At 44.3% G+C, this 108353-nt stretch overlaps 2 protein-coding genes and 1 non-coding gene across 6 annotated transcripts; 2 read left to right on the top strand and 1 right to left on the bottom strand.

Annotated features, from left to right (window-relative positions):
• Positions 1-4699: 4699 nt before the first annotated feature.
• CTU1 (cytosolic thiouridylase subunit 1) lies at positions 4700-13904 on the bottom strand. Of its 3 annotated transcripts, none has more exons than XM_074386026.1 (3): positions 13692-13904; positions 10744-11272; positions 4700-6203 (listed from the first exon to the last, which is right to left on the bottom strand). In XM_074386026.1, the coding sequence occupies exons 2-3, from the start codon at positions 11249-11251 to the stop codon at positions 5665-5667; spliced, it is 1047 nt and encodes a 348-aa protein (XP_074242127.1). In that variant the 5' UTR covers positions 11252-11272; positions 13692-13904; the 3' UTR covers positions 4700-5664. The 3 variants fall into 3 exon arrangements, with proteins under 3 accessions (XP_074242127.1, XP_039323093.2, XP_074242128.1); XM_039467159.2 differs by lacking the exon at positions 13692-13904 and adding an exon at positions 13582-13684; XM_074386027.1 differs by lacking the exon at positions 13692-13904 and adding an exon at positions 13118-13556.
• A 51-nt stretch (positions 13905-13955) lies between these two features.
• Positions 13956-104046, top strand: LOC101049057 (myeloid cell surface antigen CD33-like). Of its 2 annotated transcripts, none has more exons than XM_074386024.1 (10): positions 13956-14004; positions 52776-52846; positions 93810-93927; positions 97033-97105; positions 97173-97553; positions 97758-98036; positions 98268-98315; positions 101019-101112; positions 101464-101544; positions 101908-104046. In XM_074386024.1, the coding sequence occupies exons 3-9, from the start codon at positions 93841-93843 to the stop codon at positions 101534-101536; spliced, it is 1035 nt and encodes a 344-aa protein (XP_074242125.1). In that variant the 5' UTR covers positions 13956-14004; positions 52776-52846; positions 93810-93840; the 3' UTR covers positions 101537-101544; positions 101908-104046. The 2 variants fall into 2 exon arrangements, with proteins under 2 accessions (XP_074242125.1, XP_039322918.2); XM_039466984.2 differs by having other exon boundaries at positions 101903-104046.
• On the top strand, positions 36550-36658 carry LOC120362867 (U6 spliceosomal RNA). Its single transcript, XR_005578662.1, has one exon. It is a non-coding gene; the product is annotated as a U6 spliceosomal RNA (small nuclear RNA).
• Positions 104047-108353: the final 4307 nt, after the last annotated feature.

The following is a 108353-nucleotide window of genomic DNA, read 5'->3' as shown; positions in this document are numbered from 1 at the left end:
ATCCTGCCTCAGCCTCCAGAGTAGTTGGGATTATAGGTGTGCGCCACCACGCCTGGCTAATTTTTCCTATTTTTAATAGAGACGGGGTTTCGCCATGTTGGCCAGGCTGGTCTCAAACTCCTGACCTCATGATCTGCCCGCCTCGGCCTCCCAAAGTGCTGGGATTACAGGCGTGAGCCACTGTGCCAGGCCTACATCTTTATTTTTGTTCTGTCTGCTTGGGAGAAACTTCTCTAGGATTTACACCACCTTTGAATAAATGTAGGGCTCTTCACTTTTAGGAAACACACCCTCAGCTTTGAGTAGGGTTCCCAGCTCTCGGTGAAAACGTCTTAAATAGCCCTCACGTCTGCTGTCACCATCCTGACACCCTTGCCATGGCCCCAGTTTTGGCTACCAGATCCATTCCGGGACCTCTGTCCCAGCCTCTCCCTGGGCTCCTGGCTCAGAATCCTCCCTACTCCAGTCTTTCCTGGACACGGCCCCAGAGGCATCTTTCTGACATTTAGAGCTGCCCCTGTGGGCTCTAACCCTCCGTAGCACCCCATCACACCAGAAGAATTCCAGTGCCTTAGGGAGGGCGTCCTGCACAAGGAGGAGCGGCAAAGCTCGCAGGGGCTCGGGGCTCCCATGCCTGCAGGCCTCTGAGCCTCACACATTTGTCCCCATCTCACCCTGTCCTGTGCTCATTCTTACTCATCTCCAGCTCCCAGTTTAAACATTACCTCCTTCAGGAAGCATTCCATGACGCAGCGTGCTGACTTAGAAGCCCCACCTCGGGCCTCCCCTGTGTCCCTCCTAGGCCCCACGGTGGCACGTATCCCTCTGGGTCTTGACTTGCCAGTGTCCCTGCCTGCCTCTGCCATCAGACAGGGAGCCCATTGAGGGCAGGGACCGGGGCTGACTCAGCCGCATTGCCCCACCGCCCTGCGCAGGACCTGTCAGCTCCAAGGAGGTGTCAGGAAATGTTTGCTGCATGAATAAAGGGGTGATCAGTATCCCTCCTTTGCTCAAATATCCTCCATGGCTTCCGCAGTGCTCAGAACCAAAGACAAGCCGAAGTCGCCTCTCCCTCTCACCTCTCTCCACTTGCCCGCTCTGCTTTCTCCCTCAGTCTCAGAGTTTGCACCGCTGTTTCCTGCCAGGAGCACTTTCCCCTGTTTGCCACCTCTCCTCACCCACCCCCTGCCCCATCCCACCCTGTGCTCTCTGCCTCACCCTGCACCTTTCCCAGAGTATCTCCTCCTTGAAGGCTTCCCTGTCTCTCCTACGTACATATATGCCATTAGCAGCATCTGACATTCTATACAATTGACTTATTTTTCTGGTTTTTTGTTTTGTTTGTTGTCTCTCTGGAGGGCAAGCTTCTGTTCCGTCCACCACTGTCACCAATCATGTGCTCCAAAAGTATTTGTTGAGTGGCTGAATGAACATAGGGACCTAGAGGTCAAGGAGTGTCCAGTGTTTATACGGGGCCTTAAGATCTCTTCTGACCTGTGTCTCACCCTTGAGGAATGGTTCAGAGACCGGCGGGTAGGTGGGCAGAGACAGCTGAGCTCCCGGTCTGGGCCGGGGAAGGGGAGACCTGGTTTTGCTGTCGATGACAACCTGATGCACAGGTGAGGTCACAGCGACCACTTGTGTCCAGAGCTGAAAAGAGCACCTTCCCCCAGGGTTCTTGTTTTGTTTTGTTGAGATGGAGCCTGGCTCTGTCGCCCAGGCTGGAGTGCAGTGGCCAAATCCTGAGATCTCCGCTCACTGCAATATCTGCTTCCCTGGTTCAAGCCTCAGCCTCCTGGGTAGCTGGGATTACAGGCACCTGCCACCCCACCTGGCTAATTTTTGTATTTTTAGTAGAGATGGGGTTCCGTCTCAAACTCCTGACCTCAAGTGATCTGCCTGCCTTGGCCTCCCAAAGTGCTGGGATTTCAGGCGTGAGCCACTGCGCCTGGCACCCCCAGCTCTTCAGAGGCCCCCGTGAGGAAGGCTGCAAGCCCAGGCTGAGAGGGATGGCAAGCACTCACTCAATGCCAGGCGCTCTTCTAAGCACTGATACGTATTTATTAACAATAATCACCGGGTGGAAGTCGCATTCCTTCCCACACTGTACAGCCGAGGAGTCTGCTCAAGGTCACACAGCTCGCCGAGCAGAGCTTGGTTCTGACCCTCGGGCAGTCTGGGTCTAGGAAGCACCTTTGCAAATCTGCCAGGTCCAGTAGAGTGCCTGCAAATCCCGAGTGGCGGCTGAAGTGTGGGGAGTCTGGATCAAGATGGGCTGGAAGTATAACACACACACTGAAATTTGAAAACTTCGTACGAAAAAAAAAAACCAGGTACAAAATATCTGGCTTAAGTTTTAACATACTGATTACATATTAAAATGCTAATATTTTATGTAAGTGGGTCAAATACATTTATTAAAATGTCACTTGTGTCCCTTCTCTAGGAGCAAATGTTAAATTATACATACAGTTTGCATTTTCTGTTGGAGAGTGCCTTAAACCACAAAAGAAATGCAACCACTGGCCACTCCGCCACGCAGAGGGAGAAACTCCAATAAACAGAAGGGGAAAGGTCCCTTGCCCAACGCCACATGGTAAATCACTGGCACATTAGCAATAGGAACCTAGGCCCTCTGGCTTCCAACAGGCAGGGCAGCAAAAGGGTCGAGAGCCCCAGCTCCTTTCCTGATTGGCTGCAGTGTGGCCCCGGAAACTTTACCTCTCTGGGCTGCAAGTTTATCCTTCATAAAATTGGTGCTGAAGGAACCAACCCAAATGCTCATTGATCAACATGTGAATAAACTATGACATATATAAATTGTGATATATATACAGTGTATATATATTTATATATTATAATAAATACATATATTTTAATATATATTTATGTGTATATATACATATATATGTAATATATAAACTATTATATTATATATATATATTTATATATATATATATATATAAATATATATATATATATATATAGTGGAACACTACTCCGCCATAAAAAGGAATGAGTTAACAGCATTTGCAATGACCTGGATGAGATTGGAGACTATTATTCTAAGTGAAGTAACTCAGGAATGAAAACCAACCATCGTATGTTCTCACTGATATGTGGGAGCTGAGCTATGAGGTTGCAAAGGCTTATACGAATGATACAATGCACTTTGGGGACTTGTAGGAACGAGTGAGCGGCGAGTGAGGGATAAAAGACCACGAATATGGTGCAGTGTATATGCTCAGGTGATGGGTGCACCCAAATCTCACAAATCTCCACTAAAGAACTTACTCATGTGGCCGGGAGTGGTGGCTCAAGCCTGTAATCCCAGCACTTTGGGAGGCCGAGGCGGGTGGATCACGAGGTCAAGAGATCGAGACCATCCTGGTCAACATGGTGAAACCCCGTCTCTACTAAAAATACAAAAAATTAGCTGGGCATGGCGGCGCGTGCCTGTAATCCCAGCTACTTGGGAGGCTGAGGCAGCAGAATTGCTTGAACCCAGGAGGCGGAGGTTGCAGTGAGCCGAGACCGCGCCATTGCACTCCAGCCTGGGTAACAAGAGCGAAACTCCGTCTCAAAAAAAAAAAAAAAGAACTTATGTAACCAAATACCACCTGTACCCCAATAACTCAGGTAAAAATAATAAAAAAAAATAAACTTTTAGATCCTTCTATGTACCAATTTAAAAAACTCGGTGCTGAAAACCCAATCCTCATGTCATGAGCTAATGAGGAAGGCACACTTGGCACCGGGACAGGCACACAAGCATCATCCTGCACAACAGATCTCGGTCATCTTGCACCCCCTACAGCACATTCTCCTCACAGCAGCTGGAGCAACTTTTAGAAAATGGAAATTGGACCCACTGCTGGGTCCAAAGCCCTCCAAAGACCTACCATCACTCTTAACATACAAGTCTTTCTCACCAACACAAGGCCATGCGTGACCCACCTCTGCTTACTGGCTCATCTCGTCTCTTCCTCACCCACTCTGTTCCCACCACACTGTAGTTGCCGTTCCCTGCACTTGCAAGCTTATTCCTACCTCTGGGCTTTTGCACCGGCAGTTCCCTCCACCAGGAAAGCTCTTCCCCCAAATGGCCCCATGATTTGTTTTTGCTTCTGCAGGTCTGTGCATAACATCACTTCCTCCAAATCCCTTCCTTCCCTGACCCCTGTGGAAATGAGCTCTTCCTGCTTCTCTCATCATCTTTAATCTGTAGCCTTCATCACTACCTGACATGGTATACTGAGGTGCTACCTGTCCATTTCTCCCAGACTGAACTTCACGAGGGCAGGAGCCTTGTCTCCTGTTCACTGCCATGTTCCTAGAACCCAGACGAATGCCTGATGCAAAGGAGGTGCTCATAGATGTTTTCAGTGAATAATCTGGTCCTTGCCCTCCAGCCCACGTTTGGGTGGCCACAGGGTGAGGACGGGACTGAGAAGCTGGGGTTTGGGAGAATACTAAGCCCTGGGTTGAGTGGTGGGAGAACCCTGGAGGATCTGAGCTGGGCGATGGGAAGAAGGGGCATTTCTGACAAGAAGCCAGCCCAGCGAGTCCTGGAGGTGGGACTGAGAGCACCATCTCCCCAGGGAGCTTGAGACCCTTACAACCTCCCCGTACCTACAGGGCAGCAACCCTGAAACCCAGCGCCCCCTGGCGTGGCCAGACAGTAACATCAACAACCAGGTCTAAGCACTCACCATTTATTCAGCACCTTCTCCGATCTTCCATTTCCTCCCAGTGGTGCCTTAATTGGGGCGGGGGAGGGGACTGACTCCATTTTTAGAGAAATGAAAGCTCAGAGGCTAAGTCACTGACATAGGCTCACACAATCCTGCCTCCGGAGTCCAAGGTTTGGGAGCCCACCCAAACCCCTCCTCACCCATGACAGAGATACCAGGAGGGATTCCGGAGGGGATGGGTGGGGGACGGCCCATTCCACGACCTTCCATCTTTGAGAGCTCTGGAGGGAGCCCTCGATTTGACCCCTTCCGGCTGGGTGTCTTAGGGCCATTTGCCACCTCAGGCTACAAGCCAGTGAGGCCGTGGTGGAGACCAAATGAGAGGGTGCAGCGCGTGCTGCAGACGAAGCGCCGTAAGGGAGGCAGCGTGACGGGGGCTGTGAATGGCGTGTGTCCATCAATTCATGTCACTCTGCTTACCCCACTGCGGGCAAACAGGAAGCATCAGGAATCTGGTTTTCAAGGAGGGTCAGGATCACGCTGATCGCGCCCAGAACGAGCCAGGAGACAGGTGGTCCCCAACCTATCCCCACTGGCTCAGGAATCACGGGTTCAGCCCCCTCCCGTGAGACCCAGGAGTCCGCGACCCCAGGCCCTCCTTCCTCAGGTGCAGATGCCTGAGGACCCCAGCCCACTTCCTCTGGGCCTAGCCCTCCTCTCTCAGACCTAGGATGAGCCCCCAGTCCCCGCCGCCCTCAGAGCCAGAAAGCCAGCGTGAGACCCTTCCTCCCTGAGACCCCGAAGTCTGGGGTCCCAGTTTCTTCAGGATTTCAGGTCACCAGGGCCTCGTCCCCCTGCCAACCTCACATGGAAGGCCGGGCAAGGTAACGGGGGTTTATTCGCAGTTGTCATTTACAGGCAGTCCCCATCCTGGGGGATGTCAGATCCCGGCGGGAGGCCCCGGGAGTCGCTAGAAGGTGGGGACGGCCTTGGGGGTGGGGGTCTGGGCCGGGTCCCCGGGCGTCCCCGGCGTCGCCTCCTCGTCCAGCCCCCGGCGGCCCTTGCCGATGGCCAGGCGGGGCCGGCCGCGGTTCAGGCCGTCCAGGAGCGCGCAGGCCTGGCAGAGCGCGCGGCTGGCCAGAGCCCCGCAGCGGGAGCAGGCGCCGGGGCGCGGGGGCCGAGCGGACGCGGCCAGCGCCAGGCGCTCGGCGGAGTGCACGAGGTCCAGCACCGCCGACGGCCGCGCCGCCTCCAGGCGCTTGAGCAGGTCCCGGGCGTGGCCGCGGAAGGCCTCGGGCGCGTAGACGCACTCCTCGGAGAAGTAGTCGAGGCGGCGGAAGTGCGCGTACAGCACCACCTCCTTCTGCGAGGCCAGCTGCAGCGGGCGGCAGCGCGGCAGGGCGCTCCCCTCACCCGGGGAGCCCAGGCCCCCGCCCCGGGCCAGCCGCCCCGCGTCGCCCCGCAGGAAGTTCATGAGCACGGTCTCCGCCATGTCGTCTGCGTTGTGACCTGGTGGGGACAGACGGGAGCGGGTGAGCTGGGGCGCGGAGGGCGCTGCTGGTCAGGGAGCCCCCCCCCCCCGGGGGAACCAAGGGTCCACCAGGACCCAGACGGAGACTGGGAGGGAGACCCATGGGGACCCAGGGCACGGTGGGACCGCCAGGACCCAGAAGAGATGGCGAGGGGGAGAGTGAGCCATGGAGACCCCTGAAAAACGTGTGACAGCCAGGATCCAGAGACAGGGAGCGGGGAGAGAGCCATGGAGACCCCTGGGGAACCGAGAGGCAGCCAGGTACAGTCTGGAGGTGGACACAACAAAAAAAATCAAAGAGAAACATAAGCTCCCCTGGCGCAACTTGCCGGGGAGCCTCACGGACCACCCGCCTACTGCAGAGCAGACCTTACGCTAGTTGCCCTTTTCTATAGGGAGTAAAAGTGCATTATGCTGCTAATAACCTTATCATCCTCAGTTAAAACTGCAATTCAAACTGTACACAAAAATCAGAATGGTGTTTAACGCATTTAACAGAGATTCTCAACAGAGCTGGTGGGGTAGGCAGGCTGCTCTCTCCGCCACCGCCTAGGGTGTCCAGGGCCTAATCTTGGGAACCTATGGATGTGTTTGGCTGCCGGGCAAAGGGGAATTAAGGTCGCACGTTGAATTGGGGCTGCTAATCAAGCGGCTTTTCAATAGGGAAGAGTATGGCAGATTATCCAGGTGTGCTCCATGTAATCACGAAGACCCTTAGAGTGGAGGAGGGAGGCAGAAGAGGGAGAGAGAGGACCAGGGAGACCTTTGAACATAGCGGGCAGCCAGGACCCAGAGACAGATGGGGAAGGGGGAGCCTGAGCCATGGAGCTCCCCTGGGCACCATAGGGCACAAGGACCCGGAGTTCAGGAGAGGGAGACAGGGCCATGGAGCCCCCCTGGGCACTGTGGGACAGGCAGGTGGAGGCTGGAGGTGAACACAGCAGGAATCAAGAGGGTAACACACACAAGCTCTCTGGGGGACTTGGGGGTACCTCATTTGCCACCCGCCTACTGCATATGGGGGTTGTGAGGGCAGACGCAAACAGAGTAGGACTCAAACCTGCCATCCTTAGCCTTGAAAATGGATGAAGAGCTGGGCACAGTGGCTCACGCTTGTAATCCCAGCACTTTGGGAGGCCGAAGCGGGAGGATCACCTGAGGCCAGGAGTTTGAGACCAGCCTGGCCAACATGGCGAAACCCCATGTCTACTAAAAATCCAAAAATTAGCAGGGTGTGGTGGCACGCACCTGTAACCCCAGCTACTTGGGAGGCTGAGGCATGAGAATCTCTTGAGCCCAGGAGGCAGAGGTTGCAGTGAGCTGAGACTGCGCCACTGCACTCCAGCCTGGGCAACAAAGCAAGACTGTTTCAAAAGAAAATAAAAAAGACAAGAGAATGGAGGAAGAGGCCATGGGCCAGCATGAGCCAGGAATGTGGGCGGCCTCCAGAAGCTGGAAAAGGCAAGGAAATGGACCCCCCGGCCCAAGAGCCTCCAGGAGAAACTCGGCACTGTTGACACTTTGGTTTTAGCCTGGTGAGACTTGCCAGACTTCTAATCTCCAGAAATGCAAGATAATAAATCTGTGTTGTTTAAAGCTGTGAAATTTTAAGTAATTTGTTATAGCAGCCAGAAAAAACACATAGTTCTTGACACAGGGCCTCTGATAACACAGACCGTAGTTTATGTTTTTTTTTCTGTGTGTGTGTGTCTCGCTTTAGTGCCCAGGCTGGAGTACAGTGGCTTCATCTCAGCTCACTGCAACCTCTGTCTCCCAAGCTTAAGTGATCCCCGCCCCCTGCCCCACCTCAGCCTCCAGAGTAGCTTGGACCACAGGTACACACCACCATGCCCAGCTAATTTTTGCATTTCTGTACAGACGGAGTTTCTCCACAATGGCCAGGCTGGTCTTGAACTCCTGAGCTCAAGTGATCCATCTGCCTCCGCCTCCCAGAGTGGCTGGGATTACTGGCATGAACCACCACACCTGTAATCACTGCAGTGTTTTTGTTATCTTTGTTTAGAAGTAACAGTGAGAAAGATTTACACACTGGTCACCATGAAATTGAAGCTGTACTTGTTCTGTGTCTTGTCAAGTTATACTTGAGTCTGTATCAGTGCTTCTCAATCTGGGATGATTCTGCCCTCCTTCCCTCCCCCTGAGACATTTGGCAATGGCTGGAGACATTTCCGGTTGTCAGGCTAGGGGTGTGGTGCTACTATTAAATAGCATCTAGTGGGTAGAGGCCAGGGATGCTGCTAAAATCCTATAACGAAGAGGACTTCCCTAACAACTAACCATCTGGCCCCAAATGTCAATAGGGCCGAAGTTGAGACACCCTGGTCTATATGGTAAAAATCCTCCAAGAAGTTGGCTCTAATTGTGTTTGTAGTAATGGTTACCTTCCAAAGAACTGCCAAGCCCTGTGACCTTGAGATTACCATGTTTGCTACTGGAAATGACATCTGATTAAACGTTTACTATTGACTTAAAGTCGTAAACCACATCCATCAGGAGAGACTGGATTTGCTCCACGCCTTGTCATTACAAACTCACTTAGGAGCTCCCGATTTTGTGATAATTATTACAACAATCATTACTATGCCTTTGACAATAGAGTGTGTAAACAAAGGGAAAAATCACCTTCCAAGTTAGGGATTTTTCTGGAAGCCTTCATTACTTTTAGAAGTACAATTACTAAGTGATTCTATCAAATTAACTTTAAAACCCGAGGCAGCCTCTCATTCTTTTCTTTTCCCCCACTGAGACAGGGGTCTTGCTCTGTCGCGCAAGCTGGAGTTGCAGTGGCGTGATCTCGGCTCGCTGCAACCTCTGTCTCCTGGGTTCAAGCAGTCCTCCTGCCTCAGCCTCCCAAGTAGCTGGGATTACAGGGGCCTGCCACCATGCTCAGGTAATTTTCGTTTTCTTAGTAGAGATGGGGTTTCACCATGTTGGCCATGCTGGTCTCGAACTCTTGACCTCGTGATCCACCTGCCTCGGCCTCCCAAAGTGCTGGGATTACAGGCGTGAGCCACCATGCCTGACCCAAGCCTCTCATTCTTTTCATATACTGGTCTTGTATGGAAAGGATTATTGTTCCCATTTTCAATCAGAGATCTAGGGATTTCTCCAAAGTTATTCAGGAAGGAAAGGGCCACACCAGTGATTGAAGCTCAGGAAGCCTTCCCCAGAGCCGATGCCCTAGCACAGTGGCAGATGACAGACTCAGAACGACTTTTGCCTTCATACCCTTCGAATGTGCTGATTCTCTCCAACCACCACTCTCACCTCCATGACTGCAGTTGGCTCCCCACTGACTGGTCTCCTTGGCTTTGTCTCTGCCCCTCCAACCCAGGTTCCTCACCATGGCCTGGGTGAGCTTTTCAAAGTGAAACTCCCTTGTTGTCTCTTTTACTGGTTCCACCACAGCCTACAGGGTAAGGCCTGACCTCTTCCAGTTCTCCAGCCTCCCCTGCCCTTGCTTTCTGGGATCCAGCCACACTGGACTTCTTGGGGCAGCCCAAATTGGCTTTTGTACAGGCCAACAACCTCTCCCCAATTCTACCCCCTTTACCGCTTACTGTGAGCCTTCAGATTTCAAAATAGTTCCCTGACCCCACTCCTTCCACATCATAGGGTTCTCTGTGTGTACACATAGTCCTTAACATGTCCATACATGGTCAGTAACATGTATAGTGTTTATAATTTTGTACTTGATAACCATGCGGAGGTAGGAGCTTGTGTGTAACTGTATTCTCAGTCCTAGCCCGACAACGATGATGATAATATAGCACGTATAAAATGTGTCATCTATACTGTATCACACAGGTTATGTAACGTAACTATAAAATAGATATTATACTTCTACAAAATAGACTCATCTAATTGTAATAACAAGTTTATGAGCTGGGTACCATTCATATTCCTGTTTTAGGGATGGAGAGAAACAGAAGTACAGAGTAGTTAACAACTTTGGCCACATGGGATCCGGCATGTAGCAGAAACTCAGCATCTGTTTGTTGAAGGAATGGATGAAAGAGAGAGAATAAAAAACTTACAAAGAGAGGAGAGGCCAACAAAAAAAAGGAATTAAGAGGCAGAGATGCTTTTTAGAGACAGAGCCGGATTCTGAAAAGTGGACCATAAGAGATCAAGCATGTTAGAAACACTTAACCAGAAATCTAATCTCCAGAGACTTTCACCTCCCACCCGTTTGGCAATCTCTGCAGACCAAGACTGTGGCCAAGACCCCGAAAACTTTCATGAACCCTGCCTGGCCCCTCGGTCCAGCGTCTAGAACCTTCTTAGGGCACCAGCCCCAAACTGGAGCATGCGCACTTTCGTATCTCCTGACTGGGATCCTCCCCCAGTTAAGCCACGCCCAAGGTCTCCCCCACCTCCCCGCCGCTTCTGGAGCATGCGCATAAGTCCCCTATCAGGCCCCGCTCCCTGGCCCATGCATGCGCCCCACTGCCTCTGCGCATGCCGCTCCGCGCCTGCGCCTGCGCCTGCGCTCACCCGTCACGATGTGCGTGGCTCCCACGCGGCGTGCCCCTTCCTCCAGCGCCCGGCGACGCAGCACCCCGCAGAAGGTGCAGCAGGAGCGGCTGCGGCCGGACCCAGCTGTGCTGCGGGCCACCGCATCCATTGTCCAGCCCCCGAAGAGGTCTTCGTAGGCCACGACGGTGAGCGGCAGCTCCCAGCGCGCCGCCTGGCGCCGCACGGCCGCCAGCGCCGCGTCCCGGTAGCCGCCGATGCCCTCGTCGACGGCCACGAGCTGCAGTGAGATGCCCAGGCGCGGCGCCAGCTCGCGCAGCACGTGTGCCAGCACCGTGGAGTCCTTGCCGCCCGAGGCGCCCACAGCCACCACTGCACCAGGCGGCAGCAGGCGGCCCGCGAGCACCGTGTGCAGCACCTCGGCCTCAAAGGCTGTGCAGAAGCAGGCACCGCACAACGCTTGGCCGGAGCGAGGACGGCGGAGGGCAGCGCGTGCCGCGTGGCAGGAGGTACACGGTGGGGCGGGCATTGCGGGAGGCGTCGGCTTCTCCTAAACAGGGAGAGAGAGGAGGTGGGTTACGTGTGGATTCCGGATTGCAGGGTCCTTGCCTTCAGGGAGATTGTCAGGATTGCCCGTCTGGCCGGAATAGACCAGGGAAACTTGTGCGCGAGTGGAGTGACTTCTTCTAGCACTGGAGACAGGACGGTTATAAGTGGGTCCTGGTGTAAGAAAGCCACTGCCTTAGGGAAGGCTTCTTGGATTGCACCATTATGCACCAAGAAGATAAGTAGCTTAAGAAGCTGGCTTCAGGGCTAAAGATAGGGAGGACAAACAGGTTATACCCAAGATTAGGTTGTGTCTTGTCCAGAGGGATGGGGTGTATATTAAGGACCATTTGTGAAAACCTCCAGGGAGGCCACCAGGGCTGTTAAGTGAGCTTGGGAGGTGAGGAATTTATGACTCTAAGGTCAGAGGGAGGCCAGGGGATTGAAGCTGTGTTCAGGAGAAGGTGGAAAACAGGAAAGGCCAATTGATTTCACTCTGTAGGGTTTGATACGGTCTCCAGGAGTGGGTTCTGATTGTATCCTGTGAAAGGCAGGGTGATCACCTTCTCCAGGGAACACACAGGCAGCCTGGATCCCACCTCTCGGGAGACCAGCTGGGGTTGCACCCATTTTGGGGATGAAAGAATATGTGGGCCTCCAAGATTGAACTCAACCCTGCTCTGGTATCAGAATCCCCTACAAGTTAATGTGGCCTCATCAAGACATGGATCAGCCCATCTTTGACTTCCATCTGTTTTCTTTCCTACCTCATCCTTCTTCACCCAAACTCCAAGACTGCAAACCTCCAGTCAAATCTTGGTCCTCTCTGCCTGGTGAATCCACAAAAACTCTCCAGGCTCAGTTCCCCTCCCCAAGCCACCATCACCTTCGGCCTGGACTACTGCCTTTGTCTCCTTGCCATTCAGAGCAGGCAGGTCACATTCCACACAATGTGTGGAATTATTTTATGTGACTATATTTACCGTTTCTAACTTCTCTGAGGGCAGAGGCCAGTGCCACGCAGATGTCTAATAGGCATCTCCAAACCCAAATTCCTGATTCCTCTACCTCAACGGGCTTCTCCTGGAGCACAAGGCAGCTCCATCCATCTAGCTGCTCAGGCCAGAAGCTTTGGGGTTCAGGAAACTGGACTGCTCTTCCTCTCCTTACACTTGTCATGCTCCCAGTGAGTGGCACCAAACTGCAATGCCAACTCCGGACCTTCTCAAACTCCAGGTACCTAAATGAAATAGCAAATCCTATTTGAATATGGCTTCAAAACAGACACACCCTTCTGTCCATCTCCATGACAGCACCCTAGTCAGGTCTGTCTGTCTCCCAGATGGCTGCAGCACCCCTTGGAATCTTTCCTCCCCGCCGTTTTTGACTCACTCCTCCTCTGTGCTCCTGGACTTTCTGCTCAATTCTCTTCTGGGGAGGCCTTTTCATGTTTTCAGGGCTCCTGCCTAGCACCCAACTCTTTCCATTCTTTAAAAAATATTTTAAAATAAGTTTTAAATTTTTTGAGATGGAGTCTCACTCTGTCACCCAGGCTAAAGTGCAGTGGCACAATTTCGGGTCAGTGCAACCTCTGCCTCCCAGGGTCAAGCCGGGCAGATTGACTGGGGCAATGATGAGAGAAAGTGATGAAGGGTAACTTTGAGGTTCTGGCCTGAGCACTGGAGGGATGGTGGGGCCATTTTTTGAGGGGAGAAGACCAGGAATTCCATTTGGACATGTCAAGTTTGACGTGCATGTTAAACGTCTTCCCTCAAAGACTTTATGGACCCCAGTCACTGAGTCGGGCGCCTCCCCCAGGGCCCCCAGAGCTGCATGTGTGCCTCCATACCGGCCCTGATCCTGACTCGCTGTCACTGGTGACAGGTCTGTTTCTCTGCTTCTTCAAGGCAGGGGCAGGGTTGGTCTGCTGCCCGCCCCGCGCCCCCCGAACTTGCGCAGAGTCGGTGCTCAGTAAATATCTGTAGGATGAGGGAATAATAAATGCTCCCAGAAGAGAGATCGCGGACCCCGGGGTTGCCTCTGGATTGCAGCCTTGTCAAAACGACTCAGAGTGTGGCGTGGGGGCGGGGACAGGGAGATGGTAATGTCCTGTCTTGGGGAAGTGGGTGGCCCGGTAAGAGACAGGCCAGATCGCAGCGTCCAAAGTGGGAATCCTGGCTACAAGGCCTCAGGGACACCGCGCTGGGAAATCATAGAAGCGTCTCACGCTCGTAGAGACCTTCAACCCTCCCACGGCACCGCAACAAAGAGCCAGGGTCCACATGCCAACCCACTGCAGGAATAAATACTCACCCGGGCAGAACGCAGTGCTGGGACGTCCACACTGCCCACCACGCGGAAGCCTGGCACGGAAGTGACTACTCCGAGACTACCACTCCCACAAGGTCTTGGGACTTCCTTACCTACAGCTCCCAGCATCCCATGAAGCAGCTCCGCTGGATGAGCCAGTGGCTCCGGGGTTCCACTTAGCTTACGACTCCGAGAAACATTTGTATTGTGCTTTCTGCTGCCCCCGAAATGCACTGCCCCCTTTGCTTTCTGCGCCCGTGGCTCTGAGGTCCCGCTTGGCCTACAACTCCCAGAAACACTTCCCTTGCTCTTTCTGCTGCTTCCAAAATGCACTGCCCCTTTTATTTTCTGCGCCTGCGCACGGGCGCAGGGAGCCGCGGAGCTGTGTGTACTGTCGTTGCTATGGCGGCGCCCTGCCCGCGGCAGGTTCGTGTTGCTGGATAAGCGAAGTAGTTGTATTCTGATTAACTGGCTTGTGGGATTTTTACAGGATTTTAAGGGGATTATAGGGCATATGATTTCTGCCCTTTGAGGCGGGGTTGCGGGTGAGAATTGAAGGTGGGGTTGCTGGGGTTGGTCGCAAGTGTAAAAGGCTCAGACAGCGCATGCGCGGAACAGACTCCGAGGATGGGCGTGGTGTTCTGCGCGCACGCGGGGCAGTTGGTGATGCTCGTGCTCAGGTCGAATTGGGTGCAGCTGAGGGACCCCGCCTGTGCGTCAGATGTCAGCGATTGGGGGTGTGGTGTGTGCACGTACTGTTGGTTCTAGATAGTGGGTACAACTGAAGAAAGTAAATTTCTGGTCTGTTTTGAAGGTGGTTCCCATAGGACTTGTAAAACACTGACTGTGATGAGCACTGGGGCAATGACGAGAGAAAATGATCTGTTTTGAAGGTGGTTCCCATAGGACTTGTAAAAAAACACTGACTGTGGTGAGGACTGGGACAACGACGAGAGAAAATGATGAAAGGTAACGCAGACGCCGGGCAGTGAAATGGACAGCCACCCAGTACTTTCACGTGGAGTGGGAGGTGGAACTAGAGGACAGAGAACACGTTAGAGTGTTTTTGACTGGATCTGGAGACCCTGGGCACCCAAGAGGCCCTGAATTTCAAGACTGAGGGATCCAAAGGTTGAGGCTTCTGATCCCGTGGTCCGTGGACCCAGGGTCATGGAGACCCCAGACTCTCTAAATGGAAGGATCCAAAGACCCTTCTCACTGAACCCAGGAGCCCAGAGGCTCAGAGACTGAGGCCCTTGAGATGAAGGGGGTTAAAAACGCAGACTTCTGGCACCAAAGAAGCTGAGAGAACCAGTAGACTTGGAGACAACCATGTGTACCCTTGAAACACAGGGATCTGGAGGTCTCCACCCTCCCCACAAAGCCCAAGGGCCTTGGAGACCCCAGAGACTCAAATATGGGGGCACAAGGAGTCTAAGGACTCAGATACGTGAGACCTTTGAGACTCAGGTCCCCAAATGTGGGTCTTGGGTCTTCAAAAAACCAAGGCTCAGATTTCCTCTAGGTGGCATGGTGGCTCACGCCTGTAATTCCAGCACTTTGGGAGGCCTAAGCAGGCAGATCACAAGGTCAAGAGGTCAAGACCATCTGGCCAACATGGTGAAACCCCCTCTCTACTAAAAATAAAAAAATTAGCTGGGCGTGGTGGCATGCGCCTGTAGTCCCAGCTACTTGGGAGGCTGAGACAGGAGAATCCCTTGAACCTGGGAGGCGGAGGTTGCAGTGAGCCAAGATTCCGCCGGTGCACTCCAGCCTGGCAACAGAATGAGACTCTGTCTCAAGAAAAAAAAAATCCTTTAGCTCAAGGGACCAGAGCCTCATAAAGACAGATGTACAGAGAGCCCCAGGATGTGGAGGTCTATGGTGGGTGATGATGTGAGAAGAACCCCATGCACCCTGTAGCCCGATTCTTTCCCCATAACAGGAAACCATGGTGCCTTCGTTGCAGATTAGATGATGTTCATCTGTGTGTGTTGGTTCATTTGTTAAATTTCTTTCCTGAGGCCTCCTTGTGCCAGGTTGGCCCTGGACTCGGTTCAGGTAACACGAATGAATCAGACTTGCTTACTGTCCTCTGAGCATCTCCCACCCCCGACCCTGTCCTGCTGGTGGGGAGACAGGGACTTAGTGCAGGGCAGTAAAGCTTGACATGAAAGTGTTAAGGGCCTTGAAAGCTCAATTTCAATCATTGCCAGCCAGGGTGCCAGGAAAAGAAATTCAACAGGGGCTGCTGTGTGCCACGCATCGTCTCAGTTTGTTCATCTGTAAAGTGAGGGCAAGAATAGCAATGCCTGCCTCATAAGATTTATATGAAGTCAAATTGAATTAACAACACCCCAAAGAATTTAGAGCAGCTTCTTCATTCTGCTTAGTTGATGTCTATTTGCAGGGATGGCTTTAGTATGCAAAGCCAGCTTGATTTTCTGAGAAAAGGATGTAGTGATCATGGTCTGTAATCCTTCAAATATGTCTTAGTATCAAATTATGATGATTTTGTTAAGCATTATTTTATAATTAGGCTAGGCATTGATCTATGCCTTTCTGTTGTTGTGATTTCATTTCCTAGTGTAATTTAGTATTAAATTGGGGATGGGATTGCCTATAGGTTGGTTTGTATTTAGAGCATTAAGGGTTAGAAGTTTGGAGGATAAAATTTAGCAGAAATGGGACATACCTGAGGGATTGTGGGGAAGAGGTCAGGGTCAGTGAGGGTTTAGGGTTAGCAAGAGAGTGCCTGTAGCTTTCACCAACAGTAAAACTTTATCAGTCCTTTTAATCTTGCAAACCAGGCAGGCAAAGATACTTCAGTGTTTTAAATGGCACTTCGTTGAGTTCCTTGTTGAGGCTCAAACTCAGCAGGAGTACCTGGGAAGAAATTCGGCCACGGAAGTGAGAAGGTTGGAGTACCGCTTTGCGACAGTGCATCAGCCAGTGGCTGAGCTGCAGAGGTTCCCAACTGATTTCAAATTGTGATGAAAAATAACATGTTTTATACTGTTATCTCACAAAGAAACTGGACTTTTTCAAATTGATAGGGCTAATTTTATATATTTTGGGGTTAGAGACAATAATCTTCCAACTTTCCCTAGTATTTTCCCTCACATTTTGCCAGCCACCCCGAGTAAATGGCAACACACGGTGAAAACCACATTGGGAATATTTTAGCTGCCGGCTGTGTGGAAAATCACTTGCATCTCCAACTTTCACCTATAAAAAGACAAGCAATTAAACCTCCTGTGAGAGTCCTCTTGTGTTAAGCAATGTTGCAGAACATCGTATGTAGTAATCTCCTAGCGGATGAGCCGCATGGCTGCTGAGCACACATGCCCGCTTGCTGCTGTGAGCTCAGGCTCCCTCATCATTAGTCTTTTCTGTCTCTGGAGGGAATGATAAGGGCCGCTCAATAACCTGTAAGTCACAGAGAGTTAAAGATGTTTCCCCAAAACACTGAGGACAGAATGAAAGGTGAGGAGTGTTAGCCACCGCTCAGACGTGCAGGAAAGTCTCTCAGTGTAGGTTGTTGGAGAAATGCCGGTCTTTTTTCTTTTGGAAGTCTCCCTAGAATGAGGTTAAGGACTCTGCCCATTCTAGGATGAAAAATTGGGATATTAGACGCCCTCAGATATTTGTCCCAAGCCTTCATTTCGGGTTCTTAATGAGTTTGTTCAGCCATCACAGTCTCAAGTGCTAAGTAGGGCATTGGACTCTCTCCACAGTCCAAATTAGCACTGTCTTTTAACGTTGAGTTTCTCATCATTCTCATTTGATCTACCTTACTTATCCCACACTCACTCTAATAACACATCGTGCTTACTGTTACCTTTGCAACAAGACTTGAATTTTACTTAGCCTGGAGGAGTGCACTTCACACGTCCAGACCCAGTTCTGACTCATTCTTCAGCCCTGCATCAGTCAGTGGGAGCTAGGTTAAACCACGGTGACAAACCACGGCATCTCATCATGGGTCAGGTGAGTGGTCGCTCCGTGCTGTGTCGTCCTAACAGGAATCGAGACTGAAGGAGGTACCATCAATAAGATCCCCATTGCTATAGAAAAGACAGAAAGCATGTTGAATAGAACTCTGTTGGAGATTTCTCCTGAAAAAGTCACATGCTATTTCTTCTCTCCTCCAATGGCAAAAAAAAAAAAAAAAAAAAAAAAAAAAAAAGGTAATGTGGTCGTACAAAAATTTAAGTAGGTGGGATACAACAGTCAGAATGCATTCATAAAAAATGAACGGAAAATACTTGGAGAATAGCACCAGTGATTATCGTGAATGCCAGCATGCATTCCTAACAACCCAGTGCTGTTAACCTCCAGACTTCTGATGTCTTACAAAGTATTAGAACTTCTTATCTGAAGCCATACCACTCAGAGGGACTGCAGAATACGTAATGACATCTCCTTTAGGATGTCCTTAGAGAATTCAAGCAAAACAAGTTAAATAATCCAAAAGTGCTTTTGGGTACAGCGATATAGCACTAGAGGGTGAGATTAGAGATAGATTGTAAAGATAATAATAGGATTAGGGATAGAATTAGGGTCTGGGTAAGGGTCAGGGCTGGAAGTATGGTTAGAGGTGGGGTCATGGTCAGGGTCAAGATAAAAGTCAGGGTCAAAGTCAGGGTCAGAATTAGGGACCAGGGTATGAATCAGGGTTTAGGGTCAGAGTCAAAGCCTAGGGACAGGGTTAGGGTTAGAAGCGGAGCTTTGTTCTCCTCAGGACCCACCTGAGGAGAGGCCATGGCTTTGGAGCACGTGGTAGTGTGTCCACGGTGAAGGCCAAAGTTTCATTCTCCTCAAGTCTGACCTGGGGAGACGTGGCTGCAGGCCACGTGAGGAAGGGGAGGCAGAAGCTTCCTGTCTGCTCCCCGTGTGCAGAGGAAGGAGCTCCGACACTGGCTTTACTTCCACACATTGTGTTCTACAAGTCTTGTTTTCAGAAGCATCCCTTGCTTGAGGCTTTGGCTGCTCATCATCATAGCGTGCCCTAACATACTGTAAGATTTGGATTTGTTTCTGGAGTTTGATCTTCATATAGAGAAAGGAGAAATGCCTAGAGCCACCATCAGGACAGCTGGGATGAAAGCTGGGGATGGGCAGGTATCTTTCAAGTCACCCCAAGCCTGAGGCTGGAGGAAACATGTCCACCCCCGTAAACACTTTCATTCATGTTTTAATTACTCATTTTTCTTATAGCATTAAAGTAGTCAAAACAGTATTTAAAAAATGAAAAGTAGGCATGTTAAAACTTGCAACATTATTTAAGTTTAAATATATTATTTGTACCTCATCATTTTTTGTTTTGTTGAGAAAGTCTAAGGTTAATTGGCAGTACAGTTGTAATAGTAGATAGAATAATGTCTATTTTACAAACATTAACATCCTTCATTACATGTATGCACCCCAAAAATCTTAGGTCTCAGATTTTTAGGGAGTTTATTCTGCCAAGTTTGAGGATCCCTGCACCCGTGATGTATCCTCATGGGGTCCCGACAACATGTGCCCCAGGTGGTAGGAGCACAGCTTGGTTTTGTACATTTCAGGGAGACATGCGACATCAATCATCAGTGTATAAGATGTACCTTGGTTCAGTCCAGAAAGGTGAGACAACTTGAAGAGAAGGCCAAACGGGGGGCTTCTAGGTCATAGGTAGGTAAAGAGGAATGGTTTCAGTCTTTTGAGTTGCTGATTACCCTTTCCAAATGAGGCAATCAGATGGATATGAATTTGTCTCGGTGAGCAGCTGGGTGACTTTGGATAGAATGGGAGGCAGGTTTGCCCTAAGCAGTTCCCAGCTTGACTTCTCCCTTTAGCTTAGTAATTTAGGGTCCCCAAGATTTATTTTCCTTTCACAAGGTCTAACAGGTTTTCTTATGAGTGTTAATTATTCATTGTGTATTTTATTATGCAAATAAGGCACAGATTTTATTGAATAAGTCTCCTGAGATCTGATGGTTTTATAAGGGGTTTCCCCTTTTACTTGGCTTTATTCTCTCTTACCTGCCACCATGTGAGATGACCCTATCACCTTTGCCATGATCTTGAGTCTTCCCCAGCTACGTGGAACTGTGGATCCACTAAACCTCTTTTTCTTTAGAATTACCTATTCTTAATTAAAAAAAAATCATCAACTTCATGACTAGCTATATAGACACAATTACATAGGCGTTCAACTAAATTTGGAAACATTCCAGAGTCTGGGTTCCCAATAATTCTTTGTGATTCTTTAAAAGGTAAAGTGTTTTTTCCCCATAAGACATAGAAACATTTAAATCACCCATAGAATGTCCTGCCATTTTTGTTTCTCTGGTTTCCTCATTTTCTGCAAAACCTCCTTGAGGAAATTGACTTTGAATAGCCTTTTAAACTCTTCTGTGTTAGAAAGCATTGTGGTGAAACATCGAATCATCATGGTCACAAGTTCGGTTCACGTTCTTTCTTTCTTTGAATATTTTTTCCCAGTGGCCAGTATTTGATTCTGGTGTATTATGGCTAAAAGGTAGGCACTGGAACAAAACAAAGACGAGAAGTATTGGGAATAAGTGATCCACTCACAGTGAATCCGTTTGCCGTTGGAACATACTTTTACAAAGTCACTCTTTTGAAAATATTTGGCCATGAATTGAAACAGAGTCTGTAACATTATTTTTTTTTCCCGGTCTAAGGTGAACATCATTTTAGAGAAGGAACCCAGGACACAAGCACAGCACAAGGAAAAAAATATGATACATAAATTTACACATAGGTAAAGTCCAGACTCATGGAGTAGGGAGTTAGCTCCACCTTCTTGATGGCTCAGTGTCTACATCAATTATTTGGAATTCTTTTTCAAAGGAGACTTCTGTTCAACTCCATTTGCTTATTCACCTACATATACAAATACAGACACCTAGATAATTACTTGAAGCTTTAGTTAGTATTGAACACTACGGCATTATGTCGCACAGTTCATTTCTGTGTTGGCCATTGGTAGCTCTTTTTATTGGCTCCGATTTTTCTTTGACATATTTCAATTTTTTTTTTTTTAGTACTTACTTACTTTCTGATACTTCAAGATTATCCTGGCTCATATATTTACTGTCCCAGTTCTAGTATCAGACATTTCTTCAAAGAGCCTGATTCCTTTCAGCATGGTAGGAAAACTTCTATCTGGCTGCCGAATGAGCACGTGGTGTCTTGTCCCTCATTAGCAATGCTAGGAAGTACATGCGTGTATGTCACCTACCAATACACACCCAATTACAAAGGTTTCTCTGTGGAACTGTATGTATCTGCATTTAACTAAACATAAGTTTTCTTTGATGTCTTCACCTCTGATCTACTATCACATGTATCTTTCCACCCTTCTCCCCTTGCTAATTTGGAACCTCCCACTTCAACAGTGAGAAACCTGGTCCCTACCATCTGTGACTTAGGTAACTCATTGTGTTATTCCAGATACAGATACTGTGGTTTTACAATTGTTCACAATTACCCCTGTTGGAAAGAACTTTATAAAATGGAATCCAGTGATGAAATATAGTTCATTTGCCTTCAGCCTACAGATTCTGTTCATTTTTCAAAGAGACTTAGGTCAGCACCGTTTTCCCCACACCTTCAGTGAGTTTTTCCCACGTTTGTGTCTCAGTACATTTTGTGCTTCTGTGACACAATACCTGAGGCAGGGTAATTTGTAGGTAAAAAAGGTTCATTTGGCTCACAATGCTGGTGGCTGGAATGTCCGAGGTTGGGCAGTTGCGTCTGGTGGGGCCTCAGTCTTTTCACCTCCTGGTGGAAAGTGGAAGGGGAGCAAGAGGTGCACCAGAGATCACAGCAAGAGGGAAGCCAAGGAAGCCAGACTCTCTTTAACTACCTACTCCTGCAGGAATTAATCCATTCCTGTGAGAGCAGACAGAACTCACCGCCATGGGAGGGCAGTAATGTATTCATGACGGATCGATCTCCATAATCCAAACACCTTCCGCTAGGTCCTACCTCCCCACACTGCCACATCGGGGGTCAAATGCAACATGAGTGTTTGCAGGGACAAACCACATCCAAACCATTGTGATTTGTAGCATAGTTATTTTTCACACTGTGTATTCTGTGCGGGGATACTCCACATCCTGAATAATATTATTTAATTAGAATAGAGTTTGATTTCCCTATTTAGCTGTAAAATTCTGCGTGTTTTGACAAATGCATAGTGGCAGGTATCCACTATTAAAGTATCATATGGAATGCTTCAAACCCCGACCCCAGGCAGCCAAAGGCTTCCCATCTGTGTAGTTTCCCTGCTCCAGAATCTCATTAAGTGAGGTCACACTGTGGATTCTCTTAAGACTGTCTTCTTCCACTTAACAATGTGCATGAGCGATTCACCCGTGTCTTCGTGTGAGTTGATAGCGTGTTCCTTTCTATGGCTAAATAGTTTTCCATTGCTTGAATGTATCACAACTTGGTTATGCATTCTTGGGAGCAAAACCTTCGTCGTCTTAACTGTTCCAGGGTTGGAGGCCTTCAAATTAAGTGACAATAGATACATTAGTTGGGGAGACAATACTTGGCTTCTTGTTCCACAAGTATCATCGTGGGACAAAATTCATCAGATGGCAGGATCCAGTTTACAAAGAGGTAAAAATAGCCCAAAGACAAGAAACAAGGCTGGAACCTGATAACCCTCAAGGGCTATAATTTTCTTATTTAAAAAAATTTTTTGAGACAGGATCTGGCTCTGTCGCCGAGGCTGGAGTGCAATGGTACAGGCTCAGCTCTCTTCACCCTCCATCTCCTGGGTACAAGCAAGTCTCCCTCCTCAGCCTCCTGGTTAGCTGGGACTACAGGCACATACCATCATGCCCAGCTAATTTTTGTATTTTTAGTACAGACGGGGTTTCCTCATGTTGCCCAGGCTGGTCTTGAACTCCTGGCCTCCCAACGTGCTGGAATTATAGGCATGTGCCACCACGCCTAGCTGAGTTACAGTTTTTCATTGAAAACATAAAATTTCTCTCTGTAGTAACCATCATTTTTGATCATAGATCATCAAAGCCAGATTACTCTTTGTAATGAGTATTAATATTAATAAGAGTTTTGAAAATAAGTCGAGTTTTGTTAGATTTTGCTTGATTATGTAAGTGCAGCAAGAACAGGAGCTGACCACATAGGTGCTTTCAAGCTTCTTTGCTGCAAGTTTTCCTACAGAATCTCAGTTTGGATTTTTAAAGGCCTTACTGAGGCTAAAAGCCAAGTCCAGAACATACTGTCAAATTTCAGCTGCAGTCCTTATAGCTTTGGGTGAATTCTTCTCTTCTTGAGGCCCCCAAACAATCTCCAAATTCCTGGGCCTACAAGGAAATGACCTTTTTAACTAACCTGTAAGGCTGTAAACCCCCTGTAATCTAGGTATCAGGGCGGCTTTTCTCAGAGTGCTTTGTAAGGATGGGCTCCATAAAAGTCAACCTTAGTTCCTTAAAATTGCTGGTCATAACTGATCTTAGGTACACTATTCCTAAATATGATATTCCAGTAAAAGCCTTGATAATATAACCAAAGTTTCCTATTATGTCCTGTTCTAAGGTGAACAGATTCTTATTGGACTTCTGCTAACAACTATATTGTCGTGAAAATAAGAGTATTCAGTAAGAATTTCAAAATTCTGATTTGTCGAGGAAAAAGATAAATGCTTCATTTCTATTTAGAAAAGTATAATCTACTAAATTGTTATGAGTTATAGTTAGCTTAAGAGAAAGAGATTTCTTAAATCCAGAAACCCTACCATTAAAGAACCAGCGATGCTCAAAAAACACTATAAAATTATAATCAATTTTCATCAGTTCATTCAGTACCATGGAATCAATTCCAGTCTTGCTGAATCTTGGGTTAGCAGTTTCTTGAACCCATCAGTTTCTCAACTAGACTTCTGAAGAACTTCACTGAGTCCAGTGTATGGTCTTAAAGTTATTTACACAATATCATCAGGAGCTTATAACCAGAGTACCTGTCAGTGTTTTCTGTGAGTCTCAGAGGGAGTCCTGGGTTGGAGACAAACATTCTGACCCGCAGCTGATTTCAGGAGCTTTCAGGAAAGCATCAGGGCTAAATAATACCTAAATGACAAAGAGCATAAAATCGCTGCGATGAAAGATCTGATGAGAGTTCAGCATACCACAGCTGACAAGGATATTCAATGTTGTCTGTGGCATACAACATTAAAAATAATCATTGAAATGATGACTCATAACCCTATACTGGCACATAGCATGGATAGGGAGGATATTGACAAATGTCCAGGATTTTTATATAATTTCTGAAAATATAACATTTTACCCATGTAAATACAACCCAGGGAAGGTTCAGTATCTCTTATTTGTATATTTTGTGTAGTTTTTCTGATAAAAAATAAAACCTACTTCACTTGCAAAACTTACCCTATTTTTCTTGCATACCGTGCATAGTTTCTAGGTATTGTATTATTTCTAGTAATTTTATTTATATGTAGATTATATTTTTAATACTTAGTAATCTTTATTTTCCAGAGTAAACTAGGATTAAGTAGACAATTTTAAATTGCCATATATTAACATTCTATAGTAGATTAGAAAATGTATGAATATATGATCTCCCAACATCTAGAGGGATGTTTCCTCATAGTACAATTTCTCAGTGTGGTAGACAAAAAAATGTTTGTTAACAGGCCAAAATATCTTTAGTCTCTCCGTAAAAATAGGGGCCAAAAGTATATAAAGTTGAATTGGTTATGTTCAATAATTAATGTTTTAATATTATATCTTATTTATAAGTGATCTAGATATTTAATGCAAATGTCTTAGTTAGCTTAACTTTAAGGTTAAAAATTACCAAAAGTATTTTGGAAACTATTGTTAGGCAGATTTACTGTTAAAAATTATTATTGAAGTAATGGTTTTTATAAGAATAACAATTAGAATCAAATCTACAAGCTTTAAAAGTATCTAGTGAGTATGTTAGCTTATTTGACTAGAACTCAATCAGAATAGAAATTTGTTTTATATTAGAGATAGCTCTGAAGACATAGTTGTTTTACTACATCAAAAATATTAAATCAATCCTCTTTAATGATGTTTTATCTAAATTGTGTTAACTTGAAAAACATTTGTATCAGTTCCTACATTTCTAGCAGTTTGGGGAATATATATTTATAAATGCTTAATTTTTTTTCCAAGCCAAGTTAGGATAGAGCACTTTTAGAGGATTTTATAAATGAATTTTGCATTGCTATCTGGAATTAAGAAAATATCACATAACATACATTCATAGGCATAAAACACAAATAGGGATCTCATGCTAAATAGCTTTCGTGCTAAAATTTTAGCCATGAATCAGGCATACATATTCTCATGGTTAATTTTAGACATCTGCTTGATTGGATCTAGAGATACATAGCTGTTAAAGCACAATTTCAACATTCTACTCATTTGATTACAAGTCCTCAGGCATCTAAAATAATTAACAAAATGACAATTGATAGGACTTCTGTGGGAGAGTATGGAAGGTTGTTTGAACTTTGTAACACTGTCAACTGAAGAATGATGAAGTTCATAAATTTGGAAATGAGAGATTTCTTTATTTTTATTTACTTTTTTTTTTTTTTTTTTTGAGAAGGTGTTTCACTCTTGTTGCCCAGGCTGGAGTACAGTGATCTTGGTTCAGGGCAACCTCGCAACCTCTGCCTCCCGGGTTCAAGCAATTCTCCTGCCTCACCCTCCGAGTTAGCTGGGATTACAGATGTCCACCACCATGCCTGGCTAATTTTGAGTATTTTTAGTAGAGGCAGGGTTTCACCATGTTGGCCTGGCTGGTCTCAAACTCCTGAACCCACGTGATCCACCCACCTTGGCTTCCCAAATTGCTGGGATTACAGGCATGAGCCACTGCACCCAGTGAGAGATTTATTTCCTACAAAGGGTTGCAGCCTGCAGGGTAGTCCTTCTAACAGGCTCGGAAACATGGACTCCAGCCAAAAGCCAGAAGCAGACACTTCAAGGGAGAGGTAAAGGAAAGAGTAATTTATGCTGAGTGGCGTGGCCAAACACACGTATTTAATAAGCTCTAGGAGGAGTTATGAATATATTTGTGAAAAGAGATATGCGTGCAATTGCAGTTGAGTTTCTTACTCCTTCATGGGTCCCATGTACAAGAAATGGCAGTGTTGGCATGATCCCAGGTTGAAGTTTTGAGCCATCTGACATTAAAAGGTGAAGCAGAGGACATGAAAACTTGCTTTGTGCATGCTCTGTATACTGGCCAGAACCTCTGGGTCATGGGTGATCTCTTACCAGGCAAGAAAGGAGAGGCAGCTTGAGGCAGTTGGTTGATACCAGTCGTGGAGTCTTTTGAAAGGGCTGGTTTCTCTTAAATCCTTTGATGAGGTGTCTGTTCAGATTTGTGTACATCTTTAATTGGGCTGTTTTACTTAGTTTTAAGATTTTTTTGTATATGGAATACAAATTCTTTCTCAAATCTGTATTTTGTAAATATTTTCTTTCAGTATGTGGCTTGTCTTTTTATTCTCTTAACAAGGTCTTTTACAGAGTATACACTTTTAACATTTAAAAAAATCCGCTTAAGCGGATTTGTTCTGTGTGTATTGACACTTTGTGTTGTTTGTTAAAATTCATTACTGAACCCAAGGGCATATAGCTTTTATTCTGTGTTTTCTTCTAGAATTATACAGTTTTGCATTTTTAGTGTAAGGATGATTTTGAGTGATTATTTGTGTAAGTTGTAAAGTTTTCATCTACATTCATTTCATTTCCTGTGATTTCCAGTGAATCGTTCCTTCACTGCTTTTGGGAAAGACACAGGATAGTGGGCTCTGTTAGAGTAGGTAAATAGCTAGACATGAACGTGGTGGGAAGGCTCATCTGGAGGATCCATAAAAGATTTATATATTAATAGCATCTCTAATGCTGGAGTGGATGGGCGCTTGTCAGTTGTGGGTAGGAGGAAGAAGAGGTCCCTATGCAGAAAGAAACACCCTAGAACTCCTCTTAGGATGCCCCAATCATCATTCACTCTACAGCTAAAATGTCAGAAAATTGCTAGCTACGTGCTGATCAGAAGGACAAAGGGGATGTTCTTCAGAGAGACCTGGCACCGTAATTACAGACTACGGCAGAGAAGGACATTCAAAAGAGATAGGCACAGGAGGTACATACGTGACCACTGTAGGGCCTTCCTGGGAGGTGGGAAGGAGCCAGCCCCAATATTGGATTTGGATTGATCACCACACATGTGCCTTAACCAACAGTGAGGAGGTCCCACAAGCCTAAGACGGGCAAGTCGGGGACCTAAGGCAGGAGCAAAAAAAAAAAAAAACCAAACAAACCAACCCAAAGAAAACAGGTGGAGACTCGAGACAGAAGCGGGAATGTGAAGAAGTCCAAAATAAAATTCCCTGCACAGGGCTCTTAGGCTGTTTTCCTGCACTATCAGCCTGCTCCTCCCTTGGGGCCTATTTTTCCTACAATAACCTTTTTACACTGTTTATTTTCAGTGACGTTATCTGCCATCTTTGTACTGCCTCTTGATGAAAATCTTTCTTCCAAGTTAGACAAGAACTGGGACATCAGCTCTTAGCCTCATTTCAGTTCGAATTTCCAGAACTGTGGGTGCTGAATAATGGCACTCTGACTTTTAAATGGTGCAGAAGGAGGCCAGTAGGGGGCGCCAGCCATCACGTTGGGAAGAAGAGGGCCCTGCAGTGTCCCCAGCAGCCAGCAGGGGGCGTACGGCCACTACACTGTGAGCAAGATGGCCCTGCAGTGTCCCAGCTGCCAGCATGGGGTGGCTGCCACCACACTGAGAGCCAGAGGACCCTACAGTGCCCCACGCAGGCAGCAGGGGACACACGGGCACCACACCATGAGCAAGAGAGCCCTGCAGTGCCCTGGCCACCAGCAAGGGGCACCTGAGCCCGCCTTTTCAGGTGACGCACGCGCTTGCGTGCCTCGCATGGCGTCATGGTGCATGTGTGCATTGTGTTGCGTCACAGCACCATGTGTCTGCCATGTGAAAACGTGGGCTGGGGCGCCCCCTGCTGGCACCCGAGCAGTACAGGATCCTCATGCTCACGGTGCTGTGCCCGCGCCCACTGCTAGCAGCTAGGGCCACTGCAAGGCCCTCCTACAGTAAGACACCCCGCCCCAGGGTCTGTGCTGAGGACGCAGCTCCACCCTTGCAGTGCCCCCCAGGGCTGTGCTGAGGAGAGCGCAGCTCTGCAGACGGCTGTGACCCCAAAGCCTCAGGAATCTGAAAAGGCGGGCTTGGTCGCCCCCTGCTGGCCCCCCGGGACACCGCAGGGCCCTCGTGCTCACAGTGTAGTGGCAACACGCCCCCTGCTGGCAACCAGGGCAGTGCAGCCTCCTCTTGCTCTCAGTGTGGCGCCTGTGCTGCTGGGCCCTCTTCCTCGCAGTGTACGCCCCCCGCTGGCCACGGGGGCACTGCAAGACCCTCTTGCTCATGGTGTCGTGGCAACACCCACGTACTGGCAACCAGAGCACTGCAGGGTCCTCTTGCTCATGGTGTGGTGCCCACGTGTCCCCTGCTGGCTGCGTGGGGCACTGCAGGGTCCTCTGGCTCTCAGTGTGGTGGCGGCACACCCCATGCTGGCAGCTGGGACACCGCAGGGCCATCTTGCTCACAGTGTATTGGGACGCCCCCTGCGGGCAGCTGGGGACACTGCAGGGCCCTCTCCCCAGTGTGATGGCTGGCGCCCCCTACTGGCCTCCTTCTGCCACTTAAAGTCAGTGCCAGTTATTCAGCACCCACAGTTCTGGAAATTTGAACTGATACGGGGCTATTACTGGAAAGAGCTGATGTCCCAGTTCTTGTCTAACTTGGAAGAAAGATTTTCATCAAGAGGCAGTACAAAGATGGCAGATAACTTCATTGAAAATGCAGTGTAAAGAGCTTATTATAGAAAAAATAGGTAGGCCCCAAGGGAGGAGCAGGCTGATCCTGCAAAAAACCGCCCAAGAGTCCTGTGCAGGGAATTTTATTTTGGACTTTGTAACCCAATAAAATGTGAGTTTTGTGATTCTGCTCTCTTACTATAGCAATGGTTTTATAAACAAAAAAATGAATAATTCAGGATTTCAGAGGTGGTAAACTATTAAAAATAGTTTGGGTATTAAATTATTGTGAAATAATTGTGTATTAAATAATTGTAAATCAAACAGTTGTGACGGAACAGATCTGTAGGCATATGTAAGTGCTGAGGTGCAGGTTTCAACCAAAGCAGTTATGTTGAACGTTTGTGTCTAGAGATAATCAATAGAGGAACTGGCTGTGGGCCATCACCTTTGCATCACCTTTGTTTTGTGCTGTAGCTGAGTATCAAAAACAAAAGAAAACAAAATCACCGTTTATTTCTCAGAGAGAGAGAAAGACTCTTTCCTTCAATTTAAGTATTCCAAAATTGCCGCTTGGTGGGCCCTGAGCTCTTGGAGGAGGCCAAGGCAGAGCAGACCCTCAGGTGGGCGGGCGATGCGCTTGACCCTAAGGACATCAGGTACGCGGGCCCCCATCCACCGCCGGCACCCGATCACCCCTGCAGCCCAGATGTGGCATGGGAGCAGCAAGTGGCTGGACACCCCACACGAGGCCCAGATCCGCAGCAGCAGGAATCCTGAGGCTGGGCACCCAGGCGGCAAAGTCAGGCAGTGAGCCCCACCAGCAGCCGCTCAGTCTTATCGGTGTGGATGCAGAGTGCCCAGCACAGGGGCCCAGGATCCAGAGAGGTGTCCATGAGGAGCGGACCCTCAGACCGGATGGGCTGTGCACTTGGCGATCCTGACGCCACCCAAGGGAAGCTCCGCCATCCTGCGCCAGTACCAGAGCTGCACCTGCTAACTGCCCATCCAGCATGGGCAGCAGTGGGGGCCGGTGGGGGAAGGAGCAACCCCTGACTTTCCACACGTCTCCGATCCCTGACACCTGCCAGGCAGACCCCAGGGCCAGAGACTTAGCGCTGAAGGCAGGCCATCCGCACCGCCGCTCCAGTGCTGCGGAGTGCCCATGCCAGACCCGATCTCCATTTGAGGATGAGTGGGGCAGCTGCAGGGTCAGACAGGCCGCCGCCTCCTCCACTATATGAGATATATGTAAGGACTGATAATGTTCCAAAGATAAGGAAAAAAAAAACATACAAAAGATAATGTTGCATCAGGATCTCATGTTTGTGATATAAAATGCGCGCCTGCGATCCTGTGCCTGTGGTCCTCTGGCAGCCTGGGCGAGCCCAGGAGAACCCGGAGCCCAGCGATTCCTCCGGAGCTGCAGCCCCACCTGCCTGCGCGCACCTGGGAGCGGCTTCCGGGAGCTGGGTGGCCACCGCGGCGCAGGCGCGCGCCTAAGGGCCTTGCGGGGCTCCCTGGGTCTGAGAGGTCGGAGGCTGCGCGTGTTGCTGCTGAAGGCTGTAGTGGACCCAGCTGGATCGCGGATTCTGGGCGGGAAAGCGGATCTGGGATGCAGATTGGGGATTGGCGCCAGGTGGTGGTGGGAGGAGCCGCGGCTCAGGAGCTGGTTGCTGGGGATCCGGGAAGTCACCACCTTAAAGCTCCTCGACTTCGGGAGCCAGGGGCCAAGGCAGAGCAGAACCTCAGGTTCTGACACCCCACACGAGGCCCAGACCCCCAGCTACACCGCTTCCGGGCACCAAATCCGTGTCGCGGAACCGCGGAGGATCCGCAGGGCGGCTGTCTGGGGCGACGCCGCGGAGGTGGAGCTGCCTGGCGCACGGGAGCGGAGGCCTGGACGCCCCGGACACGCCGCACAGGTAGCGGGGCTCAGCCCGGGTGGGAGGGTTCCCGAGGCCCGGCTTCCCCCCTGGCACCCGGCCTTGGAGGGCGCCGGGCACCCTCGGAGCAGCGGAGCCAAATGCGCGTCAGCTGCTTTATCCCTCCTGATTCCCCGGCTGGAGCGCTTGGTGGAGAATGTGAGTGATTTAACTCACAAAGTTAGGCGTATACGGTGTTGTTATTTTAACGTTCACGTTTAAAACGTGGTGTTTTATACATTGCAGGAGGTCCCTACTGAGAGAACTCATTCCCCTATCAAAAATACCGGGAGTCGTTTTCAGTAGGCGAAAATTTCTCAGATAAAACTGCCCGTTTTACATAGATCGGTTCTTTACTGAAGGGTCTTAGAGGGAAACTTGGAAGTGGGAGGTGGGGTTTGTGCTCTTAAATGAGAAGACATGTTTTTCTCAAAATGTGAGCTCTTTCTGTGTGTATCGATTTTACATAAACCGAATGAAAATATCAAGGTTTTAGCATTTTTGCACGACACCTGCTGTCTTTTACTATTGGGATGACATTTTAAATAATTTTATAACGGACTGAAAAAATAGTGGCTTCTTTAGATATTAAAATGTGCTATTAATTTTCATAATTATTGTTTACTAACAGCTGAAAATACAGATAAATGCATGGAGCAGAATAGGAAATCCAGAAACACTGAAATGATGTAAGATATATGTAAGGCTTCACAATGTTAACAGATACAAATAGGAAAGCATGAATTATTGATGAAAAAATGCCTGCTTTTTGAAGAAAACTAATGAAATTATGTATCACAAACATGAGTGCCTGATGGAACACAGACTGAAACTTTTACATATGCAAGTGAGAAAAGTATCAGAAGGAAACACAAATGCTTATTTTACAGGTATATTTTATGCTCACGAAGCCTTCCTAAGAATGACCTCAGAGGCAGGCATTCTGAAGGTTGATTTAGCAAACTGAAAATTAAAACTGCCTGTGTATCAGAAAAAAAGTGAGAAATTAAAGAAAGCATACCTGAAAAGTATTTATTACATATATATTCAGATGAGATGTGTGTTTTCATTTTCTAGGAAATTCATTTATAAATTTGATATAAATAAAAATTCTTTTGATTGAAAGAATTTCCATAGAAATAATTTAGTTTTGGCAGTCATATAAACTATTTGTGTAACAATCTGGGAAAATTATATACAAATAGATTGTAAATGAATACATGTTGGAAAAATTCTTGAAATGGGTATTATGAGTCTTAATAGCAATTTTTATTACATATGAGGACCTGATTTTTTAGTAAACCATAGGATACTAGAGAAAGAAAATACTTTCCATGCAAAAACTTGAATTATACGCAGCCATTTAGTTACACATTCATAGCAAACATAAAAGGGCTATATTCTAAATGTGCACAGATTTGTTTGCTTCTATTAATTGAGTCAACGTGTAAAATTTAGAAGACTTATGCAGAAATCTGGACTCCAGACTTGTCCTAAAAAATCAAGTATGGTGTCCTCTGGGTTTCTACAACTGTTGGCCTGCTGCGCAGAGGTAGCGCCTTTATAAAAGGCGTCTATTCTCCAGTTTGCTAGTGTGCCCATGTCAGTTCTTTCCTTACTCAGATCACCTTCCTTTGTCCTTTTAAGTATTTGAGTTTACAACTCTTATGTTGTAGTTTATTTTGATAAAGATTTCAAGGCTTTTAAGTCAGTGTGTATTTGTTTATAATATATAGTCTATAGATTATATAAATCCTTCAGTTATGGGGTTGGATTTTAGATTTTAGTTTAAAACTCTTTTTATCTATACCACAAATAATCACCTTCCAATACGAATGCCCAGAAGTTTTTTTTTCGGTTATTCCTGGTTGTGTTGGATAGTTTATGAATATTGCAGACATTTTTCTCCTCAGCAATCTTCCTTAGAAATGCAAGTGACTTACTTTCATTACGCTAGAAATAACCCATAGGGATCAGTACGAGAACTTTCATTGATAAGCCGTTGTATTTGTACTTGCTTTATATTTAGCCTGAAATAAAAAATAATTTTAAGTAGCCATTTAAATGGAAACCAATACAAATGGATTTAAAAAGTAGAGTTGCATTAGGGTCCCAGCATTACCATTACAATTGAGAATAGAATTTCTTGCTGAGCTTTGGGTTTGTTTTTTTTTTAATATTTATTTTTAAATTTTTAAACCTCTCTCTCTCTTACACAGAGCATAGTGAGCTTTATAGCAATTAAGATAAAAAATCTGTTCCCTTGTATTAAAAGAAACCCACAGACTGTTTAATAATATGGAAAATATGTACATTTGAAGCCAATCACTCTTAAGTCAGAGCTCATTTCCTTAGTGGCCTGTTTGGAGCAGGAGTGCCTGACATTGGCATCTGGGAGCCTAACATCATTGATAGAAGTGAGTCAAGCAAGTTTGTACCACGCAGAGGGAACCTCCAGCTGTATCGGGAAGCTCTGGAAACTGTATCTCTGAAACTCTTTTTTTTTTTTTTTTTTTTTTTTTTCTTTTTGAGACGGAGGACAGAGTTTCGCTCTTGTTACCCAGGCTGGAGTGCAATGGTGCGATCTCGGCTCACCGCAACCTCCGCCTCCTGGGTTCAGGCAATTCTCCTGCCTCAGCCTCCTGAGTAGCTGGGATTACAGGCACGCGCCTCCATGCCCAGCTAATTTTTGTATTTTTAGTAGAGACGGGGTTTCACCATGCTGACCAGGATGGTCTCGATCTCCTGACCTCTTGATCCACCCGCCTCGGCCTCCCGAAGTGCTGGGATTACAGGCTTGAGCCACCACGCCCGGCTCTCTGAAACTCTTAATTCCTTAAATGTTAATATTTGCCACAAAAACTATTGTCAGATGTGTATTAGGTACAGTTCCAGAGATTTCTTGATTGTCGGTTATAAAATACAGTTTTGTTATACTTCTCATATGCAGATTGTCATGGAGTCTTTCTCTTGGGGTACAACAAGCAAATATTCTTTGGAATGTAGTTTAAGAAACACTGCTCTAGAGATAATAATTTAGATCATTAATTTCTGTAAAAAAATTTGCTACAATGTTTTAGGTTTTTGGGGGCTGTAGAGATAAGAGATACAGGCCTGACCCTCAAGAAGCTCTTGTTTCAGTGGGAAACAATCAAGTGATTACAATATAACATGCTAAGTGCTGTGATCAAAGCAAGGATTCTTGGGACTGGTTTGTGTGAAGGCAATTCTGGCGATGACCACAGTTAATGTGGGGAGGCAGAGGAGGGGTGTTTGCAAGGCAGGGAGCAGCACGTCAGAAAGCACAGAGGAGTGAGAAGGAAGGGCCTGGTTTTCATTTACTTCCTTTCTATATTGTATGTTGAAGTTGAAACATCTTAGAGAAGATTTTTAGTTCATTTGAGGAATATGTAATTTTGTGAATTTGTTGTTGTTGTTGTTGCTGTTTTATGGGACGGAAACACACCACTTTTATTTGCTGTAATTTGCAAGAGACAGCAAATCGTGGAATTTTTAGTGAAAAACCAAGTGAATGTACGTGCTGTTGATAGGCTGAGAGAGTACAGTAGTTCTTGTTTAAAATAAAAACCTGAGTGTTGTAGAGTGGAGTCACTCAAATCAGAAACATTAATAAGATTAACATAATTATTGGCATATAGTGAGAAATATCAACACAAATAATCAGGTAGAAAAGCAAATATTTGGACTAAGCAACATCAAGAACATAGGGTAGGATTCGTTTTCTCTTACAGAGTGTTTGTTATTTGAAATCTGATGTTTTTGGTCTTGTAATCTTACATTAGCTAAAGATTTTTGTATTTGGTTTTTTTTTTTTGAGACGGAGTTTCGCTCTTGTTACCCAGGCTGGAGTGCAATGGCGCGATCTCGGCTCACCGCAACCTCCGCCTCCCGGGTTCAGGCAATTCTCCTGCCTCAGCCTCCTGAGTAGCTGGGATTACAGGCACGCGCCACCATGCCCAGCTAATTTTTTGTATTTTTATTAGAGACGGGGTTTCACCATGTTGACCAGGATGGTCTCGATCTCTCAACCTCATGATCCACCCGCCTTGGCCTCCCAAAGTGCTGGGATTACAGGCTTGAGCCACCGTGCCCGGCCTGTATTTGTTTTATTAATTTTTGAAATGTGGACTTTTAGTTTATGACTACTAGTATTGCCGTTATTATTATTATTATTATTATTATTATTATTATTATTTTTCAGGCTGTAGATAGCTCTTATGTGACCCCTAGCTGATGTGAATGACAACATATCAGACTAGGAAAGCAATGGGGAATCTTCATGTAAATCTTTGCCTACTTTAGATAAGTGACCTCAGCCCAGTTTCTTGGCCGTCAGGGGACTACAGGTTAGCAGCTTGTATTGTGTCATACCCCAGTGCAACAAGAGCCTTCCATGTTGTCCCTTTTCTTTTAGCCTTGGTGATAATTTACAAAGATGAACACTGAGCACCCAAGATGCTTACAGACACAAGCTGGTACATGTAAACGGTTATTATGTCTACATTGACAGGCAGGATATGAAATTGATAAAGCGTATCAAACTAGCTGCTTACTAGTGACTTTATTAAAGTTCTTGAATGGAGTTGTTTGTTATTTTAGAGCAGCCCTCATGCTTCCTGTAGATTTTGGCTCATCAGGTATTGTCAGTGTTTTTCTTCAGCAAGATATTAATGTCTTTACTCAAGATGTGTGTGTATGAGATGCAGAGGATTATGCTGTTTATCATGGTTTGACAAGGTGTTTGCATTAAATAATACAATCTGTTAATACTAAATTGATGTTTAAAATAATTGCAACCATTGAATCTTACACATTAGGTGAGAGTTCATAGTTTGGTTCAGGTCGTTTGAAATAGCAAGAGTTAGTCCACTTTTTAGCTAGAAATCAAGCAGAAGGCTGGATTAGTTAGAAGTAGAATGCAGGATTCTTTCAGGGCTTTTAAGACCTTTATCCCTAGGGATCTCAGTGTGGTTCATGTTATTCTAAGTATAATCCTCATGCATCAGATAAAAATAGAGACACATCTTTGACTTCTTTTTTCTTCCTTTTGTTTTTTTGTTTGTTTGTTTTTTAAGAGGCCAGGTCTCACTATGTTGCGTAGGCCGGTCTTGAACTCCTGAGCATAAGTGATCCTCCTGCCTCGGCCTGTCAAAGTGCCGTCCGCCATGCCTGGCCTGACTTTCCAATGAGTTACTGGGTCTTGAAAAGTTCAATTTAGCAGAAAATCTTGTACTGTCCCCTGGGGCTGTCTTCTGTATCTTCCTCTTTGAATTTTCCAGGAAACTAAGGTGTTTCCAAGTCCGGGGAAGGCAATCTTTCTTTACGAGTCAGAAGGAGGAACGGAGGCCATTCTAATTATTCTGTTGTTTCCACGGATTCACTTGCTGTATCGATGCCATTGTAACTGGTCCTGCAATCTGATAATGATTGACCTTTGCCACCAGGATGCATTCACTGATTCAGACCCCTCAGTTTTCATGGTGATTCATACATGGAGTTCAAAGCTACAGTGTTTATTAAATTATGTACATATGCTCAGCCATTGCTCCCAGCACCCTGCTCTGGGAGCCAGGCCTCCTAGCTTTACCCACACAAATAGTGAGCAGATTGATGCTTCCCCTACACTAAAAACTTTATTTGGAGCCCACATCTTAGCTAGACTTAGCCTAGACCTTCATGGTAAGTTATCCTTTGAGAGCCCTGTTGGTCTTTTCTCTGACAAATATTAGTTGAGATTGTTCCCACGAATATTTGAATTATTTGAATGTTCAAATAATGCTGTGGGAAGAGATGGGAGTTCCCCTTTCCCTTTTGCTATCAGATTTTATCCTGAGGCTTTTTTATATCCTGTGCAGCAGCTTTGGTTAGAGAGCAGAAGGTTCCATGTTACCTGTCCGCAAAGCAGTGGGAAGCGACTTGCAGTTGGCCCCTCAGGTAATCTCTTTCTACAAGAATGAAAGTCTCCCAGGCTATTTGCGTATCTTCCTCAAGTTTTAAGTATATTTTAAAGTTGCACCTCACGGGACGCCATTCAGTAAAATTCTCTGAATCTCAGGTAGGTGAGTTGGATTGAACAGAGCTAAGCTTCATCTATGACTCATGAGTATCCCTGTATAAAACAGGGTTTTGTACTCGCTTCAGCAGCACATACTTTAAAACTGGATCAGTAGCAGATAAGCATCAGCATGGCTGCTGCCTAAGGATGACACACAGATTCATAAAGCATTGCATATTGTGCATTGCCCCTGGGAGGTCATTTGACTATTTCTTGACCAGCTCCAAGGAAGCAGTGTGAGTCAAACCAAAACAGGAGATACCCGATATTAAAATTGTGATTTTCACTATAAAACTATTGCTGTACGGTGATGTATGAAAGGAGAACAGAGCTGAGTAACATACGGGGTGTTACATGCAAATATGTTATTAGTACATGTCTTGGAAATGGGAAAATGTCAACTTGCATTTCCTTCAGAAACCTGAAAAACAGTAAAAGCAGGGGTTTTTCTTCTCTGTTAGTTGCAGCGGACCATGGAGATCCAGCATCCTGGCACAGATGTGCCAGCTCAGAGTTTGAGGAGGTAGAGAAGGAGTGGTGTTTGTCCAAGCCAGGTTTTGACATCTGTTAATTTCCTGCTCTTTTGTAATTGATGAGCTCAGTAATAGGGACAATTATGTTGTCTATTTTAATGAGATAATAAAATATTTACATGTAAATTTAGTTATAAGTTATGAATTAGCTAAAATGCCCAGAATTACAAGCCACAATAAATACAACTAATAAATTAAAGTTCTAGTATTAGCGCTGATATTGCCTGAAATGGTTTAAGAATTTAATAGGTTTGGTAACTATTTTTTATTTCAGTATTAAAATAGCAATTTTATTTATTACTTTTTTATACATAGAATTTGACACCAAATTTTGGAACATAAAAAGTAGATACTTCAATGCAAGTAAGACTGCTGATAGTAAATTTCTCATTTATTTTGTTGGTCCTACTCTTGATAAAAGAAAGTAAGATGTAAGATTAAGGTAGTTTTAATGGAAAAAGACCAGTTTAAAAATGTGTAAACTGCAAATATATATATTTGTAAATTAATTTCCAAAATTTAACTTTTTTAGTTCGCAATTCAGTTATTTAAGAAGGTAGTTGTATCTAATTTGTAATCTGAAACAGTATCATCTGAAAAAAATCATTTACTTAATTACAATTCCTAAAATTCTATATAATATATTTTGCATAAATAAGAAAAAAGATTGTTGTTAGTATGCTGTATGTTTTCTCTATAGTCACATTATAACAAATTGAACTTGTTATACTTATGGATCTTCCATTTCATTTTTATAATAAATTGTTTGCATTTAGTAAGTAAATATAGTTGACCCATGAATAATGTGGGGGTTAGGGACTCTAATCCCTGTGCAGCTGAAAATGTGAGTATAACTTTTAATTTCCCCATCTTTGCTACTAATAACCCACCATTGACTGGGAGCCTTCCTGATAACAGAAACAGTCCATTAAAACCCATTTCATTTGTGCTGCATTGTTATATACTGTGTTCTTACAACAAAGTAAGCTAGGGCAACGAAACTGTTAGAAAAATCATCAGAAAAAACGTTGACTTCTTATAAAACATAAGAGGATCCTCACAAATCCTTCATCTTCATTATCTTCGGGTTGATTAGGCTGAGGAAGAAGAGGAGGGGTGGATCTTGCTGTCTGCGGCGTTCAGAGGCAGAAGAAAATCTGCATATAAGTAAATCCCTACAGTTGGAACCCTTGCTGTTCAAGGGTGAACTGTATTATGTATTAATATGTGTCACTAAGAAAGTAACTACCTTTAGAACTGGGAACTCACCAATCCGTTTCTCGTACCATAAGTAAATGGCAATAAGAACTGTAAAACTGAACCAGCGTGCACCCATACAAATTGGGGATTATGTTTTGGAGATATCTACTGAGTGCAGAAGACAGAAAAACAATTCCTTTGTGAGAAGTACAAGTTATGTTACATATTCTTACATAAGCAGAATGGTTTTATCTGTCATAGTTTACACACACACACACACACATACACATGCACATGCATATACACCTGCACCTATACATACACATATACACACACATGCACGTATACACACACGTGCACACATACACATGCACACATACACGTGCACATATACACATGCACATATACACTTGTGCACATATACACACGTACACATGCACACATGCACATATACCCACATGCATACACACGTGCATGTGCACATGTGCACATGTACACACGCACATATACACATACACATGCACATACACACACGTGCACATATACACACATACACATGCACACACACGGACATACACACGCACATATACACACACATATACACACTTGCACATAGGCACACACACACGTGCTCTTACACTTGCCTGTGTACACACTGATAATTAAGTCCTGCTGATTCTTTATGATCAAATCCACTATTTGTGGGGAGAGCGGATAACACGTCCTGCACTTTGGATGCAGTTCTTTGGACGTTTTGACTTGTTCTGTGATGAACTGCCTTTAATGGGTGAACCATGTTTCTAGTATTATAAGAAATAAAAAGATTACAAGCAAGTGAAAGGAACTGTATGATCAGTAGTAGGCTGGTATACTTTACTCAGTGTTCATGTGTTTTTCTCCAGGTATCCAGGTGACTTGAATGATGAGTCCTCCAGTTACACAAGTTACTTAAATTAATAATAATTATTACTACAAGAAATGGGGTCTCTATGTTGCCTAGGCTAGAATACAGTGTCTGTTCAGTGGTACAATTACAGCTTACTGTAACCTCGAACTTCTGGGTTTAATCAGTCCTCCTACCTCATCCTCCTGAGTAGCTGGGACCATAGTTATGTGTGGTTACATCTAGCTGGATACACAATTATTTATTGTTTGATTTATCTGTTTATTTTCGAAACAGTGTCTCCTTCTGTTGCCAGTACTTGAGTGTAGTGGTGCAGTCTTGGCTCCCTGCAACTTCTGCTTCCTGGCCTTAAATGATCCTTTCCTCAGCCTCCCAAATAGCTGGGACTGCAGGCATACACCACCGTGCTTAGCTATTTTTCTTTTTAAGGTATCTATGTATGTACATTTGTATGTCTGTATGTATTTTTTAGATGAGGTCTCACTATATTGTCCAGGCTGATCTGGAACTTCTGAGCTCAAGTAATCCTTCGGCATCAGCCTCCCAAAAATGCTAGGATTTTACAGGTGTGAGCTACTGCACGTGGCCTGCACAATTGTTATTAAAAGAAATTAAGCTCCACTTGAGTTGGAGAAGTTTGACTATCTTTTCATTTTTTTTTTTTTTAAGAAACATTTGTATTGTAGAACATACTGTCAATCATCAAGATTCTCTATTTTGTACTCTGGTTAAACTAGGATTGCTGCTTCACATTATTTTCTGAAATAATTGTTTCATTTATTCCTTTTATGGCTTTATTCAGTTAGATACAGAAATACAAGAATCTCTGTCAAATATCAAGGAGAAAAGAATAAACAGATTAGGGAAAGTTATTCTGTGAAGTTACCATCTGATGACAGTCACATATATCAACTTAGTAAAAATCTTCTATGATGCATTTGGGTCAAGGGTTTCCCAAGACCACTCCCAGGTTTGGTGATTCACTAGAATGTCTCACAGGACTCAGAAAATAGTCATACTCAGATCTTTAATTTACTACAATGAAAGGGTACAGGCAAAATTAGAGGGAAAAGGTGCATTTGGTCCAGTCTGGAGGAAACCGTGACAAGCTTCCAGGAGTCTCTCCTGTGGAGTTCCCAGGATCTGCTTAATTCTTCCAGCCTCACATTTTGGCAACACATGTGCAGTGAGGTCTACCAGTACCAGCATCTCATTAGAGACTCAGTACCGAGTTTTAAATGGAGGTTGCTCTCCCTCACATGTACTCAAATTCCAGACTCCAGAAGGAAAGCATCTGTTCAGAGGAAGCACGTTGTTTCTGTAAACGCTTTAGACACAGTGAGCCATTCTTCTCAGGGAATGGTGGGAACTCTCTCAATCTCTAAACACCTGCCAAGGGGCCAGCCTTGCATGTGGGCCTTTCTAAGCATGTCAGTCCTTTGCCTGCTATATGAAATCTTTTCTGCACAAAAGTTTTAACCCCAACTTAACTTTTGGTGTTGTTTTAAAATGTCATTTTAACAGCAAATAAGAAAAGGTAACTTGGTACTAGTTTCTGTTGTATGATCCATCCTTGGTTGCGATGCTGATTACTTTTTTGAGTTTTGGTGACTAACGCGTATTTATTTATTTTATTGCATTTTAGGTTTTGGGGTACATGTGAAGAACATACAAGATTGTTGCATAGGTACACACGTGGCAGTGTGGTTTGCTGCCTTCTTCCCCATCACCTCTATCTTGCATTTCTCCCCATGCTATCTCTCCTCAACTCCCTACCCCTCGCTATCCCTCCCCTATTTCCCCCCGACAGACCCCAGTGTGTAGTGCTCCCCTCCCTGTGTCCATGTGTTCTCATTGTTCAACACCCGCCTATGAATGAGAACATGTGGTGTTTGATTTTCTGCTCTTGTGTCAGTTTGGTGAGAATGATGGTTTCCAGGTTCATCCATGTCCCTACAAAGGACATGAACTCATTGTTTTTGATGGCTGCATAATATTCCATGGTGTATATGTGCCATATTTTCCTTGTCCAGTCTATCATTGATGGGCATTTGGGTTGGTTCCAGGTCTTTGCTATTGTAAACAGTGCTGCAATGAACATTCGTGTGCATGTGTCTTTATAGTAGAACGATGTATAATCCTTTGGATATATACTCAGTAATGGGATTGCTGGGTCAAATGGGATTTCTATTTTTAGGTCATTGAGGAATTGCCACACTGCCTTCCACAATGGTTGAACGAATTTACACTCCCACCAACAGTGTAAGAGTGTTCCTATTTCTCCACATCCTCTCCAGCATCTGTCGTCTCCAGATTTTTTAACAGTCGCCATTCTAACTGGTGTGAGATGGTATCTCAATGTAGTTTTGATTTACATTTCTCTAATGACCAGTGATGATGAGCACTTTTTTCATGTTTGTTGGCCTCATGTATGTCTTCTTTTGTAAAGTGTCTGTTCGTATCCTTTGCCCACTTTTGAATGGGCTTGTTTGTTTATTTCTTGTAAATCTGTTTTAGTTCTTTGTAAATTCTGGATATCAGCCCTTTGTCAGATGGATAGATTGCAAAAATTTTTTCCCATTCTGTTGGTTGCTGATTCACTCTAATGGCTGTTTCTTTTGCCGTGCAGAAGCTGTGGAGTTTGATTAGGTCCCATTAGTCTATTTTGGCTTTTGTTGCCAATGCTTTTGGTGTTTTGGTCATGAAGTCTTACCTACGCCTATGTCCTGAATGGTTTTGCCTAGATTTTCTTCTAGGGTTTTTATGGTGTTAGGTCTTATGTTTAAGTCTTTAATCCATCTGGAGTTAATTTTAGTGTAAGGTGTTAGGAAGGGGTCCAGTTTCTGCTTTCTGCACAAGGCTAGCCAGTTTTCCCAACAGCATTTATTGAACAGGGAATCCTTTCCCCATTGCTTGTTTTTATCGGGTTTGTCAAAGATCAGATGGTTGTAGATATGTTATGTTGCCTCCAAGGCTTCTGTCCTGTTCCATTGGTCTATATCTCTGTTTTGGTACCAGTACCATGCTGTTTTGATTACTGTAGCCTTGTAGTATAGTTTGAAGTCCAGTAGTGTGATGCCTCCTGCTTTGTTCTTTTTGCTTAGAATTGACTTGGCTATGCGGGCTCTCTTTTGGTTCCATATGAAGTTTAAGGTGTTTTTGTCCAGTTCTGTGAAGAAGGTCATTGGTAGCTTGATGGGGATAGCATTGAATCTGCAAATTACTTTGGGCAGTATGGCCATTTTCATGATATTGATTCTTCCTAACCATGAATGTGGAATGTTTCTCCATCTGTTTGTGTCCTCTCTTATTTCGTTGAGCAATGGCTTGTAGTTCTCCTTGAAGAGGTCCTTTATGTTCCTTGTTAGTTGTATTCCTAGGTATTTTATTCTCTTTGTGACAATTGTGAATGGCAGTTCGTTCTTGATTTGGCTCTCTTTAAGTCTTACTGGTGTATAGGAATGCTTGTGATTTTTGCACATTGATTTTGTATCCTGAGACTTTGCTGAAGTTGCTTATCAGTTTCAGGAGATTTTGGGCTGAGACGATGGGATCTTCTAGATATACAATCATGTCATCTGCAAATAGAGACAATTTGACTTCCTCCTTTCTTATTTGAATACCCTTTATTTCTTTTTTTTTTGCCTGATTGCTCTGGCTAGAACTTCCAGTACTATATTGAATAGGAGTGGTGAGAGAGGGCATCCTTGTCTAGTGCCAGATTTCAAAGGGAGTACTTCCAGTTTTTGCCCATTCAGTATGATATTGGCTGTTGGTTTGTCATAAATAGCTTTTATTATTTTGAGATATGTTCTGTCAATACCTAGTTTATTGAGGGTTTTTAGCCTAAAGGGCTGTTGAATTTTGTCAAAGGCTTTCTCTGCATCAGTTGAGATAATCATGTGGTTTTTGTCTTTGGTTCTGTTTATGTGGTGAATTATGTTTATAGACTTGTGTATGTTGAACCAGCCTTGCATCCCTGGGATGAAGCCTACTTGATCATGGTGGATAAGCTTTTTGATGTGCTGTTGCAATTGGCTTGCCAGTATTTTATTGAAGATTTTTGCATCTATGTTCATCATGGATATTGGCCTGAAGTTTTCTTTTCTTGTTGAGTCTCTGCTGGGTTTTGGTATCAGGATGATGTTTGTCTTATAAAATGATTTGGGAAGGATTCCCTCTTTTTGGATTATTTGGAATAGTTTCAGAAGGAATGGTACCAGCTCCTCTTTGTGTGTCTGGTAGAATTCGGCTGTGAACCCGTATGGACCTGGACTTTTTTTGGGTAATAGGCTCTTAATTGTTGCCTCAACTTTAGACCTTGTTATGGGTCTGGTTCAGGGTTTTGGCTTCTTCCTGATTTAGACTTGGGAGGAGGCAAGTGTCCAGGAATTTATCCATTTCTTCCAGGTTTACTAGTTTATGTGCATAGAGTTGTTTGTAATAATCTCTGATGATGGTTTGAATTTCTGTCGAGTCTGTGGTGAGATCCCCTTTATCATTTTTTATTGCATCAATTTGGTTATTCTCTCTTTTCTTTTTTATTAATCTGGCTAGTGGTCTATTTTGTTGTTCTTTTCAAAAAACCAGCTCCTGGATTTATTGATTTTTTTAAGGATTTTTTGTGTCTCTATCTCCTTCAGTTCTGCTCTGATATTAGTTATTTCCTGTCTTCTGCTAGGTTTTGAGTTTTTTTGATCTTGCTCCTCTAGCTCTTTCAATTTTGACGATAGGGTGTCAATTTTTGATCTCTCCTTGCTTCTCATGTGGGCACTTATTGCTATATATTTTCCTCTAGAGATTACTTTAAATGTGTCCCAGAGATTCTGGTATGTTGTGTCTTCATTCTCGTTGGTTTGGAAGAACATCTTTATTTCTGCCTTCATTTCATTGTTTATCCAGTCAACATTCAAGAGCAAGTTGTTCAGTTTCCATGAAGCTGTGTGGTTCCGAGTTAGTTTTTGAATTCTGAGTTCTAACTTGATTTCACTGTGGTCTGAGAGACTGTTTGTTATGATTTCCATTCTTTTTTTTTTTTTTTTTTTTTTTTTTTTTGAGACAGAGTTTCGCTCTTGTTACCCAGGCTGGAGTGCAATGGCGCGATCTCGGCTCACCGCAACCTCCGCCTCCTGGGTTCAGGCAATTCTCCTGCCTCAGCCTCCTGAGTAGCTGGGATTACAGGCACGCGCCACCATGCCCAGCTAATTTTTTGTATTTTTAGTAGAGACGGGGTTTCACCAGGTTGACCAGGATGGTCTTGATCTCTCAACCTTGTGATCCACCCGCCTCGGCCCCCCAAAGGGCTGGGATTACAGGCTTGAGCCACCGCACCTGGCCAATGATTTCCATTTTTTTGCATTTGCTGAGGAGTGATTTACTCCCAATTATGTGGTCAATTTTAGAGTAGGTGTGATGTGGTGCTGAGAAGAATGTATATTCTGTGCATTTGGGGTGGAGAGTTCTGTAGATGTCTATTAGGTTTGCTTGTTCCAGGTCTGAGTTCAAGTCCTGTGATATCCTTGTTAATTTTCTGTCTGGTTGATCTGTCTAATATTGACAATGGGGTGTTAAAGTCGCCCACTATTATTGTGTGGGAGTCTAAGTCTCTTTGTAAGTCATTAAGAACTTGCCCTTTTGTATCTGGGTGCTCCTGTATTGGGTGTGTATATATGTAGGATCGTTAACTCTTCTTGTTGCATTGATCCTTTTACCATTATGTAATGTCCTTCTTTGTCTCTTTTGATCTTTGTTGCTTTAAAGTCTATTTTATCAGAGATGAGAATTGCAACTCCTGCTTTGTTTTGCTCTACATTTGCTTGGTAGATCTCCCTCCATCCCTTTATTTTGAGCCTTTGTGTATCCTTGCATGTGAGATGGGTTTCCTGGATACAGCACACTGATGGGTTTTGGCTTTTTATCCAATTTGCCAGTCCGCGTCTTTTGATTGGGGTATTTAGTCCGTTTACATTTCGGGTTAATATTGTTATGTGTGAATTTGATACTGCCATTTTGGTGCCAGCCGGCTGTTTTGCCCATTAGTCAATGCAGATTCTTCATTGTGTTGATGCTCTTTACCATTTGGCACATTTTTGGAGTGGCTGGTACTGGTTGTTCCTTTCTGTGTGTAGAGCAGGCGTCCCCAAACTTTTTACACAGGGGGCCAGTTCACTGTCCCTCAGACCATTGGAGGGCCGCCACATACTGTGCTCCTCTCACTGACCACCCATGAAAGAGGTGCCCCTTCCTGAAGTGCGGCGGGGGGCTGGATAAATGGCCTCAGGGGGCCGCATGTGGCCCGCGGGCTGTAGTTTGGGGATGCCTGGTGTAGAGCCTCTTTCAGGGAGCTCTTGTAAAGCACGCCTGGTGGTGACGAAATCTCTGAGTACTTGCTTGTTCGCAAAGGATTTTATTTTTCCTTCACTTATGAAGCTTAGTTTGTCTAGATACGAAATTCTGGCTTAAAAGTTCTTTTCTTTAAGGATGTTGAATATTGGCCCCTACTCTTCTGGCTTGTAGGGTTTCTGCTGAGAGATCTGCTGTGGGTCTGATGGGCCTCCCTTTGTAGGTAACCTGACCTTTCTTTCTGGTTGCCCTTAGCATTTTCTCCTTCATTTCAGCCCTGGTGAATCTGATGATTATGTGCCTTAGGGTTGCTCTTCGTGAGGAATATCTTTGTGGTGTTCTCTGTATTTCCTGGACTTGAATATTGGCCTGCCTTGCTAGGTTGGGGAAGTTTTCCTGGATAATATTCTGAGGAGTATTTTCCAGCTTGGATTCATTCTCTTCGTCGCATTTAGGTACAGTTATCAAACATAGATTAGGTCTTTTCACATAGTCCTATATTTCTTGGAGACTTCATTCATTCCTTTTTACCCTTTTTTCTCTTAATCATGTCTTCTCGTTTTATTTCATTGAGTTGATCTTTGACCTCTGATATCCTTTCTTCTGCTTGGTCAATTTGGCTGTTGAAACTTGTGCATGCTTCATGAAGTTCTCGTGTTGTTTTTTTCAGCTCCATCAGTTCACTTATATTCCTTTCTAAGTTGTCCATTCTCATTAGCATTTCATCAGATCTTTTTTCAAGTTTCTTAGTTTCTTTGCATTGAGTTAGAACATGTTCTTTTAGCTCACAGAAGTTTCTTACTACCCACTGTCTGAAGTCTGATTCTGTCATTTCATCACACTCGTTCTCCATCCATCCTTGTTCCCTTGCTGGTGAGGAGTTGTGGTCCCTTGTAGGAGCAGAGGTGTTCTGGTTTTGGGTGTTTTCATCCTTTTTGCGCTGGTGTCTTCCCATCTTTATGGATTTATCTACCTGTCGTCTTTGTAGTTGCTGACTTTCAGATTGGGTCTCTGAGTGGACGTTCTGTTTGTTGATGACGCAGTTATTTCTCTTTCTTAGTTTTCCTTCTAGCAGTCTGGCCCCTCTGCTGTAGGACTGCTGAGGTCCACTCCAGGCCCTGCTTGCCTGGGGATCACCTGCAGTGGCTGCAGAACAGTAAGGGTTGCTACCAGTTTTTTCTTCTGCGATCTTTGTCCCAGAAGGATACCTGCCAAATGTCAGTCTGAGCTCTCCTTTATGAGGTGACTCTTTGGATATACAGGGGTCAGGGAGCTGCTTGAGGAGACAGTCTGTCCTTTATAGGAGCTCAAATGCTGAGCTGTGAGCTCCGTTGTTCATTCAGAGCTGCTGAGCAGGTACGTTTAGGTCTGTTGCAGCAGAACTCATAAACCACTTTTTGTTCCCAGGTGCTCTGTCCCAGGGAATTAGGGCTTTCTTTATGAGTTTCCGTTGTGCTGCTGCCCTTTTTTTTTTTTTTTTTTTTTCCAGGGCTGCCCTGCCCAGCAAGGAGGCAGCGTAGTCACTGTCTGCCTGCAGAGGCTTTGCAGAGCTGCTGTGGGCTCCACCCAGCTGCCATGTGAACTTCCCTGCAGTCCTGTTTATATGGGGGGTAGTTAGAACTGCCTTGGCAATGGTGGCCCACCTCTATTGGCAGACTGTCTCTGTAATGGCAGGTTGCCTTGGCAGCGGCGGGTTGCCTTGGCAACGGCAGGCAGCCGCAGCAATGGTGGGTTGCCTTGGCAATGGTAAGCTGCCTCAGCAATGGTGGACTACCTCTGTAGCAGTGAAGTGCTTGGGTAATGGCGGACGCCCCTCCCCCACAGAGCTGGACGGTCCTGGGTTCAGCTGCGCTTGCTGTGAAACTCTCAATCCAGAGAGTTTCTGATTGCTGTTTTTTTATGGGAGTGGGACAAGCCGAGCCTGATCACCTGGCTCCCTGCTTCAGAGCCATTTATTTCTTTTTTAGTTGAACAGTCGACCCTATCCCAGGAGTTCAGTCGCCTCTTGTCAAGGTGCCGAGATCTGTTGTGATTTCCCCTGCGGCGACTCACTGTGCGGCTTAAACAGCGGTGCTGAGATTTGTGGCACTTTTTTTGCCCAGGAATCTCCCGGCCTGGCTCCCTGTTCGATGTTCAGTCCCCTCTTCAATCAGATGAATGGGCGACTTCCCCGGTCTCTAAATTGCCAGCCAAAAGGGCGCCTGGACCAACGTATTTTGTATGGAGAACTGCCAGCTGGGGCGCCAACAAAGCAGCTGTGCGGGGCAAAGCAGCCGCGCCAACCAAAAGAACCGCGCCAGCCAAAACGGCCGTGCTGGCGACCCACGGGGCTCCTCCGCCTGGGAATCTCCTGGTCCGTGGGCAATAAAAATGCGACGTCCACTCACCCTCTGCGCTTTCACTGGGAGCTGCAACTCCGAGCTGTTCCTAAACGGCCATCTTCCTCTCTGCCCACAGGCATTTATTTGTAAGTTATCATAGCAGTGTTAGGTAATTACGATCTGTCCTCCTTATCTCATTAGCCTTTCAGTAAAATTGTTAAATAAGCCTAATAATTTCTAAGTTAAAATTAGAATAAAAATTCTTTTATTTTCATTACATGAATAATCTAGTTTTCCTATTGTGCTAAATCCCTGTTTAGAATTGTGAAGTAAAATATTCAATTATTTTATCAGTATTTTCTTGTCTGAGCATGCAATTAAATTTGTTTTGCGTATTTTATATCCTTCAATTTGAGAAATAATGCCTACATGCTATTGCTTTAATGATCTCCAGTTTTGGGGGTCACCATGTCTTGCTTCAATATATCTTAATAACAGGTTCAGTGAATATCTTTTATTTTTCATTTTAGTTTTTGTTCTGGAATTCCTGGGATGCATAGACAATGAGTATCTTTTTTAGATCAATAACTTTATTTCTTAGAGCAGTTTTAGGTTCACAGCAAAACTGAGAGAAAGGTACAGAGATTTCTCATTTTCCATGCCTCCCACCCATGCATGGCATTTCCTATTAGTATTTTCCACCCAAGTGGTGCATTTGTTACAACTGATGAACCTGCACTGACACAATATGATCATTCAGAGTCCATAGTTGACACCAGGCTTCATTCTTTTTTTTTTTTTTTTTTTTTTGAGATGGAGTTTCGCTCTTGTTACCCAGGCTGGAGTGCAATGGCGCGATCTCGGCTCACCGCAACCTCCGCCTCCTGAGTTCAGGCAATTCTCCTGCCTCAGCCTCCTGAGTAGCTGGGATTATAGGCACGCGCCACCATGCCCAGCTAATGTTTTGTATTTTTAGTAGAGACGGGGTTTCACCGTGTTGACCAGGATGGTCTCGATCTCTTGACCTCGTGATCCACCCGCCTCGGCCTCCCAAAGTGCTGGGATTACAGGCTTGAGCCACCGCGCCCGGCTGTCCAGGCTTCATTCTTAATATCATACATTCTGTGAATTTGGACAAATATATAATGACATGTATCTATGATTTTAATATTATAGACAGAACAGTTTCACTGCCCTAAAAATTCTCAATACTATGCCTGTTCATCTCCCCATTTCTTCCCAGCAACTCCAACCACTGATTTTTTCCATCTTCATAGTTTTACTTTTGTCAGAAGAGTCATAGGTGAAATAATACAGTGGATATATTTTTGACTAATTAAAAAATTAAAGTCCTATGGTAATTGAATGTAGTCATTTAAGATAAACTTTGTTCTGATTTTCTTCTGCTTTTTTATTGTAAGATCTGATGACATGTGCTTTACAGATTTAGAAAACATCATTTGTGTAGATATTTGCCACATAATGGAAAGGGCTGAGGAAAGTGACACCGTGCGTTACACACAGCGCATGCATTACACACAGCGCATGCATTACACACAGCCCATGCATTACACACAGCCCATGCATTACACGCAGCGCATGCATTACACGCAGCCCATGCATTACACGCAGCGCATGCATTACACGCAGCGTATGCATTACACGCAGCCCATGCATTACACGCAGCGCATGCATTACACACAGCCCATGCATTACACACAGCCCTTGCATTACACACAGCACCAACTGGAGCATCTTGGTTTATGGGGTGGGTTCCGATAGAATCTCTGTTCCTTGGAAGGGAACAAATTCAAGAGGTTGTACTTTATAATACTGGAATCACAAAGTCTTCATACGCACTTTCAGTTGGAAATAAGACCATGCAGTGAATGCTATAGGTAAATACCCAGGCTCCTCACTGATCCTCTTCCTTTGAGGGAAGAGTTTGAAAACAGTCTGTGTTATGACGACATGACTCACCTATGACTAGATTCTCTGTCATGAGGAATGGCAAGGAAATCACACAACTTTGCTTTATATGAGATAAAAAAGAATGTTTTTCTCTTACTAGGGAGAGGGGAAAGCATTGGCACATTCTGGTAGCAGGAGGGCATTGATAGTTTTCTTTTGATGTATTTTTCACATCAGATAGTACTGCCTGGCAGCCTGCCACACCTCCGCAGTGTTTCTTAAGCTTCTAGCTGAATGAGCTGTGATTCGGAGTGGATAAGCTCTTAAAGGAGTGATCTTTCCAGCAGTTCTTTCTGTGGGAGGTAAAATAGCAGGTGAATTTGGGCCTTGTTATAAGATGAGCTGAGCATATGTAGCCAGCACCTTCCCCAGAAGAGCGTTAGCCAGAGTAACAGACTGATCTCTCTTGAGCTCTTCTCCACTGGCAGCTGGAAAGTTTTTCCAAGGATCCTTGTTTCTAGTCTGATTCCTCTGTTTTGCTGGCTTCTGATGATAAGTTGTTTTATCCTAACCTGAACAGTTTTTAACTGCAGAGCTAGGGAGGCTGTGTTGTGTTCAACCAAATAAGTGCAGTCCTTCATCCTGAAATGTAGGAGATACATTTCAAGACTCCCAGTAAATGCCTGAAACCACAAATAGTACTGAATCACATGCCGTTTTTTCTACACATATACATCTATGATAGTATGTAATTTATAAGTTAGGCACAGTAAGAAATTAACAGTAACTCATAATAAAATATATTGTTATGGTTCTCATCCTTTTTCCTGTGATGATGTGAAGGGATACAATGCCTGTGTAATGAGAAGTGAGGTGAATGAGGCAGGCATTGTAACGCAGTGTTAGGCACCCCCTGAATCTAAGTCAGAAAAAAGATGATGAGCTGTGAGTGACCTCAGGTCTTGGGGCCTTCGTGATGTCGATGGCTGGCAACAGGAGACTGTGTTGGTGACTAATGGGTGCACACCATATGCAGTGTGGATGTACCGAACAAAGGGATAATTCACATCCCGGTCTGGATGGAGGGGGCTCAAGGTTTCATTCTCAGAATGGCACACTAAAACTTAGTTTATTTCTGAAGCTTTCCATGTGATATTTTGGGAATACAGTTGACTATTAGCTGCAACCACAGACATAAAAACTGTGAATGTAAAATCTGTGTTTGAACGTTGACTCAGTTCTTGGGTTGTACAATCCTTAAAATCGTTAGAGATTCCAAACTGATGTCTTTTTGTATGCTAATGATTGATGGCTGGAAGCCCCTACATAGATTCAGGATGGCAACTGGTCATTATCGTGAAGACATTGATTAGAGGGGTGAGATCTTCTGTCTCACTCTGCAAATTCTAGGGCGAAGAGAAAGCCTGAAGGTTTTCAGTCACCAACGGCCAGTGATTTACTTAATCAGTGGTGCATATGTAATAAGGCTTTCATAAAGACCCAGAGGGACTGGGCTGAGAGCTTCCAGTTCACTGAATACATAGAGGTTCCTGGAGGCTGGGGTGTCCTGGGAGGGCATGTAATCTTCGTCCCACTTCCCCCACACTTTGCACAGTGCGTCTCTTCATCTGTACCTTTTGTAATATCATTCACAGCAAACTGGTAAATGTGTTCCCCAAGTACTTTGAGCCATTCCAGCAATTCAATTTAACCCAAAGAGGGAGTCCTGGGAACCTCAATTGAAGCCCACGTTGAAGCCAACTGGTCAGAAGTTCTGGAGTTTCAGACTTAGGACTGATGTAGGGAGTTTCATGGGACTGAGCCCTTTACCTGTGGAATCGGATGCGATCTGCAGATGGAGTATGAGGACACCCAGCTTGTGTCATCTGCAGAAATGCTTGCCTGCTTGTTGGTGGGGAAAACCCTCCCCACGTTTCATCACCAAAGCCGCCTTTGTTGTTTCCGTGGTGTGAGAGCAGAGAAAAAAGTGGCAAGTGTGTCTTTTCAACACGTCATGGATAAGGGAACTACTGTACAGTCTGTTTTAACTGCCCTTCATATTTTGGTTCAGAATCGTGCTCTTGGACACTGGTCACTCATCACACCTGTTGTGGTAACAGTACCATTCTTAGTCAGTCTCATATGGTTTGTCTAAGATGACTTGTATACTGCAGTTCACTTGCAGATAATCAAATTTTGATAAATTTATTCTTTGCATTTAATACAAAGTAAGGGAAGTAAGAGTTCTTACGGCACTAATCACATACCAGTAGGTATAACTCACATGAATTCTAATAAGGTCTCAGGTGCGCTCCCAAAGGAATGCTCTGTAACAAAGCATCAGTCCTATAGTTTAAAGAAAAATGGTCTAAAGCATGTACACAAGTGTGCATAATTTTTTTTTACGAAAAGAGTCTTGCTGTATTTTCCAAACTGGTCTCAAACTTCTGGGTTTCTCAAGTGATCCTCCTGCCTCAGTCTCCCAAATAGTTGAGATTACAAATATAGCAGGGGATTCTCTGTACCCTTTGAGGACAAAGGAAAGCACTGGGAACTTATTAAGTGGTTTTCATGCTGAGGCATCAAGACTGCCATTTTGAAGGGACACAGATTAGTCTTTTAACCAGAGACAGATAATAGACAACAGACAGTGGATTTTTCTACCTTGTTTTAGGTCATAAGTTTCCTTCCAGTTTAGGTGACAAAAGTTAATGTAGTCTATTCATTGAATTTCATGTCCTGCTTCAGGACAGATAATTTGGGAGGGTAAATTATTGTCACGCACTGCCAATATATTGGCTGTCACTTTTTGTTATGGAGCTCAAGGTCAGTTTTCCTTGAATATTTTATAGATTTAGACAGCTGGAGGCAGAAATAGGTAACCAAAATCTATTTTTAGAACAGAGGCCATATTTTAATTGTATCAAGAAATGTTATTTAATATACAGATGGCTGACCTTTTCCGAGATTGTGTTTTTGTTTCTTGGAGGGGGAAACTGAATATGAACTGGCAGTTTAAAAATTTGTAAAAAACAAACAAACAAAAAAATCAACTTGCTCATTTTTATTGTATATTTTTGCTCTACAGCATTTTCCATGAACGTGTGTGTGGATTCGTGCCCTAAACCAGATGATGAAGACTTGACTGTTACTACCAAGGTAAAGTGGTATCTTGTAAAATTTTCTCTCAACTTTTGCATAGCATTTACTTTTGAAATTTAGCAGTGGTTTATTGTTTTATGATGGTTATGGGAAGTTGGTCAGAGAAAACGATAGACATCTGGCTAGTTGATTAAAAAAATTTATTTAACGTTAGTAACAAAAGATTGATCAGTACTGTGACAGGGTGGGGGCTGAACACAAATGAACTGGAAGATACACAGCAACAGAAAAATCACATTAGGAAATGCTTTCTCCATAATTGGACAAATATCAATACTTCGGCTTTTAAGTCATACTAGTGTGACATCTGTATTTTTGCCAGTATAAACCTTCAGTGGAACAAATTACTTGGGGTAATCATGGAATCTCCCTGGCACCTTTTAGTTGAAAATCTGTACAACAAATAGCATATAGCTGTTTTTCTTGGACACTTATTACTTGGGTATTATATACTTGGTAAGAGAGATTGTTCCTCTACTTACATTATTGGTTCTGTAGTGAGACTAATATTAAAAATTGTAGAAAAAAATAGCTGGGTGTGGTGATAGACACCCATATCCCAGCTACTTGGGAGTTGGAGCCCAGGAGTTTGAGAACCACCTGGGCAGCATAACAAGACCGCATCTGATTTATTTTTATTATACTAAGTTCTGGGGCACGTACACAGAATGTGCAGGTATATTCTATGGTGGTTTGCTGCATCCATCCCTGTCATCCACATTAGGTATTTCTCCTGTTGCCCTCCCCAATCCCTCAACCCCCTGTGCCATCCCTCCCTTACCCACCCTCCTCCTGACAGGCCCCAGTGTGTGATGTTCCCCTCCCTGTGTCCTGTGTTATTGTTCAACACCCACTTAGGAGTGAGAACAGGCAGTGTTTGGTTTTCTGTTCTTGTGTCAGTTTGCTGAGAATGACGGTTTCTAGTTTCATCCATGTCCCTGCAAAGGACATAAACTCATCCTTTTTTATGGCTGCGTAGTATTCCATGGTGTGTATGTGCCACATTTTCTTTGTGCAGTCTGTAATTGATGGGCATTTGGGTCGGTTCCAAGTCTTTGCTATTGTAAACAGGGCTACAATGAACATACATGTGCATGTGTCTTTATAATAGAATGATTTATAATCCTTTGAGTATATACCCAGTGATGGGATAGCTGGGTCAAATGGGATTTCTAGGTCTCTATCCTTGAGAACTGCCACCCTGTCTTCCACAGTGGCTGGACTAACTCACAATCCTGCCAACAGTGTACATGCGTTCCTATTCGTCCACATCCTCTCCAGCATCTGCCGTCTCCTGATTTAATGATCGTCATTCTAACTGACATGACATCTCAATGTGATTTTGATTTGCATTTCTCTGATGATCAGTGATGAGCTTTTTTTCATGTTTGTTGGCTGCATAAATGTCTGCTTTTGAGAAGCGTCTGTTCATATCCTTTGCCTACTTTTTGATGGGATTGTATTTTCTTGTAAATTTAATTTTTTTTCTAGATTCTGGATATTAGCCCTTTGTCAGATGGGTAGATTGCAAAAATTTTTTCCCATTCTGTTGGTTGCCAGTTCACTCTAACGATTGTTTCTTTTGCTGTGCAGAAGCTCTTTAGTTTAACTAGAGCCCATTTGTCTATTTTGGCTTTTGTTGCCATTGCTTTTGGTGTTTTAGTCATGAAGTTCTTGCCTATGCCTATGTCCTGAATGGTATTGCCTAGATTTTCTTCCAGGGTTTTTATGGTGTTAGGTCTTATGTTTAAATATTTAATCCATCTGGAGTTAGTCTGTGTATAAGGTGTAAGGAAGGAATGCAGTTTCAGCTTTCTGCAGATGGCTAGCCAGTTTTCCCAACACCATTTATTAAATAGAGAATCCTTTGCCCATTGCTTTTGTCAGGTTTGTGAAAGATCAGATGGTTGTAGATGTGTGGTGTTAACTTCTGAGGCCTCTCTTCTATTCCATTGGACAGAGCGAAAACCTGTCTCCAAAAAAACAAAAAGATGATGCATATTAGGGTGCAAGATTCTTCAAATAATTCCTAATTAGATGTTGACAATGGGCAGATAAAGATGTACAAAAAGAAAACCACTAGGTGGCTGGGCATGGTGGCTCACACCTGTAATCCCAGCACTTTGGGAGACTGATGTGGGTGGATCACCTGAGGTCAGGAGTTCAAGACCAGCCTAGCCAACATGGCAAAACCCTGTCTCTACTAAAAATACAAAAATTAGCCAGGTATAATGGCACACGCCTGTAATCCTAGCTACCTGGAAGACTGAAGCAGGAGAATAGCTTGAACCCAGGAGGCACAGGTTGTAGTGAGCTGAGATCGTGCCACTACACTCCAGCCTGGGAGAGAGAGTAAGACTCCATCTCAAAAAGAAAAGACCAGAAGGAGGCATACTAAAATGGTGACAGTGGTTGCCTCTGGGTGTTTCCTTACTACTAATCTGCACATGTTTTTTTAACCCACATTTCCTATGGTGAGACAGTATTAAAGAAAAGAAAAATTTTTTTTTGAGACGGAGTTTCGCTCTTTTTACCCAGGCTGGAGTGCAATGGCGCAATCTCGGCTCACCGTAACCTCTGCCTCCCGGGTTCAGGCAATTCTCCTGCCTCAGCCTCCTAAGTAGCTGGGATTATAGGCACGCGCCACCATGCCCAGCTAATTTTTTGTATTTTTATTAGAGACGGGGTTTCACCATGTTGACCAGGATGGTCTCGATCTCTTGACCTTGTGATCCACCCACCTCGGCCTCCCAAAGTGCTGGGATTACAGGCATGAGCCATCGTGCCCAGCCCCGAGACAGTATTATTTTTCTAAGGAGTTGGGGACAGGAGGGGAACGAAGTCAATAATAACTATACCTAATATTTAAAAAACCCAAATCTGTTAGATTGAACATGATGTCTAGGCAAGAAATAAAAAATAAAAACCCAAATCTGAAGCTAAAGCAAGAGCAGTCCAGTATGGCTGTCCCAGGCCAAGCCTTCTGCAGTTATTTAAGCTGCTCATGGCTCATGTGTTTATCACATTCAAGGTGATGGACTTGGAGGACAGAGTTGGTGTCTCTGAGACTACATGGCCAGCACAGGCAGATTCAAGACAACTCTGCAGAACAGTGAAGGAGAGAGAAGTCGAGTGAGGAGCTCAGCATGCTCATTCTTTCATTCATTTCCCTACCACCTCCCTGAGGTCTTGGGGGCCCAGCCTTACCCTGTGATCCACCAGAAGGTGATCCTGGACAGGAAGGAGGTACTGGACTCTGGGCAAGGATTCTAGTGGAAAGAAAGAACAGGTTAGGGAGGAAGAGGGAAAGGAATGATTCAACTTTTTATCCAGGCCAGAGTTTGGCAAGTAGTCAGCTGCCCATTCTTCCTTCAAGAGGACCAGTGTCCACTCCATACCATTCTGCACCCCAAAAGGATTCTCTCATAAGCCCCAGGAGAAAGAAACTCATAGCAGCTCTTCTCGTTTCACTCCACAGAGTGCCCACCAGGCACAATCACAATACAACAAACTGTCAACCTGCCTTATCTTCTATCCCCGCAGCAACCCTAGGAGCTGGTGTTACCATCACTCCCACTTCACTCATTTAACAAATATTTTCTGAGCACCTACTATGTGCTAGGTACTCTACAAGGTACTACAGGGTTACCTTAGATCCCCACGACAACCTCATAAGCTGGTATTACTATTGTCCCCATTTTCCTCATTCAGGCATTGAATATTTATTGACTACCTACTATGAGCTAGACATGCTACGAAGAACTTAAATACTTGCATTATTTTATATCCTCATGGAATTCTATAAACATGGTATTACTATTATCTCCATTTCATTCATTCATCCAACAAATATTTCCTGAGCGCCATCCATGTACCAAGCACCCTGCATACAAATCTAAACAAACTGAAATGACCCCAGCCTGTATGGAGCTTGTGGTCCACTGCAGTAATCATCAAGATTCTCTACTATTAATTTATTACTATTGTTATTCTCTACTATTATTCTATTCTTATTTTCCACTATTAATTTATTAATCATCAAGATTCTCTACTATTAATAGCTAGCTCTGTTCTAAGTGCTTTACACAAATTACCCTATTTAATCTTCATCCCCACCTCACAAGGTAGGTTGAAGTATTATATCATCCCTATTTTGCAGTTAAAAGAAACTGGGGACCAGAGATGAAATGATTTGTTCAAGGTCCCACAGCTAAAAGTGGTGGAGACAGGACGTGAGCCCCAAAGAGTCAGGCTCCAGAGAGAGACATGCATCAAATGATTACACAAACATGCAAAACTGAGACTTCTGGGCCTTGATATGTGTCCTAAAAGTAGAGAAATATTACCAATGAGACAAAGTCAGCACACGGGAGCTGATCTGGTGTACCAAGGTCAGAGAAGGCTCTCCCGAGGAAGACAAAGCTGGTGCCTGAAAGATGAGTAGAGGAGAACTAAGTAATGAGGAAAGGCAAGGCATTCCCAGCAGCATGTGCAAAGGCCTGGTGGTAAAAGGAACCAAGGGGCCTGAGCAGTCTACACTGAAGGCTGTGCACAGTCTACACTGCAGGCCACATATTTTGGAATTCATTCTAAGGGCAAGGGAAAGTACTGAGAGGCTCTAAGCAAGCTATCAAAGAACTTATTTCCCAGAGGCACGAAGATGAGCCCCAACTCAACTTACAGGCAAGGAAAGGGACCGACACAGAGTCCTAGGATGACAGACCAAGCCTGGCTTTCAATACAGATGCATTCAGGTCACAATTCGGAAACACAAGCTTTAAGCAGGGAAGGGAAGAAAGGTCGCCATGTAGCAATGAGAGCTTTAGCCAAGGACTCCTCTCAAAGTCCCAGCCTTGTGCAGAGATAAGGCATTTACAGAGCCCAGTAAAGCAGCATACTCTCCTCAAGTGGTTTTCCATCCAAGGCTGGATGTGCTTTTTAAAAAATACTGTATCCTGGCGGGGTGTGGTGGTTCACACCTGTAATCCCAGCACTTTGGGAGGCCAAGGCGGGTGGATCACTCGAGGTCAGGAGTTGGAGACCAGCCTGGCCAACATGGCAAAACCCCATTTCTACTGAAAATACAAAAATTAGCTGAGAGTTGTGGCTCACGACTACAGTCCCAGCTACTGAGGAGGCTGAGGCAGGAGAATCACTTGAACCCAGGAGGCAGAGGTTACGGTAAGCTGAGATCCCACCACTGCACTCCAGCCTGGAGACCCTGTCTGTATCTGGGTCCTATCCCCATCAGGGATTCTGGTTAAGCTGGTTTGGGGTGTGACCAGGGCACTGAAACTTGTTGTTTTAAACGTCCACATTCTTCTTGGATAAGTGGCTGGGCAGGAAATATGCAAGATAAGCCAAGAATATCTTTTTTTTTTGAGACGGAGTTTCGCTCTTGTTACCCAGGCTGGAGTGCAATGGCGCGATCTTGGCTCACCGCAACCTCCGCCTCCTGGGTTCAGGCAATTCTCCTGCCTCAGCCTCCTGAGTAGCTGGGATTATAGGCACGCGCCACCATGCCCAGCTAATTTTTTGTATTTTTAGTAGAGACAGCGTTTCACCATGTTGACCAGGTTGGTCTCGATCTCTCGACCTTGTGATCCACCCGCCTTGGCCTTGCAAAGTGCTGGGATTACAGGCTTGAGCCACTGCGCCCGGCCCAAGAATATCTTGTCACACTGTGTTGTCCAGAATTGTTAGAAGGCCCAAGAGCCAACCAGAAGTAGCAACGCAGGCTAAAAAAGGGACAATTTGAGCTCTGACAAGGAGAGTAAGTGCAATGAGCTGAAACATAGTATGTTTGGTTTGTTTTTTTGAAACCAAGTCTTGCTCTGTCTCCCAGGCTGGAGTGCAGTAGCGTGATCTTGGCTCACTGCAACCTCTGTCTCCTGGGTTCAAGTGATCCTCCTGCCTGGGCTTTCCAAGTAGCTGGGATTACAAGCATCAGCCACGACAACTAGGCTAATTTTTGTATTTTTAGTAGAGACTGGGTTTCACCCTGCTGGTAACCAGGCTGGTCTTGAACTCCTGACCTCAAGTGATCCACCCGCCTCGGCCTCCCCAAGCGCTGGGATTACAGGCGTGGCCACTGTGCCCAGCCGGTGATGCCTTTCGTTAAGATAGTACATAGCATTTTCGGAGGAACAATATGAAATAAATCTTGGACATGCTGAATTTAAAATACTTTTAGACATCCCAGTAGAGAAGTCCAGTAGGCAATTAGGTATTAGCAGATAGAGTTCTCAACAGCAGAAGTTGGGGTAGAGATGAAAATGTTGGATTTACCCATGAGTGACGCCATGGACATGGCTGGGACTGCTTAGGGAAAGAAGAATGATAGAAGGGTCTAGGGCTGATTAGTGGGACATCATTTAATGGCCAAACACAGGAGAATAAGCCAGCAGGGAAAAAAAAAAAAAAGAGAGAGAGAGAGAGGGTGGTAGGAGGAAAATGAAGGACATGTCATGAACCATTAAGCAAGAGGAAAGAGCATCTCAAGAGTAAGAAGTCACTTTGCAGGTTGAGGTGTAGCTGAGGAGCCACGGGGCCAGGGGGGTACATGGATTGTGTGTAATTCTCAGCAAGTCAATTGTTACTCCACCTCTTTCTGGCTGATTTGACACAGGCAACAACCCAACAGAAAACCAACGCTTCTGAGAATGGCTGCGAGTTTTTATGTGCTGTCTTTTGAGGTGAGAAATCACACCTGCGCTCTTCTTTCTCCTGATTCTCAAGAATCAGATGTGAGAACCCTGATTGAGTGTGTCACCGGGCAGCATCACTGCTAAAAGGTCAGCACACAGATGCAAGCTCACTTTTCTCCTTCTTCCATGTGACTGAAGTGGTTGACAAGGTTGTCACTCCCTCCTGTACCCACCACTGTCAGGGATAGCCAGGGCCAAACCTACTGCTTGGGCAGAAGAGGCCAGGGCAGGTGTCCAAGGCCAGATCAGCCAGGGCCAATGGGCTCGATCTGGTTACATGACCCCAGGCAACTGACAGAAAGGAATGAAAATGGGGGGAAGATCTTGGTGTGTTTGAGAACTGGGGAGATGAAAAGGTTTCATCTCATGGTCAGCTTTAGTTTGAAACAATTTAAGCTTAAATAACTAGATTCCAAAAAACCAGCATTTCCACATGAACCAGTTGAACTCACTCCAGTCTTCTATCCTGGAGTTTGCTGCTCAAGTCCTAGTTAAGAATAAAATGCACAATCCTTTTGTATTAAATATTTGCACTGATAAATGTAAAGCAAATCTTTCTCCCATGGACCCTATAAACTAGAAAACAGTGGCTATAGATTGGAGAAAATTCTGATAGTCCAGGGATTCCTGACCAGAATAATATGAAATTACCCTAATTTCTCAATTACTAGTACCACACACATAAATTGCATCACACAGGGGGGCGGGGGGGGAGGGGCAGGCTTACCTACCTCTGAGAAAACTGCACAGATTCAACAAGAACAAATAGTAATTAATGTGTTCCTTAATGGCTAGTGAATAATAATGTTAACTAAAACAAAAACAAGTATTTTTAAATCCGCTATTGCCCTCCACCGAATATTTAAATCATGAAGTCTAAACTGGCAGAACAACAAATTAATACAGTCCTTTGGGAGGGAAATCTAGTGATACATGTTAGAAACCAATCCTAGGCTGGGCACAGTGGCTCACGCCTGTAATCCCAGCACTTTGGGAGGCCGAGGTGGGTGGATCACGAGGTCAAGAGATCGAGACCATCCTGGTCAACATGGTGAAACCCCGTCTCTACTAAAAATACAAAAATTAGCTGGGCATGGTGGCGCGTGCCTGTAATCCCAGCTACTCGGGAGGCTGAGGCAGGAGAATTGCCTGAACCCAAGAGGCGGAGGTTGCGGTGAGCGGAGATCGCGCCATTGCACTCCAGCCTGGGTAACAAGAGCGAAACTCCGTCTCAAAAAAAAAAAAAAAAAAAAGAAAAGAAAAAGAAACCGATCCTCTTATTTGCTGCTTTAAAAAAAAAATGACAAAAAATAATTACAAAAGTTTCATAAATCATAGTATAGTCTTACAACGAATACTATGTAAACACTTTAAAAATGAGATGCTTGTGTGAGAACTAGCTTTGAAGGAGACACAAGGTATTTACAAATTATCATATTGAATGATAGCTAGTATTTGTGGAACACCTATGTACTAGGGCTGTGCTGACTGACTGTATACCTCCTGTTTAATTTTATAATGACCTTACAAGGGAGGTGGCATACTAACCTCATTTAACAATAAAATGGAAGCAGAGGCTTAAGTTTATTATCTACTATCACTGAGGGAGGACATAGTAGAATCAGAATTTAAAACCATGCAACCTTGATATTAGGACGTATACTTCCACTCACTGTGCCAGTTTGTCACCAAGTATACATATTTTTGAATAAATCATTATTTAATATGCATCAATGTTATACATATCTTAATATACAGCAATGTACATAAAACATCAACGTTATGTATTTATGTAATATGCATCAATGTACGAGTTCACAGCTCTTATCACTAAGGATTTTTGGATTTCTTTAGCAAATTTTAAGAAAACTGTTACGAATTAACAGTACAGATGATACAAATATACGGCAAAAGTAACAAGGAGACATGTCAATAACAAAGTTTGGAGAACAAAACTCTCACCTTCTCAAAAGGCACTTTCTTCTTCATATGCAATACTATATGAAATTTTCCCCACAATTTACATATTACCTCAAAGAGATTTTTCAAAAAAATAAAACCACCCCCTCGAAACATTTTTCACATAAAACAAGAGTAAAAGCACTCTTTTAATGTGTACTCTCAGAAACTGGAAACAACCTTCTTATCTAACATAAAAGTAGTTATCAACTTGATTAAATAGTCTTTAATCATTAAGGACAGTAAGAAAAACAGATCATACCATACCACCACACCGCCAATTGTTACAAGAGCCTGAGTATACATACACCATATATCATGATAAAGTCTCTTCAGACTCAAAGTTAAAGGTGAAAAGAAAAAGAAAACAGGAAGATATGAAGCTTTTCCCTCAACTAATTTACTCTAATACTATCTTTGTAATACAAGTATTTAGAACAAAACAGTGCTACAATGAGCATCTAGGTTAAAACCGTTATCGGAGAGGCAACTCCAGAATAAACAGACACAGTATGCTCCTTGATGGAAAGACCTGCTATTGAGAATTGACTCCTTCCCATATTCATCTATAAATTTAGCACAATTCTAACCATTAACTCAATGGGATTGGTCTTAAAAATCATCAAAATAATTCTAAAATTCACCATAAACAGTAAATTCATGAGAACAGCTAAGAAAAATTTGAAAACGAGCATATTTGCCCTATCAGATATCAAACTTCTACATAAAGCCACAGGGGAGGGGGGGTAATGGAATAAACACAGACAGACCTGTCACTGGAACAGAACTGAGAATCCAGAAAGAGGCTTTATGCTGTAGGAAGATGTTGTGGCATTTGAAATATGAACAGGTCAGTGAACTGAGAGAGACAAAAGCCTATCCATTTGGGAAAAAGTTAGATTCCTACCCTCACACTAGACACAAAAGGAAATTCCATACAAACTAAATGAGCTCAGTGTGGAAAAAAAATTTTTTTTCACATAAAATATATGAAAAAATTTTAAAGATAATCTTTGGATGGTAGAGATTTTGCTTAACAATTTTTAAAAAACCAAAGCTATAAAGAAGTGAAAGATTTCAAGTTGAATAATGAAGAATTTTTTTAAGTGAAAGATCTGACCACGTTAAGTTAAAACTTCTATGTAAAGACACCATAAACAAAATTAAAAGACAAGTAACAAATAAGGAGAAAATATGTGTAACACATATAACAAAAGATTAACCATTGTGATATCTAAAGAATTCCTATAAAGCAATAAGAAGAAAAGATAAACAACCCAGAAGGGGGGGAAATGGGCAAAGGTATAAACAGGCAATATCCAGAAGACAATGTAACACCTAGTAAATTAAAATCTAGGGGACTAAAGAAGTCATGTTTTTTTTAAAACTAACAAATTACACATATTTACATGATATCAGAATGGGAAATGCCCTTCAAAACTTGGATCTACAGACAAAAATTACCAAGTAAAATCATTAAAATTTTCATAGACTTAAAAAGACCTTTGTACTAGCATTTGTCTAAATGTGAAAAATTCTAAGATTTATCTAAGCAGGAGAAAAAACACAGTTAATGAAAACCTCATTATCAAACAAGGTGATTATACATTTAAAAATACTTTTTTAAAATGTGAAAATCATTAAACCTTGCTGATGCTTGGGGAAAATGCAAATCAAAACAATGACGTGACAGTTTTCATATACCATACTGGCTAATATCTAAAAAGTAAGAATGCTTAATATTGGCAAGGGTACAGGGCACCCAATATTCTCTTAACATTCCTGGTGGAATTTTTTTTTTTTTTTTTTTTTTTTTTTTTTTTTTTTTTGAGACGGAGTTTCGCTCTTGTTACCCAGGCTGGAGTGCAATGGCGCGATCTCGGCTCACCGCAACCTCCGCCTCCTGGGCTCAGGCAATTCTCCTGCCTCAGCCTCCTAAGTAGCTGGGATTACAGGCATGCACCACCACGCCCAGCTAGTTTTTTTTTTTTTGTATTTTTAGTAGAGACGGGGTTTCACCATGTTGACCAGGATGGTCTCGATCTTTCGACCTCGTGATCCACCCGCCTCGGCCTCCCAAAGTGCTGGGATTACAGGCTTGAGCCACCGCGCCCGGCTCCTGGTGGAATTTTTAACATGGGAAAATAGTTGTGATATGTTTTTTGTTTGTTTCTTTGGGACAGAGTCTCACTCTGTCCCCCATGCTGGAGTACAATGGCACAATCTTGGCTCGCTGCAACCTCCACCTCCCCAGTTCAAGCAATTCTCCTGCCTCAGCCCCCACAAAGAGTTGGAATTAATTTTTGTATTTTTAGTAGAGACGGAGTATCACTATGTTGGCCAAGGTGGTCTCAAACTCCTGACCTCAGATGATCCCCCTACCTCAGCCATCCAAAGTGCTGGGATTATGACCAGCACACCCAGCCACAATATGTTAAGTGAGGAAAAGACATTAAACATAAAGTAAGATCTCAACCATATTCTAAAATAACAACTATGTTTTATGAGTACCTTTATGCCAGGGACCAGGACTGTTTACATGTACTAGTGTACTTCATATTCACAATAATCCTATGAGTTAACACTATTATTACCCTCATTTTATGGAGGAAGAAACTGAGACAAGACATCAAGTGATGGAGCCAAGATTTCAACTCAGGTTGATTCTAGAGTCTCATATCTTAACTACTAGCACAATGGACAGAAATTAATTAAAATCTTTAAACATAGTGGAGTTCAGTATACGACCTGCTTTAATTCCCTATTTCATCATAGATTTTCTACTACTTTACTTTTCAAATACAATGATTTTTAAAAGGATCAATAATCACAAGACAGCAACAGTGTCCCTGAAATTCCCCTAGAGATGCTAATTACAAAATAAAACTTATAAATCATAATCCAATCGCTTTAAGTATTTTAGTACAGGAACATTTTTCTAAATGAATTTCATGTGGATCTGTAACATAAGAAACAGATTAAAGCAGTATTTTATTCTATCAGTGTATTTTAAAACTCAGAAGTGGCTGAGTACAGTGGCTCATGCCTGTAATCACAGCACTTTGGGAGGCTGAGGCGGGCAGATCATTTGAGGTCAGGAGTTCGAGACCAGCCTGAACATGGTGAAGCCGTGTCACTACTAAAAATACACACACACACACACACACACACACAATTAGCCAGACATGGTGGCCCATTCCTGTAGTCCCACCTACTCAGGAGGCTGAGGCAGAAATGCTTGAAGCTGGGAGGAGGTTGCAGTGAGCCGAGATTGCACCACTGCATTCCAGCCTGGGCAACAGAGTGAGACTCCGTCTCAAACAAACAAAAAACCTCTAATGTAGAACATGTATAATGAGAACAATAAAATTCTGATGAACACAAACTTTAAATTATGTATGATTAGGCAGTCTTATGTCAAATTTGTTTTGTTTTGATTGCATGGTATCAAGAAAAACCTGATTCACAAGGATGAGTAGATGATAAAGTATGTTTTGCAAATGATAAAGAATGTTTTCTGTGTGTTTTTTAAATAGTACATTAATGCTAAGAATTTAATTACACCTGTCCAGAAACTTTAAAAGAACATTTCTAAATTAATTCTGTAATAATGATAAGGAATGTGAATACTTGTAGTTGTAAACTTTTTGATAAAAAAAAACTTTACAATATGTACTAATGCTGATATATGCATACGGCAGTCATGTTATTGCATAATGCAATTAGTTCTGATAGTATTGAATGTGCTTAGATAATGTTATAGGAGCAAACAAGCACCTCCCTCATATTTCAAAATATCAACATAAAACTACAGTCTTACTAATCAATAACATTTTTATCGTTTCTGAGGAAGAAAAGAAAAAAATAATTTTAGTTAAAAAATAAAATGGCTTTTTTTTTTCCCCTGAGACAAAGTCTTGCTCTGTTGCCCAGGCTGGAGTGCAGTGGCGTGATCTTGGCTCACTGCAGCCTCTATCTCTCGGGTTCAAGCAATTCTCCTGCCTCAGCCTCCCTAGTAGTAGCTGGGACTACAGGTATGTGCACCACGCCCAGCTAATTTTTGTATTTTTAATAGAGAAGGGATTTCACCGTGTTGGCCAGGATGGTCTCAATCTCTTGACCTCATGATCCACCCACTTTGGCCTCCCAAACTGCTAGGATTATAGGCATGAGCCAACACGCCTGGCCTGAGCCACCCCACCCAGCCTAAAAAATAAAATGGCATTTAAAAAGTTTCAAGTCTATATACAAAGTGAGAAACTCTATTCCAGGGATTGTTGTCGTGGGTATGAGCATTATAGACAATTTACATTTTTTTCCTTTTGCTTATTTTCTCTCAAATATTCTAATTGCATTGCATTGCTTTTTTTTTTTTTTTTTTTGCTTTTTTTACTTTTTACTTTATTTTGAGATGGAGTTTTGCTCTGTTGCCCAGGCTGGAGTGCAGTGGTGTGATCTCTGCTCACTGCAACCTCTGCATTCCAGATTCAAAGCAATTTTCATGCTTCAGCCTCCCAGGTGGCTGAGACTACAGGTGCACACCCCACCATGCCTGGCTAAGTTTTGTATTTTTGATAAAGACTGGCTTTCTCCATGTTGGTCAGGCTGGTCCCAAACTCCTGACCTCAGGTGATCCACCTGCCTCAGTCTCCCGAAGTGCTGGGATTACAGGTGTGAGCCACCATGCCTGGCCAACTTTTTATTTTAAAACTACTATAATTACAAACCACAGGAATTTGCAAAAAATTACACAGGGAGTTCCCAAGTACGCTCGCCCAAATTCCTCCAATGTTGTAACTTATGTGACTCTAGTACACTGTCACCATCAGGAAACTGACCTTGGTACAATCTCCAGTTTATTCAGGTTTCAACAGCTTTGTATGCAAAATGACATTTAAGAATGCTAGAATGTGTATACAGTGTGTGTGTGTGTGTGTGTGTGTGTATGAAATTTTATCACATTTGCCACTTTGTATAATCACACCTGAGATAGAGAACTGTATCCCTACACAGCTCCCTCATGCTACCACTTTATAACCACACCACTCCTCACCGCCCATTCCGAACTTCTGGCAATTACTAAATTTGTTTTCCATCTCTGCAGTCTAGTTATTTCAATAATGTTAGATAAATGCAATCATACAGTATGTAACTTTTGACTCTCTCTCTCTTTTTTGAGACGGAGTCTTGCTCTGTCATCCAGGCTGGTTACAGTGGCACAATCTTGGCTCACTGAAATTTCTACCTCCCAGGTTCAAGTGATTCTCCCACCTCAGCCTCTCGAGTAGCTGGGGTTACAGGCATGCGCCACCAAGCCTGGCTTATTTATTTATTTATTTTTTATAGAGACACGGTTTTGTCATGTTGGTCAGGCTGGTCTTGAACTGCTGACCTCAGGTGATCCACCTGCCTTGGCCTCACAAAGTGCTGGGATTACAGGTGTGAGCCACCACGCCCAGCCTTCACTCAGTATAACTCTCTTGAGATAACCGGGCAGTACAAATCAGTTGTCCTAATATTTTAAAATTTAGCATGATATGCATTTGAGTGTATATAAACATTTATAATATTTTAAAGTTTAAAACATTAAAATGTGAATCAAAAGCATGTGACATCTGTTTCGCCGACACAGAACAAGGATTCTGAGATACAAATTTTGAAAACTGGTAATCTAATACACGTCTAGTACAATCCATTAAAGGTTGACTACTCCTTAACACTTTGGAGCAGAAATACTTTCGATTTGCAATTTTTTCAGATTTGGGAATATTATGTGCATTATATACCTTTTGAGCATCCCAAATCTCAAAGTGCAAAATCTCGAAACTGTGAGTGCCAATATGACACTCAAAGGAAATGCTCACCAGGAAATTTCAGAGTTTGGATTTTTGGATTAGGGATCCTCAGCCTGTAGAAGCACTTTATAGAAGCAAGGCCCAGGGCTCAGTGCCATGTCTTATCAGTGTTTACAAGAGTACAAGGTTTACAAGAACGCCTGGTTTTGCACTTTTTACAGGCAAGCTCTAGATTCCAGTTCTTTCTCAACCCAGTTGAGTATGTTACCTTCAAATATAACCACTTGCTCCTCTTCTCAAATGACCACAGGTTTGCTACCCTTTCAAGTTCTTCCTAATGATCGAAGAAATGAACTCCTCTTAAATTTCCAGATCTGTGTGGTGCTTTAGCTAGCACCACACCTCAGGTCCAATTCTCCTGTCTCTATGTGCAGCAGGTCCACATGACAAGGCCTCCCTCAGAAAGGGCTACCCCAACCTGGGACAGATTCAAACAAACTCTTCTCCCTCTCCCTCCCTCCAGGTGCCGAGATGCCCTATCTCCTTCCTCCCTAGGCTAACCCGCTAAGTCTTCCGGATAGCTCACCCCCATCGCCTATCTGTTAGCTAACTTGGTGTGACAAACCAAGTCCTCACACCTTCAGGTTTAGAAGGCAAACATTCCAGGAACAAACTTTTTTTTTTTTTTGAGACGGAGTTTCGCTCTTGTTACCCAGGCTGGAGTGCAATGGCGCGATTTCGGCTCACTGCAACCTCCGCCTCCTGGGTTCAGGCAATTCTCCTGCCTCAGCCTCCTGAGTAGCTGGAATTACAGGCACGTGCCACCATGCCCAGCTAATTTTTTGTATTTTTAGTAGAGACGGGGTTTCACCATGTTGACCGGGATGGTCTCGATCTCTTGACCCTGTGGATCCACCCGCCTCGGCCTCCCAAAGTGCTGGGATTACAGGCGTGAGCCACTGCGCCCAGCGGAACGAACTTCTTGAACACCAATACCTTCACAGTAATTTCTCTGCCTTTTCAAAGAGTGCTCTAACAGGTAAAAGCTGTAATACAAACTCTACATATTTTTGTCATATAGATACCAAAATGGCAGCATTTTTTTTTTTTTGCAGTTTTTAAAATCTGGTTAATATCGTTATTGCTCTAACAATATTAGATCTAAATGGAATTTGAAGTGGTAGTAAAAGGCTGGTTGTGGTGACTCACAACTGTAATCTCAGCAGTTTAGGAGGCGAAGGCCAAGGTGGGAGGATCACTTGAGGCCAGGAGTTTGAGACCAGCCCAGGCAACAAAGTAAGACCTTGTCACTACGAAAAATATAAAAAATGAGCCAGGCACAGTGAGGTGTGCACCTGTAGACCCAGCTACTTGGGAAGCTGAGGTGGGGGGATTACTTGATGTGGCGAGGTTTAGGCTGCGGTGAGCCATGAATGTGCCACTGCACTCAGCCTGGGGAGACAGAGTGAGACAGTGTCTCAAAAAATAAAGGGAAGAAAAGAAAAAAGGAAAGGAAGGGAAAGAAGGGAAGGAAGGAAAAAGGAGAGAGGAGGGGAGGGAAGGAGAGAGGAAGGGAGAAGAGGCAAAGAAAGAGAAGGAGAGGGAAGGACAGAGAGAAGGAGGGAAAGGAAGAAAAAGAAAGAAGGGAAGACAGGAAGAAAGAGTGGTGGTAAAGCGCTTGGACTCTTGAGCCAGACTGCCTGCGTTAGAATCAGGCCTCTGCCACTGTACTACCTGGATCAAGTATTAGTCAGTTTGTGTGGCTCAGTTTACTCATCCGTAAAATGGCGATAAAAGCTACCTGCCTCATGGGACTATTGTGAGACTTTAATAATATATGTAAAGCACTCAGACCACTGCACTCAGACCACTGCCTAGCACATAGTAAGTATTGTCTGTAAGTATTAACATTTATCTCTACTACAGTCCAGATTCACTTCTTTGTGATATTTCTCTATTCCTTTCGGACTCTTTTCAGTTTAACCTGCTTCTGAAATTTCCATACCAAGAAACAATGACAATGTTAAGAATTTTATTTATTAAATTCATCTTGGTTAGTCAAAACTACTAGAACAAATTCTCTTTTATGTCCTAGCAGCTATTAACATTTCACTAAACATAAATGCAAGCATTTAAAGTACGGGAGTAATGGAACAAATGCCAAGCCAAAGCAGGCTATCTATGAGAACATACACATGACACTCCCCTGTTAAAAAAACAGTGAGGAGGAATAATACAGTCATATGGATGTTTGTCTGTGTGTCAAATGGCTCTGCCAAATTTCACAGCAGCCTATTGACAGAACTGTCTGTTTGGGTGAAGGGTTATGAAGACTTTTCACTGTACATGCCTTGTTATCTTTCAAATCTGAAGCAGCAAATACCATTACCTACACAAAATTTTTTAAATAAGAGTACAGAGGTGACTCTAAATAAGGACTCTGGAAGCCAGGTGTCAAGTCTCAATTTGCTACTACCTGTGTTACCTTGGGCAAATTGCTCAACCTCTGAGTCTCAGACAAAGCAACGAGCAATAAATACTTCTAGGTTCTATTTTTTTTTTTTTTTTTTTTTTTTTTTTGAGACAAGAGTCTCCCTCTTGTTGTCCAGGCTGGAGTGCAGTGGCGTGAACTCCGTTCACTGCAGCCTCTGCCTCCAGGGTTCAAGTTAATTCTCCTGCCTCAGCCTCAGGAGTAGCTGGGATTACAGGCACATACCACCACACCCAGGTAGTTTTTTATATTTTTAGTAGAGACAGGGTTTCACCATGTTGGGCAGGCTGGTCTCAAATTCCTGGCCTCAGGTGATCTGCCCACCTCCGCCTCCCAAAGTGCTGGGATTACACATGCAAACCACCACACCTGGCCCTAGGTTCTATTCTAAAAGTTTTATGATCTCATTGGGGTAGTAAATAGACGGTACTTTTTTTTAAGATATGAAAGAGGTAGTAATCCAACATTTTGTAAAACAAGGCAACTTTTTTTGTGGACCTCATTTTCAAATACAGTGGACCCTTGAACAACACAGGTTTGAGCTGCATGGGCACATTTATATGTGGATCTTTTTCAACCAAATGCAGACCTGCATATGTGGAAGCCGAACTTTTCACATACCCAGGATCTGCAGGGCCCACAGCAGGGACTTGAGTATGCCAGGATTTTGGTAGACATAGGGGTCCTGGAACCAACCCCCTATCGTATATGTCCTATGCATGTACCATAGGACAACCGGACTACTTTTACAGTGTTGAGAAACATAAATCTGTCAAGCCTATTAACCTTTCCAGATCATCTGTACTATTCTTACATAGAAACCCTTCTTAGAGGGGGTCTAATATATAGGAAATACCTACATACAATATTCTGCATATTAGGGCTGGGCGTGGTGGCTGATGCTGATAATCTCAGCACTTTGGGAGGCTGAGGCAGGCAGATCACCTGAAGTCAGGAGTTCAAGACCAACCTGGCCAACATGGTTAAGACCTCATCTCTACTAAAAACACAAAAATTAGCCGGGCATGGTGGTGGATGCCTGTAATCCCAGCTACTTGGGAGACTGAGGCAAGATAACTGCTTGAACCTGGGAGGCGGAGATTCCAGTGAGCCGAGATCACACCACTGCACTCCAGCCTGGATGACAGAGCCAGACTCCATCTCAAAAAAAAAAAAAAAAGAGAATATACTGCATATTAGTTTCTCTTGCACAACTTCAAGTGTTTTAAATGAACACATCTTTATGCTATGCCACGAAGTCAGCAATAAAATACATTAGAACAATTAACATTTAAATATATAAACGACTATATACAGGAAAAAAAGTAACATATCCAATCAATGGTAACAGCTATAACTGAGGACAGACTTTATTTCAGGAACATACATATAATCACTTTTCATCCTAACATTCATCTGGCAAAGTAGGTTTGTTTGTTTTTTTTTTTGAGACAGGTTCTCTCTCTACCACCCAGGCAGGAGTGCAGTAGCACCATCATGGCTCACTCCGCAGTAACCTCAGCCTCCCCGGCTCAAGTGATCCTCACACCTTGGCCTCCCAAGAAGCTGGAACTAAAGGCATGTGCTACCATGCCCGCTTAATTTTTGTATTTTTTGTAGAGACAGAGTTTTGCCCTGTTGCCCAGGCTGGTCTGAAACTCCTGAACTCAAGAGATCTGCCATGTGTCAGCCTTTAAAGTGCTGGGATTACAGGTGTGAGCCAGGCCCTAAGTAGGTGTAAAAATCCCTATTTAACATAAGAAATTGAGGCACCATGAAGATAAGGCCACAAGTCTCCACAAGTCTAAGAACTGGGAGAGCTGGAAGCCCCCCCAGATCCCTTAGATTTGAGCTCAGTTTACCAAACCAAGGGGGCAGGAAGGGCTAACTTAATGTTAGCTGGCAGGCTGGTATAAGTTTGCAGCAGAATTTTCATTGATTTATGGGGAAAAGTAAGGACATAAAACTTTTTTTTTTTTTTGAGATGGAGTTTCACTCTTGTAGCCTAGCTGGAGTACAACGGCACAATCTCTGCTTACTGCAACCTTTGCCTCCTGAGTTCAAGTGATTCTCCTTTTTCTGCCTTCAGAATAGCTGGGATTACAGGTACACACCACCATGCCCAGCTAATTTTATATTTTTAGTGGAGACAGGGTTTCATCATGTTAGCCAGGCTGGTCCGAAAGCAAAGTTTTCAATATAACTAAATGATTCCATTTAAATATCTTTTATTCTGGCCGGGTGCAGTAGCTCATGCCTGTAATCCTAGCACTTGGGGAGGCCAAGGTGGGCAGATCTTAAGGTCAAGAGATCAAGACCATCCTGGCTAACATGGTGAAACACCGTCTCTACTACAAATACAAAAATTAGCTGGGCGTGGTGGCACACGCCTGTAGTCCTAGCTACTCAGGATGCTGAGGCAGGAGAATCACTCAAACCAAGGAGACAGAGGTTGCAGTGAGCCAAGATGGATCATCCCACCACACTCCAACCTGGCGACAGAGCAAGACTCCATCTCAAAAAAATAAAAAATAAAATTTATTGTGAGAGATTCTGTTCTTTCCAATTGTTTGAATAAAATTATCTTTTTGTTAAATGAAATGATGGTGACAGGAGGCAGTGATGTGATACTAGTTTTTATTGGCTGTACCTGGTAGAAATAAAAAATCAGGTCAGGCACGGTGGCTCACGAGTTCAAGAGATCGAGACTGTCCTGGCCAACATGGTGAAACCCTGTCTCTACTAAAAATACAAAAATTAGCTGGGAGTGGTGGCACATCCCTGTAATCCCAGCTACTCGGGAATCTGACACAGGAGAATCACTTGAACCCAAGAGGCAGAGCCTGCAGTGGGCTAAGATCACGCCACTGCACTCCAGCCTGGTGAGAAAGCCAGACTCCGTCTCAAAAAAAAGAAAGAAAGAAAGCATTTCTATTGTAGCCTCCTAATTTTGGGAAAATATTTCTTTAGAAATCTAAAGTCTGGCCCTTTACATCATTATGGCCCCAAAATAATAGGGGACATTACACAAAGATAATACATGCCCTTCAAGATTCTATCTTTAACCTCTATCTTATTCTGTTTGGATTAGGACATTTGGGGATTGTGAAATAAGAATAAAGCTGAGTATAAGCAATCCAAAACCATGTGTTGACACTGGATTCTGGAGGAGGGCTTTCTTCAGAATCTTTTTCATGTGTTAACTTTTCTCTGGACTCAAACTTTTTTTTTTTTTTAGATGGAGTTTCAATCTTATTGACCAGGCTAGAGTGCAGTGATGTGATCTCGGTTCACCACAAGCTCTGCCTCCCAGGTTCAAGTGATTCTTCTGCCTCAGCTTCCCGAGTAGCTGAGATTACAGGTATGCATCACCATACCCAGCTAATTTTGTATTTTTAGTAGAGATGGGGTTTCTCCATGTTGGTCAGGCTGGTCTCAAACTCCTGACCTCAGATGATCCACCTGTCTCAGCCTCCCAAAGTGCAGGGATCACAGGTGTGAGCCAGGTGGCCAAACTTTCTTATTTGAGACAGAATTTCACTCTTGTTGTCCAGACTGGAGTGCAATGGTGTGATCTTGGCTCACCACAACCTCCGTCTCCCAGGTTCAAGCAATTCTCCTGCCTCAGCCTCCCAAGTAGCTGGGATTATAGGCATGCACCACCATGCCCACTCACCTAATTTTGTATTTTTAGTAGGGAGTGGCTTTCTCCATGTTGGTCAGGCTGGTCTTGAACTCCCAACCTCAGGTGATCCACCCACCTCGGCCTCCCAAAGTGCTGGTATTACAGGCATGAGCCACCGTGCTCAGCCTGGGCTCAAACTTTCTCTTCCTAAGTGTCACATCTTTGAGTAGTACTGCTACACGGTAATCACTACTCAAAAGAAACTAACTTGAGGTGTCCAGTAATCAGCTTTCATTTAAAGTCTCTTTCAGCTCAACAGAATAAAAACTTTCAATGTTTTGTCTTACCTACTTCCAAAAGAAAATTAGTCTATATATGTATAAATGAGTAGTTTATAAACTACTTGATTTTTGCAAGTAGTTTATAAACAGGCTGATCAAACTCAACAAATTACTTAAAATAATTTCACTGTATAGATAGCAAGTTATTTACTCTTATTAGCATATCTTATTTTTACCTATCCTTTAACAAGCATCTAAGTTAAACTGTTTTATGTCCACAACTACACATGAAACAACACTTTCAGTCACAACATAATAAATTCACATTTAAAACTATAAAGAGATCCAGTTACCTTTCGTGTTACATATACTTATATATACTTTTAATATACTTCTTGATGTTTTATGATGCACAAACATGCAGCTCTTGCAGGATATATGAGAATATTGAGAGTGTATGCGTATTAATTGGTTCAAAACTCTCTTCCTTAAAGAAAGTCAATTTTAAGAACTTAAGCATAAAGTACTCCTTCCATGTCCCAGTGTTAAAAGTTCCATTTATTTTAGACTAATTGTTTCAAAAAAAATTTTTAATTGATCCTAATTCTGCTTAAATTCCACATTAACCTAGGACCAAAAGTTATTTTTAGTTCTTGTTTCTTAAAATACTTGAAATGTGCTGCCGCATAATGTTTTCCTTATATATTTATTCATTCAACTACCTTCAGGTGGAAGGTACTTAGGAGTTTAAAAGTCATTTCCCAAAGTGGAAATAAAAATTTTGCATAAAAGAGAGAGATCCAAGATGGCTGATCACTAGCAGCTCGGGATTGTAGCTCCCAGTGAAAGCACAAAGAATGAGAGGACGCCACACCTTCACATGAATTCTTGTTGCTCACGCACCAGATTCCCAGCGGAGGAGCCCTACGGGTCGCCAGCGCGACTCTTGTGACCGGCGAGGCGGTTTTGCCGGCGCCTCGGAGCGTCGGTTCTTGGTGCAGAGTCAGAAAAGCACCATCAATCTTAACGCCGCTGATTTAGTCGGTGCAGTGGGTTGCTCAGATTTCGGTGCTGAGAATCAGTAAGTTGGACGTCCACTCAGAAACCCAATTACAAAGACGGTAAATACAAAGACCACAGATGGATAAATTTGTAACGAAGGGAAGAAAACAGCCAAAAAAGGCTGAGAATACCCAAGATCAGAATGCCTCTCCCTCAGCAGGGGATCACAGTTCCTCATCAGCAATGGAACAAGGCTTGAGGGAGAACAAGTGCGTTCCAATTACAGAAGCAGGCTTCAAATATGAATAATGAGAAACTTCTGTGAATTAAAAGAACTTGTTCTAACCCAATCTAAAGTAACTAAGAACTTTGAAAAAAGATTTGACGAAATGTTAACAAGAATACACAATTTAGAGAGGAATATAAGTGAATTGATGGAGCTGAAAAACACAATACGAGAACTTCGTGAAGTATGCACAAGTTTTAACAGCCGAATTGATCAAGCAGAAGAAAGGATATCAAAGACCAACTCAATGAAATAAAACAAGAAGACAAGATTAGAGAAAAAAGGAACAAGCAAAGTCTCCAAGAAATATGGGACTATGTGAAAAGACCTAATCTACGCTTGATAGGTGTACCTGAATGTGATGAAAAGAATGAATCCAAGCTGGAAAACACGCTGCAGGACATTATTCAGGAAAATTTTCCCAACCTAGTAAGGCAGGATAATATTCAACTCCAGGTAATACAGAGAACACCACAGAGATATTCCTCAAGAAGAGCAACTCCAAGGCACATAATCGTCAGATTCACCAGGGTTGAAATGAAGGAGAAAATACTAAGGGCAGCCAGAGAGAAAGGTCAGGTTACCCACAAAGGGAAGCCTATCGGACTTACAGCAGATCTCTCAGCAGAAACCCTACAAGCCAGAAGAGAGTGGGGACCAATATTCGACATCCTTAAAGAAAAGAACTTTCAACCCAGAATTTCACATCCAGCCAAACTAAGCTTCACAAGTGAAGGAAAAATAAAGTTTTTTGTGAATAAGCAAGCACTCAGAGATTTCATCACCACCAGGCCTGCTTTACAAGAGCTTCTGAAAGAACCACTACACATAGAAAGGAACAAACAGTATCAGCCTTAAAAAAATTATCAAAAAGAGCATCAATATAATGAAGAATTTACATCAACTAATGGGTAAAATAGCCAGCTAATATTAAATGGCAGTATTAAACTCACATATATTATTATTTATTCTAAATTTAAATTGACTAAATCCCCCAATCCAAAGACAGACAGGCAATTTGAATAAAAAACTAAAACCCATCAGTATGCTGCATCCAGACCCATCTCACATTCAAGGATACACAAAGACTCAAAACAAGGGATGGAGAAGGATTTACCAACCAGAGAGCTAAAATAAATAAATAAAAAGCAGAAGTTACAATTAAGCAACAAAGATCAAAAGAAGCAAAGAAGGACATTATATAATGATAAAAGGTTCAATGCAACAACAAGAAGAGCTAAAGATCCTAAATATATATGCACCCAATACAGGAATACGCAGACATACAAGACTTATAAAGAGACAGACTCCTACATAATAATAGTGGGAGATTTCAACATTAATATTAGACAAATCAGTGAGACAGAAAATTAACAACGATATCCAGGACTTGAACTCAGATCTGGAACAAGTAAATGTAATTAACATTTATAGAACTCTCCACTTTAAATATACAAAATATACACTCTTATCAGTACCACATCATATCAACTTAGAAGTTTAAACGAAATCTTGGTTGGCTCCTTGTTTATTCTCTTCCCTCATTTTGTTTTATATCTCCATTATTAAGGACAATTATAGGCATACCCATATTTAGATTGCATTCTAGCCCCCAAAAAAAAAATTGCATAAAAGACACTCAGTGTTTCTCTCTAATCAGCCTATTAACTTGGTTCAGAATAACCACCAACAACAAATGTGAGCTTTTTGTATTTTCCCCTGTAAACTAATACCTACATTTTAATTGCATTTTCAAAATGTTTCATTTGGCCATGTGATAATTATTTCCCCTGTAAAAAGCTACAGGATTTGGTTTAAGAGCAAATGAGACAGAGTATCTGGTCCATGAGAAGGCTAAGTGGAAAGATCCGCACCCTGAAGTTTGTAACCAATAACAAGACAAACCCCAATGCTACCTTGTTCGTTTTATCAACAATATGTGAGTCGAAATAAACTAGTGAGCTATATATTTCTGTCTACATACCAATTTACCAAACGACAGGAGGGGAAGCAATTGCTCAAGTGTGACTACTGTTAACAAACATGTTAATTTAAAATCGTAACCTATCAATTCTGAAATCATTCCTTCGACTTTTTAATCCCCCCCAAAACAAACCAACCAAAAAACAGCAGTCACCTTTAAAATGTAAATTCCTCTCTTTTTCAAAATAACTTGCCTAGGAAAATTTAATGCGTTAAAATAAAGCGTAACAGACCAATTACAACATTAAGAAAAAAAACTAAAATGATCAGTAACACAAACCAATCGCTCAAGTTTGACAAAGCGTGTGCTTTTAATCTGTTGTGGGTATCCTATTAACCAACAACGTTTAGAAGTCATCCCAATGCCTGAACCACCACCATACACATAACATACTTGTCCTTTACTCCAATGAAGCTTAAACTCAGACCCAAACTCAGACCATTTCCTCCTCCCGGCACGCTGAAATATACCAGGGGAAACCCAAGACATCAAATATGTTAAGCGTCAGAATCTTCTTTCAGAGTAGGGTCAAATTCATGCTTGTCCGCAAATGTCACCGTCCCGGTAATTCTCACTGGCGCCGGAATACAGAGGCCTGACGGCGGAAACACCTGTCCCAGCACCAGGAAGATACCGAGAAACGCAAGCCCCCCGAGTCCGCGCCGGCCCCAAAGCCTCGACTGCAGCGATGAAGGGACAAGAGGTGGCCGCTGGCCTCGCGGGTGCGGCGGACAGGATCCCACACACCCGCCTCGTAAGAACCAGAAAACCTGTCAGGCCAGCCGGGACCCACCCTCCTCAGACCCTCCTGCTCCAGCCCGGCACGGCCCCCGCCCGCCCGACCGCACCCCGACCATCCCGGCCTGCCAGCTGTACTCTGTCACCTCATCCCTCCCTGGCGGCCCCGAGGCCCCGCCACCTTCGCAGCGCGGTCTGGGCCCGGGCCGCCCCTGGGGCAGGAGTGCCCAGCCGCAGCCCCCCCGCCCGCCCCGGCCCGGCCCCCGCCCGTTCCCGCGCGGCCCGGTCCCCGCTGCCCCCAGGCCCGAGCTCCAGCCTCGCGCTTCCCACCCCCAGCCTCCGCCCTCGCCCCGCGCGGCCGCTCCCCGCCCACTCCCCAACGCCGGCTACCTGGTCACAAGGGCGGCGGAGCACTTCACCTATGGCTCCAGGTTGCAGAGGGCCCGGTGCTCGAGGTCCCGCTCCACATGGTCGGCGGAGATGGAGAGCAGGATCCGCACACGGCATACCAGGCCACCCGCTCCCACGGCGGCACCGACACTCTCAGCGGGACGGGCGCCGCCATCTTCCCTCCTCGGCTGCCACCGCCTCCTTCCACCTCCTTCCGCCTCCACCTCAGCTCTGCCGCCCGTCGGGGCCCGACCCAGCCGCCACCGACGACGCCGCCGCGCCCCATAGGCTCGGTCGCTGGCTCCGGGCCCAGCCCCACAGGCGCGTAGCCCAACCGCCCCGAAAGGAGTGAGGCGGGCTGAGCGGAGAAGGCGTTGGCGGGCCCGGAAGGAAGACGCCGAGAGCGCAGCAGCCTAGGCTGCCCGCCGGCGGAGACTGCGGCGGCGCGGCGCGGCGTGCGTGAAGGGCGGGGCCCGGGGCGAGGGGCGGGGCCCGGGGCGAGGGGCGGGACCGCGCGGGAGGGACGTCGGGGGGCCGATGCCAGTAACATGTTGCAAGGATCCCACTGTGGGTAAGTGGGTGAGCCCTCGGCCGACCCATCCCTCTGGGGATGGCAATCAGTTGCCATCCTTTTTCCCTCTTTCGTCATTATCACTTGATATTTCTTACCCAATCCAAATCACCCCTGGCCAATGCTTGGGGCTCCTGAGCCACCCTCCTATGACCTGATCTTCCCACCACCACCTCCGGGAACTTTGTGTTCAACCTTGCAAAACTTTTTTTTTTTTTTAATGTGCAAAACTATGTTTTAAATTTTAAATCTATTTTTTTTTTTTTTTTTTTTTTTGAGGAGGAGTTTCGCTCTTGTTACCCAGGCTGGAGTGCAATGGCACGATCTCGGCTCACCGCAACCTCCACCTCCTGGGTTCAGGCAATTCTCCTGCCTCAGCCTCCTGAGTAGCTGGGATTACAGGCACGAGCCACCATGCCCAGCTAGTTTTTTGTATTTTTAGTAGAGACGGGGTTTCACTATGTTGACGAGGATGGTCTCGATCTCTTGACCTTGTGATCCACCCACCTCGGCCTCCCAAAGTGCTGGGATTACAGGCTTGAGCCACCGCGCCCGGCCTAAATCTATTTTTTAAAAATGATTTATGGGCTGGGTGTGGTGGCTCACGCCTGCAATCCCAACACTTTAGGAGGCCGAGACAGGTGGATCACTTGAGGTCAGGAGTTTGAGACCTAGCCTGGCCTACATGATGAAACCCCCATCTCTACTAAAAATAAAAATAAAAAATTAGCCAGGCATGGTGGTGCATACCTGTAATCCCAATTACTTGGGAGGCTGAGGCACGAGAATCACTTGAACCTGGGAGGCAGAGGTTGCAGTGAGCCGAGGTCGCACCACTGCACTCCATCCAGGGCCATAGAGTGAGAGTCTCAAAAAAACAACAAAACAAAAAACAAATTTACGAATGCCTTGCTTCTCTGTAAGTTAAATTTGAGATGGCTTATCATAATTCATATAATTTAGAAAAATGTAGATGAGCTAATAAAATCAGTACCAAGAAAAGGAAAAGTCAGGCCCAAGATCGGTGGCTCATGCCTGTAATCCCAGCACTTTGGGAGGCAGAGGCAGAGGCAGGCGGATCACCTGAGGTCGGGAGTTCAAGACCAGTCTGACCAACATGGAGAAACCCTGTCTCTACTAAAAATACAAAATTAGTCAGGTGTGGTGGCACATGACTGTGATCCCAGCTGCTACTTGAGAGGCTGAGGCAGGAGAATCCCTTGAACCTGGCAGGTGGAGTTTGCAGTGAGCAGAGATCACGCCACTGCACTCCAGCCTGGGCAACAAGAGGGAAACTCCGTCTCGTTTCAAAAAAAGAGAGAGAGAGAGAGAGACAATACAATAAAATGAAAGGCCAGGAATAAGAACACAGATATGCAGGTTATAGGGGCTTACACAATTACTAAAATTGGGCCATATATTTGGCTCTGAGCTTCCTGGTGGCCAAAACTAAAAGGAAGAAACATGTATGTGCTTTTCTCATTGTCTCTAAGAAGAAACAGTGTTCTTGGAGACTCTAAGTGTTTCTCTAGTTCAGCTTTCCATTTTTCAGAGGCTTTATATAGTGATTTTGAGTAATAAGCAGTATCCTTGTATTCATTACCTATTGTTGGGTAAAAATCGCCGCAAGTTTAGCAGCTTAATAAACAATAAAGTTTGTGTTTTCCTCACAGTTTCAGTGGGCTAGGAATCTGGGTAAGGTCAGCTGTGTCCTCTGGCTCAGGTTTTCAAGGCCCTTAACACTTCGATGTCAAGCTTTACTGCCCTGCACTAAGTCCCTGTCTCCCCATCAGCAGGACAGGGTGGGGGGTGGGAGATGCTCAGAGGACAGTAAGCAAGTCTGATTCATTCGTGTTACCTGAACCAAGTCCAGGGCTAACCTGGCACAAGGAGACCTCAGGAAAAAAATTTAACAAATGAACCAACACACACAGATGAGCAGACGTGGCCCACAATCAGGCTTAACAGTGACCTCACAGAGGTCACTTGAAAGTGTTAAGAGCCGGGGCTGGGCGTGGTGGCTCAAGCCTGTAATCCCAGCACTTTGGGAGGCCGAGGCGGGTGGATCACGAGTCAAGAGATCGAGACCATCCTGGTCAACATGGTGAAACCCCGTCTCTACTAAAAATACAAAAAAATTACCTGGGCATGGTGGTGTGTGCCTGTAATCCCAGCTACTCAGGAGGCTGAGGCAGGAGAATTGCCCAAACCCAGGAGGTGTAGGTTGCGGTGAGCTGAGATCGCGCCATTGCACTCCAGCCTGGGTAATAAGAGCGAAACTCCGCCTCAAAAAAAAAAAAAAAAAGAAAGTGTTAAGAGCCTTGAAAGCTCAGTTTCAATCACTGCCAGCTGGGGTGTGAGGGTTAAAAAAAAAATCAACAGGGGCTGCTATGTGCCATGCATCATCTCAGTTTGTTCATCTGTAAAGTGAGGGCAATAATAGCAATGTCTGCCTCATAGGATTTATGTGAAGTCAAATTGAATTAACAACACCCCAAAGAATTTAGAGCAGCTTCTGGTACATAGTATGTGCTCAACAAATGGTTATTATTCTCAACTCTCATAATACTAGTGTAAAAGGCGAGATATATGTTATATATGAGTTGGGTACTAGTGTAATTCTTTTTTTTTTTTTTTAGAAGGAGTCTCACTCTGTCACCCAGGCTGGAGTGCAGTAGCATGATGTTGGTTCACTGTAACCAAGATCACTGTAACCTCCACCTCCTGGGTTCAAGTGATTCTCCTGCCTCACCCCGCTAGGTAGCTGGGATTACAGGCATGCGCCACCACACCTGGCTAATTTTTGTATTTTTAGTAGAGATGGTGTTTCATCATATTCGCCAGGCTGGTCTCGAACTCCTGACCTCAAGTGATCCCAAAGTGCTGGGATTACAGGCACCAGTCACAGTGCCTGGCCTTGTAATTCTACTTAGATGAAGATCTTAAGGCTCAGTGATGTTACTTCCCTTGACTGCCTGACTCTACAGCAGGGGTTGTAAACTTTTCCTGTAAAGGGCCAGATAGCAAATATTTCAGGCTTTGTGGGCCATAGGGTCTCTATGGCAACTGTGCTGTTGTATGTTGAAAGCAGCCATAGATAAATGGTAAACAAGTGAGGGTGGCTGTATAATCTGAAAGGAAGGCATCATGATTTCCTGTTATGGGGAAAGACACAGGCTAGAGGGTGCATGGGGTTCCTCTCACATCGTCAACCACCATAGACCTCCACATCCTGGGGTTCTCTGCACATCTCAAAGAGCAGAGAGCACAGGGTGGGTGAGGCAGAGAGCAGAGGGTGGGGTAGGGCAGGGGGTGGGTGAGGAGAGGTGGCAAACAGGGGAAAGTGCTCCTGGCAAGAAACAGCAGTGCAAACTCTGAGACTGAGGGAGAAAGCAGAGGGGGCAAGTGGAGAGAGGTGAGAGGGAGAGGCGACTTCGGCTTGTCTTTGGTTCTGAGCACTGCAGAAGCCATGGAGGATATTTGAGCAAAGGAGGGATACTGATCACCCCTTTATTCATGCAGCAAACATTTCCTGACACCTCCTTGGAGCTGACAGGTCCTGCGCAGGGCGGTGGGGCAATGCGGCTGAGTCAGCCCCGGTCCCTGCCCTCAATGGGCTCCCTGTCTGATGGCAGAGGCAGGCAGGGACACTGGCAAGTCAAGACCCAGAGGGATACGTGCCACCGTGGGGCTTAGGAGGGACACAGGGGAGGCCCGAGGTGGGGCTTCTAAGTCAGCACGCTGCGTCATGGAATGCTTCCTGAAGGAGGTAATGTTTAAACTGGGAGCTGGAGATGAGTAAGAATGAGCACAGGACAGGGTGAGATGGGGACAAATGTGCGAGGCTCAGAGGCCTGCAGGCACGGGCGCCCCGAGTCCCGGCGAGCTTTGCTGCTCCTCCTTGTGCAGGACGCCCTCCCTAAGGCACTGGAATTCTTCTGGTGTGATGGGGTGCTACGGAGGGTTAGAGCCCACAGGGGCAGCTCTAAATGTCAGAAAGATGCCTCTGGGGCCGTGTCCAGGAAAGACTGGAATAGGGAGGATTCTGAGCCAGGAGCCCAGGGAGAGGCTGGGACAGAGGTCCCGGAATGGATCTGGTAGCCAAAACTGGGGCCATGGCAAGGGTGTCAGGATGGTGACAGCAGACGTGAGGGCTATTTAAGACGTTTTCACCGAGAGCTGGGAACCCTACTCAAAGCTGAGGGTGTGTTTCCTAAAAGTGAAGAGCCCTACATTTATTCAAAGGTGGTGTAAATCCAAGAGAAGTTTCTCCCAAGCAGACAGAACAAAAATAAAGATGTAGGCCTGACACAGTGGCTCACGCCTGTAATCCCAGCACTTTGGGAGGCCGAGGCGGGCAGATCACGAGGTCAGCAGTTTGAGACCAGCCTGGCCAACATGGCGAAACCCCGTCTCTATTAAAAATAGGAAAAATTAGCCAGGCGTGGTGGCGCACACCTATAATCCCAACTACTCTGGAGGCTGAGGCAGGATAATCGCTCAAACCTAGGAGGCGGAGGTTGTAGTGAGCAGAGATCACACCATTGTACTCCAGCCTGGGCAGCAGAGCAAGACTCCGTCTCAAAAGTAAAATAAAACAAAAATAAAGATGTTCGCCACACATGCAGGTGGCCGTGGTAAAGCCGGGAGATACTTTTGCTGAAGGAGTAGGGCTTAGTAAATATGGAGGCCCAGGGCAGGGAGTTGCTGAGGCCGGAGGCCCAAGTGAACACAGATGGTCCTTTAGCTGAACAGGAGGCCTTAGTCTTCACGGGACAAAGGGACTTTTGCTGTGGCCTAAAGCCTCAGTAAACACAGCCCCTACATAAACACAGCTAAGGGTGGCAGTGGAGCTGTGAAATGCCGGCGTCCCATCCCATCGGGTCAGAAGCATCCTACAGGGATTTGGAGTCCAGTCTCAGAAAGACCGGCTTCCCCCTCTTCCACCTGTGCGCTCTCCCAGGGCTGGACTGGAGAGCGCTGTCAGGTCTGAGGAGGTGGAGACATTGAGTGCAGAGATTCTAAAGAAAAGCAGAGATTCTGAGCAGGCTCTGAGATAATCTTCCTCCTTCAGCAACAAGATAAACAAGGTCCCTGCCCCTGCAAAGCCTCAGTTCTAGTGAGAGACATCTCTTCCTTCCACAGAGGTTTACTGAGCACCTCCTGTGTGCCAGGGCCAGAGCACAGGGGCAGATAAAGCCATTGAAAATCCCTGCACTTTGGTCATGAAGTCCTTGCCTACACCTATGTCCTGAATGGTTTTGCCTAGATTTTCTTCTAGGGTTTTTATGGTGTTAGGTCTGATGTTTAAGTCTTTAATCCATCTCGAGTTAATTTTGGTGTAAGGTGTCAGGAAGGGGTCCTGTTTCTGCTTTCTGCACATGGCTAGCCAGTTTTCCCAACACCATTTATTAAACAGGGAATCCTTTCCCCATAGACAAATGGGACCTAATCAAACTCCACAGCTTCTGCACGGCAAAAGAAACAGTCAGTAGAGTGAATCGGCAACCAACAGAATGGGAAAAAAATTTTTGCAGTCTACCCATCTGACAAGGGGCTGATATCCAGAATTTACAAAGAACTGAAACAGATCTACAAGAAAAAAACAAACAAGCCCATTCAAAAATGGGCGAAGGATATGAACAGATACTTTACAAAAGAAGACATACAGGAGGCCAACAAACATATGAAAAAATGCTGATCATCATTGGTCATTAGAGAAATGCAAATCAAAACCACATTGAGATACCATCTCACACCAGTTAGAATGGCGATCATTAAAAAAATCTGGAAACGACAGATGCTGGAGAGGATGTGGAGAAATAGGAACACTTTTACACTGTTGGTGGGAGTGTAAATTAATTCAACCATTGTGGAAGACAGTGTGGCAATTCCTCAATGACCTAAAAATAGAAATCCCATTTGACCCAGCAATCCCATTACTGGGTATATATCCAAAGGATTATAAATCATTCTACTATAAGGACACGTGCACACGAATGTTCATTGCAGCACTGTTCACAATAGCAAAGACCTGGAACCAACCCAAATGCCCATCGATGATAGACTGGATAGGGAAAATGTGGTACATATACACCACGGAATATTATGCAGCCATCAAAAACGATGAGTTCACGTCCTTTGTAGGGACATGGATGAACCTGGAAACCATCATTCTCAGCAAACTGACACAAGAGTAGAAAATCAAACACCGCACATTCTCACTCATAGGCGGGTGTTGAACAATGAGAACACATGGACACAGGGAGGGAAGCACTACACACTGGGGTCTGTTGGGGGGAAATGGGGGAGGGATGGGGGGTGGGGAGGTGGGAAGAGATAGCATGGGGAGAAATGACAGATAAAGGCGAGAGGATGGAAGGCAGCAAACCACACTGCCATGTGTGTACCTATGCAACAATCTTGCATGTTCTTCATATGTACCCCAAAACCTAAAATGCAATAAAAAAAAAAAGAAAATCCCTGCACTGTCAGGGTTCACACTCAAGTTGTGGGATACAGACAAGACAAGACGTAAGAGTAAGAAAGTAAATAAATAAAAGATGAGAGACATCCGACAGTGATAAACACCACAGACAGGAAAACAACAGCCGCAATAATAAACAAAGAAGCAAACACATAAAGCAATTATAGATTAAAATATGGTGCAGGAAGGAAACCCTCAAAGAAGCTGAGATAGAAACTGGAAGGGAATGTCAGCTCTAGAGAAGGTGGTCAGGAGATGACGTTTAAGCCGAAATCTGAAGGAAGATCGCAGGCAGAGTGGTGGGAAGCCTGTCCCAGGCAGAAAGAACAGCAAACGCCAGTCTCTAAGGTGGGAAGGCACCTCCCATGTTGAGAAAATGGAAGAAGCTCAAGGGGGCAGAGGCACAGTGCACAATGGGGTGCTGAGGTTGGAAGGATGGACAGAAGCCAGATACCGAGTGCCTTGGAGGCATTTGGGTTTTATTATAATTGCAGTGGGGACTCGCAGATGGGTTTTAAGCAGGTTTTAACACGATGCTGTTTTAAGAAGACGTTGGCTGCAGAGTAGAGAATGGACTTAGCATGGCGAGGGTGGGAGGGGTTGTGGGTCGAGGCTGGAAGCAGCAAGACCAGTTAGGGTGCTGCTGCGTCTGTGCAGGTGAGGGATAAGGGTGACCTGGAAGAGGGTGACTGAGAGGGGACTAGTGGGTGGATTCTTTATCATGTATTTTGGAGCTGAGTGACAGGAGCTGCCAACATGGGAGGTGAGAGCGAGGGAGGAATCAAAGACGCTCCCAGCTTTGACCCAAGCACCTAGGGAGAGGATGCCAACCTAGAGGAGACAGGGGGAAGGCTGGGGCACACCGTGGAGTTTAAACAGAAATAAATGGGAGGGAATAGAAGTGGGAAGGGGGGCAGGGATGTTCACTGTCCATCAGCCGAGCATCAGGGGCCCCCAGGTTTGCACACACAGGCTGCCTGGCACAAAGCACTTTTCAGTGCTGGCTCGGAAACATCTGAGAGACGTCTGAGAGCTGCCGCCAAGCTAACTCAATCGGAGCTGGCACATTTGAGGGGGAACCTGTGAGGGTTACCCGAAGAGAGTATGGATAATCAGTGACACACAGGAGATCAGAAGCAGGGAGGCATCAAGTCAGGCTGGCTGAGGTTGAAACCCCAGCCCTTCCATGCCATGTTAGACAACTGACCTCATTTCTCTCCATATCACCACCTGTAAAATGGGTGTCCTTCTGTCTCATCGGGCTGATGGGAGAATTAAGTGAGACATGCCACACAGTAGGCACTCGGAAAGTTTCCAGAAAAGAGCCCATCAGGACCCGAGGGAAGACAGAGGTGGGGGTCCGTCCGCTCGTCCCATGAGCACTCACTGCGTGCACACTCACGCCAGGCGGTTCTAGGAGCTGGGACCCATCAAGGAATGAGGCAAATAGAACTCTCCGCTCTCGCTGGCATGGAAACAGATTTGCAGACAGAGTGGCGTGGTGTTTAACAGCCAAATGATCTGGGTTCAAGGCCTAGCTCTGCCACTTGCCCAAGTTACTTGTCTTAAGGCTTGCTTTCTTCATCTATAACACGGTACTAATGAGAGTACACGGTGAAACACTGTCTCTACCAAAACTGCAAAAGAAAAAAAATTAGCTGGGTGTGGTGGCAGGCACCTGTAATCCCAGCTACTCGGAAGGCTGAAGCAGGAGAATTGCTTGAACCCGGGAGGCAGAGGTTGCAGTGAGCCGAGACTGTGCCAGTGTACTTCAGCCTGGGCGATGGAGTGAGACTCCAACTCGAAATAAAATAAAATAATAAATAAATGTTAGTGGAATAAGTGGACTTAGGGTTGGTAAAAATGAGTGTTGAACCCCTTTTCACATCACACACACAAAATTAGCCTGAAGTGAATAAAAACCCTAAAAGCAAAAGTGGAAACAAGAATGCTTGTACAGCTGTGCTGTTCGCTATGGCAACCACTAGCCACATGTGGCTACTGAGCACTTGAAATGTCCTACATTTAGTAGGAAAATAATATAAAATCTAATTAATTAATATTTAATATTGATTACATGTTTATAGGATGCTACTTTGGATGTATCAGGTCAAATAAAGTATTATTGAAAGTAATTTCACCTGTTTCTTTCATTTTCTTTCTTTCTCATTTTTATTTCCCTTGAACAGATTATCTACATGAATCAATTTATTTTCTTTCTTTCTTTCTTTTTTTCCCACCCATTTCTTGTTGCTTTTTTGTTGTGGCTACTAACAAATTTAACATGACATATGTGGCTTACATTGTATTTCTCCTGAACAGTGCTGCTCTAGAAGAAAAATTAGATGATATCTATGGGTATGCAATAATTGCTTAGAACACGTTCAAAATATCAAGTATGAAAGAAAATATGTAAATGGGACTTCACCGAAAATGAAAACATCTCTGTTCATCAAAACACATGATTAAGAAAATGAAAAGCCTAGCCATATCTGGGAGAGAATTTTATACATGTAATATATAATATATGCCTTAAAAAAGGCTTGAGGGATCCTTCTGCCTCAGCCTGCCGAGGAGCTAGGATTACAGACATGTGGCAGCATACCTGACTGATTTTTGTTGTGTAGAAGCAGGGGCTCATTATGTTACCCAGGTTGGTCTTGAACTCCTGGCTTCAAGTGATCCTTCCACCTTGGCTTCCCAAAGTGCTGGAATTAGAGGCATGAGCCACTGTGTCTGGACCCCAATTTCAATCATGGGCAAAAAGACTTGATTATATATTTCACAAGAGGAAAGGTCCAAATGCCAGTGAGTACATGAAAAGGTGATGAACACCACTGACATCAGGAGATAAAAACTGAAGTCACCATGAAATGCCCTATCACGTCAGCATTTGAATGGCTAAAATTACAAAGCTCAAGAGCAGCAAATGCTGGAGAGGATGTGAAGGAACTGGAAATCTCATATATTTCCAGTGGAGGTGTAAATAGTACAACCATTTTGAAAAAAAAAAAAGTAGGAGTTTTAGACACAGTTTCACATACTATATCCACTCTATGGCCCAATAATTCTACTGCCAGGTACTCACTATATCCATCCTATGGCCCGACAATTCCACTGCCAGGTACTCACTATATCCATCCTATGACCCAACAATTCTAATGCCAGGTACTCACTCAAGAAGGGTGAAAGCAAAAGTCCACATAAAGACCTGGACATGAACATTTCCAGCAGCATTACCTATAATCGCCAAAAGGCGGTATCAACTCAAACACACATAGTAGGTGAACAAATAACTACAGTGTGGTGTTTCCATGTACTAGGATAATACTCATCAATATGTAGTAACAAACAATGTATAATACATACAACAGTGTGAATGAATTTTGAAAACATCTTGAGTCAAAGAAGTCAGATGCAAAAGCATGTTCTGTAATTCCACTTATACGAAGTTCAAGAACAGGCCAAACTAATCTACAAAGACAGAAATTCATGACAGTGACTGCCTCAGGTTGGGAGTGGGATTTGGGGATTAATGTGAATGGCACACAGGGGAACTTTCTGAGGTCCTGGGAATATTCTATATCGTAATTGGGATGGAGATTATGTGGTTATGTATTCATCAAAACACATTGAATGATGCAAATAAAATCTATGTATTTCGCTTTATGTAAATTTACCTTTCAGGAAAGAGAAATTAAAAACTTAAATGATGAAAAGTTTTGATTCCCTCTTTTTTTTTAAATTAAACTGGCTAGTGATCTGTCAATCTTATTTGTTCTTTCAAAGAATCAACTTTTGGGTTTGTTGATCTTTTATATGAATTTTTGTATCTCAATTTCATTCATTTCAGCTCTGATTTTGGTTATTTGTTTTCTTCTGCTATCTTGGGTTGGCTTGCTCTTGTTTTTCTAATTCCTCTAGGTAATAATGTTATGTTGCTAATCTGAGATCTTCCTAACTTTTTGATATGGGCATTTAGCACTATAAACTTTCCTGTTAACACTGCTTTAGCTGTGTCTCCGAGATTCTGGTATGTTGCATCTTTGCTTTCCTGGATGCTAGGACCAAATTGGACTAGAGTAAACTGTGTGGTTCCTTCTGTCCCAAAGAAAGATGTATTTTTAACTTGGGAACGACATCAGCCCTATCTGGCTACATAAAGCATCCCAGTCTCCTCTGTATCTCATGCTGGGCTCTATGCAAAAGTGGCAGCCAGTGAAAGCATTGTTGATATGTCAATATTGATATGTGAGAATTTGATCCCTCCATCATGTTGTTAGCTGGTTGTTATATACACTTCATTGTATAGTTGCTTTACAGTGTCGGTGGGCTATATACTTAACCACTTAACATCACTTTCTATGGTGGCATGTAACATTCTTTCACTTCCATGTTTGGCACTCCCTTAAGGACCTTTTATAAGTCAGGTATGGTGGTAATGAATGTTTTGAGTTTTTGCTTGTCTGAAAGGGATTTTAATTCTCCTTCATTTATGAAGCTTAATTTGGCAGGATATGAAATTCTTGGCTGGAATTTGTTTTAAGAATGATTAATATCAGCCCCAAATCTCTTTGGCTTGTTATGATTTCTGCTTAAAGCTCTTCTGTTAGCCTGATGGGGTTCCTTTTATACATGACCTGCCTCTTCCTTTTAGCTGCATTTAATATTTTTTCTTTCATGTGAACCTTAGAAAATCTAATGACTATGTGTCTTGGGGATAGTAATCTTGTATAGTATCTTGCTGGGGTTCTCTGAATTTCCTGAATTTATATGTCAACCTCTCTAGCAAGGTTCGGGAAATTTTTGTGGATGATATCCTCAAATATGTTTTCCAAGTTGCTTGGTCTCTCTCTTTCTGAGGTTCCAGTGGGATGTAAGTTTCATGGATGATACCCTGAAATATGTTTTCCAAGTTGTTTGCTTTCTCCCCATCCCCTTCAGGGATGCCAATGATTTATAGATTTGGCCTCTTTACATAATCTCTTATTTCTTGGAGGTTTTGTTCATTCATTTTCCTTCTTTTTGTTTTAATTGTACTTTAGGTTCTGGGGTACATGTGACAGCCAGTCTTCAAGTTTTGAGATTCTTTCCTCAGCTTGGTCTATTCTGCCATTATTACTTGTGATTGCACTGTGAAATTATTGTAGTGTGTTTTTCAGCTGTCAGACACGTTAGGTTCCTTTTTATACCAGCTATTTTGTCTTTCAGTCCCTATATTGTTTCATTGCGATCCTTAGTTTCCTTGGATTAGGTTTTGCCATTCTCCTGAATCTTGATGATCTTCATTCCTATCCATATTCTGAATTATATTTCTGTCATTTCAGACAGCTCAGCCTGCTTAAGAACCTTTGTTGGAAAACTGGTGTGGTCACACAGAGGACATAGGGCCCTCTGGCCATCTGAGTTACCAGGCTTCTTGTACTGGTTCTTTCTCATCTCTGTGAGTGTTCCTTTAGTGGCAGTATAGATTGAGAATAATGAATAGCACTGCTATTATCAAGGTCACCACCAGAGTGGTTCCAGAAAGAGATGTAAAGGTGATTTTAAATGTGTGATCATTTTGTTTTTCAGGTGAAAGATATGGAAAAGTTTGATAAACTCTGAGAACAGACCTGAAACATTGGAAAGAATCTAAGTGTTGGCGTATTTATAAGCTCAGTGTATTAGATTTATAAGAGCTGTCTGATAACTTGTGGGAATCTTGCTGGGCTGTGAACTTGCCTGAGTAGGCAGCTGAAGGGCTATAAAGAATAAAGAATGTATGGAATACATAATTGACTCTTTAAATCAAACTCTCTGTTTAAGGGAGCATTGTTTGTTCAATTTCAGTAAAAGAGAGTGACAGTGACTATACTAAGTTTACCAGAAAAAAAGAAATCAATGAGTGGAATTTGAAGGCTCAAGGGGTTTAAACACTTAATAAATTGAACATCAATTTAAGAAACAATTGGTTTTAAGTAGTCCCCTATTTACACAAAAGCAGACCTCAACAAAGGCACACTGACCATTTCTAATGTGAGAAGTGGGGCCTGGGGTCCCTACTTCACACTTGACTACACCAGTTCTGAGTAGTGAGGGCAACTCCCAAGTCCACAGAGCTCAAGAGCCTGAGCTCATTCCAACCCAGACCAAGCTGGCTGCAGGCAGGGCCAGGATGTCTCTGGCCTAGTCCCATTTGCAGATCCGTGATGAGTCCCAGAGGTGAACTTGTGTAGCAAAGAACCTTGCCAAAAGGAGGCCTGGCCTTTGCTCTAAACTACTTGGAGGGCACCTCTAAGCCCCTGGAATGTCTCGCTTGATTAGAGCCTCTTTGTTTACCTGAAAGCCTTAGACTTCACCAAATAGTCTAATAATATAACTAACCATAAGGACTTTGGGTCATTGATATCAGCTCTATCTGTAGAGCAGCTGAAACTAAGGTCAGCCATGTAGACAGTCATCCACATCTATGTGACAAAGCCACACCAGGACAGCAAGGCTCCAGTGAGTGTCCTTGGCTGACAATGCTTTATCCATGTTGTCACATGTCATGTCGGGAGCAGTTACTGCTGTCTATGATTCTACTGGAGGGGACAATTGGAAACTCCCCATTTGGAATTCCCTGGACTCTGTCCCATGCTCTTCTCCCCTTGGCTGACTTTAATCTGTATCCTTTTGCTGTAATGAGACATGCATGAGGGTAACAGCTCTCAGTGAGTTCTCTAAGTCCTACTAGTGAACTATCAAAACTGAAGGTGATCAGGGGACCCTTCAATGTGCAGCTGGCATCAGAAGTGAGGGCGGTCTTGTGCACTGCTCCCTAACTACTCAGGACTGCTGGATTAAAGGCTGTGTAGGCTATTTGAGGATAAAGGGGATTCCTGGCAACACTGCCTGGTTTGAACCCAGCATTGCCACTTACCTGCCACATGATCTCAGTTATCTCACTCCCCTAAGTCTCTTTCTATACCTGTAAAATTGGGATATGAAATGTTTCCTCTTTATAGGGCTGTTATGGTGCTTAACTTCAGAAGCAAGTGGAGAGTGGAGAATGTAAAATCCTTCTTAGCTGGGCTCTCTTGTCTGAGGTCCTTATTACTAAGGAAAAAGATGGGATGAATACTAAAAATAAACCAGCAACCATAGCCACAGAGAGCACCTGATCAGCTCTCTTTGGCTGCATCAATATGGAGCATTCCTTTTAGACATAGCATTGTGCCAAGTCCCTGCAGAACACGTCCCTCCCTCCATCTACAATGTGCATGGTCAGTGATGCCTGGTCTGAACAGTCAGGATGAAGATGGCAGAACTGGCTTCATACGGAGCCCATGGCATGACCCTGACTGTCTCATGCAATGAGACCCTCATGAGGACCCTGCACTCAGGAAGGGGTTGTGTAGGCTTGGAGGGTACCTCAACTTTCAGGGACTCTCTCATTCTCTCAAGCAAACCCCAGAACTATACCTGGCCCATCTCATCCACGATCCCCCATGACTTTGAGCATCTTGTCTAAAACCCTGTCTCTCCAGTCAGGAATGGCAGCATCCAGTGCTCACCTAGGGGCAGCAGGCAGCCTAGGGAGCAGCCCCAAAAAGCCCTTAATCTCTTTCTGGAGCTCAGCTTTGTACCTTCTATCAAGAGAGCAGAACGTCACAGTCTCACCCAGGGCAAGTTTTGCTTGGTGCAGCCAGAGAGGACACTAATGAATAGTGACTCCTCCCTGTCTATCGGGCTTGGAGACCACAAAGAATGTTAACCTGGGATATTTGAGGAGCTGTACATAAGGTAGATTTCTAACAGGTCCCTACCCGCATCCTTGTGGAGCTGTCTGAGCAAACCCCATCACCCCAAATGTTTCACACCACCAGGAGTTGCATGATGCATCAGCACTAATCTTTGTCTACAACCTCCTGGGGATAGGGATAAGAAGTAGACAGAGAAGGTGAGAGGAAGGAGCCCTGAATCAGCTTCCAGAGAAGATGGAAGTGAAATGAAGAAATCATAATAATGACATTAACAATAGCAACAACATTACTAATAACTAAATAATAACTACTTCCTGTAGTTTTCATTCCTGTTTGGTGAGACTGTAAATCTTGACATACGTTAGTCCCTGAATGGGTGGGAGTCAGGTGTCAGGAAGCATTTGGGGGTCAAAGAGGATGGAGAAGACTGATGCAGGGATCCCTGCAGCTCTCTGGGTGAGCAGCAGGGGGCGCCATGACTAGGGTAGGGAATGTTGAGTTGGATGCACAGACATAGGAGGTTGTCATGGGGCAGTGGGAAGGCCACAGACTCTGTCTCAGAAGGAAAATTACTTGATTTCTGTGTGCCTCAGTGTCCTTATCTGCAAGTGGACATCAGAGCGTCTATCTTTATGAGCCCGAAAACAAAAATCAGGCAGAATAAAGGAACAACCACAGCAGCAACAACAAACAAGAACAAGAGCCAAACCAAGTAAAGAGATGGTCCCTTTTATCATCTGACCCTGAAATCCAGCCACATTTAAAACCAGGTCTACTCCTCAGATTTCCCAGACAATAGAAGTCAATGCATTATTTTCCCCTTTCAAAGTGGGGGAGTGGGGAAGCATGCTGTAACACTGGAGGGAAACAACTGTGATTTTTATATAAACATTAATTCCATTACGTGTTTCCTTAAGGTTGCCTAATGTACACATTGTGGGAGAGACCATGAGAGTTGCTACAAAGCCCTTTGGAGATGGAGATCATGAAGCCAGCAAATGGTCAAGGGCTGTGAGTCTTCGAAAATCTGTCCTGGTAAGGGATGATGACATCTCCACATGCAAACCTGTCTCCAAAGAAGACACATTCCCATCCACTCAATGCTGCTGATCCTCCTAAACAATTCCTATGGAGTTTTGCCCAGTGAGAAAGGGATGTTTGTATGTACATTCACATTCTCTTTCTTATTCATCAGAAGTTATTTTTCTGTGCCCCTCACATTCTCAGTAATTACTAAGAGAAATTTCTCGATTAACTCACATTCTATACCTGAACATTTGTGCATCTCAGAGTGGTTCCCTTTGAGCCCCTTTCCTTTTGAACTTAAACCTTCCTTGGAGTAATCAGAATAACCTCCAAATAGGTAAGACTGAAAGAGATGATGTTTATTCATTTTGTACACACTTAAAACATAAATTGTATTTTTGCTAGTTGTAGCTAAGACTTGTATTTTAAAACAGGGCACTAACTTTCCTTCCTCCTATATCAAAACATTTCAAAAAAGTCTTAAAAGCTTAAAAATCACTTTAAATACTGGGATACATTTCTTTAAATATAAATTTCCAATACTTTCTTAAAAAAAAAGTCATATCTATTTCAGAATTCTATCTCTATTTCAGAACATACTCTATTTCAGAACTCTAATATCACTAAAGCCCCCCAAAAATCCCCAGTGTTTTTAGGCATAAAAATTCTCTTGTCTTTCAGCAGACACTTGATCAGTTTACCTGCATCAATAATTTTGGCTATGAATTCATATGGCAGAGTCTATATGCTGGAACATTAAATTAAAAAATGAAGTGATTTATTTTCTTCTAGCTGTTCCAAAAATAAAGCATGTAAAAACTTCAGTCACAAATGTAAAATACTGTCAGAACAGGATGTTAAACACTTTTTCATTATTAGACATCATTATTAAATATAAGTGATAAATAATATAGAAAATAGTACCTATTGTTTAAGAGGCATATATATGTGATGGAAATAAAAAGTCTGGCTTCATTTAAGTTGGATTACATTTATTTGTGGACACAAAGGCCCACTTATGAGAGCAGAGAAGGGCAGAGGAGGGGAGCAGTGGGGAGGATGCTATAGAGTATATGGGGCCCTGCTGGCCACACAGCAACCTAGAGCCTTTAAGGAGGGCATAGATCCAATGGGACTTTCACTCTGACAGGACCCCTCAGCCTCTCGGGACAGAACAGACCCAAGTGGGTCATGGCAGCCACAGAGAAACTAGAAAGGTGTTTCCTGGGTCCTCCAGGAGGAGGGATAGGGGCTTGAACCAGGGAGGCAGGGGTAGGGTGAGGATATGCTTTTGGATGTGTGGAAGGTTGAGCTCACAGGGTTCTCTAATGGATGTGGTCAGCAAGGGGAAGGCGAGACCAAGGATGAGGCCTGAATATTCCCCTGAGCACCTGAAAGGAAGAAGCTGTGTCCATAGAGGACTTCACAGGGAAGGCTTTCAAGGGCGATGATAATTCTAAGAATCCCCCGGACATCCAAATGGGAATAGGACAGAGGCAGCTACATGTAAATGCCTGGAGTACAGGAAGGGGATCCAGGCTGGGGATGTTTCAATGCACAGCTGGGGTGAAGTGATGATCACATACGAGGTAAGGAAGTGATGACGACAGGCGGAAGAGGACACCTATTTGTCATTGGTGCTTTTGTTGACAACATATGCTATCTTCAATCTTTTTGATAATAGTCATCCTAATGGATACAGTCAGATCTGTGCCACATGATCTAGGAAGGCAGATTTCCAAATCTCAGGTAAGAGATCAGCATGGCCACACTGTCTGAAACTCTTGACAAACAAGAGGGAGCAAGAGGGTTAGGAAATTTCCGAAAAACTAAATTCCAGCAAGACAATTAGAAACATATGTTAATGCCCAAACAAGCGGCTCACGAAAGAAAAATACGAATAGCCATAAACATGAGAAACGAAGCCTGAACTTTTATTAGAAGGGGAACCTCAAACCCACACATGGTCAGAAGTCATTCACCTCTGCACAGAGTGGAGGGAAACTCCAAAGTCAAGTGTTAAATATACCTTAAAAATGAAGACGTGAATCTCACTGCATGTATTTAGTGAACTTTATCAGGCATGATTTACATGAAATGAAGTGTCTGTATATTACACTCATATTATCTGAAGATATGTCTTTGGGCCACATTTATCTATGAGAAGCATATTTTTTCATTAAAGGAAATGCTACTCTATAATGAGGACCTTTAAAAAAATCACTCCTGTCCACACTACACTGAGTAGCAACATTAACTGAAAAGAAGTGTCTTCTGCGCTGGTTCTTAGAACATGTGTTCTTTATGTTTTACATGAAGATGCTGCATGGTTCTTATTTTGGAGGTGTCATTGAAACTGCAAATCTGTACACTAGTTATCACGGAAAAATTCTATAGCCACATTTCTTTAAAAAAAAAAAATACCCAATATGCTACCATGACACATGGCAAAATCATCAGTGTCCACAGCTCTAAAGCCAGGCAGCATGTGTGTGCGAAGGATGTGAGGTGATGGATGGGGAGCATCTCAAGGGTAGGGGCCAGGTCAGTGCTATCTCTTCTCTTCACTGCCACCTACACACAGAAACTATTTATTTGGTGAATGAATGAATGGCTACCACCTTCACTGCACCTAGGGCCACTCTTCATTTTTTTAGTCCCAGACACTCCCACAGACCCTACAGAATCCTATATCCTGCAGGATCAGTGACCTCATGGCTCAAGATGAGGCTGTGACTAGGGCTAGGAGTGACAAGTTCCCAGGTGTAAACAGTGATGCACAGAAAAACACCTCAGAGTGAGAGGGTCTTCGACATGGGTGTCCCATACTTCAGATGTCCCCAGAGGTCCTGGTCCAGGCTCTGGCACTGGAGGGAAGTCCTGAGGTGGGAGGCAGAAAGTGGTCTCTGCGCCTTCTCTGGTCCCCTTTGGGCAGGTCTCTGAGGTCTCACTTGGCTTTGGAGTTTTCCTCCATTCTGTTCAGAGGCGGATGACCTCTGACTATCTGTGGGTTTGAGGTTCCTCTTCTGTGAACCGCCAAGATCTTGTGCTTCTCCCCACAGTGTCTCTTGTGACCTGGTTCAGTACCCACAGTCCTCTTCTCTGCTCACACAGGAAGCTCGGGAAGCCTCTGCCTCAGAGATGCTGCTGCTGCCACTCCTGCTGCCACTACCCCTACTGTGGGCAGGTGAGTGTCCCTGGGGCTGTGAGAGGGGCTGTGGGGATGAGCCCGGCTGACCCTCATGTCTCTACAGGGGCCCTGACTCAGTATGCAGGATTCCGGCTGGAGGTGCCAGAGTCCGTGAGGGTGCAAGAGGGTCTGTGCGTCTTTGTGCATTGTTCAGTCTTCTACATACAGTATGACTGGAAAGATTCTACTCCTGCTTATGGGTACTGGTTCCGGGAAGGGGTCAGTTTAGACCAGGACATGCCAGTGGCCACAAACAACTCAACTCAAAAAGTGCAGAAAGAGACCCAGGGCCGATTCCACCTCTTCGGTGATCCCGGGAGGAACAACTGCTCCCTGAGCATCAGAGACGCCAGGAGGAAGGACAATGGATCATACTTCTTTCGGTTGGAGAGAGGAAGAATAAAATTAAGTTACACATCTTACCAGCTCTCTGTGCATGTGACAGGTAAGGCATGGGCTCCAGGAGTGGCACAAGGGGAAGGTTAAGGGGGCCATGGGGAAGGGCTTAGATGGGACTTGTTCCTTCAAGGGTGTTAGGAATGAAGCATGTCGGGCTCAGGAGAGGAGCTGGACCAGAGCCTGAGCTTCCCACAGGGCCACACCTTGGATATCCCTCCTGATCCCGCATCCCCACCTCTGTCTTCAACAGCCCTGACCCACAAGCCCGACATCCTCATCCCGGAATTCCTAAAGTCTGGCCACCCCAGCAACCTGACCTGCTCTGTGCCCTGGGCCTGTGAGCAAGGAACACCCCCCATCTTCTCCTGGATGTCCGCTGCCCCCACCTCCCTGGGCCCCAGGACTCTCCACTCCTCAGTGCTCATGATCACCCCACGGCCCCAGGACCACGGCACCAACCTCACCTGTCAGGTGATGTTCCCTGGAGCTGGTGTGGCCACAGAGAGAATCATCCAGCTCAGTGTCTCTTGTGAGTGCTGGGGCCAGGATGCCTAGGTCCCTGAGGGTGTGGTGGGGAGAGGACCAGGAGATAGGACCAGGACTGGGGCCACTTGGTGGCTGTGTCTTGGAGGCCTCGCTGAGTAGGGGAACTAAAAGGACCCAAGCTGTTACTCGACATTTCTGTGGGTTTCTAGAGGAATGCCTACCTTCATCTCACTCCCACCCCAACTAAATGAGAAATTCTCTCTTGCTGTACTAGATCCTAAAATGAACCCAGCGATTGAAGCCTCCCTAGAAGATGGCACAGGTAGGACAGAGCCCCTAACCGTGGCACTGAAGAGCAGGGCCTTCAGCTCAGGGCAGAGCCAGGCTCTTGCCTCATCCTGACTCATCATGGTAACCAGAGACCCCCTGCTGGCCAACTCAGGGACCCTCCCTATCCTTGGCTCCCATGGACACTGAGCATGTGTCTGCATAGGCCCACAGATTCCTCCAAACACACGTCCTGGCCCCACAATAAGGACCAAGAGACATTCATACAGCAGGACCAGCCTTTGAGCCCTTATCCTCCACCTCCTAAAAACTCCTCCAGCCTCAACTTTTAATATTTCCCAGTAGTTTAATGTACTTCTGGACAGGTAATATAATTGTATGGGCAAAAATGCTAAATCCATAGCAGAGTATGTCCTCAGATGCCTGTACCTGTCCCCAGAACCAACCAGTGTCCATCCTGGCTGCTCTGAACCTTGGTGTATTCCCTGGAAGGATCTCAGAGGTCATTTGCTATCAGCAGCACAGACTGTCCTCACTTTCCTCTTGGACTGTATAGTGTTCATTGAAGAGTTGGATCCTAATTCTGTATATATCTTCTTGAAATGGAAAATCATGTTTCTACCAACAGAAACAATGGATTGAACAGTCTTCTATCTACTTTACAAGTCTATGTCTATGTCTGTGGGATCAGTTCTTTAAAGCAAAATTAGCTGGGTCTTACGTTCTTTCTGATTTTGAGAGATATGGCCAAATTGTTCTCAATCAACAGTGGACAAGTTTACATTTCCAACAGTGTGGGGTGAAAGTCTTTTCCTTTCTTTCTTTTTTTTTTTTTTTTTTTTTTTTTTTTTTTTGAGAGTCTCACTCTGTCACCCAGGCTGGAGTGCAGTAGCATGGTCTCAGCTCACTGCAACCTCCACCTCATGGGTTCAAGCAATTCTCGTGCCTCAGCCTCCTGAGTAGCTGGTAGACTACAGGTGCCTGCCACCACGCCTGGCTAATTTTTTGCATTTTAGTAGAAATGGGGTTTCACCATGTTGCCAAGACTTATCTCCAAGTCCAGAGCTCAGGCAATCTGTCTCCCTCATCCTCCCAAAGTGCTTGGACCACAGGCATAAGCCACTATACCCAGCCAAAAGTGTGTTTTCATCAACCCAATGAGGAATGAAACCTTTTGCTTTTTCCCAGGATTAGATGAAAATTGGTATCTCCATATAATTTTTTTTCTTTATACTAACTTTTAAAATTGAGATAACATTAAATTTACAATTTTAATCATTTTAAATTGTATGGTAAACTGGCTTTTAGTCACATATTGTACAACCATAACCATGATCTAATCCCAGAACATTTTCTTTACTTCAAAAATCCACTCCGTCCCCGTTAAGCAGTCACTTCTCATTATCCCCTTCTCTGGCAAGCACTAACCTGCCTTCTGTCTCTACAGATTTGCCTATTTCTGACATTTCATGTAAGTGGAACCATACAAAATGCAGCCTCCTGTGTCTGATTTTTTTCACATAACATAATGCTGTCAAGATTCACCCCTGTACTATGCATGAGTTCTTCATTCCTTTTGAAATCTAATATCCCATTGTATGGAGAGACCATGTTTTGCTCATTCGCTCCTCAGCTGATGAACATTACAGCTGTTAACACTTTTTGGCTATTACTAATAATACTGCCAAGAACATTCAGGTACAACTTTTTGTTGGAACCTGTGTTTTTATTTTGCTTGAGCATATCCCTAGGAGTGGAATTTTTAGGTCATGTTGTAATCCTGTGTTTAACTTTTTGAGGAAATGCCAGACTCTGATACAGCATCAGCATCACTTTACATTGCACCAGCAACATATAGAGTTGCAAATTCTCCATATTCTTCTGAACATTCTCATTTTTTCTTTTTAAAAAGAACTATGACCTTCTAGTGCATGTAAAGTAGTAACTCATTGTGGCTACAATATGCATTAACATACTGATGAATGGTATCGAACATATTTTCATGGACTAATTGGTATTTGTATCTTTTTTTGGAGTTTTCATTCAAGCTCTTTGTCTACTTTTTTTTTTTTTTCACTCTTGTTACCCAGGCTGGAGTGCAATGGCGCGATCTCGGCTCACCGCAACCTCCGCCTCCTGGGTTCAGGCAATTCTCCTGCCTCAGACTCCTGAGTAGCTGGGATCACAGGCACGCACCACCATGCCCAGCTATTTTTTTTTGTATTTTTAGTAGAGACGGGGTTTCACCATGTTGACCAAGATGGTCTCGATCTCTTGACCTTGTGATCCACCCGCCTCGGCCTCCCAAAGTGCTGGGATTACAGGCTTGAGCCACCGCGCCCGGCCTTGTCTACTTTTTAATAGGTTAATTTGGGTTGTTTGTAATTTGAGTGGTTTGTAAATTACATGCTCTTTATATATGCTGAATACTACACCTTTATCAGATCCGTGCTTTACAAATGTATTTTCCCATTCTGTGGGTTGTCTATTTACTTTCTTGATAGTGCCATTCAATGTGAAATAGTTTTTAATTTTGATGAAGTCCAAATTATGTATCATTTCTTCCTCCAACTGCTGGACAGACAGGGCACAGCTTAGGGTGAGCCCTGGGCTGATGTGGTACCACATCCAAGGATTCAGGAAGGATCTGGAGACCCAATGTCCAAGTTGTCTTGGGAGAGGAAGGACACAGATCGTGGTTTAGCCGGTGAATGGGCCTCATCCCACCTTTTTGCAGGGAAGTCAGGAACCGTGGCAGAGGTGGTTGTTTTGGCCGTGGGAGTAGTGGCTGTGAAGATCCTGCTTCTCTGCCTCTGCCTCATCATCCTCAGGTGAGCACTGCCTAAAGACCAAGGGCAGGCATGGGGAGGGCAGAGGATATGATGCTGAATCTCAGAATCTCAATCCTGGGGCTATGCAGACAGTTTAAGACAGCCTGGGGCCAGGCAGAGGCTGAATTGGTGGTGAGAATTTCAGATGGGCCATTTGTAGTCAGTTTGTATCTTTTCCAACTGTGGGACAAATGCCAGGATAGGGAGCTTCCTCCTGTTATCAAGGAGATCCAGACCTGCTCTTCCTCCCTCATAATCCTACCAGCCTCTTAACAGGGCACAGGAAGGTGAGTTGGCTGCCCTTTGCTCCCCCATATGGTGACACTGACAGGCCCTTGTCTCTTCACTCAGTGTCAATTTCTACAAGAAGGCAGCAGTGAGGGCAGTAGAGGTCCAGGAAAATGTATACACTGTCATGGATTAATCTCTCAGGTGAGTGATGTCAAGCTCTCACCCTCCAACATCCTGCTGGACACCTCCTCTACAATGGCCTCCAGGATTGTTCTGCTCATGGCCAAAGTTAAGTTAACTCTCTTCCTCCTCAAACCCACTTCTCCTGGGATCTTCATCCTGCAGATGACATAGAGGCCTCATCTCTAAAGTCAGAACCAGGGTGTGGGTCTCCACCTTGACCCCCTCCCTTCTCCAGATCCCATAAATCACTAGCTCTTGTCTCCCCTTCTCCTAAGCAGGCCTCATCTTTTCTCCATCTTGACCCTGGTCATTCTTGAGGCTCACCTCTTCCCTCGTCACTGAACCCTTTTCACCTCCTGCCTCTATCTCTCCCCAGCACAGGTCTCCAGACTGTGCTTCCAGATGTTTCCTCATCCAGTTCGTCCACAGTCTGAACGGCCATGTTTCCTCTCCATTGCTGGAGAATGAAGTGAAATGCCACTGCCCAGACTGAAGGCCTTTCATGATCTGTCCTCTGCTGGACTCTGCTCCTCATTCCCCTTCTTCTTGCATCACCCAAAGTCTCACCACACCCGTTCGGCCAAGCCCTCTGTGACTCTGAGACTTCGCATGTATAGTTCCTTCTCCTGAAATGCCCTTCCTCCCCATTCCTGCCAATTCAGGTCTTTATCATCCTTCAGGTTGTCTTAAATGTCACCCAGGTGCAGTGTAGTTTTGTGTAGTATATTAAGCAGAGATGTGGCATTTATTCATTCATTTACAGACATATTCAGTAACTATACTCAATATATATAACTACTATGTGCTAGCGTTTCTGAATGTGCAAGAAGTTCATCAATAGATACAGACTCAAGATCTCTGTCATTAAGCTGTTGTTCTGAAGAGCAGAAGGATAAAAATAAAAAGAAATAAGTAAAACAATATCTCCATGTTGGATGGAGATATATGTTTAGAGAAAAATAACTTTCTTTAGGGAAAGAAGCACAGAATGTACTGGGAAACAGTTTCTATATCTGACAGTGGAAAGAGGTGATGTTTAGGCAAAGACATAAAGGTGCTTAAGAGGCAGGCTCTGTTTCTGAGTAAGAGAAAAGCATTCCAGGAAGAGGATAAGGGGAAGAGCAAGTGCATTGCTTAGAGGCAGCAGCAGGCCTGGGTGCTGTAGACACAACCAGGGCCCCGTGTCTGAGAGTAGAGGAAGGCTAAGGAGGGGAACAGCAGGGAGGATGCTGCAGACTGTGTGGGGTGCTGCGGTGCATACAGGAACCTGGAGCCTTTGGGAAGAGCAGAGACACAACTGGACTCTAACTCTGACCCTGACTGCCCAGGTCAGAGCTCGCCCAAGTGGGTCATGGCAGCCACAGGGAGACTGGGAAGGCACTGTTGGGTCCTCCAGGAGGAGGGATGAGGACTGAGCCAGGGAGGCAGGGTGGGCTGAGGACATGTTTTTGGATGTGTGTGTAAGGTCAAGCAAACAGGGATCACAAGCTCACAAGTTAAAGATGTGTTCAATGAGGGGAAGGCAAGACCAAGGATGAGGCCAGAGAGGACAGCACAAAGAATGGCTTTCTTAGGGGATGATAATTCTGAGAATCCACCTGACACTGGAATGGGATTAGGAGGGAGGCAGCTGGATGTAAATGTCAGGAGCTCAAGAGAGGGGTCCAGGCTGGAGATGTTACAATGCACAGCTGGAGTAAAGCCATGACAACAGACAAAGTAAGGAAGGGGCAATTACAGACAGAGAAGAGGACACACATTTGTCATTGACGACCTTGGCAACAGTAGGTTTTTGTTTTCTTGTTTACTAACTCTAATCATTTACTTAGATCCTCTTTGATTTTTTAAAACCATATTTTCTGCTTTATTGAAGTGTAATTGACAAATTAAAATTGTATATATTTACAGTGCACGTGATATTTTGTGGCTATTCACCTCTTCCCTTCATTATTATTCTCTCTTAATTGACAGACAAAACTTGTATGTATTCATAGTATACAATATCACATTTTGAAATGCTGTATGTATACATGGTAGAAGGCCAAGTCTAGCTAAATAACAGACCCATTACCTCACACACATATGAACAACTCTGCAAGTTAAACTAACATCCTGTAGTCATCTGAAGATTGCTTTGTATCTGGCAATATTTGTTTTATTTTTGTTTTGTTTTACCTTGTGATAAGAACATTTGAAATTTACTCTCTTAGCCATTTTGAAATGTATGACATAGTATTTTTAACTAGAGTCACCATGCTGTACATGAGATCACCAGAACTTATTCCTCCTGTGTAATTGAAACTTTGTTCTTTCACCAACATGTGGCCATTGTCCCGAACCCCAGATCCTGGCTACCAAGGTTCCATCCTCATTTTATGACTTTGAATTTTTCAGATTCCAATAAAACTGAGATCATGCAATAGTTGTCTTTTTGTGCCTGGCTTATTTCACATAGCCTAATGTCACCCAGGTTCATCCATTCTGCCAGGGGCAGAATTTATTTCCTTTTAAGGCTGAATAATATTCTACTCTGTGGATACTTATGCTGATTCCATATCTTAGCTATTGTGAATAATGCTGTAATAAATATGGAAGTGCAGATATCTCATGGGGTTACTGATTTCCTTTCCTTAGGATATATACCAAAAATGGTAGTTCTATCTTTAAATTTTTTGAGGACCTCCATACTGCTTTTCTTTTTTTTTTTTTTTTTTTTTTTTTTTTTTTTTTTTGAGAGCTCTTGTTACCCAGGCTGGAGTGCAATGGCGCGATCTCGGCTCACCGCAACCTCCGCCTCCTGGGTTCAGGCAATTCTCCTGCCTCAGCCTCCTGAGTAGCTGGGATTACAGGCACGCACCACCATGCCCAGCTAATTTTTTTGTATTTTTAGTAGAGACGGGGTTTCACCATGTTGACCAGGATGGTCTTGATCTCTCGATCTCGTGATCCACCCGCCTCGGCCTCCCAAAGTGCTGGGATTACAGGCTTGAGCCACCGCGCCCGGCCATACTGCTTTTCTTAATGGCTGTATTAATTTACATTTTCACCAATAGTGCACAAAGGTTCTCTTCTCCACATCCTCACCAATACTTGTTATCTTGTTATCTTTTGTCTTTTTTATAATATCCATTCAAACAGGAGTGGGATGATATTGCTTTGCCATTTTTATAAGCATTTCCCTAATGATTAGTAATGTTGAGCACTTTTTCACATGCCTGTTGGTCATTTGTATGTCTTCTTTTGAGAAATGTCTATTCAGTTCCTTAACCCTCTTTTAAAAGGGTTGTTTTCTTGTTACGGAGTTTTTTCGATTCCTTCTATAGTCTATTTGCTATAAAGGAATACCTGAGGATGCATAATTTACAGATAAAAAGAGTTTATCTGGTTCACACTTCTGCAAGCTGTATAGTCAGCATCACACCAGAATCTGCTTTTGGTGAAGGCCTCTGGTTGCTTCCCCTCATAGAGGAAAGTTAGAGAGCTGGTGTGTTCAGAGATCAGTCATAGTGACAGAGAACAAGAGAGAGGTGGGAGGTGCCAGTCTATTTAAACAACCAGCTCTCCCGTGAAAACTGCCTGTCCCTATGACCCAATCACCTCCCATTAGGCACTACCGATAATACTGCAGATCAAATTTCAGCATGAGATTTTGAAAGGTCAGATATCCAAACCCATAGCAGATATTAACCTCTTACCTGATGTATGGTTTGCAAACATTTTCCCCCATTCTCTAGGTTGGCTGTTAATTCTGTTGTTTCTTTGCTATGCAAAAAGTTTTTTATTTTGATGTAATCTCATCTGTCTATTTTAGCTTTTGTTGCCTGTGTTTTTGGGGTCATATCAAAAAAAATGACTACCTTGATCAACATCATGGAACTTTTTCCTGATGTTTTTCTCCAGCAGTTTTATAGTTTCAGGTCTTACATTTAAGTCTTTGCTTTGTTTATCATGTGAGATAACTGAATCAATTTTATTGGAGTGGTGAAAAGGATCTTAAGGTTTAATTGGAGAAAGTTCAGAAAAGAATCAGAGGGAGGGGGAGGTAAGAAGAGGGAGTACAAACAGCCCTTTAAGGAAAGAAGAGCGAAATAGGTCTGGAGAAGGAGGGCTTTTCTCAGTTCTCTGCAGTCTTCCATAGGTGCTCAATGAATTCATCCCTGGAGAATAGTCTCCTATAGCCACCATAGAAAATTACCACAAACTTGATGTTTTAAAACAAAATATATTATTCTCTCACAGGGAGGTCAGAAATTTGAAATCGGTAAAGCTGGAGAGAAAACAAGGTGTTGGTTGGACTGCAACACTAAGAGACTCAAGAGAATCCATTCCTTGCTTTTTCCAGATTATTTCAGCTCTTACCATTTCTGGACTTCTGACAAGACCACTCCTACCTCTGCCTCTGTGCTCATATGGCCTTACCCCTTTTTGTGTGTGTCAACTCTCCATCTCCTTCTCTCTTATCAGAACACTTGTGATTAGATTTAGGGGTCAACTGCATAAGTCTCCACTGGTCAAGATCATTGACTTAATCAAATCTAAAAAGACACTTTACTTACACAGTAACATATAGAAGGTTCAAGGAACTAAGACTTAGGTTTATTTGGTGGGGGGGTCATTTTTCAGTTCACTGAACCGAGCTGCCAGGTGACCTTCTGCACCCCTAGAATGCCTTCATCTGCCCTCCAGACCATGTCTTCTCTTTATTATTATTTTCCCTGTTCTTCCTCATCCTGACACACCAGAGGATCACCTCATGTAACAAATATTTATGGGAATTGGGGGCTGCTGCACTATAAAATACATTGTTAGGATAGCCAAAAGATAAGTTACAGACAGGAAGAAAATATCTGAACATAGATATCTGATGAGTGACTTATATCCAGAATATATCAAGAACTCTCAAAATAAAAATATAAGTAAACAACAACCCAAAAAGCCCAGTTTTATAAACAACGAAAAAAAGCAGGCACTCAAGAATAAAAACCAAACACACTACTAAAAATGAACAAAGATCCTTTGATCTTTATCTCATTAAAAATAAAATTAAATTTAAAAAATAAAAAATGGGCCGGGCGCGGTGGCTCAAGCCTGTAATCCCAGCACTTTGGGAGGCCGAGGCGGGTGGATCACGAGGTCGACAGATCGAGACCATCTTGGTCAACATGGTGAAACCCCGTCTCTACTAAAAATACAAAAAAGTAGCTGGGCATGGTGGCACGTGCCTGTAATCCCAGCTACTCAGGAGGCTGAGGCAGGAGAATTGCCTGAACCCAGGATGCGGAGGTTGCGGTGAGCCGAGATTGCACCATTGCACTCCAGCCTGGGTAACAAGGGTGAAACTCTGTCTCAAAAATAAAATAAAATAAAATAAAAATAAAAAATGAACAAAGGGTGTGAATGACATTTCTACAAAAATACAAAAATGGCTGAAAAGCACATAAAAAGATGATCAACATCACTTATTAGGGAAATGCAACTCAAAATCACAACACAAAAATGTCAGTTTGGCAAATGCTGATTATTGGAGATTTAACACATTATGCCATAAGTTCATGATGACCCTTAAATAAACAGATGGAAGATTCTGGTGTTGCTTTAAAAAGGCATGATGCCAAAACCTCACTCCCTTATCCCCCAAGGGGACAATTAAGTCACATGTCTTTCTATGATCATGGCTTGCTGGTGATAGGGATCAATCTGTCCACTGAAACATTAAAAGTTAACAGTTAGACTTCCGGTCCAGATAAGATGACATCGACCCATTTTGTCCCTGCTCCAACCCTCTAAGCAAAACTATAAATCCTGAAGATGGTTCAAGAAACACCAAAGGAGAACTCTGAAGAGTGTTAAGAAGGTGAGCTGGTTTAAGACCCCAGGACTGGAGGAACAACGCAGAGGCCAGGTATCTTGCATATCCTCGCACCTGAGGAAGGATACCCCAACCCACCGTTTCACAGCCCCTGACCCAGTAGCAGAAGGCAGCTAGGTGAACTCCTTAGGTTCCTCCTTTCCTGGGTGGAAAGGGAGCCCCCTAAAAACATCAGGAGAGACCCACATCACTGGAAAAGGGGATCTGTGTGAGACAGAAACAAGTGGCCATGAAGCACTATCATTCTCCATCAGGCCTGAGACCCTCCTTTTCTGCCCAGAGATACTGGGACCAGTGGGCAGAACTGGAAAAAGAAATCCAGTCATAGTATCTAATATTCCTGACCCCCAGTTTGTCCCTTTATCAATTGTAGTGTCTAAGTGTCTAGTCTCTCACTTTCAGAAGTGTGTGTGAGACAGGCAGACTGGTATAAAGCAAGACAGTTAAGGAGCAGTACAGAGATCGGTAAACAGAGGGGCTTACCAAGTACATCCTCCTTCCCTGTGGCTCAGCCAGGTGGCACGGACAGACAGACATTGTCCACAGGAAGGACACTGCTTGTGAGTTAACAGGAGCAGTGGGAAAAGGAGCCACAGAGAAGAGCCCAGCATCATCCTGTCCTGATTGTCTGCCCCACCCCTGACTCCATCCATCCCTCTCAAGCAGGCCTGGGCACTTCTCACCCCTGCACCCTCCTTGGCTAGGACTAGGATCCTAGCCTCCAGATTCAAGACCTTCTGCAGAGTGGGGAAGTACTTGAGTTCAAATTGTCACACCGACAGCTCCCCTGCTTGGGTCTTCCCAGGGGCCAGAGTGTCTCCTAGTGGGTGGAGCATCATCCCTGGGAGCTGTGAGGCAGAATCTTGGTCAGACTCCAGTGCAGAGGTGGCAGGAGTCCAGGGAAGGGTCTGGTGACATCCTAGGTTAATGAAACTGGTCGAAAGTAACTGAGACCCTC

The sequence above is a fragment of the Saimiri boliviensis genome, chromosome 14, assembly GCF_048565385.1.
Source record: "Saimiri boliviensis isolate mSaiBol1 chromosome 14, mSaiBol1.pri, whole genome shotgun sequence".
Lineage (NCBI taxonomy): Eukaryota > Metazoa > Chordata > Mammalia > Primates > Cebidae > Saimiri > Saimiri boliviensis.
This window is presented reverse-complemented; position numbering and strand designations above follow the sequence as displayed.

Bases quoted from the DNA above. Each gene is read 5' to 3' on its own strand.
- CTU1 (XM_074386026.1), bottom strand. From the start codon at position 11,251: ATGCCCGCCCCACCGTGTACCTCCTGCCACGCGGCACGCGCTGCCCTC. The intron at 6,204-10,743 runs GTGAGCGCAGGC...TGTCCCCACCAG, and splicing joins AGCCACGCACATCGTGACGG to GTCACAACGCAGACGACATG.
- LOC101049057 (XM_074386024.1), top strand. From the start codon at position 93,841: ATGAGAGTTGCTACAAAGCCCTTTGGAGATGGAGATCATGAAGCCAGC. The intron at 93,928-97,032 runs GTAAGGGATGAT...CTGCTCACACAG, and splicing joins GTCTTCGAAAATCTGTCCTG to GAAGCTCGGGAAGCCTCTGC. The intron at 98,037-98,267 runs GTGAGTGCTGGG...TTGCTGTACTAG, and splicing joins CATCCAGCTCAGTGTCTCTT to ATCCTAAAATGAACCCAGCG.